Source organism: Equus przewalskii, chromosome 6 (genome assembly GCF_037783145.1).
Source record: "Equus przewalskii isolate Varuska chromosome 6, EquPr2, whole genome shotgun sequence".
In the NCBI taxonomy this organism is placed as follows: Eukaryota; Metazoa; Chordata; class Mammalia; order Perissodactyla; family Equidae; genus Equus; species Equus przewalskii.
Window position 1 is genome coordinate 31,870,981 of NC_091836.1, and position 144,179 is coordinate 32,015,159.

The 144,179-nt window shown below is 36.9% G+C and overlaps 4 protein-coding genes and 2 pseudogenes across 4 annotated transcripts; 3 read left to right on the forward strand and 3 right to left on the reverse strand.

Moving 5' to 3' along the window:
- The first annotated feature begins 18,834 nt into the window (after positions 1-18,834).
- Positions 18,835-19,770, forward strand: LOC103550123 (olfactory receptor 10G7). The gene has a single exon (XM_008518856.2). The coding sequence runs from the start codon at positions 18,835-18,837 to the stop codon at positions 19,768-19,770; it is 936 nt and encodes a 311-aa protein (XP_008517078.2).
- Positions 19,771-29,387: 9,617 nt separating this feature from the next.
- LOC139084051 (olfactory receptor 10G9-like) lies at positions 29,388-69,384 on the reverse strand (annotated as a pseudogene).
- OR10G6 (olfactory receptor family 10 subfamily G member 6) lies at positions 42,423-43,385 on the forward strand. The gene has a single exon (XM_008518871.2). It carries the CDS (start codon positions 42,435-42,437, stop codon positions 43,383-43,385), a length of 951 nt encoding a protein of 316 aa, XP_008517093.2. The 5' UTR covers positions 42,423-42,434.
- An 18,179-nt stretch (positions 69,385-87,563) lies between the features above and the next one.
- LOC139084290 (olfactory receptor 6T1-like) lies at positions 87,564-88,535 on the forward strand (annotated as a pseudogene).
- A 4,890-nt stretch (positions 88,536-93,425) lies between these two features.
- On the reverse strand, positions 93,426-94,370 carry LOC103550122 (olfactory receptor 4D5). The gene has a single exon (XM_008518855.2). The coding sequence runs from the start codon at positions 94,368-94,370 to the stop codon at positions 93,426-93,428; it is 945 nt and encodes a 314-aa protein (XP_008517077.2).
- Positions 94,371-134,267: 39,897 nt separating this feature from the next.
- LOC103550121 (olfactory receptor 8D4) lies at positions 134,268-135,203 on the reverse strand. The gene has a single exon (XM_008518854.2). The coding sequence runs from the start codon at positions 135,201-135,203 to the stop codon at positions 134,268-134,270; it is 936 nt and encodes a 311-aa protein (XP_008517076.2).
- Positions 135,204-144,179: the final 8,976 nt, after the last annotated feature.

Below are 144,179 nucleotides of genomic sequence, written 5' to 3' on the forward strand. Positions count from 1 at the left end.
GAAAAACATCTTAAAAGCAGCCAGATTTTAAAAAAATAGATGTTGAGTATAGAACAAAGATAATAATGAAGGCATAATTTCCATCAAAACTATGCAAGATGGGAGGCAGTAGAATCACATATTTAAAAGATTGAAATTAAAAATGTCAACTTAGATATCTATATCTAGCAAAATTATCCTTTGAAAATGAAGGGACAATATCTGTTTAGGAAAACAAAAGCTTTCTTTTTACAAAAAAGAATTTTGTAAACAGTAGGCCTGAACTACAAGAAATGTTAAAGGAAGGTCTTCACATAGAAGGAAAATGAATCAAAAAGGAAAATTCAGTCTATACAATTGAACAGGAGTTCCATAAAGGGAAAATTCACTATTTGAAGTAAAAATAATGGCAACGTATTTTGGGATTTATTATGTACACAAAAGTAAAATGTATAGCAACAATAGCACACAGGATGGAAATTATACTGCTTTAAGATGCATCCATTACATATGAAGTGGCAAAATTTGAAAGTAAATTGTAATCATTTAAAGATGGATATTGTGAACCCTAGAGCAACAGCTAAAAAAAATGAGGTAGAGGAATAACCCCTTCCCCTCCGGTAATCACTAATCTATTCTCTTTGCCCATGTGTTTGTTTTTCTTCCACATAGGAGTGAAATCATGTGGTGCTTGTCTTTCTCTGTCTTATTTCGCTTAACAAAGGTCCATGTATGTTGTTGCAAATGGGACAGTTTTTTTTTTTTTTTTTTGACTGAGTAGAATTCCACTTGTTTTTAACCCATTCATCAGTTGATGGGCACTTGGGTTGCTTTCACATTTTGGCTATTGTGAATAATGCTGCAATGGACATAGGATTGTATAAGTCTCTTTGAATTGTTGATTTCATGTTCTTTGGATAAATAGCCAGGATTGGAAAGGCTGGGTCATACAGTACTTCTATTTTTAACTTTTTGAGAACTCTCCATACGGTTTTCCATAGTGGCTGCACCAGTTTACATTCCCACCAGCAGTGTATCAGGGTTATGTTTTCTCCACATCCTCTCCAACATTTGTTGTTTTTTGTCTTGGTAATCACAGCCATTCTAACAGGTGGAGGAGACGTCTCATTGTAGTTCTGATTTGCATTTCCCTAATGATTAGTGATGTTGAACATGTTTTCATGTGCCTGTTGGCCACCTGTATATCTTCTTTGGAAAAATGTCTTTTGATATCCTCTGCCCATTTTTCGACCAGGTTGTTTGCTTTTCTGTTGTTGAGTTGTATGAGTTCTTTATATATTTTGGAGATTAACCCCTTGACGGATATATGATTTGCAAAAATTTTCTTTCAGTAGGTGTGTTGTCTTTTCATTTTGTTCCTGATTTCTTTTGCCTTGCAGAAACTCTTTAGTCTGATGTAGTCCTATTTGTTTATTTGTTCTTTTTTTTCTCTTGCCTGAGTAGAACATATCTAAAAAGATGATTCTAAGACTGATGTCAAAGGGTGTACTGCCTGTTTTCTTCTTGGTGTTTTATAGTTTCAGATCTTACCTTCAAGTTTTTAATCTATTTTGAGTTAATTTTTGTGTATAAGATAATGGTCTACTTTCACTCTCTTGCATGTGGCTGTCTGGTTTTCCCAATACCATTTATTGAAGAAAGTTTCCTTTCTCCATTGTATGTTTTTAGCTCCTTTGCTGAAGATTAGCTATCCACAGGTGTGTGGTATTATTATAGGGCTTTCAATTTTGTTCCATTGATCTGTGTGTCTGTTTTTGTTCTATTACCGTGCTTTTTTGATTACAAAATATACTACAAAATATTTGAAGGTAGGGATTGTGGTGCCTCCAGTTTTGTTCTTTTTCTCGGGATTGCTTTAGGTATTCAGGTCTTTTGCAGCTCCATGTGAATTTTAAGATTCTTTGTTCTATTTCCATGAGGAATGTCATTGGGATTCTGACAGGGATTGCACTGAATCTGTAGATTTCTTTAGGCAATATGGACATTTTAAATATCTTTATTCTTCCAAACCATCTGCATGGAATATCTTCACATTTCTTTATGCCATCAATTTCTTTCAACAATATCTTATAGTTTTTATTGTATAGATCTTTCACCTACTTGGTTAAATTAATTCCTAGATATTTTATTCTTTTTGTTGTGGTTGTAAATGGGATTGTATTCTTGAGTCCTCTTTGTGTTAGTTCATTATTAGAGTATAAAAATGCAACAGATGTTTGTAAGTTGATTTTGTTCCTGGCAACTTCACTGTAGTTGTTGATTATTTCTAATACTTTTCTGATGGATTCTTTAGAGTTTTCCATACCTAGAATCATGTCATCTGCAAAAAGTGAGAGTTTCACTTTTTCCTTGCCAATTTGGATACCTTTTATTTCCTTTTCTTCCCTAAACACTCTAGCCAAAATCTCAAGTTCTATGTTGAATAAGAGTGGCAAGAGTGGGCACCATTGTCTTGTTCCTGATCACAGAGGGATGGCTTCCTGTTTTCACCATTGAGTATGATATTGGCTGTGGGTTTGTCATAAGTGGTCTTTATTATGTTGAGATACTTTCCTTCTATACCCATTGCATTGAGGGTTTTTTTTTTTTTTTATCATAAATAGGTGTTGGATTTTGTCAAATACTTTCTCTACATCTATTGAGATGATCATGTGATTTTTATTCCTTTTAGTTAATGTGGTGTATCACACTGATTGATTTGTGGATGTTGAACCAACCCTGTGTCCCTGGTGTAAATCCCGCTTGATCCTGGTTTATCATCATTTTAATGTATTCCTGTATTCTATTTACCAATATTTTGTTGAGGATTTTTGCAGCAGTGTGTCTCAGTGACATTGGCCTATAATTTTCCTTCTTTGTGTTGTCCTTGTCTGACTTTGGTATTAGGGTGATGGTGGCCTTGTAGAATGTATTAGGAAGAGCTCCTTGTTCCTCAATTTTCTGGAATAGTTTGAGAAGGATAGGTAATAAGTCTGCTTTGAATGTTTGGTAGAATTCTCCAGAGAAGCCATCTGGTCCTGGATTTTTATTCTGGGAGGTTTTTGTTTGCTGTTTCAATCTCTTTGCTTGTGATTGGTCTATTCAGATTCTCTATTTCTCTTTGGTTCACTTTTGGGAGGTTGTATGGGTCTAAGAAGTTATCTATTTCTTCTAGACTGTCCAATTTGTTGATATACAGCTTTTCATAGTATTCTTTTATAATCCTTTGTATTTCTGTGGTATCCATTGTAATTTCTCCCCTTTCGTTTCTGAGTTTATTCATTTGAATCTTCTCTCTTTTTTTATTGGTGAGTCTAGCTAAAGGTTTGTCAATGTTTTGATATTTTCAAGGAACCAGATCTTAGTTTCTTTTATCCTTTCTACTTTTATTTGTTCTATTTCATTTATTTCTGCTCTAATTTTTATTATCTGCTTCTGACTTTTGGCTTTGTTTGTTCTTCTTTTTCTACTAATTTTTTTTTTTTTTAAAAGATTGGCATCTGGGCTAACAACTGTTGCCAATCTTCTTCTTCTTTTTTTTTTAAAGGATTGGCACCTGGGCTAACAACTGTTGCCAATTTTTTTTTTCTGCTTTATCTCCCCAAACCCCCCTGTACACAGTTGAATATCTTAGTTGTAGGTCCTTCTAGTTGTGGGATGTAGGATGCTGCCTCAACATGGCCTGACGAGTGGTGCCATGTCTGCACCCAGGATCCAAACCCTGGGCTACCGCAGCAGAGCGTGCGAACTTAACCACTCAGCCACAGAGCCGGCCCCTCTACTTCTGTTAAGTGTAGTTTAAGATAGCTTATTTGAGGTTCCTCTTGTTTTTTAAGGTCGGCCTATATTGCTATGAATTTCCCTCTTAGGACTGCTTTTGCTACATCCCATATGAGTGGGTATGATGTATTTACATTTTCTTTTTTCTCCATATATTTTTTGATTCCTCCTTTAATTTCTTCATTGATCCCTTGGTTGTTCAGTAGCATTCTGTTTAGTTTCCACATATTTGTCACTTCCCAGTATTTTTTTGTAGTTGATTTCTAGTTTCATAGCATTATGGTAGGAAAAATGCTTGATATAACTTCAATCTTCTTAAATTTATTGAGGCTTGCCTTGTTTCCCAACATATGGTCTATCTTTGTGAATGTTCCATGTACACTTAAGAGGAATGTGTGTGTCTGCTGGTTTTAGATGGAGTGTGCTATGGATATCACTTAAATCCATCTGGTCTAGTTTTTCATTTAATTCCACTATTTCCTTGTTGAATTTTTGTCTGGATGATGTATCCATTGATGTAAGTGGAGTGTTGAGGTTCCCTACTATTATTTTGTTGCTGTTAATTTCTCCTTTATGTCTGTTAATAGTTGCCATGTGTACTTTGGTGCTTCTTTCTTAGGGGCATATATATTTATAAGTGTTATGTCCCCCTGGGGGAGCGTCCTTTTTATCAATATGTACTGCCCCCATTTGTCTCTCATTGCCTCTTTTATCTTGAAGTCTACTTTGTCTGATATAAGTATGACAAGACCTGTTTTATTTTTTATTTTTTTGCCATTAGCATGGAGTATCATCTTCCATCTGTTCACTCTGAGCTTGTGTTTGTCTTTAGAGCTGAGATGTGTTTTTGGATGCAGCACGTTGTTGGGTCTTGTCTTGTAATCCATCCAGCCTCTCTGTCTTTTGATTGGCACATTCAGTCCATTTACATTTAGAGTGCTTATCAATATATGAGGGCTTAATACTGTCATTTTCTCTCCTGTTTTCTGGTTCCTCAGCATTTCCCTTATTTCTTGTTCTGTGTATTTCTGACTGACAATTCAGTTGGTGATTTTCTATGATGATTTTCTCAGCCTTCTCTTTATTTATCATTTGCGTCTTGTTCTATTTTTTGTTTAGTGATTACCATGATGTTTGTATAAAAGATCTCATAGAGAAGATAGTCCATTTTCTCTTAGCCTCTTATCACCTTAGCCTAAGCAGATTCCATCCCTTTTTCTTCCCTAAGTTATTTTTGTCACAACTTATTCTTTTTTGTGTTGTGAGTTTGTGAGTAAAATGAAGTGTTTATTGTTATTTTTTATGCTTTCTTTCCCTTTATCTTTAATGTTATAAATAAGTGTTTGCTAACATTTTCTGATAAGAATGTTGTAATTTTCTGATTTAGACTACCTATCTATCTACTTGCTTCAGTCTTTGTGAGCCCTTTCTTTTATTTTTGAGACATGAGGGCTTTCTTGATCATTTCTTGTAGGGGGATCATGAGACAATGAATTTCCTCAGCTTTTGTTTAGCTGAGAAAATTTTTATTTCTCCATTGTATCTGAAGGATCGTTTCACTGGATGGAATATTCTTGGCTGAAAGTTATCATCTCTCAGTATTTCGAACATATCATTCCACTCTCTCCTAGCCTGTAAGGTTTCTGCTGAGAAATCTACTGAAAGTGTGATAGAGATTCTCTTGTAAGTTAACTTCTTCTGCCTTGCTGACATTAATATTTTTTATCTTCTCTTTTTTTATGAGGAAGTTTAGCCCTGAGCTAACATCTGCCACCAATCCTCCTCTGTTTGCTGAGGAAGACTGGCCCTGAGCTAACATCCATGCCCATCTTCCTCCACTTTATATGTGGGATGCCTACCACAGCATGGCTTGCTAAGCAGTGCCATGCCCACAAGCAGGATCCAAACCAGTGAATCCCGGGCCACTGAAGCAGAATGTACAAACCCAACTGCTGCTCCACCAGGCCGGCCCAAACATTTTTTCTTTGTCATAGACTTTTGCCAGTTTTAATAATATATGCCTTGGAGAAGGTCTTTTTGCATTGATGTAATTAGGAGTTGTATTAGTTTCATTTACATGTAATTCCAGCTCCTTCCCCAGGTTTGGGAAGTTTTCAGCTATTATTTCTTTGAATAAGTTCTCTGCAGCTTTCTCCCTCCCATCTCCTTCTGGAATACCTAAAATCCTTATGTTGCATTTCCTAATTAAGTCAGATATTTCTCAGAGAACTTTTTTCATTTCTTTTAGTCTTACTTCTCTCTCCTCCTCCACCTGAAGCATTTCTATATTTCTCTTCCCTAAATTACTAATTATGTCCTCCATAATGTCAGCTCTGTTATTTAAGGATTCAGTTTTTTAAAATTTCTTTCACTGTGTTTTTCATCTCCCAAATTTATGTTTCGCATTTTTTGTGTGTGTGTTTCAAGTTGTTTTGTGAAGAATTCCCTCTGGTCATTAATTATTTTCCTGACTTTCTTGAACTGTCTTTTAGAGTTTTCTTGTAACTTGTTGAGTTTCTTTATGGTAACTTTTTTGAATTCTCTGTCATTTAATTGCAAATTTCTGTGACTTCATTATTGGTTTTTGGATACTTTTTATTTTCCTTTTGGTCTGTAGCATTAATTTATTTCTTCATTCTATTTGATGGGGTGGACATTTGCCATCAAATATTGGTGGTATCTTGTCACAGTTTCCACCTCCCACCACTGGGGGTGCAGGAGCTGTGTTTTCTGAGCCCTCCGTAACCCCTGGCTGTTGTGCCCATCTATTGGAAATTGTGCCAATAGTGCTTTCTGCATCTTGCTGCTGCTGCTTCACACATATAGGCACAGGTACTCTGGTGGGGATCCCCTGACCTGTCTGACCAGCTGAACCAGTGTGCCAGGTGGGATGAGGAGGAAGGGGCACCTTCTTTACCACCCATGCTCCCACTCTGCACTCACTGGCAGCTCACCGGGGCTGCTCCACTTGGTGGGGGCACCCACAGGGTGACTTAACAACCTCTGTGTGGACCATTTCCACAGGCTGGAAAGCAATTCTGAGAGCAGAAACGTTTTCCACAGAGGGCTTATTTTTCCCCCTCTCCTGTCAGAGTCTTGCACTGGCCAATATGGAAGCTCACACAGCCTAGATTGCTGCAGCTACAGAGGGGAAGGAAGTCCACTTACCTCCTCCACTGCCTTCCAGGGGAGCCAGCACCTCCACCTTCAGAGGTATGGCTGTGTAGATCTCTCAGATGTCTTTTGTGTTATGCATATGTCCTCTGTTAGTTAATGAATGTCCTTTTCATTGTGTCTTAGGTGGGAGAGCCTAGGAGAACAAAACACTCTGCCATGATGCATACATCACTCTCCTATACAAACGTTTTTAGAAAATTGAATTAGTACAAATTGTTCCTAGTCATTCTATGATTGCAGCATTACCTTGATACAAAAATTAGTCAAAAACATTACAAGAAAATAACTACCAAATAATATTCTTTAAAAAATAGATACAAAAATTCTTAAAATTTTACCACATGAAGTCCAATACATATGAGAAATGATTATACATCATGATCAAGTGGAATTGACTCTGGAAATGTATTTGGTTTAATATTCAGAACTCACAATATAATTCACCATAGCAACAAACTAAAAAAAGAAAACTATGTGATCATCTCAAAAGAGGCAGAAAATGCATTTGACAAATTCCAAAGATCCATCCCTGTTAAACCTCTCAGCTCACTAGGAATAAGAGAGATCATTTTCAACTCATTAAAGAGAAAAACAAAAACAAAAACTATAAAAGCTCACAGCTAACATCATACTTAATGGCAAAAAACCAAATGTTTTCACCCCAAGATAATGAAAAGACAAGGACATCTACTCTCACCACTTCTATTCAACATTATACTAGAGTTTCTAGACAGAGCAATTAGGTAAGAAAAAGAAATGAAAGTGATTCAGATTATAAAGGAGAAGTCAACTGTTTATGTTTGTAGACAACATGATCATGATCATCAATGTAGAAAACCTGATGGAACATCTACAAAAGCTGCAAGAACCAAGTGAGCTTAGCCAAGTTGTGCAATATGACAAATATAAAAAAATCAGTTGTATTTCTATTTACTAGGGATTAATAATCAGAAATTAAAAATATTAAAACTGCCATTTAAAATAGCATCAAAATAGAAAATAGTGGTAAATCTGAGAAAAGATGGGCCTGACCTGAACACTGAAACTATACAACCTTGCTGAGAGAAATGAAAGAGATTTATGGTACTCATGGGTCAAACACAATGTAGTTAAGATGTCGATTCTCCCAAAATGATCTATCAATTCAAGCCAATTCTACTGAAAACCCCAGCAGGCTTTTTGACGCAAAATGACAAGATGATTCTAAAATGCACGTAGAAATGCAAAAGGCATTGAATAGCAAAATCAATTTTGAAAAAAAGATAATGTTAGAGGAATGACTCGCCAGCAGAGCAGACCCAGTGAAGAATGAGTATGGCAAATATAAGTGCATGGGGTTCTACTCCTCTCTAGTCTTGTTAGAGTATCAGCAGAAGTCGCAAGAATGTGAAGGTGGACTCAGCTGTGCCTTTTTCTATGTGTAAACGACTATCAGTGGAGAATTCTTGGTGTTAGAAGTTCTGACGCATTCATCACCTAGAACATCATTGGGTCTTTATAAAGATGGCTCATTCTTTTCTTGTTCCTGAACAAGGTAAAAGTCAGCAAATGTCATTATCTTTTGAAGGAAAAGGGGACTGAACATGTTGTGCAGCACTCTTAAGAAATCTAAATATTCCCCAAACAATAATTGCTGGGCAGCCATAGTGGTTTTGATCAATACGGTAAGACAGAAAAAAGAATGGATGTTTACTTTTGGAAAGCAAAAGACAAAGTTAGTATTTTATAAGATTATATGAATTTATACCTATATAACCAAAGAGAATCAAATAGAAGTTAATAGTATAAGGTATGTAAGTGAAGTTGGATAGAAGTTTAAATTAACAAAATCTTTAGTATGAGTTTTTTTTTTGTTTTTTTTTTAATTTTTTTTATTTTTTTTTTTATTAATGTTATGATAGATTACAACCTTGTGAGATTTCAGTTGTACATTTTTGTTAGTCATGTTGTGGGTACACCACTTCCCCCTCCGTACCCTCCCCCCACCCCCCCTTTTCCCTGGTAACCACCAATCAGATCTCCTTCTCAATATACTAATTTCCACCTATGAGTGGAGTCATATAGAGTTCGTCTTTCTCTGACTGACTTATTTCGCTTAACATAATACCCTCGAGGTCCATCCACATTGTTGTGAATGGGCCAATTTCGTCTTTTTTTATGGCTGAGTAGTATTCCATTGTGTATATATACCACATCTTCTTTATCCAATCATTAGTTTCTGGGCATGTAGGCTGGTTCCACGTCTTGGCTATTGTAAATAATGCTGCAATGAACATAGGGGTGCAACGGACTCTTGAGATATCTGATATCAGGTTCTTAGGATAGATACCCAGTAATGGGATGGCTGGGTCATAGGGTATTTCTATTTTTAACTTTTTGAGAAATCTCCATACTGTTTTCCATAGTGGCTGTACCAGTTTGCATTCCCACCAACAGTGTATGAGGGTTCCTCTTTCTCCACAACCTCTCCAACATTTGTCGTTCTTGGTTTTGGATGTTTTTGCCAATCTAACGGGGGTAAGGTGATATCTTAGTGTAGTTTTGATTTGCATTTCCCTGATGATTAGCGATGATGAACATCTTTTCATGTGTCTATTGGCCATATTCATATCTTCTTTTGAGAAATGTCTGTTCATGTCCTCTGCCCATTTTTTGATCGGGTTGTTTGTTTTTTTGTTGTTAAGCAGTGTGAGTTCTTTGTATATTATGGAGATTAACCCTTTGTCGGATAAGTGGCTTGTAAATATTTTTTCCCAATTAGTGAGCTGTTTTTTTGTTTCAATCCTGTTTTCCCTTGCCTTGAAGAAGCTCTTTAGTCTGATGAAGTCCCATTTGTTTATTCTTTCTATTGTTTCCCTCAACTGAGGAGTTGCAGTGTCCGAAAAGATTCTTTTGAAACTGATGTCAAAGAGTGTACTGCCTATATTCTCTTCCAAAAGACTTATTGTCTCAGGCCTAATCTTTAGGTCTTTGATCCATTTTGAGTTTATTTTGGTGTGTGGTGAAAAAGAATGGTCAATTTTCAATCTTTTGCATGTGGCTGTCCAGTTTTCCCAGCACCATTTGTTGAAGAGACTTTCTTTTCTCCATTGTAGGCCCTCTGCTCCTTTGTCGAAGATTAGCTGTCCATAGATGTGTGGTTTTATCTCTGGGCTTTCAATTCTGTTCCATTGATCTGTGGACCTGTTTTTGTACCAGTACCATGCTGTTTTGATCACTGTAGCTTTGTAGTATGTTTTGAAATCGGGGATTGTGATTCCGCCGGCTTTGTTTTTCTTGCTCAGGATTGCTTTAGCAATTCACGGTCTTTTGTTGCCCCATATGAATTTTAGGATTGTTTGTTCAATTTCTGTGAAAAATGTTCTTGGGATTCTGATTGGGATAGCATTGAATCTGTATATTGCTTTAGGTAGTATGGACATTTTAACTATGTTTATTCTTCCAATCCATGTGCAAGGGATGTCTTTCCATCTCTTTATGTCATCGCCTATTTCTTTCAAGAAAGTCTTGTAGTTTTCATTGTATAGATCCTTCACTTCCTTGGTTAAGTTTATCCCAAGGTATTTTATTCTTTTCGTTGCGATTGTGAATGGGATAGAGTTCTTGAGTTCTTTTTCTGTTAGTTTATTGTTAGTGTATAGAAATGCTACTGATTTATGCACGTTAATTTTATACCCTGCTACTTTGCTGTAGTTGTTGATTATTTCTAATAGTTTTTCTGTGGATTCTTTGGGGTTTTCTATGTATAAGATCATGTCGTCTGCAAACAACGAGAGTTTTACTTCTTCGTTACCTATTTGGATTCCTTTTATTTATTTTTCCTGCCGAATTGCTCTGGCCAGCACCTCCAGAACTATGTTGAATAGGAGTGGTGAAAGTGGGCACCCTTGTCTTGTTCCTGTCCTCAGAGGGATGGCTTTCAGCTTTTGTCCATTGAGTATGATGTTGGCTGTGGGTCTATCATATATGGCCTTTATTATGTTGAGGTACTTTCCTTCTATACCCATTTTACTGAGGGTTTTTATCATAAATGGGTGTTGGATCTTGTCGAATGCTTTCTCTGCATCTATTGAGATGATCATGTGGTTTTTGGTTTTCATTTTGTTAATGTAGTGTATCACGTTGATTGACTTGCGGATGTTGAACCATCCCTGTGTCCCTGGTATAAATCCCACTTGATCATGGTGTATAATCTTTTTGATGTATTGCTGTAATCGGTTTGCCAAAATTTTGTTGAGGATTTTTGCATCTATGTTCATCAGTGATATCGGCCTGTAGTTCTCCTTCTTTGTGTTGTCCTTGTCAGGTTTGGGGATCAGAGTGATGTTGGCTTCATAGAATGTGTTAGGGAGTTCTCCATCTTTCTCAATTTTCTGGAACAGTTTGAGGAGAATAGGTATTAAGTCTTCTTTGAATGTTTGGTAGAATTCTCCAGAGAAGCCGTCTGGTCCTGGACTCTTGTTTTTGGGGAGGTTTTTGATTACCGTTTCTATTTCCTTACTTGTGATTGGTCTATTCAGATTCTCCATTTCTTCCTGATTCAGTTTGGGGAGATTGTAGGAGTCTAGGAATTTGTCCATTTCTTCCAGGTTGTTCAATTTGTTGGCATATAGTTTTTCATAGTATTCTCTTATGATCTCTTGTATTTCATTGGTATCTGTTGTGATTTCTCCTCTGTCATTCCTGATTTTATTAATTTGCGATTTCTCTCTTCTTTTCTTGGTGAGTCTGGCTAGGGGTTTGTCAATTTTGTTAATTCTTTCGAAGAACCAACTCTTTGTTTCATTGATCCTTTCTATTGTCTTTTTTGTTTCAATATCGTTTATTTCTGCTCTTATTTTTATTATTTCCCTCCTTCTACTGACTCTGGGCCTTGTTTGTTCTTCTTTTTCTAGTTCTGTTAGGTGTCGTTTGAGGTTGCTTACGTGAGCTTTTTCTTGTTTAGTGAGGTGAGCCTGTATTGCGATGAATTTCCCTCTTAGGACTGCTTTTGCTGCATCCCAAATGATTTGGTATGTCGTGTTCTCATTTTCATTTGTCTCCAGATAATATTTGATTTCTTCTTTAATTTCTTCAATGATCCATTGTTTGTTGAGAAGCGTGTTGTTTAGTCTCCACATTTTTGCACCTTTCTCTGCTTTTTTCTTGTAGTTGATTTCTAGTTTAATAGCGTTATGATCAGAAAAGATGCTTGATATTATTTCAACTCTCTTGTATTTATTGATGTTTGCTTTGGTTCCCAAAATATGGTCAATCCTTGAGAATGTTCCATGTGCACTTGAGAAGAATGTGTAACCTGCTGTTTTTGGATGAAGTGTTCTATATATATCTATTAAGTCCATCTGGTCTAATTTTTCATTTAATTCTATTGTTTCCTTGTTGATTTTCTGTCTGGATGTTCTGTCCATTGGTGTTAATGGTGTGTTGAGGTCCCCTACTATTATTGTATTGTTGTTGATGTCTTCTTTTAGTTCTATTAAGAGTTGCTTTACAAATTTTGGTGCTCCTGTGTTGGGTGCGTATATATTTATAAGTGTTATGTCTTCTTGGTGGAGAGTCCCTTTTATCATTATATACTGTCCCTCTTTGTCTTTCTTTATCTGTTTTGCTTTGAAATCTACCTTGTCTGATATTAGTATAGCGACACCTGCTTTCTTTTGTTCATTATTAGCTTGGAGTATTGTTCTCCATCCCTTCACTCTGAGTCTGTGTTTGTCTTTGGGGCTGAGGTGTGTTTCCTGGAGGCAGCATATTGTTGGATCTTGTTCTTTGATCCATCCTGCCACTCTGTGTCTTTTGATTGGGGAGTTCAATCCGTTTACATTTAGAGTGATTATTGAGACGTGGGGGCCTACCACTACCATTTTGTGTCTTGTTTTCCGGTTTTCTTCAGTTTCCTTTGTTTCTCGTCCCATGGTTTAATCTGTTCTGATGTAGAGCTGCTACTCTCTGTTGTTGTCCTTCTACTTATCTCCTCTGCTCTTGGTTTTGTAGCCCCTTTCCTTTTTTGGATTTTTCAGGAATGAGGGTTTTCCTGAGGATTTCCTGAAGAGGAGGTTTTGTGGCAATGAACTCCCTTAATTTTTGTTTATCTGGGAAAGTTTTTATTTCTCCATCGTATTTGAAGGATATTTTCGCTGGGTAGAGAATTCTCGGCTGTAGGTTTTTGTCCTTCAGATTTTTGAATATATCATTCCACTCTCTTCTAGCCTGTAAAGTTTCTGCTGAGAAATCTGCTGATAGCCTGATGGGGGTTCCTTTGTAGGTTAGTTTCTTTTGCCTGGCTGTCCTTAGTATTTTCTCCTTGTCGTTGACTTTTGCTAGCTTCACTACTATATGCCGTGGAGTTGGTCTTCTTGCATTGATAAAGTTTGGAGATCTATTGGCTTCTGTCACCTGAAGATCCATCTCCCTCACCAGATTTGGGAAGTTCTCAGCCATTATTTCTTTGAATAGGTTTTCTGCCCCTTTCTCCTTCTCTTCTCCCTCTGGTATACCTATAATCCTTACGTTGCATCTCCTAATTGTGTCTGATAATTCTCGGAGAGTTTCTTCATTTCTTTTAAGTCTTGCTTCTCTCTCCTCCTCTGCCTGCAACAATTCTATATTGCCATCTTCCAAATTGCTAATTCTTTCCTCCATATTATCGGCCCTACTGTTCAGAGCATCTAGATTTTTCTTAATCTCCTCTATTGTGTTCTTCATTTCCAGTATTTCTGTTTGGTTCTTCTTTATCGTATCAAACTCTTTTGTGACATAGCTCCTGAACTCGTTGAGTTGTCGGTCAGAATTCTCTCTTAACTCAGTGAGTATTTTAATGATGGCTGTTTTGAAGTCATCATCATTTAGGTTATATATCTCATTTTCTTTGGGATTGATTTCTGTGTATTTGTTACTTTCTTTCTGTTCTGGAGATTTAATGTATTTTTTCATATTGCTTGATGATGTTGATTTGTGCCTCCGCATGGAGATAGAGTTTAGTTGCTCCTTTCACTTGTTTCAGCTGCTGCGGTGGGGGGAGCAGCTGTTTATACTTCACCAACCAGGAACCCTGTCCGTAGTTGCTAACTGGGCCTGGGCCCCTCTTCGTAGCCACAGTGGCCCTTTGGATTCCCTCCTCTGCCGTGGGGGCCGTCACGGGGGGCTTCAGGCTGCAGGTGCCTACTGTTGTTGCCCACCTAGATGCGCTCTCTCCTTGGGGTCTGCAACGGTGTTATGGGCTTTTCCAGCGGCCAGGGGTGGGATCACTTTTATTTGTCGCTCGGTTGCTGTCGGCACCCACCAAATCTCACTTGTCCTCTATGGGTCGCAGGAGAGCTATTGGCATCTTCTACAGTCTGTGGTTAGTACACCTAGCTATGCTGCTTTTGCCCTGGGGTCTTCCAGCCTTGTGGCTGGCGGCTGGGTGCCTTCTACTGATGCTGTGCAGAGGCTTTCCCTAAGGCTTCTGTGAGCCTGTAGGGTTTCCCCCTAGGCTACTAAGCTGGGTCTCTGGAACTCTCTCCAGCCCCAGTCCTCTCCGAGATCTCCGGCAATCCCTAGCCTCACCGGGTGGGCAACGGCAGCTGGGGGTCGCCCCGCCCTCTGGGCTTCTCTCCGGGCCTCTGCCGGGAGCTCTGAATGCTCAGCGTGGCCCCTCTGCTACCGGCAGACAGAGAGTTTTGTCTGCTGCCTGGCGGAGCTCCGGCGCTTCCCCTCCGGGTCGCCGGACCCGCCTTTGGAAGTTCCCCCGCCCCGGTCCTCTCCGAGATCTCCGGCAATCCCTAGTCCCACGGGGCGGGCAACGGCAGCTGGGGGACGCCCCGCCCTCTGGGCTTCTGTCCGAGCCTCTGCCGGGAGCCCTGAATGCTGGGCGTGGCCCCTCTGCTAATGGCAGACAGAGAGTTTTGTCTGCTGCCTGGCGGAGCTCCGGCACTTCCCCTCCGGGTCGCCGATCCGGCCTTTGAAAGTTCCCCCGCCCCGGTCCTCTCCGAGATCTCCGGCAATCCCTAGTCCCACGGGGCGGGCAACGGCAGCTGGGGGTCGCCCCGCCCTCTGGGCTTCTGTCCGGGCCTCTGCCGGGAGCCCTGAGTGCTCAGCGTGGCCCCTCTGCTACCGGCAGACAGAGAGTTTTGTCTGCTGCCTGGCGGAGCTCTGGCGCTTCCCCTCCGGGTCGCCGATCCGGCCTTTGAAAGTTCCCCCGCCCCAGTCCTCTCCGAGATCTCCGGCAATCCCTAGTCTCCCGGGGCGGGCAACGGCAGCTGGGGGTCGCCCCGCCCTCTGGGCTTCTCTCCGGGCCTCTGCCGGGAGCCCTGAGTGCTCAGCGTGGCCCCTCTGCTACCGGCAGACAGAGAGTTTTGTCTGCTGCCTGGCGGAGCTCCGGCGCTTCCCCACCGGGTCGCCGGACCCGCCTTTGAAAGTTCCCCCGCCCCGGTCCTCTCCGAGATCTCCGGCAATCCCTAGTCCCCCGGAGCGGGCGTCTCTCTGGGACCCTCCGGGCGCCCCGAGCACCAGGCCGGGTCTCCCCGCCAATGGCAGGGAGAGACTCTCCCCGCGGGCTCAGGTGTGCAACTCCAAAGTTTCCCTCTGCGTTTAGGAGTAATTGCGGGGGGTTTAAGTAGGGTTCTGGTCACCTGTTTCCACCGTCGCTCCTCTGTTGTGTTCTCGCTCCTGCCCTAGATGTGTGTGGATCCTCTGGGGGCGTCCGTTGGAAGAAAGCCGCTTGCGGGTACTAGGCTGCCCGTCGGGGTCGGAGAGTTTTCACCTATTTCCACATCCTCCCGGAGGAAAGTCCGTCCGCCTTCCGATGTATAGTCGCGTGGGTGTCTCAGACGTCCTGAGATTCTGTCTGGATATCCTTTGTCAAGCGATAAGTGTCCAAATAATTGTAGACTCGAAGGGCGAGAGACAAATAGGACTACTCACGGCGCCATCTTGGAATCCTTTAGTATGAGTTTTATAGAGAGATTTTGAAATATATTAACTGGAGCTAAATTGCAAATAATTCTTGAAGTAGCCTTTCAAGATAGAATGTGATTTTACATTGATTATATATGACTTACACTGGATAGCCAAAATCAGAAAATTGGGTTATGTGATAAATTGAGAGAAATACTAATTCAGGGGGCTTTAGTTTCTCAAAACCCACCTTATGGAAAGTGATAGTCTCCAAAAACAGGTAAGTCCATTTCTATTAGCACAAAATGCTTGTGAAGTTGCAATTTTCTTTCTCCAAAACGAATGGTGCTTTGAGCTTCCACTGTGTTAGAACAGATTTTCTCTTTGTTTTCATAAAGATCTTTTCCTGATAACTAATACATAACCTACTTCTAGAAGAAAAGCATATTTTCCATCTCTTTAGTTATATTAATCAAGCTTTAAAAAATCAATTTTCACAGAAAGTCTAAATATATTCTAAGTTTATAAGATAGAAGGTACAAAGGCAGAAGTCCCTGAAAAGAGAGAAAATCTCTGAATCAGACAAGGTGAGGTAGAGGTATCATCCATTCCTGACTGGGAATTTGCGGTCTGCCAGGTCTCAGACGGAGAAAGTTTAATTAGTAAGATGTTTATCTGGGAAGAGTAATGCTGGGAACATCCCTGGAGCAAACCAACTTCAGAGCTCCTTTTTGTGACTGGCCATAATCACCAGAAAGTAAAAGATTCATCAAAGGGACTATGAACCTCACCAGAAAATTGTCCCTTTTGGGATAAAAGCCTATATTTTCCACATGTGAATTTAAAGAAGAAATCAGAGAACAGAACAAAAAATTTAAAAAAACACAAGTAAATCATTCCTAGAACAAGGAATTTTCAAACCCAGACTATCATGCTTATTTACTTTGGAAATTGATTTTTGGCTAAACAAAATGTCTTAAGGAATGATGGCCCATCAAATGCAAAACCAACTTAAAGGCATTTGGAAAAAAATTCTGAGTATTTATCATTATGTGGAAACGTTATCCTCATCCATAGGGACTCAAGGGCCATGTAATATCCCCTGGGATATGAAATCAATTTTAATCTCTATTATTTAAGATGAGTTTTTGTCTATAGCTTGTTCTTCTTGTGGTTTCATCTATGCAAGAAAAAGAAGAATCTTTCCCCTTAAAGACAGAGTTTCTTTAAATCTTGAACTTTGTTGTCAAATTGGTAAGTAGCAAAATTTTAGCATTTTTCATTGTTGGAAATTTTAGTGTGATTATGATGTGTTTATGGTCATAGGTCTATTCTTCCTCGGCTTTGGCTTATATTGCCTAAGTCATGGCTACAGGGCCAATTTTGCATAGTTTTATAAAACACTCAAAATTTTATAAGAATGCCATCAGTAAAGTGCTTTCTCTATAAATCTTGGCATTATTACTCTGAATTGAAACAACAGAAAAGGTCTGTTTTTATTAGAAACTCCAAAATGGGAATGTGCTGTTTATATTACTCTCTATGGTAGAACCATCTTAGAATTCATGTAGAAATGTTTCTCTTCCGTCAGAGACTTCCAGGTTACAACCAGATTTCTCTTCATTTCCTCATACCATTTTATTTCTTTTCTCTTTGAATATATAAATTCAAGGAAATTCAGATCATTGAAAAAAGGAAAGAGGGGCCGGCCCAGTGGCACAGCAGTTAAATTCCCACATTCTGCTTTGGACCCCCAGGGTTCACCAGTTTGAATCCTGGGTGAGAACCTACGCACCACTTGTCAAGCCATGCTGTGGCCGGTGTCCCAAAATAAAGTAGAGGAAGATGGGCACAGATGTTAGCTCAGGGCTGGTCTTCTTCACCAAAAAGAGGAGGATTGGTAGCAGATGTTAGCTCAGGGCTAATCTTCCTCAAAAAAAAAAAAAAAAAAGGAAAGAAAGAAAAAACTTGCAGTCTGAGTCATGGAATAATTGAAATCCTAGAAACAATAAAAATCATTTCAGACTAGATATTTTTTCTTTAGTTTTAAAAGCATGTTTGTGTCTGTTTTATAGCAAATGTAAATATTCAGTCCTGGAACTCAAACACCAGAGATACAGTTTAGTCCTCTTTACTGTGTAAGCAGATCTAATTCCTTGTGGGCCTCTCGAAATATATCGTGAGTCAGTTAGATCACACTTTAGAAGGTGATTGATTGCTTAAAATCCTGGAGGGAGAAATAATAAAACAAATTGTGTTAGAAATAAACATAGGATGAGAGGTGTTGAGGAAAGTGATGGTACTGTGACCATTATTGCATTAGTTTGGTGTCAGATTTCACAGATGATCAGGGGAGTATGGTCTATGTTTGGACAGAGGAGCCTGGCTCCAAGTAATGCTAAACCACTGCTGGGGTCCCACCTTGACACAGGCTGTTGACTAGAGAGCTTTAGAAAGGAATTTTCTCTCAGTCATCAAGGATGAAAATTCCTTTACAAATTTACATTTGTAGTGGTGTTCTCTGATGATCAGAGACTCAATTTGTATATTTGGCAGTGTGTGTGTGTGTGTGTGTGTGTGTGTGTGTGTACGTGTATGTGTTGATATGTGTGTGAGAGAGAGAAAAGGAGAGAGAGATCCCTGGACAAAGGTTTATCCCTAGAAAGTGTGTTAAGGCTGGAAAGATGCTAGTTAGGTATATCTTTTCTAATTTCTACAGAAACCACCGTACGAAAAGGACTCCTCTTTTCTACTTGGCAGATTTTATATGAATTTACTCCTTTTTAATTTGACTGATTCTTTTTTATTTGGCTGGTTTTGGTATTGAAATAAGGAAGTGACCATTCCTCTTCAAAGTCTCATGTTAAAGCAAAAGTGTTATGAAAAACATAAATACCAACCTGCCTCTTGTATTCTCCATCAGGGAAAATGTAGTTGCCATATTTCATATAAAATATGTTCTCAGTAAATATTGGATTTGCATTCCTTCCTATAGGAACAGAGCACTATAGATGAGAAGAAATGACAAACGTGAGCCTCGTGACAACGTTTATCCTCATGGGCATTCCCCATGCACCTGCTCTGGACACTCCACTCTTTGGGATCTTCTTGGTGATTTATGTACTCACTGTGGTGGGGAACCTCCTCATCCTGCTGGTGATCTCGGTGGATTCCCACCTCCACACCCCCATGTACTACTTCCTGACCAACCTGTCCTTCATTGACATGTGGTTCTCCACAGTCACTGTGCCCAAAATGCTGATGACCTTGGTCTCCCCAGGAGGCAAGGCTATCTCCTTCCACAGCTGCATGGCCCAGCTCTATGCCTTCCACTTCCTGGGGAGCACTGAATGTTTCCTCTACACAGTCATGTCTTATGACCGCTACCTGGCCATCAGTTACCCACTCAGGTACACCAGCATGATGAGTGGGAGAAGGTGTGCCCTCCTGGCCACAACCACATGGCTGACTGGTTCTGTACACTCTGCTTTCCAGACCATGTTGACGTTCCGTTTGCCCTACTGTGGGTCCAACCAGATCCAGCATTACTTCTGTGATGCACCGCCCATCCTCAAACTGGCCTGTGCAGACACCTCTGCCAATGAGATAGTGGTCTTTGTCAACATCGGGGTAGTGACCTCAGGCTGCTTTTTCCTGATAGTGTTGTCCTATGTGTCCATCATCTGTTTCATCCTAAAGATTCGCACCTCAGAGGGGAGACACAGAGCCTTTCAGACCTGCGCCTCCCATTGCGTTGTGGTCCTTTGTTTCTTCGGCCCTGGTGCTTTTATTTATCTGAGACCCGGCTCCAAGGATGCTGTGGATGGGGTCGTCGCAGTTTTTTACACTGTGCTGACACCCCTTCTAAACCCTGTGGTGTATACTCTGAGGAACAAGGAAGTGAAGAAAGCTCTGCTCAAGGTGAAAAATGAGTCAGTATTCCTTCGGAGTAAATAATCAATAAAGGACAGATATGACTAGCTTCTTTTTTACTTATAATTCAATTAAACCACCAACATTAGTATTTTAGTTTTAAGGAACATTCCAAGTACCCAGTTTTAATTTTTAATGAAAATTTAATGATTTTTAAGTTTTCCCCTGTTCAATACTTCTCAGAATCCCAGATTAAGAAACCTTTTAATGGTGATAATCTAAAAGGAAGGATAATGGCCTGTTCTATTTTTTGTGTGTTCTATCAAGTAAATCATGAGAGATGTGGTTTACTTCTATCCCCTACATAAATATTTTCCAGAATGGCTCTCCAGTACAGTACTCTTATATTTTATTTTGTGAAATTTAAATGAAAACTTGTAAAAAGCTCTTTCTTTCCCCTTATAAGCTTTCTATATTGAAAAATCATTAATAATATTCAAAATACATTATACAATACAGTACCCATAAGATAGGATTTTTACATTAGAAAATATCTGGCCAAAAATGCTTGATTATCAAGATGAAAGGCTTTATTCACATATATGAGCCAATGAAAATTATGTAACTGTTTAGTTTTTTTCACTTTGATCTGCAAGATTTTTGAAAATAAATATTTGTCTGCTTATTCACTGTTTGTACTCTATTGGTCACTGCTATAACTGTCTTGATTTTCCTTTCTGTGTTTACATAGATCCTGCCTTTACCTTAAGTGTAAACCTATTATTTTTAACAATCTTAAAATTATTTTTTAAAGTAAACAGGGGACAAATAATAAATAACTATGAAAGCATGACCTATATAAACCATGAAACAGTGACCTATGTAAGAGGTTGATTATTAGTGTTCACTCCAGTAAACCAAATCTGTGTGGACAATTATTTAACCCTACTCATTTTGCAAAGGAGAAAACTGAGAACAAGTTAGACCAAAATTACATAGCCATTCAGTTCCCTTGGATTCTTCAGTTCCTTGTAACATCACACTATTTTATTTAACTCACAAAAACACAAAATATTATGGGACATTTACTGAGTGTTAAGCAAAATGATACACAATAGATTTTCAAAAAGAACTGACAAGATCTCTGTCTTCATGTAAGTCATCATCTGGTGAGGGAGAAAAACAAGTGTAGCATCAGCCAGGGTATGTTATGATACGTGTAATGGTGCCCAAAGAGAGAAGCATTATTAGTTTTAACTTAAAAATATGCTTGTTAGATTCAATATAATAATAATAATATGTATTAAGTGAAACCACGGTGAAAGTCATTTAGATTTTTAATGGTGATATATATAGTAAATATCTGTCTTTTTTTTAACTGAAATTTGTATTTAATTAATGGAGGAATCATATAATGTTGTAAGACATAATACAGAGAGATCCTTTGTCTACCTTGGCCCAGTTTCCCCCAGTGGTAATAATTTCTAAAATTATAGCATAATATCACAAACAGTGTATTGACGTTGATATAATCTACAGATCTTATTCAGATTTTCCCAGTTGTATTTGTGTGTGTGTGTGTTAAGGAGTATAAATTTTAACACCTGTGTAAGTTTGGATACTCACCACCACAGTGAAGATCTTGAACAGTTCCAAGAACATAAAGATCTCTTGTGTGATGAGTTTTTAGCTAATATGAATATTGACCACTGAATAAAGCTGTACGATATTAGTATTTTAATTGTTAGAGGGTTAGATAAAACAACTTTGAGTTACATTTTATTTTTTTGTGTACATTTTATATGTTCTCTTTTTTCTCTTTCCATCCTGTATCCGCCTTTTTATTCATTCAATATGCAAATATGAGTTAAGTGGCTATTGTGTGCCTAGCATTATGAGTACAAAGATTGAACAGACATAGACCTCCTTTTCAAGGAGCTTACAGTCAGAGTATAAAAATAGTATAGTATGAATAAGAAGAGGAGTCGGAAAATTAGAGGAATCCAGAAGAAACTTGCATACAACATTAGGAAGAATAATTTTTATCTTGCACATTTTGGGATTATTGTAATGCAGCAGATGTAACCATAATATGATAGCATTTATATTTAGAGATACAATTAGTGGGACCATGGAAGACAGATTGGAGGAAGATAAGCTTTAGGGCAGAAAGATCAACTAGAGAGCTTTTTCATCTGCCTATCAGAAAAAAGCATGAAAATCCAGGTTCAGGCAGTAGCAGCGTGACTTGAAGGTGATGCAATGGATGGCAAATAGTAGCCAACTGTGTGAGGAGGCAACTGTGTGAGATGTTCAGCATGCCTTGACAGCTGTAACATAACTCAACAAAATAGACAAAGTAATAGGGGTAACTTCTTAGGGTAGAATGAAGAGTCTAACTTTGGAAATGTTTTCATTAAGTACCTGTGAAACTTTCAGGTAAAATTGTCTGGTTGAAAGCGTAGCTTAGAAGACAAAGCAGGTGATACTTACAAAGTAAAGTAAGGAAGGGGACTGGTCACTAGTTTATGACATTCTTTGGTTTATGCTCGCTGTTAAATATCCATTTCCCAAATGTGGAGAAGGAAACTTCTCCTAATGAGCAGCATAAAGTGGAACCAGATCACTAAGGGATAACCCACCACCCTTCCTACATTTCCAAAGGAAGCCCAAGAAAGATAGTCTTCAGGAGATTTACACAAATCTGTTACTGAAACTTGCAGAAGTATTTCTCACAATAACACCCAAAGACCTTTATAGAGATTGTAAATTTAAAGAGGCCCAGAGATAGCACTTATAAAAGCAGCTCCTTCTCAATGGAATGGTCCTGGGAGACACCAAGAGATGAAAGTGCCAAAACTTATGCTCTTCCAATTCCTTAATGTTACTGAAATAAATATTCCACTACAGAGATCATGTACAAATAGCATCAAGGGAATATCTGAAGAAGATTAGAAGGAAGTAAAGTATCAAAACACTGATTTGAATATTGAAGGGGCAGCTGGTGGCCTTGTGGGATGAAGGTGCACATAGTAGGCACATAGTGCACATAGTAGCAACAGAGACCTACACCTTGTGTGTTTAAAGATAGTGATAAGTATTGTAATCATAGTAATCAAGAGTGTTCGCAGTTGTCATAAGTATTGACATATAGATGAATGGAAGCTGATATGGAATCCACACAGACACATATCACTCAGTTGATTTGTAAAATTATTTTATTGAGGTCATATTTGCTTATGACATTATGTAAATTTCAGATATACATTGCTATATTTCAATTGCTGGGTAGACTGCATCATATTCACCACCAACAGTCCAGTTTTTATCCATCACTATGCATGTGTACTCTTTTACCTCTTTTGCCCACCCCCACCCCTTGTCCTCTGGTAACCACTAATCTGTTCTCCTTTACCTTGTGTTTGTTTATCTTCCACATATGAGTGAAATCATATGGTATTTGGTTTTCTCTGTCTGACCTATTCACTTAGCCTAGTACCCTCAAGGTCTGTCCACATTGTCACAAATGGCACAATCTTGTCTTTTTTCACGGGTGAGTAGTATTCCATGTACCATAACTTCTTTATCCATTCATCCTGTTCATCTGTTGATGGGTAGTTGCTACCACATCTTGGCTAGTGTGAATAATACTATGATGAACATAGGGATGAATATATCTTTTTAAATTATTAATTTCCTGTTCCTGGATAAATACCCAGTAGTGGAATAGCTGGATCCTCTGATATTTCTATTTTTAATTTTTTTGAGAAATCCCCATACTCTTTTCCACAGTGGCTGCACAAGTTTGCATTCTCACTAGCAGTGTATGAGGGTTCTCTTTTCTCTACATTCTCTGTAACACTTGTTACTTCTTGTGTTGCTAATTAGAGCCATTCTGATGGGTATGAGTTGACATCTCAATGTAGTTTTGATTTGCACTTCACTAAAAGTTAGTGATGTTGAACATCTTTTCATGTACCTGTTGACCATTTGTATATCCTCTTTAGCAAAATGTCTGTTCATATCCTCTGCCCATTTTTTGATTGGGTTGTTCATTTTGATGTGATTGAGTTGTATGAATTTTTTATATATTTTGGAAATTAACCCCTTGTTGGTTATATGATTTGAAAAAATCTTCTCCCAATTGGTGGGTTGTCTTTTCATTTTGTTGTTGGTTTCCTTTGCCATGCAGAAGCTTTTTAGTCTTATGTAGTCCCATTTGTTTATTTTTTTCTTTTGTTTCCCTTGCCTGAGTAGACATGGTATTCAAAAAGACACCGTTAAGACTGATGTCAAAGAGTGTACTGCCTTTATTTTCTTCTAAGAGCATTATGGTTTCACGTCTTACATTAAAGCTTTTAACCCATTTTGACTTAAACTTTGTGTATAGTGTAAGATAATGTCTACTTTCATTCTTTTGCATATGGCTGTCCAGTTTTTCCAAAACCATTTATTGAGAGACTTTCCTTCCTCTATTGTATGTTACCAGCTCCTTTGTCAAATATTAGCTATCCATACATGTGTGGTTTTATTTCTGGGCTGTTAATTATGTTCCATTGACTTTTGTGTCTGTTGTTGTGCCAGTACCCTGCTGTTTTGATTACTATAGCTTTGCAGGATATTTTTAAGTCAGGAACTGTGATACCTCAGCTTTGTTCTGCAAGGCAAAGGAAACCATGAACAAAATGAAAAGATGACCCATCAACTGGGAGAAAATATTTGCAGATCATATATCTGACAAGAGGTTAATTTCTAAAATATATAAAGAACTCATACATCTCAACAACAAAAACACAAACAACTCAATCAAAAATTGGGCAGAAGATATGAACAGACATTTTTCCAAACAAGATATACAGATGGCCAACAGGCACACGAAGAGATATTCAATACCACTAATTATTAGGGAAATGCAAATATAAACTACAATGTGTTATCACCTTACACCATCAGAATGGCTACAATTAACAAGACAAGAAATAACAAATGTTGGAGAGTGTGTGGAGAAAAGGGAACACTCACACATTGCTGGTGGTAATGCAGACTGGTTCAGCCACTGTGGAAAAGAGTATGGAGATTTCTCAAACAATTAAAAATAGAACTACCATAGGATCCAGCTACTCCAGTACTAGATATTTGTCCAAAGAACATGAAATCAACAATTTAAAGAGATGTATGCATCACATATTCATAGCGGCATTATTCATGATAGCAAAGACATGGAACCAACCCAAGTGCTCAATGGATGTATGGATAAAGAAGGTGTGGTATACATACAGAATGGAATACTGCTCAACTGTGAAAAAGACAAAATTATCCCATTTGCAACAACATGGATAGGCTTTGAGGAGATTGTGCTGAATGAATAGGTCAGAAAGATAAAAACAAATACCATATGATTTCACTGCTATGTGGAAGATAAACAAACACATGGATAAGGAGAACAGATTAGTGGGTACTAGAGAACAAGGCGGTGTGGAGAGGGTGAAAAGTTAAAGGGGCACATATATATTGTGACTACTGGTGGTGAAAAAAATAGGATTGTGGGGCTGGCCCGGTGGCCGAGTGGTTAAGTTCGCGCATTACACTGCAGGCGGCCCAGTGTTTCGTTGGTTCGAATCCTGGGTGTGGACATGGCACTGCTCATCAAACCACGCTGAGGCAGCGTCCCACATACCACAACTAGAAGGACCCACAACGAAGAATATACAACTATGTACTGGGGGGCTTTGAGGAGAAAAAGGAAAAAATTAAAAAAAAAAATCTTTAAAAAAAAATAGGATTGTGGTTACATGCATTTTTGTCATTATTATATATGTGTATGTATATATGCATGTATTTATATCTGAGTGCATGTATATATGTATTATCTATGTGTAAATTTTTTATGTATGACACTTTTTGTATTTGGTAACTTTTACAAATTAAAAGCATTTATCAGCTGGAGACCACTGTGCTAATTGTTCTACTGACATAATCTAATAAGACCACATCTAGATCAGGAGCTATGATATAAGTCACTACTTCCTTAAACTTACAATTCTCTGTCATTCTGCACCTGTAATACTGCAGAGTTAATGGGCATGTGATAGAAATTTCTATCCTGAATCTTTTAATTCTTTTAGTAGTATTAATCTCCATGAGCATCCCAAAAGACAAAATTTTTATGACTCTTTTATTGAAAGTTGGAGACCTCGGGCTTCCACATGACCCTCTCTATAAAAATAGTCCCTAGTTACTTTAGGCTCAGGAAGCCAACGTGGAGATTGCCTCAGTTGCTGAGAACGTAAATTCCAACTCTACACTAATGAAGTAGGAAGCAATTTTAGGATAATATGACGTTCTATAAGGTGGACTTGGTTCAGAGCTCCATTTATTACCTGACAAAGCCAGAGTTCAATACATTAAAAACAGCCTGGCTATTTCCCTTGACTAGTTACTCCATGGAAGGAACAGAGGTCCATTTGGGGGAAAGTTAGGAAGATTATGCACAGTACATGCTTATGTTCTTACTATAGAGAATATTTGGCCTGTCCTTTTTGAAAATGGCATTGAATCAATGAACTGACTCAACCAGGGAAGTGGATAAGGGCAATGACACTCGTGGTGGCTCGGTTTTGGCCTCTTTTATGAGACCTGGTAGAATTTTGTTATATTAATTAAGAAGGACAGACTTTCTTTTTTGGAAAAATTCTTTACTAGTTTCCCTGTTTACTACCATATTGCTCTTACTACCCACTCTGATAACTTTCCTCACTTCTTGTCTGATAGTTTGAGCCCACTATTTATAATCTTTAAATATTTTAATAAGTAAAAGCTCATTTTAACCATCTCAATTCCAATCAATCTTCTTGGCCTCTGATGTTTCTGTTCCTCAGTATAATTCTTAGAGCATTGATCAAAAACAATAAATTCTTCATCCTTTCAGGCCACAGGATTTGTGCATGAGGGAGTAGGTTGTACATGGGAAATTCACTTCCACATTCCAATTTCTCAAGTCCTTACATCTTTTTCCTATATCTTTATTTAGCATAAGTCACTGTTGAGTCCAAGTGTCAGCCAACCATCAGTAAGTAAACGGTATAAGACTACTATTATCTGATCAAGTTAGCACAATGAGTGTAAAACTTCTGGAAAGCATGTTCATAGTGATAATTAATTCAAATCTTTAATGACATTCTTTTCTCTTTGGAATTATGTTCATCTGTCTAAAAGTAATGTGGGGAGCAGGTAAACTGGGGGAGGCAGGAAGGACACTTGAGGTATATCACTGAGGAAAACTATCTTTCCCTTTGAAGGTGAGGCCTTTTGAATTCCCAAGCAAAGCAAGAACAGCCTCATCAAACAGAACAGGAGTCGCTAATCTTTCTGGGCAGGGAGATTCAGTGTGGGGTTTGGAATTCAGGCACCTCATCATCCAAATCATGGCAGTATTCCCCATTCCATATCTTAGAACCCTCTTCTTTTCTAATCATTCCCTAATTTTACATGAGAATCCTGGCAAAGGAAAAAGTTTATCTGATCTTGTAATTAATAACCCACATTCAAAATTGTGTTTTTTTTAAATCTGATGTCAAAAGCAAAGACAAAAAGCAAAAATAAAAAAGTGGGATTACATCAAATTAAAAAGCTTCTGCAGAACATTGGAAAATCATCAACAAAATGAAAAGGCAGCCTACAAAATGGGAGAAAACATTTGCCAAACAGAGGCTTAATATCGAAAATTTATAAAGAACTTATATAACTCAGCAAAAAACAAACAATCCAATTAAAAAATGGGCAGAAGATGTGGATAGACATTTTTCTAAGGAAGACATACACTTGGGCAACAGGTACATGAAAAGGTGCTCAATATCACTAATCACCAGGGAAATGCAAATCAAAACCACAATTAGATATCACCTCACATCTCCTAGATTATTATAAAAAAGACAACAGATAACAAATGTTGGTGAGGATGTGAAGAAAAGGGAACCCCTGTGCCATATTGGTGTATTGGTGGGAATGTAAATTGGTGCAGCCACTATGGACAACAGTATGAAGGTTCCTCAATAAATTAAAAATAGAACTACCCTAGGATCCAGCAATTCTACTTCTGAGTATTTGTCTGAAGAAAACAAAAACACTAACTCAATAAGATATTTGCACCTCTGTGCCCATTGAGGCATCATTTACAATAGCCAAGATATAGAAATAATGTAAGTGCCCATTGACAGAAGATGGGATAAAGAGAATGTGATGAAGAATTGGTAAACAAAAATTTACACACACACACACACACACAAACACACACAATGTAATATTACTCTGGCTTAGAAAAAAAGAGAAAATCTTGCCATTTGCAACAACATGGATGGACTTAGAAGGCATCATGCTATGTAAAATATGCCAGACAGAGAAAGCCAAATACCTTAGGATCTCATTTATAGATGGAATCTAAAACAACAACAAAAACAAAAACTGAGCTCATAGATACAGAGAACAGATGGGTAGTTGCTAGCGGCGTTATGACTATAGTTAATAATACTCTACTGCATTATTTTTTCTGAGGAAGATCATTGCTGAGCTAATGTCTGCTGTCAATCTTTGTAGCCACCCCTGACGCAGGAAGGGTTAATAATCACTGGAAAAGACTTGCCAACAAACTGTGATCCAGAAGTGAGAAGGCCGGTCAGCCAATGACCTCCAGGGCGGGGCAACCTAAGACAGGCGTGGTCACCTGGGGTCACAGATGGAGACACGATATCGATATCGGGAGCAGGAGAGGCAGTTGGCTAGGAGACCTTGCCTGCTCCGAGATAAAAATATATGACCACAGCAATAACATGATAACATCAGAACAGAAGCCGAGGGAGGGTTTCCTTGAGAAATCACTAAGAATTCTTGGCATTTGCTAATTACTTCATCCAGAACACCTGTGTATGTTTAACAGCTGTAAGCTATGTATATATTGAAACGCTGGTTATAATAAACTCAGAGTGGCCATCAGTCCTCTCCGCATCTATCCTGATGTGTACATTGGATTGCGACACTGACAATCTTCTCTTTTTTACTTGAGGAAATTTAGGCCTGAGCTAACATTCATGACAATCTTCCTATCTTTTTATGTGGATTGCCACCACAGCATGGCTGATGAGTGGTGTAGCTCCCCACCTGGGATCTGAACCCACGAACCCGGGGCCACCAATGTGGAGTGCACTGAACCTAACCACTACACCACAGGGCTTGCCACTTTATTGCATATTTGAAAGTAGCTAAAGAGTAGATCTTAAAAGTTTTCATCACTAGAAAAGAAAATTTTTGTAACTGTATGGAGACGGATATTAATTAGAATTATTGTGCTGATCATTTTGCAATATATACAGTCTCAATTATTATGTTATACGGCTGAACGTAATAGAGTGTTTTAGGTCAATTTTACCTAAATGAAAAAATCAAACCAAATCGTATTGCCATAAACATTACCAAATATATTACGACATAATTTTTTATTTGGCTACATAATAAAAGAATCTCATGATTAAAAATATAATGTGATTTTTAAAATTCCTCAGAAAAATTAATGCAACAAATAGTCCTGAGTAGGTAGTTTTGGAAAATGTTAACACTGAAAGCTATACATGCAATAAATTACATGTTGATGATTAAATCATAGGACTCTTTTCTTTTTTTTTTTAGATAAGCATATCTACATCAAGTGTTTATTTGTTCTGAGAATATGATACTTTGTCTTTCAGCTTCAACAGAGCTTTCATCACGTCCTTGTTCCATAGGGTATACACCACAGGGTTTAGAAGAGGTGTAAGCACAGTGGAGAAAATTGCCACAACCCCATCCACAGCATCCTTGGAGCCTAGCCTCATGTAAAGGAAAACACAGCAAACAAAGAAACAAAGGATCACAATGCAGTGGGAGGTGCAGGTCTGAAAGGCTCTGTGTCTCCCCTCTGAGATGGGGATCTTCAGGATGGAATAGACAATGGACACATAGGATAGCACTATCAGGAGAAAACAGCCTGAGGCCACTACCCCGACAAAGATCACCATCTCATTGACAGAGGTGTCTGCAAAAGCCAGTTTGAGGATGGGAAGTATATCACAGAAGATTCCAAAGAGCAGGGTGTCATTTCTCCACACCTATGGTCCCTCTCCCTCTGGGAATATAAAGAACATCCAGTATTTAATTGGGAACTGAGGACCGATTCTCTACGTAGCTACTGCATCATCTATGGTAGCGTTATAGTCAACTTTGCTTATTACAAAGCTTCTTTTGTAAAGGTGATAGAATGATTTCATCATCATCATCTCTCTGTATGTCTCTCTCTCTCCCTCACACACACACACACACACACACAAATAGAGGCACATAGATATATGCAAGTGAAAGTAAGAGAAACCTTTTGTATTAATTTCTAATGATGTATCATAAATTATCACAAACCTAGCACCATAAAACAATTCAAATTAATATCTTACAGTTTTTCAAGTTGAAATCAAGGAGTCAGCTGGGTCTGTAATCTCATCTGAGAATATACTCTCATCTGAGGCTCAGGATCCTCTTCCAAGCTTATTGAGGTTGTTGGCAAAATTCATTTCCTTGAAGCTTTAAGACTGGTAGCTCTATTTTCTTGCTGGCTCTTGGCAGAGAGCATCGTTCTCAGCTTTAGAGGCCACCTTCAAGTTCTAACTACCCGGCCATCTGATATATCTATATCTGTATCATCTCTATCTCTATCTCTATGTCTATCCTTATCTGTCTATAGATAGATATATCAAGAAAGTCAATTCTGTAATACAAATTCCATAATACTATATATATATATAAATATATACATATATATGAATATATATACACACATATAAAAATATATACATATATGTACATATATATAGACATGTTTAGAGAGAGAAGTGGGGAAAGGAAAGAGGGAGGAAGAATAAATAAATTCTCTTTGTGCTGTAGAGACTTCTCAATTTCAAAGCTAGATGTCTGTTTGAAATTTCATCACTGGTATTGGTACTCATGTCTCACTTCCACCACCATCTGCTTATAAAGAGACTTCGTTCAGAGGAGGTTAAGAATCTCAACTCTATAACAGGATCCCTGCCATCTGCTGTGTTATCCAGAAAATACCAAGCCTCACACACTGCTAGCCTCATGCTTCTCTTGCAGTAGACCATCCTTCATGAGTTTTTAAGAACATAAAGTCCATGTGTATTCTCCCAACCACAATCCATGCGGCAGACATTCTTCTAACATACATCCTTCTATCCTAGACATCTAAATATTTTCTAAGATTGGTTATGTTAGAGACATCTCTTCCTTCATTTTCTACTTGTTGTTCTTGTAAATCCAGGCAATGCTTTCAAAAGAGAAGACAGTTCCATCAAGTATATCATTCTTATTTAAAACTTACTACCTGAGACAGGAAAAATGGAACCAATGCAAGAGGAAAAGACCTATGTCAGCTTGATGTAAAGAAAAGTTGGAACTCTGTACAATGAAAAAGTGAGGCAGAAATGCTGTTATTGATTTAATCCAAAATACTGTCGCGTTCAGGATTGGTATTAATTGTTCTATGAGAGAAGACTCTGAAACTGGCTCATCAATGTGAGAAAAACAAGAATTTCTGCTCTTAGCAAAGCCCAGATAAAATTTATCCTATTTCCAGGCAATGTAGCTTAAGCTGCATTAAAGCTATGTTATTTTCAAATAAGAGAATAAATAGCAGAGAGAATTATCATAATCACCTACATGGATATCATAACTCAAAAAGTAGAACAAACAGGGGCTTGCCCTGTGGCGTAGTGGTTGAGTTCAGCACACTCAGCTTCAGTGGCCCAGGTTAGCAGTTTTGGATCCTGGGCATGGACCTATACCGCTGCTCAGCCATGTTGTGGTGGCAACCCACACATAAAGTGAAGGAATATTGGCACAGATGTTAGATCAGGGCCAATCTTTCTCAGCAAAAAGAGAAAAACACAATAGTAGAACAGACGTATTTCTAAAATCTCTCTTGTACCAGCAGGATCCCATCACCAGGACAATCTCACATTCAGATTAGATGAGATACAAAAATTTTCATCACATGCATTACAATGTAGCCTGAGCTTTAGGAAAGATTAATAATCAGAGGCATCAATGTTTGACTCATTTGTCCAAGCTGTGGCAATTAGTCCCTATTTGTAGGCCCTCAATTATTAATTATACTTATATTGGGAAGGAGAGAGAGACTAGATAACCTAATTTAGAAGGAAGTCTAACAATCCCCAAGTATCTTGGCTGTGAATGGAATTTAACAAGGAAAACAGAGGGAAATAAGAGAAATCTACCTTTCTAAGAACTCATCTTACATCTTGTGATTCATTTCAGTATAAAACTCATCTGTGGTGTTTTTTCCCAAAATTTTTCAGTTTCTACATGCTATAAAGAGGCACTAGTTTGCAAATCATTACTCAAAGAACAGATATGACTGTGATTCCTTGTTGAGAAAGAGTGATTCATGTCTCCTCAAGGACCTAACTAGTTGAAGTACAGGTAACGGAAACTAACATGGCAGGATGGGTAGGAGCTTAACTTGATTTAGTGTCTCAGGGGAGAGGATTACTCTTGGGTCTTCAGGACCCTGATGAGGAGAAAAACAACAGGAAGAGAGTAATGACAGGTTTTTAACAATCATGCATATATTTCTCCACGTGTTTGTTATTTGAGCACTCCTGAGAAGAGTTCATGTCTTTCTAGAACTAATATTTATACCTAAGAGGAAAGGAGGACTCAATTACCCTCTCCCTGCCTGGTCATGCAGATAGATTCACAACTGCTTACTCTCAACTTAAAATTGTCCAGAATCCATAAATGGTCATCATCTGTTTACACTCTCCATCTCAACAGCACTCTCTTTTTCACCATCTTTTTAAGGTGGTTCAAAAAATCTAAGTTTCCAAACTTTTTTTGTTGCTTAGAGTTTTAGAGTGACTTTTCCTAATGAAATACCTAAAGACATAATTATTTCCCAGTTGTATAAGTAATAATTAGAATCTATTGCTGTCATAACTTTCATTGCTTTTGCAAGCATGAGTAAACACATGATATTTCATAAGTATATCTTATTTTGTAAATTAGACTTTCATGAGCATTATTAATTCCTTTCTTTTAAGGTAATAGTCTTTTTCTTATTGATTTGTCTGAACTTTTACAAATTGTGATAATTATTCAAGTTACTAATATCAACATCTGTTGCTGCTTGGATGAAGGTAAAAGCTTCATCTTCCATATTGTTGGTATAAATGTGTGTAGTTGCACTGCTGTCTTTGAGAAAGCAGTATTACAATAGTTACTGAATTTTAAAAATAAATGTACTCTGAAATGCAGTTATTCCACTCCAGGAATCTGTCTCATAAAAATAAAAGCACCAGTAGATACGTATATTTATTCAAGCATGTGTCTTGATACATGGTTTATACTGGCAAAACAACTAAAAACAAAATGAATATTCCTAAAGAAGAATGGTTGAATCAATCATGGTGTTGTTACATCACGAAATATTAAGCTTTGAAAAAGATTGAATTATAATCACACCAGCCAACTTTGAAGGGTTTTCATGAGATATTTTCAGTAGGTGGTGGTAGGGGGAACATGATGCACAGAAGTGTGGTTAGCGTTGTGCCATTTTTGTAAAGCAAACAATGACAACTTGTATACTATAGGAGCATAGAGCAAGAAACTGAAGGATATAAATAAGGCTGTTAATCTGGGATTGAAGGGTGGAAGTAACGAAAAGAGAAAAATATTAAAAGACAAAAATAATAATATAGCATACATGTTATAATCTAATTACCTTAAAATTATTGTATACATAAAGAAACAAGAAAATAAAAGGATTGGATATTGATCTAGTGACCTGTAGGGATGTCTACAATATATAATTTATGTGAAAAAAACAAGTTAAACAAAAATTTATATTTCAGTTAAAACACAACCCTCCCTCACATACATACACACCCATGTAACAAACAAACCAGTAAAGAAAAAAAATCAAGCTTGCAAAAGCAATAGGAAACACGAAAGCCAGGTAGAATTATTGCAAAATCGTGCCTAACAAATATCTGGTGAAGGTCCCACTGCTGTTTTCATGCACGTCTCAGATCGACCAAGTGCCCATGATCACCACAGGCACAAACCCCTTAAAGCACTGGTGGCATACTGTCAGCCCTGCCTTTCAAAACTGTGTTGGTAATGTACGCATTGTCACCATCTGAATTCATTTTGTCTTCCGTGTATGTATGTATATCTTGTATGTACCTTTTATTGCTGCTTGCTTCTGAACCAAAGCCTGGGTTGATATATCTTATTGACCAAGCCTAGATCCCATGTCCATGTTTCCTATTTGCTAGAGTGAATGGGAAGTCATCTGATATTTCTTATAGCAGAAGGCAGTCCCACCTACAGGAAGGGAGTTTAAAAGAAACTCAGCCAAAATGTTTGAAAACAAGTAAACCAATAAAGATTCAGGCCAGTCCACTAGATTGATCACGCACCATTTGTATACATGCTTCCCCTCATTTTTACACACACACGATGTCAGCACCAAATACAATGCAACTTTCTTCCTCGTGTCACTCCCTTCACAGAGGGAGTCATTCCAATATATCACCATTCATTTCATCCAGATTCAAATCTGGAATCTCTGAGTGATGACGATTGCATCTCTGGTTCTGAGTAATTCTAACTCAACATTGTGTGACCTAAGAACAAAAGAATATAGTTACCATGAACACATCTTATATATAATATAAGAGAGTGAATGGAAGGGAGAAAACTAAAGCACATAAATGCATACATGTCAAAGCCATATAGAAAACACATGTAGGAAGTACAATACTTATTTTGCAAATGGTTACGAGGTAATAGCTTACATTAATGACTTCTGGTTGTTTCAATACTTTTCTTATCAGGAAACTCAGCATGTTGATGTTGCCAAACAGGGTGAATCAAACCATTATTCATGCAGGACACAAACACATTTCCGTATTGTCAAATTAATTTGCAGTCATTTGCTATTACTTCTTACCTCTGGATATAGTTATATGCAGAGGCATCCCATGGAATTAGCTAGACTCAGTGTTGGGATAAGGAAGAGGGCAAAGCAACAAAATCATTGCCTTATGTGTTAGGACCAATATTTTGTTTGGTAGAGGGATAAGAGCCAGTAATTCTACAATTTTGTGTTCATATGGCCAGCCAGATATTTCTCATCATGCAGTGTGCCCATACAAACTTTTCAGAGAATGAAAAACAGGAATGGCTAGAAAACAAGGAAAGCATGTTTGACTTCATTGGTAATCATGGAAATGCATATTAGAATTACAATAAGATATAATTTCATACTTTCAAGATTCGGAAAAAAATTGTAAAATATGAATATACCAAGTAGTAGCAAGAATGTGGAACAAAAGAGATCTCTTATGCTCCTAGTTAATGTGAAAATTGGTATAAACGCTAGATCTTCAACATAGCTACAGATACGTATGTATACCTATGGTCCAGCAGTCCTTTTCCAGGAATCTACATAAATTTTGTACATATGTATTTCCTACCACATATAAAAATATACTTAACAACGCTGCTCATGTACAGCAAAAAAAAGTCAACAACACAAATGTTTGGAAAAGGAAAGAACAACGTGAAAAAAGACAGAGAAGAAAGAAAAATGTGGTTTAGTCATAAAATAGATACTACAAAGGTAAAAAACAAAAAGTGAGTAAACTCCAGCCATCAAAATCAATGAGTTTCAAAAACATTATTTTTAAGTAATGATACTGCTGTATGATTCCATTTATATTATTTAGTTCAAAAGAGAAATGAACACATAGTTGGTAAACTTACAGAAGAAAATCAAGGGAAGGGTTAACAGAAATTTCAGTATAGTCACTGTTTCTCATTGAGAGAGAAGAGGATGTCATAGGAGAAAAGCACGGAGGACATTACAATGGTTCTTACGACATTTCGTTCTTCAATTGGATCATGATTGCATGTGTTTTGCTTAATATTATATATGTGTACATATGTATTTTGTATGTGGAAACTTTTTATGTTTAACAGTTTGTATTTGGAAACTTTTACAAGTTAAAAGCATTTATCAGTTGGGGATCACCGTGCTAATGGTTCTACTGATGTACTCTAACAAGACCATGTCTAGATTAGGAGTTTTGACATTAGTAACTGCTCCATTAAACTTACAATTCTCTGTCATTCTGCACCTGTCATACTACAGAGTTAAATGGAGATGTTATATAAATTTCCATCCTGAATCTTTCATCTTTAGGAGTGATATTAATCTCCATGGGCCTTCCCAAAGACACGAAAATTTTTATGACTCTTTTATTGAAAGTGGGGAGACCCAGGGCTTCCACATGGCTCTCTCTATCAAAATAGTCCCTACTTACCCCAGTGTTGAGAGGTCAATGTGCAGATTCTCTCAGTTGCAAGAACATCAATTCCAACCCGCATTCATGAACTAGGAAATAGTTGCAGAGTACTTTGACATTTTGCTAAGATGGACTTAGTTCAAAGCTCCATTTATCACCAAACAAAGCCAGAGTTCAAGACATCAAAAGTGATCTGGACATTTTCCTTAACTGGTTATTCCATGAAAAGAACACAGGTGTATTTGGGGAAATCTGCGAAGAATATGCACAGTAGATGCTTGTAATGTTACTGTAGGGCATACCTAGACTTTCCTTCTCTAAAATGGTACTGAATCAGTGAACTGACTCAACCAGGAAATTGGGTAGGGGTGATGACACTCATGGTAGCTCAATTTTGTCCTCTATTTATAAGACATGGTAGAATTTTGTTATGTTAATCAAGAAGGAAGGATTTTCTGGTTTGGCAAAATTCTTTGCTGGTTGGTCCATTTAGACTATCACACTGCTGACAACTCATTCTGATACCTTTCCCCACCTCTTGCCTAATAGTTAAAGCCCACTACTCATGATCCTTAAAAGATCATAAAAGTTAAAAGCACATTTCAGCTGCATCGATTTCAAACAGTATCCTTGACTCCTGATAGTATCTCTTCTCGGTGCAATCCTTAGAGCCTTGGTAAAAGGCGTAACTTCTTGACCCTTTCAGGCTTCGTTTTGTGCATGAGTGGACAGGCTGTACATGGTAAAGCCACTTCCACACTTCCAGTTTCTCAAGTCACCGATTCCTTTCCCAATATTTTTATTTAGTATGAACCACCATTGAGTCCAAGTGTTAGTCAATCAATTGGTAAGTAAATAGTGTAAAGCTACTATCATCTGACCAAGTTAGCACACTGAGTGAAGGACTTCTGGATAGCTCATACTGATAATTTATCCAAATCTTTGATGACATTCTTATTTCCTTGGTCAAACTCTTTCAGAAATGGCATTCATCTGATGGAAACTAATGTGGGGAGGGGGCTGGACTGGGGAAGGGAGAAGGACACTTGAGGTGTTTGACTAAGGAAAACCATCTTTCTGTTTGGAGAGGCCTTTTGGATCTCCAAGAAAAGCAAGAACTGCCTCATCAGAGATGGCTGAAGGGGATGCTTTTTTTGGGTACAGAGATTCAGCATGGGGTTGAGGATTCAGGCACCATATCATCCAAATCCTGCCACTATTCCCCATTCCATTTCTTAGAACCTTGTTTTTTCTAATCATTTCCTAATTTTACATGAGAACCCTGGCAAAATAAGAAGTTAATTTGATACTGTAATTAATAATCTGCATTCAAAATACGTGGTTTGTTTTTTGCTATTTCTGCTGGGTTGCCACAACAAAATAAGACATTTTATCACAATCATGGAAAATCTCTGAGCTTCAGTATGTCCTTTATTTGAAAATGTGCAGATTTGAGATTCTTAGACCCTCCCTGTAAGTTGTTACTTGCACTAGGAATTGCCATCCCTCTCCCAGAGACATTCCATGGCTCCGTCCACATAGAAAATCAAGTGGAAAGCAAAGAGAGGTCTAGAGTTAAAAAAACAACCACTTAGGCTCCTTCATATAGATAAAGGTCTTCCTAACTTTTCAAGGCCAAGGATCCACATTGGACTTTGGAACCAAAGCCCCAATTTGTAATCAAGTATTCCTTTGCTTTATATTATTCTATGTAAATACATGTTCCCATCAGGGATATCACAGAACTGACAGGGAAGATTAGGTATTTGAGTCTTAAATTCCTTCTGTCTCTCTTCCTATATGTAAAATTACTTCTGAGCAGAACCCTAAGTCTGACTTAAACTTAGCATCATGAGGAAATAGAGAAAAACTAGGAAATCATGTCCTGGTAATAGGAAAATGTACTAATAAATACAGACTGAAATACTTGATGCTGATTTTATTTGATTCCTTAAGTGGAGAATGGCTCCTTCAAAAAATAGACCATGTGCAATGTTGTGTCTCACAATATGTTACTTAAAAATTGTATAGCAACAATGATTCAAAGTAAATAATTAAAACATATTAAAAGACAAAAAGTATTTTAACAAATATTTATTGATCTATAGTTTGCCCAGCACTATTTCAAAACTAAAACTTCCTCTATTCTCATAGTTGAGTGATTCCATATTATATATCTGCATACACTTCTGTGAGATTTTATCCACTAACTAAACAGTACGACCTTTCACCTTTGGAAAAGCTCTTATTCTCTTCAGAATTAATTTTTTTTAAGTGTAAAATGGGATGTGCTCTAGATCAATTCTCTAAAGGGCCTTCCAGCTCTAATCTACGTGTGTTTGACTTCTAAGAGATTGTCAAGTTTTTCATACTCCTTCTAGCTTAGTCTCCTATTTGCATATTGGTTGATCTAGACAGTTCTGCCCAAGATAATTTTGCCTATGCTACTGCAATGTCCTAGTAATTTACTCTTTCAATCTGAGTAAAGTCAAAGGGCACTTTTAAAGTAATTAACATATGGCATTTCTGTAGCATCTTTGGCTTTAAAATTCTTTCAAATTCTATCCCCATAGCTGTACAGGATAAGTAGATAAGGCAACATTATCTCCAATTTATAGATGAGAAAACTAAAACCCAGAGAAATGGAAGGAGTGATCCTTCCTGACTCCTGATCAGTGTATATTCTTAGCAGGATCCTATGCTACAGGGACACCACTAGCAACTAAATACACTTCCTGGAATAGCCATAGTTCACGTTTCACTGTTAACAAAGCCCACTGCAACTTATTCCATGAAAGTTAAGTGCCCCTGAAGGGTGAAGCGAAAGTGATGTCAGCACCCTGCCCCCATCCCATGAGGACTGAAAGAAGGAACAGCTGCTTGATAGGAAGCAAGACTCTAGAATTCTAAGCCTAGGGACAACATTGCCAACACTTTCAAAAAGGCTAAAAAGAAAAGAGGCGAGCCCAGACAAGTGTACAGAAAGAGACAGTGACAAAATCAAGAAGGGATGTGTCAGAGGGCAAGACCAGGGAACCTGTTGAGCTCAAAAAGGAACCTCCACAAGAAACAGCAAGGAGCAAGAGGAAGCTGAGGCAAGCAGCAGGCCATCGCCTCTTGGCATACTCACATCCAGGTAGTGACCATCAGCAGAGAAGACTCCAGAAGGGAGGAGGAGGTGTAGTAATGGAAATTCTTCTAAGATACATATTTAGTAAAAGTACGTTGGGAACAGAGAAGACAGTCAGGCATTACAAATAAGTGGTGGGAGAGGGGAAGACCTCTGTAGTCTGCCTACCAAAGGCCAATTTACCTCTCAGAGTTTTCTGACCCAGATGAGTTTCAGGATCTACTTTAAGCCTAGTTTAGTTCATACAGGATTTGAAAAGGCCAGATATAGCTAGTATTTGGATACTAATGTCCTCTTCCCCAAGAATACTTATAGAAACTGCTTCTTTTCCCATTACACAGATGAATATATCATATGTTGATGATATTATGTGGTACTGACTAAATTGCATACACAATGTAACTAGAGAAGTTTTACTTGTTAAAGAGTAAGCTAGGGCTATTTTTATATCTTCCCAGAGGAAAAAAATGATTATTTCTGCGCAGAGAGGACAATAAATTATAAAAGTGAATGAAGACTGAGATGTCAAGGCAGCAGGGAGATAAGAGAAAAAATATATAGTCCAGAAGAGAATAGAGGCTAGGAGGAAAATTGATTGTCTGTGTGTAAGAACAAAATTTAAGATGTGTATTGATATGGATGCAGACGAGATTGCTAGATTGCTATTTCTTTTTTGGGGGGAATCTGTACCAACTCCTCCTCCTTCTCTCTCTCTCTCTCTCTCTCTCTCTTTTTTTTTTACAACTGAGAAACTGAAAGTAGGAATATTAAGAGATTTGATCAAAATAACATAGCTAGCCAGTTCTAACAGTCTCAGTATTAGAATTCTTATGATTTCATCAGCTAGATTATAAGACCTAATTGATAGTACCCTGGATTCAGTGTTTAGATAATAGGGATATCCAGACAGAGCAGAATGTAGATATTGAATGAGATTTAAGAATCTTTTTGTGCAAGGTATGCTACAAACTTGCGATGAAAAGAAAAATGAGACAAAGTCCTTGTAGGACCTCACAGTTTAATAGGAGGAATCAGACATACAAAGGGGTAAATTGAAATATGCTGAATAAGCTTATCATAGAAACATGAATGAAGTACTGTGGAGGCTGAGAAGAATGAGTGGCCATTTGGCAGAAAGGGAAGAAAGGCTTCACTTAGTAGATCACACATGAATGGGATCTTGAAAGGTTAGTAGAAAATTTTCAGGCATCAGAGGAACAAGGCCATTCCACATGAGAAGGACTAATCTATAAGGAAACATGAAAGAATATTTCGCTACAGAACAAATTTTGGGGATGGCATGTAGAGAGAAGAGGCTAGGGAAATAGGTAGACATCAGATTATGCCACTCTTATAGGCTATGGCAGTAAGTTTGGACTTTCTCGCTGGGCACTGTGGTGCTATTAAAGGTTGGGAAACAAAGAAGCGGGTAGGAAGCCTCTAAGAATTTCCTCTGAAATTGTTTCAGAATAGATTCTGTAGCTACATGTTGAGAGATTATTTAGTTTCTATGAGGTTTAGATTTTTACTTACGGTGACCACCTGTCTCAGTTTTTCTTGGACTCTCCTAGGTTTAACAAGGAAAATCTCATGACCCAGGAAATTATTCAGCCCCCAGAAAGTCTGTTTTCCCTGTTAAGATTGGTCTCATGTCACTGAAGAAGAGGGAAAGGGGTAAGATTATGGACACATGGTGATTCATGCAGTAGAAGAAGGAGAGGAAATAGCCAGAGAGAAACCATAGCTGCAACCTTGGTTCTTTTGCCTACTAGGAGTCCAGTTGGAAACCAAATTTCATTCCACACCCTCTGAAGCCTTCTGAATGATTCTCGGTGGCCCCTGAGTCCTCAGGAAGGTGACATACTATTTTGGATGTTTGCCTTCAGTTGGTAAACAGACTATTAGAGCAAAGATTGGTAGGAGAAAGGTGACACTAGGAAGGATACACCTCACTTGATCCCTCAGTGGAAGAGCTCTGGCATTCCCTTAGCCACTTCTCTGATTTCTTCCTTTAACTGTGGTTGATGACCGTCACCAGTAGCCCTGGGAGAAAAGGCTCTTTGTGAGGCTGCTTCAAAGTTGGAGGACTCACATCTCCTATTCCAACTCACTGGAAGCTACAGGTTCACTTCAGACCTGAGGCACAAATGTAATGACTGAATTTGCCTAATAATAGGACAACAACACATCGTTGCTAGAAAATTACAGCTAATGTTTAGTAAGTGCTACTGTGAATTATGTAAATTAATTTATTTAATCCTTACAACAATCCTATGAGGTAGGCACTATGCCTGTCCCCACTTTTAGAAATAGGCAAAGAAAGGTGAAATGGCTTTTCCAAGATTACCAATGAGTGTAAGTGGAGGAACTAGGATGTATAAACTTGGTCTGACTTCAGAGGCTATGCTCTCAAGATACAATATATGCTGCTTTACTGAACGAACAGATTGATGAATGGATGGATGGACAGATGGACTGCACTTATCCAGAAGCAGAGAGAAGAGATCACAACAGGTGCCTTGGGGCTGAGATTTCGTATTGTTTCACTATCCTGAAAGATTTTAAATAGCATGAGTGTTTTTGAAATAGAATTTATAAAAATAGTTACTTCTGGCTACAACTTCAAAGATTCTGAATATTGTATGTTTAATGTGTAGCCCAGAGAGTGCATTTTTAAAAATCCACACAGATTTTTATTGGGCACATTTACATTAGGAAATATAATTGCAACTCTCATATTCTTAAAAAATAAATAAATAACCTATATCCTAACTCTCTGGTACATACAGCGGAGATAAAACTGAAGGAAAACAACAGAACAGCCATTTCTTCATAGATTGATTTAGGTTTTATATGATTGTACTTCTTCCTCATGACATGAAAGCCCTGTGTATGGTCTTTCCTTCACTCTCCTGAATTATATACACATCATCCATTACATGAGTTTTAATCTCGAAGAGAACAATTGCTCCCTGGAACCAAGCAGAATCTCAGAATGAGGAGTTGAGTGAGTGTGGGGAGAAAGAGTGATTAGGAACAAGAGCTAAGCAAGAGCAAGATCCCTTTTTCTGAGATCCTTTTCTGTCTGTATTTGGGAATGACACAGAATATATGTACAATGCCTAGAGAATTTAAAGGGCAGTAAGCTTTTCCTTTCTGCTACTTTTTTGGCAGATGTGAGCAGCAAGGAAATGCAAGGTGGAAATCAGACTTCTGTGTCTCACTTCATTTTGGTGGGCTTGCACTACCCACCACAATTGGGGATACCACTCTTCCTAGCTTTCCTTGTCATCTATGCCCTCACTGTCTCTGGCAATGGCCTCATCATCCTCACTGTCTTTGTGGACAGCCGGTTCCATCGCCCCATGTACTGGTTCCTATGTCACCTCTCCTTCTTGGACATGACCATTTCCTGTGCCATTGTCCCCAAGATGCTAGCTGGCTTTCTCTTGGATAGTAGAGTTATCTCCTTTGGGGGCTGTGTAATCCAACTTTTTTCTTTCCATTTCTTGGGCTGCACTGAATGTTTCCTTTACACACTAATGGCTTATGATCGTTTCCTGGCCATTTGTAAGCCTTTACATTATGCCACCACCATGACTCATAGTGTCTGTAACTATCTGGCTTTTGGCACGTGGCTGGGAGGCACCCTCCACTCACTTTTCCAGACAAGCTTCATATTCCGGCTGCCCTTCTGTGGTCCAAACAGGGTAGACTACTTCTTTTGTGACATCCCAGCTGTGCTGCGTCTAGCCTGTGCTGACACCACCATCAACGAGCTGGTCACCTTTGTGGACATTGGATTCCTGGCCCTCACCTGCTTTGTGCTTATCCTTACTTCCTATGGTTGCATTGTGGCTGCCATCCTGCAAATCCGGTCCGTTGATGGGCGCCGCAATGCCTTCTCCACCTGTGGTGCCCACCTCACTGTTGTCATTGTTTACTATGTGCCCTGCACTTTCATTTATCTTCGTCCTGGCTCACAGGAACCCCTGGATGCGGTGGTAGCTGTCTTCTACACTGTCATCACTCCCTTGCTTAACCCCATCATCTACACACTCCGCAACAAAGAGATGAAGGCAGCATTATGGAGGCTGGTAGGTCGCAAGGATGTGCAGTCTCATGAACTCCATGCATCATAGACATGCAGTAGATACTAAAATTTAGGGCACCAGATGAGGTACCAGATAACTGGGACGATTTACCACAGAGAGATAAAGGAGGATTCATGCAGAAGTAGAGGACTCCTAGGTACAGAAGTAGGAATCCTGGAAAGTTCCACAGTGTTACCTGCTTTCAAACATCATTTTCTGTATTTCTTCCAGTGGGAATCAACCAAAGCAACTTAGCAAGGATAGAATTTTGCAGAAAAGATCTATGACAAGTAACATATCTACACAAAAACTCTGTTTCCCTGTGGCAACTATTTACATGTATATCATTGGTTCTAACCCCTGAGTTGATACCCATATAGTTTTTTACAGGTTACAAATAACCTTCATGCAAACCATGTGATTTGACCTTGACAAGAATAATGTGAGGTGGGTGTTATTATTCCCATGTAATTGTGAGGAAACTGAAGTTTAGTGAGGTGAGTGGCTTTTCTACTCCCTACTCTCTGCCTTTAACTATGACAAAAATGGTAGATGAACTTGAATTTGAACTTTAACTAGAGGGGACAACTTCACCACAATGTGAGAGAGCCATTACATGTGCACTGCATCAAGACCTGAGTATTTCTACTCTTCTGATCTTGCACAGGACTCCACTTTGGTAAACTTGAGGTAGGCATGCCAAGGATAAGCTTTCCTGCTCCACAACATAGACTAGGTCTCCCTAATGCTTCCATGGATATTTATGAAGCAGTTTATATGAGATAGCTGAAGGACGTATGTGCTACAAAAACACATTCTTGCAGTTTTCCATAACTGAGTATGAATGTGGAGCAGGATGGGATGGGGAATGTACCTGGTTGCAAGAAGATGAATGAAGCCCATCCTATTGGTCTTTCTTGTGATAATGTCACCAGTGTCTAAGTGGGGACCCTTCACTCCTAGGTAATGGAATACAGAGTACTAGAGATGGTTTTATTGATGTTTCAAATGTACATGAGAAAGTACAGCCCAAGGATGACTATAGTCTCCAAAGTCAATTATAATTGTTAAAAAGCTGGGATAATAAAAGAGAACTGATTTTTATGAACCAGAAACTTTCTGAGATGGAATGTGTGCGGTCAGTGACCTTTCATCCTATCTGTTATAATAGCAGCAATGCAAGGTTAAACATCAAAATATGCATGACTAGGCAATCCAGTTCAACAAAAATTTATTCAGTATAACTCCAAAACTATGGCAGTGTTGTCTATTCTAAATGAGTTTATAATCTTATGTGAAGAAGATGCATTTATATGTGAGGCAGAGAGATAAAATATGTGACCAGAAAATGAATAAAAACAATTGGCATAATTCAGTGTACAATATGTGTTATAGTAATTTAGGAAAAGGATAAAGAGATATTTAGGGCTGAAATTTATACAGTCGGAATCCTGGAAAGTATAGGATAATCTATGGTTTGAAGGTCTTATAAAATCTAATCAGTCATAGGACAGGAGTAGACAGAATTTTTTTGTGTGACAGGAACATAAACCCCTAGGGATGATGCTAGGAGAATACACTAAAAAAGTCTAATTAACTATCTTGGGAGGAGGAGCCTTGGGGCTGGGACAAGGCAGTTACAAACTATGTTTGTCAAACATGCAAAACCGTGGTGTCATGGGAACTTAAACATCCCATGGCACAAAAGGAAGCAGGACTCAGTTAATAAGGCTTCTGGGCCAGAGCAGAGCCTATCTGGACATAAGATTACAGCAAAGTTGAGCAGCTCTTTTCTCATCAAAGCCAATAACAAGTCACACATAAAGATGAAGGGTCACATAAAAAGTTCAATTTATTGTTTTACTTTTAAATGTATTTTCAGATACTTATAAATATAAAATATATCTCATCATTTTAAACTAGGAAACCTACCCCATAAAAACAATAAGCAACAAATTTTATTTTGCTCTTTATACACAGTTAAGACAGCATCAGAGCTGATATGTGAACTTAAGTCTATGAGTCCAGAATTAGAACTGTCTACTAGAAAGAACTGCACAAAGTAAACTTTTTATGCAACTTTGCCTCTTAAGAGATCAAGCGATCAATCAGATTTTGGATAGTTTTGAATTATAAACTGAGACTTTTATGTTGCATAGTAAAGAAATATGTGAGGTTGGGTTGATTAGCATTTCTAGGACAGATAAGTAAGACAAACTCTCTTGGGATTTGATCAGTCAATGTTGTGCAGGATGAAGTAATTCACTAAGGGAGAGATGAGAATTGAGAAATCGTTGTAGGAGGCTATATTTCTAATCATCCAGTTGTGACTCAGCAAGAGACTAAGGCCAAAGGTTGTAGAAATTTTAAATGCAGATACAGATAGAAGGTATATTTCAAGATGAAAGGTCAATTATATTTAAAAGGAAAAGATGGAAAAATTCAAATAGAACTCTGGTAATGAGCCTGATCTATTGAAGAGACTAGAAAGGGTGCGCGTAGGGAAAGAATTCCTAAACATTCAAAGAGACAAAATCCAAAGATGACCATACCGTAAACCATAGAAATTGCCTTTCTGATTATTCAGTGAACACACAATCCCAAGCTTTGGAAGATTTTGTGGAGCTCAGACTTCAAAAAATTCACTTTGGGTGTGTGGTAGATGGGGCTATTGAGTTCCTACTAATATAATAAGATGCAAACTCTAGGCAAAGGTTCGTAGGAGTTTCATAAAATCCTCCATGCCTCTTAGAAATAAGGCCTTGCCCATATCCACATGCAGCTCTACAAAACCTTAAAAAAAAAGCAGGGATGTTGAAAGTCTAGAAGAAATCAAGTTTTGCAAGACCTTCATTAGGAGCTGGACTTTTCTGGGCTCTCTTCGAGATAATGTATTTATTTTGATAGTCCATTACTACTTATAGCACTTGACTACCCCTTGTGTGTTTAATGCACTTAGCAATTTCTCTACTGAGAATTTCATACAGAAAAACGGAAAGCAATAATAAAATTCTAGGACCTTTAAGGACTTGCAGAGTAATCTTATGTCTTTATTTGTTACATGGGGCAAATATCACTTGGAAGTGACCTCTTAGAAAAAGGAAATGTTAAAATGCAAACAATGGGCTCAGGTAAGTAAAAAGAGGGGATAACTAACCAGCTACTATAATTGAAAAGATGGTCATGGGGATAAATGGCCCAAGCACAGCCAGGTAAATCACTTCCTCCTGAGTAGTGTATCCAGTATCACTGTGACTGAGAATCTCTCATGTAATTACTATAGGCTCTAAATCTCACCATTTTCTCCCTGCATCTCTTCCTGTATCACTGTTGCGTGGGTATCATTTATTAGCCTTTATTAAACTACTTTCATTGAGTATCTAAAATATAAAAGACATTTCTAGGCCCTTAAGGAGATAAAAATATAACCCAATGAAGGATAAAACACTAGTAAAAGGGGTTGCCTATTTAAACGGAAAGAAAATGCTATATTCAGATAACACAGAGGAAATGAACTTGCTTTGAAAAGTTTAGATTATGCTTTGGATGATGGAGCTCCACTTTCTTAAGTTGAGAATAAAGAATGGTCAATGTGAAAGCATCATATTGGAAAAATTTAGAGAAGAAGGATGACAGATACTAGTATGACCAATTAATACAAATTTTAAATTAAAAAGTCAAGTGAGTTTGTTATTAACTATAGTGATTGTAGAAAAAAATAGAAAAATGGATGTTAAAGCTATTACAAAGATGGACGTGAACTCATAGAATATTAGGCAAATAATTTTTTTAAAGTGATCAATTAGAAGTAAATTATTTGAAATTACTAAAATATATACAGAATCCTTTTCAAAAACTTTCAACATAAGTATTTTTTAATCATTTACCTATTAGGAAACTAAATCTCAGAAATTTCAAGGGACTTTACCAAGCTGCTCAGTCTATACAAAGCCTAGATTTGAACACAGGTCTACCTCTTCCCAGAACTCATATATATATATACTATGCTTTTTCATTTCAGTTATTATATATTTCACCTCTAAAATTTTTATCTGTTTTTTTATGACATATATACAGCAGTTTTAATTTTGGCCTATTAAGCCCTGATATTAAGACATTAGTTTGAGAGGATTTTAACTAATGCTGTGTGGATTATGGGTTTCTGAAACCTGGAAACTGTCTCCAGGCATTGAATTCAGGCAATCTCAGGGCTTATCTCATTTGTTTCCCTTCTTTCAGGAATCATGGTCCTGTGCTCCCTTTTACCCAATGTCTGAAAAGAAAGATTTCATAGATTTTTGTCTGTTTTTCTAGACTGTTATGGGGAGAAGGCATTTCCTGAAGCAGTTAATTTTTTATAGACAGAGCAGGAATCTGCTCTGGATTTTTAAATGTTGGTTTCATATTCTAAATAGTTGTTGAGTTATCTTAATTGCCGTAATTATTTGTCTGTTGGTTTTCTTTTCTTTTCCTTTTTTTTTTCATTTTTATTTTTTTTTGGTTGTGCATCATATTTCAAATTCTGTATACATTACATCATGTTCACCACCCGAACACTAATTATAGTGCATCCCCTCACATGTGACCCTAGTCACCCCTTTTGCCCTCCCCCCTCCCCCCTTCCAAAATGGTAACCACCAGTCCAATCTCCAATGCTATGTGGGGGTTTTTTTTGTCGTATTTATCTTCTACTTATGAGTGAGATCATATGGCATTTGACTTTCTCCCTCTGACTTATTTCACTCAGCATAATACCCTCAAGGTCCATCCATGTTGTCACAAATGGCCGGATTTCGTCATTTCTTATGGCTGAGTAGTAGTCCATCGTGTATAAATACCACATCTTCTTTATCCATTCGTCCCTTGATGGGCACCTAGGTTGCTTCCAAGTCTTGGCTGTTGTGTATAATGCCACAATGAACATAGGGGTGCAAGGATCTTTATGCCTGTGTGTTTTCAAGTTCTTTGGATAAACACCCAGCAGTGGAATAGCTGGATCATATGGTAGATCTATCCTTAATTTTCTGAGGATACTCCAAACTGCTTTCCATAGTGGCTGCACCAGTTTGCACTGCCACCAGCAATGAACAAGGGTTCCCTTCTCTGCACACCCTCTCCAACATTTGTTGTTTCCTGTCTTGTTAATTACAGCCATTCTGACCGGAGTGAGGTGATACCTCATTGTAGTTTTGATTTGCATCTCCCTGATAGCTAATGATGTTGAGCATCTTTTCATATGCCTGCTGGCCATCTGTATATCTTCTGTGGAGAAATCTCTGTTCAGATCTTTTGCCCATTTTCTAATTGGATTGTTGGTTTTTTTGTTGTTGAGCTGTGCGAGTTCTTTGTATATTTTGGATGTTAACCCCTTATCTGATATGTAGTTTGCAAATATGTTCTCCCAATTGTTAGGTTGTCTTTTCATTTTTTTGATGGTTTCCTCTGCTGTGCAGAAGCTTTTTAGTTTGATGTAGTCCCATTTGTTCATTTTTTCTTTTGTTTCCCTTGCCCGGTCAGACATGGGACTTGAAAATATGCTGCTCAGACCAATGTCATAGAGCGTACTGCCTATGTTTTCTTCTAGAAGTCTCATGGTTGTGGGTCTTACATTCAAGTCTTTAATCCATTTTGAGTTGATTTTTGTGCGTGGTGTAAAGGAATGGTCTACTTTCATTCTTTTGCATGTGGCTGTCCAGTTTTCCCAACACCATTTATTGAAGAGACTTTCCTTTCTCCATCGTATGCTCTCTGTACACCGAAAACTATAAAACATTGTTGAAAGAAATAGAAGAAGACACAAAGAAATGGGAAGACATTCCGTGCTCTTGGATTGGAATAATTAACATTGTTAAAATGTCCATACTTCCTAAAGCAATCTATAGATTCAATGCAATCCCTATCAAAGTTCCAACAACATTTTGTACAGAAATAGAACAAAGAATCCTAAAATTTATATGGAACAGTAAAAGACCCCGAATAGCCAAAGGATTCCTGAGGAAAAAGAACAAAGCTGGAGGTATCACACTCCCCGATTTCAAATTATACTACAAAGCCATAGTAACCAAAACAGCATGGTACTGGCACAAAAACAGACACACAGATCAATGGAACAAAATTGAGAGCCCAGAAGTAAACCCATACGTTTATGGGCAGGTAATATTCGACAAGGGAGCCAAGAGCATACGATGGAGAAAGGAGAGTCTCTTCAATAAATGGTGTTGAGAAAACTGGACAGCCACATGCAAAAGAATGAAAGTAGACCATTCCTTTACACCACGCACAAAAATCAACTCAAAATGGATTAAAGACTTGAATGTAAGACCCACAACCATGAGACTTCTAGAAGAAAACATAGGCAGTACGCTCTATGACATTGGTCTGAGCAGCATATTTTCAAGTCCCATGTCTGACCGGGCAAGGGAAACAAAAGAAAAAATGAACAAATGGGACTACATCAAACTAAAAAGCTTCTGCACAGCAGAGGAAACCATCAAAAAAATGAAAAGACAACCTAACAATTGGGAGAACATATTTGCAAACTACATATCAGATAAGGGGTTAACATCCAAAATATACAAAGAACTCACACAGCTCAACAACAAAAAAACCAACAATCCAATTAGAAAATGGGCAAAAGATCTGAACAGAGATTTCTCCACAGAAGATATACAGATGGCCAGCAGGCATATGAAAAGATGCTCAACATCATTAGCTATCAGGGAGATGCAAATCAAAACTACAATGAGGTATCACCTCACTCCGGTCAGAATGGCTGTAATTAACAAGACAGGAAACAACAAATGTTGGAGAGGGTGTGCAGAGAAGGGAACCCTTGTTCATTGCTGGTGGCAGTGCAAACTGGTGCAGCCACTATGGAAAGCAGTTTGGAGTATCCTCAGAAAATTAAGGATAGATCTACCATATGATCCAGCTATTCCACTGCTGGGTGTTTATCCAAAGAACTTGAAAACACACAGGCATAAAGATCCTTGCACCCCTATGTTCATTGTGGCATTATACACAACAGCCAAGACTTGGAAGCAACCTAGGTGCCCATCAAGGGACGAATGGATAAAGAAGATGTGGTATTTATACACGATGGACTACTACTCAGCCATAAGAAATGACGAAATCCGGCCATTTGTGACAACATGGATGGACCTTGAGGGTATTATGCTGAGTGAAATAAGTCAGAGGGAGAAAGTCAAATGCCATATGATCTCACTCATAAGTAGAAGATAAATACGACAAAAAAAACCCCCACATAGCATTGGAGATTGGACTGGTGGTTACCATTTTGGAAGGGGGGAGGGGGGAGGGCAAAAGGGGTGACTAGGGTCACATGTGAGGGGATGCACTATAATTAGTGTTCGGGTGGTGAACATGATGTAATGTATACAGAATTTGAAATATGATGTACATCCGAAAACAATGAAAATTAACTAAAAAAAGAGACACCAATCCACCCCCTAATCTGTGTGTGACTTAATTTGCCTGCCAGGAAAGCAGCTATTCCAGTATTAAAATGGAGAGGGGTGGAGCCGGCTGGTGGCATAGTGGTTAAATTCACATGCTGAGCTTTGGTGGCCTGGCCCCAGGTTTTGGGCCAGATCACAGCACAAACCTACACACCTCTCATCAAGCCATGCTGTAGCTGTGTCCCACATCCAAAGTAGAGGAAAATTGGCACAGATGTCAGCTCAGCAACAGTCTTCCTCAAGCAAAAAGAGGAAGACTGAAAACAGATGTTAGCTCAGGGCCGATCTTCTTCAGCAAAAAAATGAAAGAAAGAAAGGTAGGAAGAAAGAAAGATATAGAATAATATAAAACAGAGAGGGAAAATCATTCAAGTGGACATCGGAATAACTGAGTTTCAGCTCATCCATGAATGTTTTTCCCTCCCTTTTGCCAAGTGATCTGTCCAAATGTCTCATTCACAAACTCTTTGTCAGTAAAGTGAAAGGACTGGATTAGGTGATATGTAGAGAATCTCCAAGATCTAAGCTCTATCACTCAGAGGTATGTGAAATGCTATTCATATTCTCATTTATTTTAGTAAATTATCCTTTTTTTATTCTTTATGAAATAATTTTATTAAGTATATAATACATATTAAAGAATAATGATAAAAATGTAATGTACAAACAATAAATGAAACTTTGTATCACCTAACTTAAGAGAACAAATCACATTTTTAGGATAATAAAATACAACTATAAGGAAAAAAATGACTTGCCCAAGTTCATTTAGAAAGTGTCAATATCTTTATTCTCCCATTCGAGATGGTATATAGCTAACTGGTAGAAATAAGGTGGATTTTGAACTCAGTTGGACATACTAGTATTTTAATTCTGATTCCACCAGTCGCGAGATGTAGGATCTTGTGCAAATTTTACAATACTTTATGTTTCAGTGTCTTCTTTTAATAATAAGGTTAAAAATAACTAAGTTGTAAGATTTTATGTGGGCAAAATGATGTAATTATGTTAAGTTCCTGGTGAAAAATAGATGTATCCATTTCTTGTCAAGCAGGCTGAAGAAGTCAAGGAGAGCTTATTACACAAGCTCAGATTCAAACTGTCTGTGAAGAATTGGCAGGGTTTTGATATCATCACTGAACATGGAGAAAGCAACTATCAAAAAAAAAAGACATTTCTTTATTTCTCCTCATCTTCTTCATCTATAGGAAGAAGAAGCCACATTCTTAAGCACTGAATCATGGGATAAATGAGAAGACAAAGAGGAAAAAAGAGACAGGTCGTAGAATGGCCAATTAATAGATTATTATAATATCCCAGGCATGAGAGAAAACATTGCTTAACTTGAGTGATAACACTGGAGCTGGAAAGGCATTATACAGACTATGTCAGAGGTGTTTTAAAGGAAAAAAAATTACAGAGAAAAAATCGAAAGACTGTTAGAACTTGAATAGTAATCATAATCATTTTCGATGTATATATGTGCAACACACTGTGCCTTTTACATTGTGTTGTCCTTCCTTAGAACTATATTTTAAGATAATGTTATTATTCACATTATACAAATAACAGAACTGAGACTGAGGGAGGGAGGTGAAGTCACTTTTCCAAGGTCATGCAACCGGGAACAGTTGAAGCCAGGATTTCAACTCAAATCTGTATGGCCGCAGAGATCACACATTTCGATTATGCCATAATACCTTAGAAAGAATCAAGTCTAGCTCCCATTGTTTATGAACTCCCAATTATATTAGAGGTCTCAAAGTCACTTTAGGCCTTTAACCAAAGGCAGTTATCTTTGAGATAAAGATTCACTGACCTTTAAATAGTGCATGAATCTCTTTAAATGCAGGTCTGAACCTGGCTTTCCCGGAAGGTAAAAATACATCAAAAAGAAAAAAAAAAAGGAGAGAGAGAGAGAAAGAAATGCAATGAAGGTACAGCATCCATCCAAAATTGGGAGATATTCTCCCTTGTTCTAGTATGTCAGAGTTATTGATAGATATGTAGGAAGGACAGAAGTAACCAAGACAAACTCATTATTCCTATCAGAGTAGTCTTTAAGCACAGGTAGAATATATGGAAAGCCAAATACAGAATGGGAGATAGTGCTAAAACAAGCTATAATCCTGTCCTAAAGCATTCCTTTATCTTTTCAAATGACTGGTTTCTTGAAATGGTGGGATAAATTATGGAAGAAGATTGTGGCATTCAATTCCATTCTTATATTATTCCCTTATCCTCAACTTTGACCTTAAAACTTTTATATCTGTCTACACAGTAAGAATCCTTTACTCTCTCAAACTCTGTTCCTTCATCTTCATATCTGACTCAGGTAGCATGGATTCTTCAGCACATTGGTTTATTATAGGCCTCCATAATGGGGTTAAAGACAACCTACCTTATATTGTTATTGAATGTTTCATGTGCATAACCAGACAATCAAAACTTTAAGAGCAGAGATCCCTCATACCTCTTATGTTCCAAACAAAGGTTAACTCAGTAAAATATTTGTTCAACCCAGCATTCAAGATCTGGAAATAAAATAAGACACATACACATTCTTCACAATAAAATTATCATGTCAGAAAATTTGTTTTTTATCCAGTAGGGGAAGAAGACAAATTGTTAATCTCAATTGTTTTCTCCTTTTAGATATTTCTATATTTGGGTTTGGTTTTTAAATTTAGGAGATTTCTTGTGTTTGTACACAGGTTCACTTGAAATTTAAAAGGAAAAAGTCTAGAAAATTAATTATTAATTAAAATGAAAAAAATACTTGACAAAAGGAGGACAACTACATTAGACTATCATTTTTCCAGCCTCCCTTCACTGCAAATAGGACACAAACTGATATTTTCTTTATGAAGAGTATGTCAAATGGATAGGAAATGACAGCATTATTTGGACAAGATAACTTGCAGGGAAGGACATGCTACAAGAGTGACTAACTAAGCATTCTGACTATTCTTCACTAAGCATAGGTCATCCTATGGCATGGAGCTTCTGAGGGAGAAGTTCACCAGTATTCCCGAAGGTAGGGTATACCAAGGAAATTATGATGCATGTAATCATGTGGACTAAATATCCTCATAAAACGAAAGACTTCCGCAGTAGCGGTGGCATTCAAATAATGAATATGCAAGTGATTTATGATTTCAAGCTATTGTTTAAATAATATGAAGATCTGTAAAATATATAGTTGTTTCCCCCATCACTGGAAATGTTAGAATTTAATAAAATGACATTTTTTTAAAAATATTCTGTTACTTAGAGCTTTTATTGGCAAGTTTATATCCACTTCCTATTTTAATTATTACTCACAATTTTGCTATGTAAATCAAGATAAATGTCTGAGAACATTAAAACCCAGAGAGCACAGAATTTAGAGAAGCTACGATGAGGTAATGTTTGCCCAGAATGCTGTAGATACATATGAGCTTTGGAGACAGATGTTCAAGAACCAGTTTTACCACTCTTCAGAAAAGGGAAGTTCTCTTTGAGACAAGGATTCTCCAACTTTGAATAGGAGTTTTCGAACTTAGATCACCCTCCATTACACATACACATATATTCTCAAAATTGTACTAAATTCTAAGATATTAGGGCAAATTATATTTTCCAAAGATGACCACAGCAATATCTCCCATCCCAAATATTCTTCATGAAACAAAACTATGACACTTTTTCATCAAAAGGTTGAGGGGTCATATCTTCCCCTTCTGAATTTGGAAGATGCTATATGACTTCTGAGGCTAGATCATTAAAGGCAATATAGCTTCTTGCTGGTTCTCTAAGGCACTTACTCTTGGAACTAGTCACCATGCGCTGAAGAAGGGCAAACATCCATGGACCACATGAAAAGACCCATAAAGAGAAGCCCAGTTAAAGAGATATGGAGGCCTTGGGCCTCCAGCAGCTAAGTTCTTAGACAAAAGACTTACCAAGTGTGTGGTTGAGCCATCTAACCTCAGTCAGGCTGTCCAAGTGAATATCAAGTAAAGAAGAGGTGAATTTTCTTTACCACGCCCAGCACAAATTGCAGATTTGTGACTAAACAAATGATTGTCATTGTTTTAAGGCACTAAATTTTGCGATGTTTTGTTACACAGCAAAAAATTAATGGAAAACACACATCTAGTGCCCAGATAATGGTTTCTAATTATGTTCTCTAACAAAAGAAAATAGTTCAGAAACTGGGGCAGAAAATATAAAAGATAAGCCTGAAGCATCTTGTAGCATTAGAAAGCAAAGAAGTATGAATCTACACACACATACACACACACACTCACACAAACAGAAAGATGGTGCTATGTCAAACAGACACAGGAGCCAATTGAAAGGGTTCATAGTGGCCCAAACTGGAACAATTTGAACTAGAAAATAAATGAAGTAGCTTTGGATTATAGTTTAAAGTGTAAAATAAATATCCATGAGTCCATAGTGATATAAACAAATGATTGAGTATATCCATGAGGAAAATGGACAAATCCATCTTGCAGAAGCCCAAAGAAAAAAGAAGAAAAGCGATGGTAAAGATAAGAGCAAAAATCAGTGAAACCAGAAACAGAAAAACAATAGAGAAAAACAATGAAACGTATATCTAGGTATTTGAAAAGATCAATAAAATTGACAAACTACTAGAAAAAATGACAAAGAAAAAAATAGTTGACACAAATTGCCAACGTGAGGGAGAAAAAACAGCAAATATCACTACAACCATCAAAACGATAATAAGAAGACACTAAGAAAAAATTTCACACATAAACTTGACAACAGAAATGAAATGAATTAATGCCTTGAAAAACACAAAATACCACAAAAGAAACAGAAAAGTAGAATAGTCCTATAACGATTAAGGAAAGTAAATTTGTAACTTAAAAAGTCCCCAAGAAGAAATTTATAGGTCTAGATGTTTTCAGTGAGAAATTCTAACAAATATTTGAAAATTAAGACGAATTCTGCATAATCTCTTCCAGGAAATAGAAGTAAAGAGAATAATTCCCAATTCATTTTACGTTGCCACTATTACCCTGATGCAAAAATCAAAGATAGGATAAAAAAGAAAAGCACATGTTAATATCCCTTTAAAAAATCTTTTACATCATATTAGCAGACAAAATTCAGCAATAAATAAACAGAATTATACACTACAACCAGTAGAGTTTGTTCCAAGGATGCAAGGATGGTTCTACACTGGAAAAATCAAGAAACGTAATTCACTATATGAACAAGCTTAAGAAGAAAAAAACACATACTCATTTCAATCAAGTCACAAAAAAATAAACATTTGACTAAATTCAAAAACCATTCTTGATCAAAAAAAAAAACTCTCAGAAACTAGGAATAGAGAAAAACTTCCTCACATTGAAAAAGAACAACTAGAAAAAAACCTTCAGCTAACATTATAATTGAGGGTGAAAAACCGAATGCTTTCCCTGTGATTGGAAATGACACAGAGAGGTCCACCACCATCACTTTTATTCAGCAATGTACAGAAAGTATTGGTCAGTGCAATAAGGAAAGAAAAGGAAATGAATGGACATAGAACAGAAAAAAAGAAGTAATAGTGTCCCTAATTGCAGATAACCTAATTTTCTACATAGAAAATCCCAAGGAATCTATTTAAAAACTCCTAGAAGACATAAACGAGTTTAGCAAGGTCACAGGCTCAAAATCAATTATAATTGTACGTACTACCAATAAACACATAAACGCTGAAATTAAAGTGATATCACTTACAATTGCTAAAAATTTAAATACATGTAAACCTAACAAAACATGTACAGAATTTTGTGCTGCAAACTACACGATGCTGATGAAAGAAGCGCAAGAAAATAAATGGAAAGACCTATTGTGTTCATGGATTGGAAGACAACATAGTAAAGCTGTTAATTCTCTCCAAGTGAATATACAGATTAAAAGCAATTCCCATCAAAATCTCAGCAATATTTTTTAAAAATATAAACAAGTTTATTCTAAACTTTATATAGAAAAGCAAAGAAACTTCAATACCAAAAAATTTGGAAAGAAAGAATAAAATAAAAACATATCACCCTAGCTGATTTCAAAACATATAGCTGTAACTGCAGTAATCAAGACTGTGTGGGACTGGTGAACAGATAAATACATTATCCAATGAAAGACAGTAAAGAATCCTAAAACAGACCCACACAAATATTCCCAAATGAGTTTTGAAAAAGTAAAAAACCTGTTCAATAAAGGAAAGACAACCTTTTTAATAAATGCTGTTGGAGCAATTGGACATTCACAGCCAAAAAACACAAACCCAATCTAAATCTCACACTTTATTAAAAAACTAATTCAAAATGGGTCACAGACATGGATTAAAACAAAATCTATGAAACTTTTAGGAAAAAAGTCTGGGAAAACTCTTTAGGATATAGGGCTCGGCAAAGAGTTCTTAGAGTTGACACCAAAAGTATGATCCATAGAAGGAAAAACTGCACTTCATTAGAATTAAAAACTTCAGCTTTATTAAATCTCTTTTAAAGGATGAAAAGACAAGCTACAGACAATATTTGTAATCCACATATAGACCAAAGGACTTCCTGGAATGTAACTAGAATATGAATTTTTTTAAATATCCAAACTCAATGCTTAAAAAATATTCCTATTACAAAATGGACAAAAGATATGAAGAGACAGGTAACTGAAGAGTATATATACCTGGCAAATAAGCATATGGAAATATATTGAATATTATTAGGAATTAGGGTCATAAAAATTTAAACTACAATGAGATATCATTTCACATCCATCAGAATGGCTAAAATAAAATATAGTGACAATACTAAATCATGGCATAGATATGGAGAAACTGGATCACTCGTATGCTGCTGGAGGGAATATAAAATGATACCGCAGCCACTCTGGAAAGCATTTTGTTCGTTTCTCTCTCTCTTTTCTTTCTTCTCAATCCAAATTCCTTTTCTTTTTCTTTTCTTTTCTTTTTTTTTTTTGAGATACAATTGACATACAACACTGTGAAAGTTTAAGGTTTATGATGTGTTAATTTGATATATTTATATACTGCTGTGGGATTACCTCCATAGCATTAGCTAACACCTCTGTCTTGTACACAGTTAATATTTGTGTGTGTGTGGTGAGAACAATTAAAATCTAGTCTCTTAGCAACTTTGAAGTTTATAATAGAGTATTGCTGACTATAATCACTATGGTGTGCATCAGATCTCCAGATTTATTTATCTACTATTTGCAATTTTGTACCCTTAAATATCTCCCCAATTCCTCTACCCCTCAGCCCCTGGTAACCACTATTCCACTCTGTTTTTATGAGTTTGACTTTTTTAGATTCCACGTGTAAGTGATATCATATGGTTTTTCTCTTCTCTGTCAGATTTATCTTATTTAGCATTATGTCCTCAAAGTCCATCCATGTTATCAAAATTGGCAGAATTTTCTTCTTTCTTGACACACTGAAAATGCAACTACCATTCAACCCAGCAATTGCACTCCTGGGCATTTATCCCAGTAAAATGAAAACTTAAGTTCACACGAAAACCTATACACATATGTTATACAAATGTTATCCATAATAGCCAAAAACTGTAAATAATTTTTTCCTTCCAAATGTGAACGGTTAAATAAACTTCTGTACTTTCATACCATGGTATACTATTCATCAATAAAAAGAAAGAAACTATTGACACATAAAACAATTTGGATAAATATTCAGATAATTATATGGAGGGACAAAAAATGTCAAAAATGTTATATAGCATATGATTCTATTTATGTAACATTATTGAAATGATAAAATTGTAGAAATGGTGAACAAATTAGTGGTTTCTAGGTGTCAAGAAGAGGGTGGGGTTGAGAGAGAAATGGGTGTGGCTATTTTTGGATTATGGTAAAATTTTGGTTGTGATATTTACTACTGTTTTGTGAGAGGTTACCATGGGGAGTAAACTTGGTAGAGGGTACACATGATCTCTATTACTTTTTACATTTGCATACAGTTGAAAATAAAAATTTTAATCAAAAACGACAGCAAAAAAAGGATTGCATAACTTTCATAATGTATCAATATCATAGTTAAAACAGTTGATTAAAAAAATTTTTAAAAACCAGTTGATTAAATATGCTAACATAATCAATTTTAGCTGATGTCACCGATGTTTTGAACTTAATACATGTAAGTTTCTCTTTAAAAACAAATTAAATTTTAAGAACTGAAAAGAAATTTTGCAATTAAAATTTATAATAGATAAAGCAAAAAATTCACAGGATGGACTTCAGAGTAGATTGGAGACAACAGAGGAAAGAAATAGTGAACTGAAAGATGAACCAGGAGAAATTATATAATGTGAATGACAGATAAAAAATATTAGGCAAAAATAAGCAGAGCCTCAGAAACCTTAGGAACAATAACGAAACGTAATATTTATGTCTTTTGAGTCACAGAAGGCAAAGAGGAAGAATTGTAAGGCTGAAAACAATCTTCAAAAACATAGTGCCTTAAAATTTCTCAAATTCAATGGAAGACAAACCTAGAGATTCAAGAGCTATGCAAGCTTCAAACAGAATAAATCCAAAGAAATCCATGCCATGACTGATCAGAGTTAAACTTTTGAAAAATGAAAACAAAACAAAACAAAATCTTAAATGAAAGTAGAGAGAAGTGATAAATAACCTTGAGAGATACAATGATTAGGATGCCACCAGATTCCTCATCTGAAAGAATGAAGAAAAAGAAAGGAACTCAACATTTTCAAGCTTTGAAAATGAAAAATCACCAATTTTGAATTCTATATCCAATGGCAATATCCTTCAGGAATAAAGGGGAAATAAGTAATTCCCAGATGAAGGAAGTCTAAGATAATTTGTCATCAACATACCAACCCTTGAAGAATGACTAAAAGAAATATACCAAACAGAAAGGAAAGAATAAGAGAAGGAGACTTGGAACATGTGGAAGGAAGAATTATGGAATGTGTAAAAATAGAACAAAATGTAATAGACTATCGTCATGATTTTTAAAAATTATTTTTCACATTTGAAACAAAAGTAATAACACCACCTGATATGGCACTCAATCTATGCAGAGAAAATACTTGACAAGTTTTAAAAAGGGAAAAGGATAAAGGGAAGTAACTAGAAGGAAATTTTCTACACTTTACGCCACGTCGTAAAACGTCAGTAACAGGAGACTATGCAAGTAACTTTGTATATCGTGATACCTAGAGTAACCACTAAAAAGATATATAGAGAGATACTCTTCAAATAACTATAGATAAATCAAATTTGAATTCTGAGAAAGATCATCTAACCCATAGAAAGGCAATAAAAGGGGAAACAGAGGAACAAGAAACAGTGGGAACAAATAGAAAACAATACAAAGTAGAGTAAGTCCTCAGACATCAATAGGTCAATAATGGTCCAAATAAATTAAATTAAGAGGTCAATTAAAGGACAGAGATTATCAAAGTGAATTTACAAATGGTCCAACTGCATGCTGTCCACAAGAACCTTGCTTCAAATATATTATAGGTAGGTTAAAAGTAAAAGAATGTAAAATAATAAACCATACAAACATAGTAAGTTAGGAGTTGTTTATATTTTCTTAATACAAGCCCATTATCAGATATATATTTTGCAAATATATTTTCTTGGTTATGATTTGGCCTTTTATTTTCTAAATTGTGTCTTACAATTTGATAGTAATTAGATTGTCTTACAATCTTAATTGTATCTTACAATATTGAAGAAAGAAATAACCAAATCAGAAAGTACACACAATATTTAAATAGATATTTCACCAAAGAAGATATACAAATGGATAATAAGCATATGAAAAGATATTCAATATCATTGCTCATTAAGGATGCTCAAATTAAAACCAAAATGAGATACCACTGCACACTCACTAGAATGGCCATGATTAAAAAGACAGACAATACCAAGTGTTGACAAGGATGTGGAAAAACTCATGGGAATATAAAATTGTAGAGCCTCTTTTGAAAACAGTTTCATAAAAAAACATAAACTTTCCATTTCACCCAACAACTCCACTCCCTACACTTTCATTTAACTCACTCTACTCAGAAGCACAAGGGCATTCGTTAGTGCCCAACAGTGCCAGATCCACATATCTTCTCTCCTCTCTCCACCACTACTCTGCATCGAGATATCTTTTTGTTGACTTATCTTGAGTCTGAAGTACTTTTCAACAAAGAGTGTTGGAATAATAAGATATCCATGTGCAAAAAAAAAAAAGAAAAGCTTAGATCAACAGCCAATACCATATAGGAAAATTAATCCAAAATAGATCATAAACTTAAATGCCATAACAGAGAAAAAAACATATGAGAAAAATGTTGAGACTTTGGGATTAGCAAAAGTCTCTTAAATATGACACTAAAAGTTCAATCCATGATTAAAAAAATCGAGACATTAGAATTCACCAAATTTGAGATTTTCTGTTCTTTGCAAGACACTATTAAGAGAACGAAAAGAAAAGATAGACTAGGAGAAATATTTGTAAATCATATGTCTGACATACTTTGTATTCAGAATACATAAAGAAATCTCAAAACTCAAGAACAAGAAAACAAACTACCCTATGTGCCCTATGAGAGCACAGAATTTTTATCTTATTCACCACTGTATCTATGATGTTTAAAAATAGAGCCTAGTACAGGATAGATGCTCAGTTTCTATTTGTTGATTAAATAACTACATAATTTGTGCCATTAAACCTCTGAGACAAAAGAGAGAATGAAAATAATAAAGGGAAAATGCTGATATTGGAATTAGAGAGCTTTAGGTGTATTTACGAAAAGTACAAAAATTATTCTACTAACAATTGACAAATATTTGTAGTAAAATTAGTATAGCATGTCCTATTACCCACATTTGCTGCCCTGAAGTCACAAGAGGTAAAATCTAATGTAGGTTCCCTTTATTTCTGACTGCTGTAAATGGTTATCTCAGTTGCTTGTCGTTAGGAACAGGGATCAGAAGGAAATCTCTCTTTATCACATTCCCTTGTGACTAACTTGAGAAGAGACCAGAGTGAGAAGAGCATCTCCTTAAGGAAATGAATCTTCCTATTCAAAATGCCCTATTCCACTCATATGGACCACTCACATTTCTGAAAACTCAATAGCCTTTCATTAGAGGTTTATTACAGATTTCCTCGCTAACAGAAAGGTGGCTTTATGCCATTTCGTTTTTAAGATAGACTTACGTTAGTATCTGTTTTTGCTAGCCACAAGAAATCCAAAGAGATTTTTTACTCTTACAAAAAAGGCAAAAAGTGAAGATAGTATTCAGTGTTATAGTTGTATTTTAAGCCTTTCACATCAGCCACGTCAGCTACGGAAGTCAATGACCCCCACCTTCAACATTGAGGCAGGCAGACACAGAAGAAGGTGAGGCGTTAGTGACCTGTCTGCCCTGATGGATTCAGATGATGATGAGATGTTAACAGATGACCTCTTCCTCTCTCTCCTACATCCTAGTGTCCTTTACATCCCACCAACCCAACCTCTGACTCAGCCTAAGACACCATAACCACCACCACCACCACCTCTCAGCCTTCCAATGTGCTCACTGTCTTCCCAATTCTGGTAAGTGAAACTACACTGGAAATACATTATTTCTATTTTATACAGGCTGTGTATTTATCATATCATTCTTGATTTTACTATATGTTAGTGTTATTCTAGGTTTTATGTGTTATTTGGTATAATGTCATAGGTTATTTGGAGAGGTCTGGGAACGGTAAAAAAAAGTTTCTCCCATACAAATTGATGGCAATTGGTTTACAAAAGTTTTCATAGGAACACTCTACTTTCAGGGAGTGGGGGAAATCTGTAAATGAATGAATAAATGGCTCCATTCAAAGTACACCAAAGTCTATACCTCCAAGAGAAAATTTTACAGGAATTCCAGACATGCCTCAGTCAAAAATCTCACAACCTTACCATTCCTGAATTTATCATCATTCAACCTTTCTACTTAAAACCTTATAGTTTCTGAGAATAATCTGGAGAATGACAGAATGAAATGCTTTCCTTACTTTCTATGAAAGGATGAGGGACTTAGCCTCCTCTTCCTTACAGCGTCTTTTCATATGAAGTAATTTACATAATAAACTTAATTTTTCTTATTGTTCAAATCATCTGCATTTATGTTTTGGTTTATTTCTATTTTCTCCATATTTTTATACATTGTGTGCCTTTACCAGGATTTGGCATCAATAACTAACACAATTTCCATTCAGGAGAACACCCTTTTCTTCAAAGTCTTACTCAGTGCAATTTGGACATCTTTGTTCCTCAGACTGTAGATGGAAGGATTCATCGTTGGGCCCACAATGATATAAAAAACTGTGGATAGTTTGTCTTGGTCCAGAGACCCAGGAGGGAAAGATTTAAGATACACGAATGCTGATGATCCAAAGAAAAGAGAAACAGTAATTATGTGGGAGCTGCAGGTACTGAAGACTTTAGACCTGCCCCCTGTAGAACAGATCTCGAGGATGTTGGAGATTAATGTGTAGTAAATGGAGATGGTGAGACTGGGCACTATTACATTGATGACCACAACAAGGAAAACAACCAGCTCATTGATGTAGGTGCTTGAGCAGGAGAACTGGAGGAGAGGAGGTATGTCACACACGTAGTGATTGATGATGTTGCCATCACAGAAGGTGAGTCTCAGCATGGATACAGTGTGGGCCACCCACAAACCCCATTGCATATGCACCCATGATAAGCATGAAGCAGACCTGATGGGACATGATGACCTTGTAAAGCAAAGGCTTACAGATGGCCACATATGGGCCATAGGCCATTGACGTAAAAATATAGCACTCATCAATAACAAAGAAGGAGAAGAAATAGAGTTGAGCCATGCGCTCTGAATAAGAGATGATGCTCTCTTTTACAAAACTCAACAGCATTTTTGGGGTTATGACAGAGGAGTAGCAGAGATCAGTGTAGGAAAGTTTAAAGGGAATGTAGTACATGGGGGTGTGCAGGTGAGAGTTCAGACCAATGAGAATAAGCAAGCCAATGTTCCCCACCATGGTGACCACATAGATTACTAAGAGAAAGAAGAACAGGGGCAGCTGGAGTTATGATCACTGAGTTAAACCAAGCAAGAGAAACTGAGTCACTGAAGAGTCATTTCCTGAAGCCATTCTTCCCTAGGACATATCTGTGGGAACAGGACCAAAAGATAACACTAAAATCAGTACCCAGCTCTCTCCACCCAATTCCAGTAAAATGGGACTGAGACCCAGAATGGAAGAATGAACTCAAGCCCACCGTTCTGTATGTCTTTGTTTTCTCCATTGTATAAAGGCTGAGAGAATTTTTAAAGATGTATATCAAAAACATTAATGGGCAAGTTCTCTAGGAATAAGATTCAGGAAACTTGTGACCAACCGTGACTCTACAGAATCTCTGTTCCACTTCTGTTTTGACAGTCCACTGGGCCCACCTAATGATCAATGGCGATTTCAGTAGACAGGAGATATAGCATTTCAAGGAGTCCTTGGCTTCCACAGATGAGATTTGGAAGAAAAATAACAGGATAGATAAAATTCAACACTCCCCTTTCTGCATTGGGACTTCAATATTCTCTTCAACCCTTCTCCTCTACTCTCAAGGAGGGGAAAATGGCTCTGATGAATTTCAGAAACGAACAGCCCAAATGGAGATTCTTCTTCTTCTTGAATCTGCTGGTGCCAAAGACCCACGAACCAATATGACCCAAGGGGTTTTCAGGAGTTGGGAAATCCTCAGGATGTGATTAAAAATTAGAAGACTCATGTGTCTGCAGTGTTTCAGGCTTTGTACACCAAGGAAATTACCTACTCTGCATTTATAGCCTAGTTCATTAAAATAACATTGATTTATTGGAAGTATAACATTTTACATACATTTTTGTTTGCTGCCAAATAGGGCACCTCCACAAATAAAAAAGGAGATGACCTTTCCTGTATCCACTGCATCTGTCCCTATATGGAATACTGTACATTTACTTGTTTGTTTGTTATACACATAAATCATGCACTCTCATACATTTGAAACTAAGTTCCAAAAGGACAGGGATTTTATGCATTTTCTTCAGAGCTACTTCTACAGCACCTTAGAGCAATACTGGGCATATATAGTAGGAATTGAATAAATAAATATTTTTTAATAAAAAAATGAATGATTTAGAGTCCCTTTTTCCCATCTTTCCTGGGACCTATACTGGAAACTACAATAGAATTCTTGCCCCACAGGCAAAAGCTTATGTAATGTAAATTTTTTTTTTTCATAGACCTGAGTGTGAAACAGAAAAAACATCGGTAAGTTATGTGAAGATCACTGCGAAACTCTTAGTGGCCTTCTAGGAGCTCTCTAGATCAAAATTACTGAGCTCAGAGAAAGCATATAATTTCCACTCTCCCTGTATGTCACACAGAGGACTTCCACAGGCTCTCGGAGAGATCCCAATGTCTCTCCCCACTGGACTGCAGCATAGACTTTGGATCAGTATAGGAAGCTCTCAAATGCCAAGATCAAGGTAAGCTCACTACAGGAGGCTGTTAGGAGCCATTCAAGATTTGATTACTTTTTTGGCACAGGATTTAAATAATCAAAGTGCACACTGTGAAAGATTAACACAGCGGGTGCTGGCAGGATGTACTTCAGTAAGAAAGACTAGAGGTAGGGTCAGCTTTGGCAGGTAATTATAATAGTCAATGAATGATAAAAATGCCCCGAATTAACAGTGCTACTGTGAGTAATTCCAAGAAACAAACATATGCAAGAAATGTTCTAAGGAAAGATTCATCAGGACTTCTCATAAAGAGGATAAAATAGATTAAAAAGTTCTGAAAGATACTTGCCTAGGTGTTTAGTGTTACTACAAACAGAAATAACTCAAAACGAGTGGAAATATTCACAAAAATCATGCATTTAGCTTTGAACATGGAGGACTTGAGCCGCAAGCAGGACATCCAAGTAGAAGTGTTCATTAGACAAATGCCTAACTAAAGCTAAATAAAGGTAAGGGGAAAGGTCAGAACATGAGAAAAAGATCTGTGATCGTTTCCATAGAGGTTAAAGCTATGGGATTAGGTGAATTCAATGAGAGAAAGTAAAGAGATACAGTAGAGGACAAGAAAAATCTTTAGGAAATCCCTCAATTTTGGGTTTTATACTTCGGAATGATTTAAACCCCAACCATTACTAAAACCAATTATTATTCTCAAGCCCCTCAAAATTACTAGGGGACAAAAAATTCCTCAGGGTAAGCTTGAAATGTGCCTCAAAAGATAGACATTCCTTGGGCTGCAGCAGTGATGAGGACCTTGGAGATTCATTAAAACATGTTTTCTATGGAAAGTTAAGGGCTCTTATTTACATAATACAAGACCCAGAAATGCTGTCTCTCAATTTCTATTGTATCAAATCACATTGCTGGAAGAATTTTATGCCAGGGTTCTAAAGCAAACCTGGAAGTCTTTCTTTCACCTTTAATACCAGTGTAAGTATGGATAAACATGAACTGAATATAGAAAGATTCTGAGCTTATTCTTACATTGCAAAGCTCTAATTCCCTTCCTTTCTTCCATCTGCATGTGGTCACCTTAGTAAGTAAGAGCACGCAGTGTTTGTCTTCTCATGGGTGGCTTATCTCACTTAGCATTCAGTTATAACAATGTAAAATGGTCATCATTTCACTGAGATATATTCACAGCATCTTTTGCTCATTCCTGAGTTTTTTAAGTAACTCAAGCCCAATATATTCTAACTTGCCAAAGTCAGTGGGAATTTAAGCTTTATGCTGTACCATATTGTCATATCCATGCAGAAAAGTAAACCATATATTTTAACTAAATGACTTTTGCAAGATTATGTGAGACTATACTAACCTGCTACAAACACCCAGAAGCATTGGCTAGTATATTTTTAAATGTAAGTATATAACTGAGGTTATATAATATAAAGTGGTTTTGTAAGTAAAATAAAACAAATTATCCAATACTTATTTTGTACAGATGAGTGCTGCTAATTTTTCAAAATCACAACTGTGTCATTCACATTGATTCAAAATACAGAACATTTCCATGGTCATAAGGACTCCTCATGTTGCCATTTAATAGCCACATTCGCTTTCTTCCTGCCCAGCATCCTCCCTTGACCCCTGGCAACCATTAAATGTGTTCTCCATTTTATAAATTTATCCTTTCTAGAATGTTATATAAATAGAAGCATACAGGATGTAATCTTATGTCTTCTATTTCTTTGATGAAACTTTCTATTTCTTTGCTAAGATTTTCTTTTTTAAAAATTTGTTTCAGGGGCTGGCCCCATGGCCGAGTGGTTAAGTTAGCGCACTCTGCTGCAGATGGCCCAGTGTTTCATTGGTTTGAATCCTGGGTGCAGACATGGCACTGCTCATCAAATCACACTGAGGCAGCCTCCCACATGCCACAACTAGAAGGACCCACAACAAAGAATATACAACTGTGTACTGGGGGGCTTTGGGGAGAAAAAAAATAAAATAAAATCTTTAAAAAAATTGTTTCACATGTTTCTAATTGTTCATTGAAGCATTTCTATACTGGCTGCTTTAAAATCATTGTCAGGCAATTATAACATGTCTGTCATGTTGGTGACAGTATGTATGGCTTGTCATTTTTGCTTTGAGCTTGAGATCTTCTTCATTCTTGGTATAACAAGCAATTTCTTCTTTTTTAAATTTGGGCATTTTTTTATTATGTTATGAGACTCTAGATTTTATTTAAACCTTTCATTTAGCTTATTTTCTTTGACACCATTCTGCTCTGGAAAAGTGGGGACACCACCGCATTACTGCCAGGTAAAGAAGAAACCCAGGTTCCCCACACTCCTTGCTGATGAATGGGGGTTGTAGTTATGCCTTCCCACATGGTCTCAGCTGACACTGCAGTGGGATGTCATCATTGCAAAAGAACAATGGTAAAAACCTTGATTCTCCTCAAGTTCTCTTCTTACGTGAGCCCAGTGGAAGAGAAGGGATGCCTCAGTACTGGTGGGTTGTGATGAAAGTCTAGGCTTCCGACATGTTCTCCACTGACACCATGAAAAGGAACTCTTGTCACACAGCAGGAATGAAAATCCTGGCTCTCTATATAGCATTCTCTGACTCTGCTCCAGTGAGAGTGTTGGGGCATCTCATTACATCCTGTGAGAGTGGGAGTCTGGGATTCCCATTTGGACTCTGCTGTCACGGGGGTGGGGCTAAACGTTTTTCCGTGGTATTTGGCTTCAGTAGAGGGATTATCTTATTAAAATTTCCTGCCTTACTAGGCTACCCCTTTCCTGATCCTTTGGCTAAAAAGAACAGGCTTTTTTTCTCCAGCTTGATTGGTATACTTGACAAATGGAAATTGTACGTATTTAAGGTTTAGAACATGATGTTTTGATATGTGCATATGTGGTGAAATAACTACCCCAATCAAACTGTTTACACATCCATCACCTCACATAATTATGATTTTTTTTTTTGTGATGAGAACACTTAAGATCAACTCTCTTAGCAAATCTCAGGTATATAATACAGTATTATTAACTTGAGTCACAATGTTGTACATTAGATCTCCATAAATTATTCATCTTGCATAACTGAACCTTTAGACCCTTTGGCCAAGATCTCCACATTTCGCCTACCCTCGCAGCCACTGGCAACCACCATTCCAGTCTCTGATTTTATGAGTTCATCATTTTTAGATTTCATATATAAGTAAGAGCATGCAGTGCTTGTCTTTTCATGGGTGGCTTATCTCACTTAGCATAGTGTCCTCCACATCCATCCATATTGTCACAAATGCAGAATTTCTTTCCTTTTTAAGGCTGAATAATATCCCATTGTGTACATATACTACATTTGCTTTATCCATTCATCCATTGACACTCAGGTAGTTTCCAAATCTTGGCTATTGTGAATAATGCTGCAGTGAACTTGGAGGTGCAGACATCTCTTCAGGATACAGATTCATTTTCTTTGGATATATACTCAGAATGGGATTGCTGGGTCGCAGGGTAGTTCCCTGAGTGGGCAGGATTGTACCTAGACTATGGCACAGTGGAGCTGGAACTAAGCCACACGGCCACTTCTGGGTCCACAGTCAGGATGAGGTCAGTGGATCTGCCACCAGGGGCAAGGATGGGCATTGTTTGGTCCCTGGGCCAGCAGGACTGACTCTGGATAACAGTAGAGGGGGACTGGAGCCAGTTCACAGGGTCACTTCAGGATCTGCAGTAAAGTCCAAGATCAACGAGCTTAGTACCAGGAGCATGGACAGGTAAGGCTCCTCCTAGATCCCTTGGCAGGTAGGGTTCGTTGTAGGACTGCACCCAAGGGGGCTGGAGCTGAATCCATAGGGAGATGCAACTATTTTCAGCCTGCAACGGAACCACATGCAGAGTCTGCCACCCTATCACAAGCCTGCCTTCTCAAAGCTTCTCTCCTTAGTCTTGGGCTTCGCTGGGGTTTCACAACTTCCTACCTGGATCCCAAGGCTTCCACAAAGGCATTTTCGTCTATGGATGGCTGCCAGATCATTATTTTTGTAGGGAACGTAGGGAACCTCCTATTCCTCCATCCAGTTGACATAACTCAGAGGAATCCCAAAGGGCAGGCTTCCATGGGGTTTTTTTTGGTCCATGCCTGTTGGTATTTCTTGGTTGCTGTCCTCTTCATCTCCAATTCTGGGATATGTGAGGATTACTCACCATCGTATCATTCCTCAGGTCCCAAGGTTCCGACAAGTCTTCCTTCCTTTGTATACTTTTCAGAGTCCTCTTCTGTTTGTTTTACATGTGACCAGGGTTTTTAGTTATACTTAGTGGGAGGAATAATGACAAGTGCACCTACTCCATCTTCCAGAAGCCATTTATATTTATTTTAAAAGCTATTTTTTCCAGATAGAGAATCTTAGGTCAAAAATATTTATTTACTTTTACTATCTTTAGTTATTTTAGACATTGCTTCATTGTTTTCTCGCTTGTATTGTTTCTGAATAGAAAGCTGATGTCATCCTTTATTTTGTTCTCACATAATGTATCTTTTCTCTGGCTCTTTTTAAGACTTTCTATCTGTCACTGGTTTTTAAACATTGGATTTTTATGTGCCCTTGTAGTTTTCTTCATGTTTTTTAAGCTTAGGGTTTGTTACCTTTCTTGAATCAGTGAGTTTATAATTTCTATCAAATTTGGAAAATTTTTGGCCACTACTCCTTGCCCCCTCCCTCCTTTGGGACTCGAATTACATATCTGGGAAATTGAAGTTGTCCCACAGTTCATGGATGTTCTATTCATTATGTTTGCGAATTTTTTTGTATCTCCCTTTATTTATTCAATGTTGCTTCATGTATTTTCACTGCTTGTTATAGATGTGTATACAACTAGGATTTTTGTATCTTCTTAATGGGTTGATCATGTTATCATTGTGAAATGCCCCCTTTATATTTAGTAATACTCATTGTCTTGAAGTCTAGTTTCTTTGTTATCAAAACAGGCAAACCAGTTTTCTTATGTTCCATCATTTTTAGTTTTTAATTTTCATCTTGTCCATGACTTTAACTGCAAAATATGTTTTTCTTTTTCTAAAATTATTTTATTGAGGTCATATTGGCTGATAACATTGTGTAACTTCAGGTGTACATTATTATATTAGCAGTTTTTGTATAGACTGCATCATGTTCACCACCTATAGTCTAGTTTTTATCTGTCCCCATACATATGTGCCCCTTTACCCCTTTTGCCCTCCCTTCACTCCTTTCCCCTCTGGTAACTGTAACCAAACTCAGTGGGTCCATCTCTTGGTGAGTGCAGAGGCAAAAAGCACAACCAACTCTGAAGTAGGTGAAGAAAAGTTTTATTGCTTGCACAAGCAATAGAGAACACCAGGGACAGCCCCGAAAGCAGTGTCTCCCTGAGCTTAGTGCTGGTGGAAACTTTATACAGTAGAGTGCAGAGGATGTGCTACAACTGTGTAACAACTGGGCCAAAGCTGGCTGCCTGTCGATGGCCATTACATCTGAGTTCAAGGCCCTATTACGTAACAAGATCAAAGCACCATTACATAATGAGTTCAACACAACATGCCATTACATAACAAGTTCAAGGAACACATCATCACGTAACAGGTCTGTAGTAACTTTTGGACACTTAGAGCTGGAGCAATTTACAGGAGTCTTGCTGTAATCATGTTAAGTTTCACTGTAGGATGGCAACATCTAAAAATGGGGACATCAACCTCTGAAAAAGCACATTTAATTTTCTCCTTGTCTGGAAAAGATTTTACAGACAATGCTAGTTATGGGTCAGATTCTCAGTAACCCTTTTCTTGCCTGGTTTCTGATCACATAACCACTAATCTGTTTTCCTTATCCATGGGTTTATTTATCTTCCACAGATAAGTGAAATCATATGGGGTTTGCCTTTCTCTGTCTGGCTTATTTCACTTAGCATAATACCCTCAAGGTTTTTTCTAAATGGCATATGGTATTGTCTTGTCTTTTTATCCAGTATAAGAATTGCTGCATATGAATTGGAGTTTTTAGAATATATTTTTAGTGTAGTTATTATTATGCTTAGGTATAAGTTTCCTATTTTGCTTTTCTTTTTTCAGCTTTTCCCATCTATTTTTTGTTCTTTTGTCCTTCTGTTACTTAAGTTACTTGACTAGTTGTTTTAAGATTCCATTCTATGACCTCTACTGGCTTTTTAACTATTCTTTTTTTCTATCTTTCATTGTTTGCTTAAGGGACCAAAATTCAAGATTAACTTATCACAATCTACATTGAATTAATATTTTACTATATTATGTATGATGTAAAAGCTTTAAACAGCATGATTCAACTTAACCCATTCTTTTCTGTTACACTGCTGCTTTTTTTTTGTTTTCATCCTACATGTACTAGTAACACTAAAATGCAATATTTATATTTTTGCCTTAGTCAATAAATTTTTTAAAATATAAGAAAGTAAAATTGTATTTTATATTTTCTCATATTTCTCAATTTCCAGCACTTTTCATTCCTTCTTTAAGTTAAAAAATCTTTGTCATTTCTTTTTTAGCTAGAAGAGCTTCCTTTATTGATTCTTGTAGTGTAGAACTACAAGTGAAAATGTGTTTCAATTTCAATTTATTTGAAAATGTGTTTATTTGTCCTTTACTTTTCAGCATTTTCACTGGATGTAGAATTCAAGGTTAAAGCCCTCATTCTCACCTTTTGAGCACTTTAAGATATCATTGCATTGTCTTCTGACCCCCACTCTTTCTGACCAGGATTCACTGTCATTCATATCATTGTTCCTCTGAAAATAATGCATTTTTTATTATCTGAGTGCTTTTAAGATTTTAACTTGACCTTTGGTTTTCATCAGTTTGAGTATAATGTGCCTAGGTATGTTTAGAATACATAAGCTTGTACCTATTCTACTTTGGGTTGGTTGAGTTTTCTTGATCTATATGTTACAATTTTTTTAATCAGATTTGGGGAGAAATTGACACTATTCATTCAAATAAGTGTCTTTTCTATTCACTGTTTACTCTCCTTTTGGAAGTCTAATTACAAGCATGCTGCATCACTTGGCACATTCCAGACATTGAGTTCTTGTGTTCTTTTTTCAATATATCTTTCTTTGTGCTTTATTTTTAATACACTTCCTTGTCCTGAATTTTTCTACCTCTTCCTCTATTTTGTCAATCTTTTCCTATGGTTACTTTAACATATTTATCAATAAGATTGTGGTCAAGATGGTGTTGTAGGTGGACTCTGAACTCACCTCTTCCCATGAAGACAACTAGGTTACAACTGTTCTCAGAAAAATTACCCCAAAAAGAGAACTGAAAACTGGACAAAAAGTACCCCCACAAAAATGGACAGTCCTAACTGAAGCAGAAGAGGCATAAATTCTCTCTGGAGAGAAAAAAAGCCACTTTCATGAGCCAAGGAGCTTCACAGCTGAACAGGAGCCACCCTAAGGTATTCAGCCTTCCCTGAAGAAGTGGGGACCTGAACAGGGGTGGATTATCACTATAAGCATCCTTCAGACTCAGCACAACTGAGACAAGTCTCATAATACCTGACTTTTCTGGCTATTAACTATAAGGGGGAATACCCCCAGAAAAGATATCAGATGTAAGCCAAAAAGCTGGCTCTTAAAAGGCCCACACAGACATTCACCCATCTCAGAGAGCATCATAAAATCAGTAGAAAGGAAGGTGTACAGTACTTTGGTGAAAAAAGATTCAGCAGGTAGGCTCTGGGTGCATCTCTGTGAGAGGTGAGACCTCTCCAGAGACTGAGACATTAATGGCAGCCACTGTTGTGACCTAGTACAGGTGTATGACACAGGCGCTGGCAGATGCCATTGGAGTTATCCCCCTGGCCTGATAGCCCAAGGGTCTGCCACACCAACTAGAGCACAGATTTAATCCAGCTCAGCCAGGAGAGGCATCCCTAGGGACTGGCCCCACCAAACAGTAAGCCCTCAAGCTATTTATCAGCCTGCATAGACTGGGTGCCTCAATCCTCTACAGGAAGATGAGTGTGTCACTTCTGCAGGAAGGACCTATGTGAGAAGCAGGTGAACTGTGGGGGGTGTTAGTGGAGAGTGTGGGGGCCTCTGCAGTGGGGCAACTGGGTATGCTCCAATGGGTCAGGATGTGTGCATGGACCAGGACTGTGTTGATGGTGTATGTGGACCTGTGGGGTGGGGCTTATCAGTGGCAGAAGACCTATGCTTCACCAACATTCACAAAGGGTATTGGCCCTGCCTTCCAAAACCAGAAACAATTGTATGCTCCTATGCCTGGGGCCAGTCCCACTCAGATGCAATCCTGAGAGAGCTGACAACAGCCTTTCAGGCCTGAGGCCTACAGCAATTGTAAGCCCCTGAGCCTAGCAACTAGCCACACTGGGTGCCTACTCACAACAGAAAAACTGCCACAAGAGGGTACTACTAGACTTTGGAGCCAATGGTGCTAGGCTCCCCAAACCTGATTTACAAACAGCGGGCCAGTGAGAGAAAACCTAGACTCCCTGGGTACATGCAGTAAGAGCAGCCCTGCCACAGAAGAACATGTGTAGCCCACACAGGGGTCATTCCTAGAACAGTTGGGTAGGTGATGATAGAGAAGCATACTCCTGGTCCTCAAAGGGCGTCTCTTACCTAAGACTGCTTCTTGAAGATAAGGGGACATAGCTGTCTCACCTAATACATAGATATAAGCATAGAGAAAGAAGCATAATGAGGAGACAGAGGAATATGTCTCAAGCAATGGAACAGGATAAAATCCCAGAAAAAGAACTAAATGAAATAGAAATAAGCAATCTACCTGACAAAGAGTTGAAACAAAAACTCATAAGAATGCTCACTGATCTTGGGAGAAATCTGGATGAACACAGTAAGAATGTAAAAATAGGATTGGAAAATATAAAAAAGAATGGATTAGAAATGAAGAATACAATATTGGAAAGGAAAAATTCACTATAGGTACTCAATAGCAGAGTAGATGATACAGAAAAATGCATCAGTGAGCTGGACTGAGGACTAGAAGAAATCACCCAAGCTGAACAGATAAAAGAAAAAAGAATTTACAAAGAATGAGAACAGTCTAAAGGAAGTCTGGGACAATATCAAGCATGCTAATATTTGTATTATAGGTGTCCCAGAAGGAGAAGAGCAAGACAAAGGGACAGAGAATCTATTTGAAGAAATAATAGCTGAAAACTTTCCTAACTTAAGGAAGGAAATAAGCATTCAAATATAGGAAGCATAGAGAGCACCAAACATGATAAGCCCAAAGGAGCCCACACCAAGACACATTATAATTAAAATGTCCAAAATTAAAGATAAAGAGAGAATCTTAAAAGCAGTAAGAAAGGCAACAAGTAACATACAAAGGAAAGACCATAATGCGATCAGCTCACTTCTCAGCCAAAACCATACAGGCGAGAAGAGAATGGCATCACATATTTAAATTGATAAATGGAAAAAAAAACCCTACAGCCAAGAATACTGTATCCATCAAGGTTGTCATTCAGAATAGAAGAAGAGATAAAGAGCTTCCCAAACAAGCAAAAATTAAAGGAGTTTATCACCAAGAAACCAATTCTACAAGAAACACTGAAGAGACTTATTTAAGTAGGAAAGAGAAGACCACAAATAGGAATAAGAAAATTATCCAAAAAAAAAAAAAAAAAGGCAATAAAATCACTGGTAAAGGTAAGAAAACAGTAAAGGTAGCAGGTCAACCACCTATGAAGATAATATGAAGGTTAAAAGACAAAAGAACTAAAATTACCTATTTCAATGATAAGAGGGTAGTGGATAGACACACACACAAAATAAGAGATTAGATATGATTTCAAAAGCATAAAATGTTGGAGGAGGGGAGTAAAAAAGTAGAGCCTTTAGAAAGAGGTCAAACTAAAGAGACTATCAACTCAATATAAATACCTATGTACATATAACATTATATATGAACCTCATGGTAATCACAAAGCAGAAACTTATAATAAATCAGCAAATAAGTAAGAGAAAGGAAATCAAACATGCTACTAAAGAAAACAACCAAACCACAAGGGAAGAGAGTAAGAGAAGAAGAAAGGAACAGAGAACTACTAAAACACCCAGAAAAAAGTAACAAAATGGCATTAAATACATATTTATCACTAGCTTCTTTAAATGTCAATGGACTAAAGGATCCAATCAAAAGGCACAGGGTGGGCAATTGGATGAAAAAGCAAGACCCATATATATGCTACATACAAGAGACACACTTTAGACCTAAAGACACTCACAAACTGAAAGTGAAAGGATGGAAAATGATACGCCATGCAAATGGCAAAGAAAAGAAAGCTGGGGTAGCAATACTTATATCAGACAAAATAGACTTTAAAACAAAAACCGAAACAAGAGACAAAGAAGGGTGCTACATAATGATAAAGGGAACAATCCAAGAAGAGGATATAACACTTAAATGCTTATGCACCCAACGTAGGAGTACCTACATATATAAAGGGATTATTAACAGAAATAAAAGGAGAAGTATACAGTAACACAATAACAGTAGGAGGATTTAACACTCCACTTACACCAATGGATAGATCATCCAAACAGAAGATCAATAAGGAAACATTGGCCTTAAATGATACATTAGACCAGATAGACTTGGTAGATATATATAGAACATTCCATCACAAAACCACAGAATACTCATTCTTTTCCAATGCTCATGGAACATTCTCCATGACTGGTCATATATTAGGCCAAAAAACAAGTCTCAATAAATTTAAGAAGATTGAATTAATACCAAGCATCTTTTCTGACCATAAAGATATGAAACTAGAAGTCAGCTACAGGAAGAAAATCAGAAAAGCCACAAAAACGTGGAGATTAAACAAAATGCTACTGACCAACAATTGGGTCAATGAAGAAATTAAAGGAGAAATCAAAAAATACCTGGAGACAAATGAAAATGAAAAGAAAACATGACAAAATCTATGGGATACAGCAAAAGAGGTTCCAAGAGGGAAGTTTATAGCAATTCAGGCTTACCTCAACAAACAAGACAAATCCCAAGTAAATAATCTAACAGTGCACCTAAAGGAACTGGAAAAATAAGAATAAACCAAGCCCAGAATCAGCAGAAGGAAGGAAATATAAAAATCAGAGCAGAAATAAACAAAATAGAGACTAAAAGATCTACAGAAAAATCAATCAAATGAAGAGCTGATTCTTTGAAAAGATAACCAAAATTGAAAAACCTTCAGCTAGACTCACCAAGAAAAAGAGAGAGAAGGCTCAAATAAATAAAATCAGAAATGAAAGAGGAGAAATTACCATGGACACCTCAGAAACAAAGATTATAAGAGAAAGACTATAATTGAAAAGCTATATATTTATTATAAATGAAAGGCTATATGCCAAAAAATTGGATAATCTAGAAGAAATGGATAAATTCTTAGAATCATGTGATCTTCCAAAATTGGATCAAGAAGAAGTAGAGAATTTGAATAGACCAACCACCAGTAAGGAGATTGAAACAGTAATTAAAAACCTCCCAAAAAATAAAAGTCCAGGATCAGACAGCTTCCTTGATGAATTCTACAAAACATTCAAAGAACACTTAATACCTATCCTTCTCAAATTCTTCCAAAAAATTGAAGAGGAGGAGAAGCTTCCTAACTTATTCTTCGAAGCCAACATTATTCCGATACCAAAACCAGACAAGGGCAGCACAAATAAATAAAATTACAGGCCAATACCACTGATGAACATCGATGCAAAAATCCTCAACAAGATATTAGTGAATAGCAAATACAACAATACATTAAAAAGAGCATAAACCATGATCAAGTGAGATTTATTCCAGGTATGCAGAGATGGTTCAACATCTGCAAATCAATCAGCATGATACACATTAACAAAAATGAAGAGTAAAAATCACATGATCATCTCAATAGATGCAGAGAAAGCATTTGACAAGATACAGCATCCATTTATGATAAAAACTCTAAATAAAATGGGTTTAGAAGGAAAACACCTCAACACAGTAAAGGGCATATATGACAAACCCACAGCTAATATAATTCTCAATGGAGAAAAACAGAAAGTTATCCCAGTGAGAACAGGAATCAGACAGAATGCCCACTTTCATCACTCTTATTTAATATAGTATTGAAAGTGCTAGCCAGAGCAATCAGGCAAGAAAAAGAAATAAAGGAACATAAATTGGAAAAGAAGAAGTGAAACTGTCACTATTTGCAGATAACATGATTTTATACCTAGAAAACCCTAAAAACTCCACTAATAAACTTTTAGAAATAAAAAATGAATACAGTCAAGTTGCAGGATACAAAGCCACACAAAAACCAGATGCATTTCTATACACTAAAAATGAAGTAGCAGAAAGAGAAATTAAGAATACAATCTCATTTACAATGACAACAAAAAGAATAAAATACCTAGGAATAAATTTAACCAAAGAGTGAAAGACTTGTACACTGAAAACTATAAAACATCATTGAGGGAAATAAAAAATGACACAAAGAAATGGAAAGATATTCTGTGCTGTTGGATTGGAACAATTAACATATTTAAAATGTCCATACTCCCTAAAGCAATCTATATATTCAATGCAATCTCTATCAACGTTCCAACAACACTTTTCACAGAAACAGAACAAAGAATACTAAAATTTATATGGAACAACAAAAGACCCTGAAAAGCCAAAGGAATCCTTGGAAAAAGAACAATGCTGGAGCTATCACACTCCTTGATTTCAAATATACTACAAAGCTATAGTAACAAAAACAGCGTGGTACTGGCACAAAAACAGACACGTAGATCAATGGAACAGAATCGAGAGCCTAGAAATAAATCCACACATCTATGGAGAGCTAATTTTCGACAAGGAAGCCAAGAACACGCAATGGAGAAAGGAGAGTTTCTTCAATAATTGGTGTTGGGAAAACTGAACAGCCACATGTAAAAGCATGAAAGTAGACCTTTATCTTACACCATGCACAAAAATCAACTCAAAATGGATTAAAGACTTGAATGTAAGATCTGAAACCATGAAACTTCTAGAAGAAAACATAGGCAGTACTCTCTCTTCAACATTGGTGTTAGCAGCATTTTTTCAAATACCATGTCTGACTGGGCAAGGGAAAGAATAGAAAACTAAACAAATGGGACTACATCAAACTAAAAAGCTTCTGTACAGCAAAGGAAACCATCAACAAAATGAAAAGAAATCCTAACAATTGGGAGAAGATATTTGCAAACCATATATCAGATAAGGGGTTAATATCCAAAATATACAAAGAACTCATACATCTCAGCAACAAAAAAACTAACAACCCAATTGAAAAATAGGCAAAAGATCTGAACAGAGATTTCTCCAAAGAAGATTGCCAACAGACATGCCAACAGACACATGAAAACATGTTCAATATCATTAATTATCAGGGAAATGCAAATAAAAACTACAATGACATCTCACCTCACTGTTGTCAGAATGGCTATAATTCACAAGACAGGAAACAAGTGTTGAAGAGGATGTGGAGAGAAGGGAACCCTAGTACATGTCTGGTGGGAGTGTAAAACTGGTGCAGCCACTATGGAAAACAGTATGGAGTTTCCCGAGAAAATTAAGAATAGATCTACCATATGATCCATCTATTGCACCATTGGGTATTTATCCAAAGAACTTGTAAACAAAAATGCATAAAGATACATGCACCCTTCTCCTCATTGCAGCCTTATTCACAATAGCCAAGACTTGGAAGCAATCTAGATGCCTATCAAGTGATGGGATGAAAGGAGAAAGAAACGTGGTGTATGTACCCAATGGACTACTACTCAGCCAAGAAATGATGAAATCTGGCTCTCAGAATGTAGCGAAGAAAGAAAGGTTTTTTTCCCCAGGAAACATGAGAGGAAAGAATAAGCATTTATGTAGTACTAGGAAAAAAGATCTGGCACAGACTGAGTGCTCAATGGATGTTTTTCAATGACAGATGTTGCAGTTAGTTTATATTTATGTCTGATATTTATAAAAATGGATGAAGACTTGAAGAAGATAGTGTAATAAAGTGGTTAAGAGCTTTGCCCTTCAAGTCAAAAGATCAGATTTAAATTTCTTGTCACCCTTTTGTTAGCTGCCTGACTATATGCAAACTGCTTATTCTCCCTAAAACTCACTTCCATAATCTATAAAATAGGCACAAAGTAATTTATACCTCATAGCATTGTTGTGAGGATTAAATAAGATTCTTCTTGTAAAGTACTCTTCAAATATCATTATTCCCATATATTAATGATGTAAAAAGCTTAGGATATTTACTGAAACTGAGTAAACAGTCAAATAAACATATGTTGGCATAATAATGTTACTATTATTAATATTAGCATTAATATTCCTAATATGGCTGTTGTTATTAAAGTATTATTATTACATGTATTATGTTTGTTTTCCTCAAAATCTAAAAGCACAATTCAATAATTCATCTCTAGATGACATATTCTACCTGAATTCAAATCCAGTCTCTCTCAGTTTCTAATAGCAATCAAATTGAAGTTTTGTTAACAATTTCAGATAACATATATATTATCTGAGTTGTTGGTTTTGATGAACAATCCTGCTATGGTGCAAAAGTCCCCACATTGTATGATATTCTTTCGTTCATTTTTAAAGTTTCCTGAAATTTTGCCAATCTGGCACTCATTTAGGCTAACCTCTGATTTTTCTTTTTAGGTGCTAGTGACTCTGACAGTGCTATGGCACAGTCTGTAATCCAGTCTTTTTTGTATATACCTTACTCAGATAACAAATGAGGGTAAATTTTTATAAAGGGGAAAGGATAAGAACTCCATGAAAGTATTTAAATAGTCAATAAATTATCTTATTTAGGATGAAGATGATAAGATTCCAGGAAAGGATCTAGAAGTTATTAAAGATACCTTCACATACCTCAACACATATCCTAAATTTTTGCAACATTCTATAGGGTAATTTAATATTATAGACTAGTTTCAGATCTAACTCAGTCAATAGACAATTCAGCTTTCCCTAACTTATGTGCATGGAATAACCAAAGTAAGTAGGCATGTAAAAAAAAACAAAGAAGAAGAAAGAAAGAAAGAAAGAAAAGGAAAAGAAACCAATTTTTTGGAAAAGATAGAAACTATATCAATTATCTCCCTTCAGACTGATATCCCATCCTAATTCAAAGATGAAATATGGTCACGTAAGGGCATTTTTCTCTGAATGAAGGTAGATATCATCGAATGGGTTATTGAGCAACCCATTTGGACCTATTTTTTTGTTTCTTGGACTGTTCCTTGGAGGGAAGGCTTTGAGGTCCAGTTAGGCACCAAAACATCCTCTGGATAAAGTGCTGATCTGCCCTAGCTCATAGAAGTCCCACTCTAATTGGAATTTACATCAGTTAGGTTTCAGTGAAGGAAACGGAAACAATTCTACAAGTTTTAAGCAAGGAGAATTACAGGGAATTAAGTGCTTTTAAAATCACCAGATGTGTTTAGGAAATATATTCTAGACTGGGGTTCCAAGATTCACTCCCAGGACTGTAGATCTGGCCCACCAGGGAGCACAGAATAAAGGTGGAAAGAGCTCATCTACAGTAACCACCACAGTATCCAACATTCTTGGCGCGCACTTCTTCTAATTCCTGAAAATCAGACAAGGCTGGTTCTTCGTCCACTGCTCTTTCCTCTATTAAAAGTGAATAGCTTTTATTGGCCTCATCATTCTGTCTAAGTTAATAAGACAAGATTTGAGAGTCCTAGAATGTTTGTAAATTTTTCTTTAGACAGATCATTCTGGTCAGTGCAAAATTATTTCTTATTTATTATATATTTTAAACCAGGATTTCTTTAGCATATGAACCCATAAGAGTATCATAGAATAGCTTCCTGTTTTCAAAGAGAAAGAAAAATCATAATTTACTACAAATAAAAATCACTAATACATAGTTTGACATGACTTTATATTCTGAATTCTAACCGAGATGAGACAACTATGAGTAGAACTTTTAAATATGTCCTTTAGATTTTATTGAATCTCTGTTAAGCCAATACTAGTCACAATTCACTTCATGCTCCAGAATGTGAAAAATCTTTCAGTAGAACTGCACCTAGAAAGATGCAAGCTTTTGTCAGGTTGTAGTATTGTTTTGACGAGCTTCAAGTTCAACATTTATTGGGGTGATGAAGGGTAGAATAGACAGAGGATATTGGATACTTGAACTTACAGAATTGATGTAAATGAGAAGAGAATTTTTATCTACTTGAGGATGAGCAAGATTCAAATGATTTTGCTAATCTCCATTGATCACCTTAGTGCAAATTATACACGATCCATTCTTTTGAAAATTCTGTGAAATCCCTTTTGCAGATGATGAAACTGAAACTCAGAGAATTTAACAAACATACTCAAGTTCGTGTAACTAATATATGCCACAACTACTGTGGGACTCAACATCCAGTATTTATTGAAAATAGGGCTTGTTTTGTTACTAGTACTGATTACCTATATATATATATATATATATATATATATATATATATATATATTTAAATTTATACCTTCATTACTTTGTCAAGATACCCTAGGTCTCACTGAGTCATTACCTAGTTTCAGAGAATTTCCCAAAGTTTGAATGCAGTAGCACATTATCCTTCACCCTGTACTCAAGAGATAGCTCTACCTTTTGGGTAAAGAGCTATGGCTGCCATTCTCTGACAAATCTCAAACAACTCACCCCCTGTAGCCTCAAAGGACTAATTGCATTGTTTATTTTTAGTAAAGTTGTAGGGAAGCTGTTCCCCTTTGGGATTTCAAAGCAGGTTCAAAACAAGTTAAAGCAAATTTTAATTGATTGGGTGTGGGAAGAAGTAATCATGCAAAGTTATAGGAACTTCTTTTTCAGCACTGCAAGGGGGTTTTGCTTGGTATTACTTGAAACCAAAAGACCTATTGATGCAAGAAGGCTTCTGTGTGCTCCATTGACCATAAACAGGAGCCAGATTGGTCCTCTGAGTGCACTTTCTTCAAACTTGGCAGGGGAAGAAGCTGAATAAATGCAGTATTGGAACAGGTACAAGAGCCAACTTATATCAGTCTCCTATCTCAGAAAACTTTGTATATTCAAAATTTATTCTTACTCCTGACTTAGAACTAGACTTGGAATTAATTTTTGTTTATACATGTTTTAAGGCATATAGATTTGGAGTACTGAAAAATACAGTACATTTCACTGTAGACACTAATGCAACTTCTGTTTTTCTGAGGGAGGATAGGACTGGAGGGTTATCGTTCCTCCTGTTTAATTCCATATACATAGATCAACACTTGAGCCAATACAATGCAGTACTGCACTATAGGAAGCTCTGATTTTCATGTTTTGCATAGCCAGATAATGAAACTAACTTCCTCCTTTATTAAGGCCTGAAATATTAAGCCCTCAGCTTTTGGGAAACTTTATCCTTACACTTCTCACTGACGTTTCATATAAAGATCAAGTTTTGTGTGTAGAGGAGTATTGCTAACCTCTTGTATTTGGGAGACACAAGACAAAGTACTCTGCCCAAAATAGCACAATTTCAGGGCAATGTTCATTCCACAATTATTGTGCTAGCCATTATATCTTAAAGCCTTTAAGAACTAATTATTTCTAATAAGAAGAAAATAACTCAAAAATATTCACTTCTCTTAAAAAGTTAACATTAATAAGATTATGTGACAACTAAAAAAGTAAGAATACCATATAATAGGTGTATTATGGCACTGCTAGCAGAGATGGGAAGGATCCAAAGATAAAGTTTAAATTTCTTCTCTCTCCAGAGTTAAGTCAGCTTATACTCCTATGAACCTTTAAGTCCATTAGGTTTAAATCATTCTTTCACTCAACAAATAGTATGCTCTGGTCTTTCTATCTTTAACGAGAAATATGCTTTTATAATAACTATGAGTGTGTTTTAAAGAGTAGTTTGATAATCAAGACTGAATGATATTATTAATCTTTAATCTTTATAATCTCATTTTCCTATTAAAAAACTCAAAAGTTTTTGTACTTTAGGTCACTTTAAACTTAAAAGACTCATATTCCTTCTTGATCTGGAAAAAATTATTCTTAAATACTCAGTTAAATGTTCATAACTTTATGAAATGTTCCATGATGCCCCAAAACAAAACTTGTACCTTTCTCTTCTCTGACCCCATAAGACTTTGATTTTACTTTTATCACGGCCTTAAGTGAATTCCAGCGGAATTTATGAATTGCATATATCTAACCCCTACTACACTATGTGCTCTTCATCATCTTATTCAACACTGTATCTCCAGCACCTGGTAGAATACTCGGCACAAAGTGTTCATGATTATATCTAATGTCTCCTGTATGGGGGTACTTAGCCCGCATCTGAAAAGAATAATCTCTCCATATCCGTGCTTATATTGGAGGATGAGAGAGCCATAGGAATGTTGTGAGCATTCAGAAGCCTAGATTTATTGCTGCCCTGGGTCATCTGTAAAGTTAGCTCTACCACCACCTTAGATGTTTTCAGTTTTTAGTTTAGTTTAGTTTCTGAAAATGTTTTTAGTTTAGAAAACTAAGCCTCCCATTTCTAGGCTCTTCTATATCCTACCTACAACTTACCCCTATCTTACACCTCTGACATTTTCCATAATCACATTCAAACCTGTCTAACACTCTTCTTACTTTCTAAATCCAGTATTTCTCAAACTTTAATGTTATTAAGAATAACCCAAAGAAATTGTTAAAAATCTTTGTTCCTGGGCCATAATCCCAGAGAATGATTGCAGTTTTACAGGTAGAGTCTAGAAATCAGCATTTTAAAGAAACAAACTAGATGATTATGTTGCAGGTTTTCCATGCTCTTTGGAAATAATTAAATAAGCCTGGATTTACCCTTGATTAATAAGGAGTAAAATTTATTCAAACCTCGAGATGCTAGTAGTATATCTAAAGAGTGGAAAAGAGAAACAAACCAAGCAAATATGTTCCCAGTAGGCTAAGAAGGCTTTGGCCCAGGGAAGCATGAGAGAAGCACTGAATGAGAGGTTAACAGGGCTTGGAGGACTAAACATACACATGGACATACATCAGTTGGCCCAGGAGAAATTTCCAAGACCAAATGACCCGTGTGGATGAAGGGATTGTGAAAGGATCTGATAATTACAAGTTTATGATATGTCTTGGCAGGACAGTCCCATCTTCCAGAAAGGAAATAGATTCCATCCAGATTTAGGATAATACCCCAAATGTATAATGCCATGAGGGAGTTCTTATTGGGATTGATAAAATAGGAAAGCACTTGTGTATAAAAAGTACTATATCACTTTCTACATGATGTAGATCCAGCACAGCCTGTGATAGAACTTGAAGGACAGGGAGGACAAGTTTCTATGATGTATTCAGGGAAGGGAGGCCATCTTTTGGGTATGGGGAGTGGTGACTGGGGTCAGAACACCTACCTTCCATTGCTCTGGAGGAAGGGTTGAAAGCCTGTTGGATAAGGCCTAGTCTAGCACACATCTTGAGGGATATTTTCACTTTTTCAGGATCAAAGTTTTAAATTACAATAATTAATTTCCACATGCAGAATTCCTATCATTAGCCAGCAAATGAAGCAAGGCAACAATTAGAAGTTGATATCAAATCAAATTTATAGTCACAAACTCTTTCTCATTTAAGACATGGCTTAGCAGTTAAAAGTGCAGTCTCTGAAGTCGGACTTTCTAAATTCTAATCCCTAATTCTACCACTCACCTGACATGGGTCTTTAATCTCTCTAACTCTAATTCCTTTGCCTCTAGGATGAGGGTAGTGTTACCTTGTATAGTTGCTAAGAAATTTAACAAGAAATGAGTAGAAAGTTCCTGACACATAGTAACTACACAATAAGTGCAAGCTGTTATTATTATGAGACATTATTAGATTGTTGCATTCCAAATCATTGTCCTTTTTCCCCCTGTCAGGTTCAAGTTTCAAGTTCAAATAGCCATGTTTACTAGTGCTTTGGTTTGACATCAAGGTCTGACAAGTTTACATGTGTGTCTTAGCTCTACCTCTGAGGTCTCTTAAACCTGCTGTGTTCCAATTTGCTTAATTGTAAGGAGAATAATAATAATACTAGCTATTTGATTATGTAAATTAAGTCATTGTGTAGATTGAATAAAAATGTGTGTATGTGTGTGTGTCCCTCATAGCTCTAATTCCCTTCTTGATTCTCACCTTGCCAAGCAGTGTTTTTAGTGCAAAGTGGATGGGAACAAGAAACCATTTCCAACAATAACACTAACAATTTCTCACTGCGTGACTTTAAGCAAGACTTCCTAGACATTGATTAGGTCAACCAACAAGATTATTTTGAACATCAAAATGATAAAATTTTAACCATATGTACGCTGGGATTATATTGTTGTTATCTGAGGTAAAAAGAGCCAGCCAGCCAACTGATGAAGTTATTCAGGAACTTATATGTAGTCATTCGGGTTAACAATCAATAGGATGCTGTGTAATAACGACTTTAGTATGTATATTTATAACAGTAGCTAAAAGCTAACATTAAATTTTTGACAGCTAGGCTTTATAAGCTGTTTTTAATCATAGTGTTTACCTGACACTTTGGAAAGAGCCACAGTTGACACATATTTCTTATCTGAAATGATTATGTTATCCTAAAATAGTGCTCTAGCATCCTTTTCTGGGTTTTATTGAGGTATTTCTTTGATTTTTGGAGATACAAGCTCTAGGCTAGCAGAATGAAGCTTTATTGTTATCTAGCCACTTAAATCCCAGGACTTATTCCTACCAAAATGCACTTAAACAGAACATGCCCTGGGTACCTCTCTCCTTCAGCCTTGGAACCAGGATCCCTTGCCTCAGCTCATAATCTTCATTAAGGTGGATTCAGACAGAACTGAGAAAATATTTGTGCTCCTCGTCTCTAATGCAGGAAGTCTGGAGTAATAGATGACCCTGGATTAAATTTTGCCACAGCTCTCAAAACTTCATTCCTTGTCAATTAAACAAAGTATCTTGATGGTAGTTTGCATTCTTTTTGTCTTAGAATATTTTCCAACATTTTCCCTAATTGACAGGTAGGATCTATGTAATACTGAGTATTTGGCACAGGATGTGAGAAAAGAATCCTGGAACCAAGATGTCTAGTGAAATCCATCTTTCAAAACGTATAGATGAATTTTACAAGATGGCAAAAGCTCCCAGGGCAAGATGAACATATCTCCAAATGCAAACAAAACTTGAAGAGTCAAGTTGATACATCCTATTTCCTTTGATAGCATTCCCTCTTCCTCCTCATCTCACTCCATGACAACGTTGGCAGAGCTGAGGTTGAGAGACAGCTAATAAATTTTACATTAGGAAGAGAGATTTCTTGTAACCTATAGAAGGAAGTGTTGGTAAAACCAACAACAAAAAAACACAAGAAACACCTTATGACAACACTGTGGCTTTGCAAAGTTCAATTCCATGTAGGTCTCTGACTGGTTAAGGAAAATGAAATCTCTAAAGGTACTGAAAGCCCAGATTTTTATTCTCTTATTTTATGTTAAGCCAATACACAGAAGGACCATCAACACTAAAAGAAGAGTTCTTGATACTGATAAGATTGTGTTCATGGTGCATTTATTCAGTCAGGTCTTCTCTGACCCCTCCACTCTTCTGAATTCTTCTAAGGCCACACTGCTCATGTGGTACCCAGCATAAGTGAAACAGGGGAAATATGTATGCGTTGCAGCCAAAGAAGTTAGCATGAAGTCCTGCCTCTACCACCTGCTTCCTGTTTGATCATAGAAGAATTCCTTAAGCTTCTTCAGTCATCCTTTCCTTATTTATGAGAACAGTAATACCTATCTTTAAGGAATGCTGCAAGAGGAGATGCACATATAAATTTCCTAATACACAATTAGTGTTCAAAATCATCCATGTTATTATCGGTATGCTTCCTGATATAATTGTTTCTGTCCCTGTAAGTCACTTGCAGGCACAAAGATAGATTGATATATTCTCAGAATGTAAGGAAATGCTAGGTACTCAATACTATGTTACTGGTTGATTAAATGAGGATTTGGCTATGGACCCAGTTACAAAGGTCTAGTTCATTTTCCCCACAGGTGACTGGAGATGAGCCCTGAAAACTGGACTCAGGTAACAGAGTTTGTCCTTCTGGGATTCCCCAGTAGCCACATCCTGCAGTTCTTGCTGTTCCTGGGGTTGATGGTGACCTACATTGTAACAGCCACAGACAACCTGCTAATTATTGGGCTTAGCTGGATGGACTGACGCCTGCACACACAGATGTACTTCTTTCTGTGGAACCTGTCCTTCCTGGAGCTGTTGCTCGTGTCTGTTGTGGTTCCCAAGATGCTTGTAATCACCCTCACAGGGGATCACTCCATCTCATTTGCCAGCTGCATCATCCGGTCCTACCTCTACTTCCTCCTGGGCACCACCGATTTCTTTCTCTTAGCTGTCATGGCTCTAGATCGTTACCTGGCAATCTGCCAACCACTACGCTATGAGACACTGATGAATGGTCAAATCTGATCCCAGCTAGTGCTGGCCTCCTGGCTAGCTGGATTCCTTTGGATCCTTCGCCCCACCATCCTCATGGCCAGCCTACCTTTCTGTGGCCCCAATGGTATTGACCACTTCTTTTGTGACAGTTGGCCCTTGCTGAGACTCTCTTGTGGGGACACTTGCCTCCTGGAGCTGGTGGCTTTTGTGCTCTCCACGTCAGTGTTACTGGGCTCACTGGCACTAACTTCAGTCTCTTATGCATGCATTCTTGCCACTGTTCTCAGGGCCCCCACCGCTGCTGAGCGAAAGAAAGCATTCTCCACTTGTGCCTCACATCTTACAGTGGTGATCATCACCTATGGCAGCTCCACTTTTCTCTGTATCCGTCTATCAGAGGCTCAGTCCATGCTGCTCAAAAAAGGTGCCTCAGTCTGAGCTGTATCATCACACCCCTACTGAACCCGTTCATCTTCAGTCTCTGCAATGATAAGGTGAAGCAAGCCCTGAGTGATGCCCTGAGGTGGCACAGACACATGGCTGCAAGAGACTATAAGGGTCACAAGTAAAAGAAAATAGTCTTATTATATTGGGAAATTAACAATTTATTCAATTTTTTAGATGTATTTGAAGAACAAATCACTCAAACAGTACCCTGCACTTTTCTCAGATAAGAGAATAGTTTTCATAAATATACAACATGAAATATGGGAGTTAGCCTTCATTTTCCTCCCTCCAATCTTCCTTATGCTTCTACCTCCCCAAGGAGAATGTGGCACCAACTGGTCGAATTCAGAATGCTGGTTAGGACACATTTCCTTTGGGATGGGTGAGCATGGGCCTCTGTGCAGGACAGCTGCTCCTCTTATTCGTCATGTGTTCTCTTAAGTACGCTTACTACTGCTTCAACATCCTGTATCACGAAGCCAATCAGGGAATGTTAAAATCTGGAGATTCAGATATGGAGATAATAGAGGAGTAAGAGGCCTTCTGAGGGCTTCCATCTAGACTGAATATGACAAACAAGATTACCTAGAAGCTCTGTATTGGGAAATCAAATTCTGGGTGCAATAATAAATGGTTTCTTGATCCTTATTGGCTACTGTTCTTTATGTAGCCACCCCTGATGCAGGAAGGGTTAATAATCACTGGAAAAGTCTTGCCAACAAACTGTGACCCAGAGGTAAGAAGGCTGGTCAGCCAATGACAGGTAAGACCTCCAGGGGGAGGCAACCTAAGACAGGCATGGTCACCTGGGGGCACAGACGGAGACATGATATCAAGATCCAGAGCAGGAGGGGCTGTTGCCTAGGAGACCTTGCCTTCTCCAAGATAAAATATACGAGCACAGCAATAACACGATAATATCAAAACAGAGGCCGAGGGAGGGCTCCTTGAGAAATCACTAAGAATTCTTGGCATTTGCTAATTACTTCATCCAGAATGCCTGTGTATGTTTAACAGATGTAAGCTATGTATATATTGAAATGCTGGTTATAATAAAGTCAGAGTGGCCATCAGCCCTCTCCGCATCTATCCTGATGTGTACATTGGATTGTGACACCGACACTTTATGTGACTAGCAGCTCCGGCAGGAGTCTCATAAAGGAGGAGTGCTGACACCAACAAAATATTTAAATATCCCAAATTCCCAAGTCAAATTCTACCTAATAGATCCTAATAAGGGAACAATTATTCCTTTAAGAAATATCATTAAATATTTAATATCTTTAGGCACCAGGCTAGGCAGAGATGGGGTTAGAGTGAACCAAGGAAGATTTTTCGTGCATAAATTTTAAAGAGACGCATGCCCATACTTGTTCACGGAAGTGCAGGGTCAGACTGTGCACAAATGTGAGAGTAAATGCCTCCTCAATGCAGTACCTGAGGCGCCTCTGCTGCTCTTAAACCTAAGCTGTGGAGCTACGCCTTGGGTCTACAGTAGTAAACAAGGTGGAAATCACTCTCACTTTTATGGAATTTATAGTGTACTTGTGATAGCTGGCAAAAAAACCCTAAATGCATGTCAGTAGGTAGTTGTAATTTGTGATAAATGCTTTTGAGAAAAGAGTAGAGTTTTGTTAGAGGGACTAATAAAGGAAGATAATTTGAATTTAAGATCAGGAAACATACCTCTGATGCGACCTTTAAACTGAGACCTGAGATTGAGCAGGAGCTAGCCAGGCAAAAAAGTAGGGTAGGAGCATTCTAGAGAGAAAAGAAGTAGTATTTGCGAAGACTCCCAGTAAGAAAAGAGGGACTCAGAGAAACAAATGGAAATGAGGAGTGGAACTGGAGAGGTGGCTGCAATCAGTTCAGGCAGGTTTATGTGGATCTTTCTTCCTTTTTAAAGGCAATGTAAAGCCTTTGAAAAGTTTTAAGCAAGAGAGTGATCAAATCACGTTTTAAAAGATCAATCAGTTGTTGTGGGGACAGTTGATTAGAAGGAGGCAAAAGCAGATTTTAGAGAATCATCTAGGCAGCTATTGCATAGTCTAGATGACAGATGTGCTAGTTATGACTTTAGAATTGCAGTGGTGGTTGAGAAAAAAGGACAATACAAATATGATTTGGGAGTAGAGTTGATGAGATAAATACTCTTCTTGCCCATAGATCTTACAGTCTACCAGTAAGAATTAGGTTAAAGCACTACAATTTGGGAAGCAAGCATTCTATGGGACACAGAGAAGGGTTCTTAATACACAAGGAAGGGGACAGTGGAAGCTTCCAAGAAGAAGTGATATTTCACCTAAGATCACAGGAGTAAGCCAGGTTTAGAAGGGTGCTGAGTGTTTTCTATAGTACTTCTGCAGGTACGAAGCTCAGAGGTGCCCTGAGTGTAACCATGAAACTGAAAGTAACACAATATGATAGATTGTGGGGCAAAGAGAAGGAAGACATGAGACTGGAAAGATGAGCAGGAGCCAGTCAGTGCAGCTCTGTTCTTAACACTTTAAGACATACTGCTTAGTAAATACAGTATGGAACTAGAATCAAAACAAATTCTTGTTGTTCCAACTTGCTTTCCCTGTGCACTTGAACAAATGACTTTCTCATTTTTACTTAACTTCCTCATGTGAAAAATAAATAGACTGAATTAGGTGGTTTTTAATATTTTGAGGGATCAATATTTAGGGTGAAAAACTTGGTTAAGGAATGGATGAAGAAAGTACAAGAGACTAGGCTAGAATGGGAGCATCACTCAGCCCTGAGCAAAAAGAGAAACCAGACCTTGAGCAAATCACTGACAGACTTTATCATCGGGGTCAGAAGAACACTCAGAAAGAGAATTACTCCCACATCCAGTCCTGAGTGCAGAAAGCAGCCCAGGTCAGCCACACTGCAACAGAGACCACCAAGCACCCAGAAGACACTGTGTGGATCTGAGGCCTCTGTCTTCCTTCATCACCATGGGGTCGAGTAAACTGCACTCCTACTCTATACATTTTGACACCACTTTAAAATAGGACAAAATTGGAAAGAAGAAGGCAGAATCCTAAGGAACTGAGTTATTTTCTGAATGACCATTTACTTAAAGAAATTATGTCATTTTAAGCATAGAAGTAAGTGGTATTAGACTTGCTTAAATTTTAGCTCTTTTTCCCTACTATTTAGCAAGATGGTATTTGTGCAGCATTTCATACCAGTTATTGAAAAATAAAGAAGCTACATTTTATTTGCACATATGACTTTTATAATTAAACATGTGACCCTGCTACAAATTCAGGGTATAGTGGAGAGAGTTAGACTCTTGTTCCTAAATTAAACTGCACAGAAAGAGAACTCTGACTTGAATCTTCTGATTCCAAAATTCTCTTCCCACTAAAGTATATTCTCTTTCAATAGCTCAAGTATTTGCTCTATGCTGTCATATCTTCTCCTTCAATATTCCAACTCCCTTTTCTCTAGTCCTATGCCCGTCTTCTTTGGAATTTGACCCATGCCCTAGGTCCTGTATACTAGACATTCCCTCTCAGCTGGATTTTATTGTTGAAAGGAACTTTTCTTATACTAATTTACTAAAATATAAATGATGGGTGATAACTAATTGAAGATATATTTGTAAAATGCCATCCTCTTCCTGTTACACATCCCTGGAGAGTATCACTGATTGATTAAATCTGATTGATTAAATAGCATTCAACAAGTTAAAAAAAAAAAACTTGCTTTGTTTTATTTTAAAATTAACTCCTAGGTGCAGAAGTGAGGATAAATGTGTACTGATTTCTTCAGTACATTTCAGATAAAAATCCTGTGATGCAGGTAAGAAGACAACTGATTAATTTGGTGATAGAAGATGCAGAAATCTGGATCAAGGAGTTAAGGTGTTGTGGTGGAATAGAGAGAGTATGGGAGAGAGGGCCATGACCATTTCTCCATACCCTCTTAAACTGAAGTAGAGCTGCTAAGGGTACTTATGTATTATCCGATACCACTCTTGATTTAGGGACTAGAGGATAATCCACCTTCCTACATTATAACCCAATTTTGCATTCTTCATTGGGTTCAGTTGTCCACAAATGGTCTTTTATTCCATGTCCCCATATTCCAGTATCTAATCTGTATGACTCTCTCAACCATACTAGGCTAAGATCAATTTAAAGTATCATATCTACCCATGATGCCAATTTAACTGGCACAAACTCACAAAGAGATATTGACCCTTAGTAGCTACAAGGAGTTTTAGATATCATCAAGAACTTGGGCTCCACAGTTAAATAGACCTGGGTTCCAGAAACAACCTCTGGGACTTAAATAAATTTTTTAATGTCTCTAACCTGCAATTGAGTTGTCTTTAAAATGAAGATGATACTTCATAAGAATACGGAAAGAACTAAAAAAATTAATAAATGTAAATCATTTGGTACAATGCCTGACACATAGTAACCTCTTAATAAATATTATTTAGATGATGATGATGATGATGATAACCTTAAGAAACTGTGAGGAAGAAAGTAATTTGCCCAAGATAATACTCTTTCCCTTCATTGACATTAAATTCAATCAGCCTCTTGAAATAAGGACTCAACGCCCCACATTTATTTTTACCTCCAGGTCTCTCCTGTCTCTAGGAACTTTAAATTGTTTTTGAGCTCTACAATGTATTTTGTGTTTAAGAAGCAATATCATAAAAGAAACACGAAATGTAGCACCTGCATGCATATTGCAGTTGGAACTTTCTCAGCAGGACCAATAACGTGCTCATCTGGGAAAGTACCATCTGAGCTAAACATTGTTTCTGCATAGCACTTGAAGCTTTTTCTCTAAGAGACGCTTGGGTGAAGTTCTAGGAACTCATTCCATTTTCTGGCTTGGTTAAAAGTTCAAGTACCAGAACTTGACTAAAACTAAGAACAATAGTGAAACAGTAGACAAATAGATTTAGCTATATTGTGGGTCTTCTCAGGAAGGTTGGTTCACTGAAGCATCTCTCAGATTCTCAGGTTCCTGTCTCTGCTAATCTGGGGGTCAGTGCTTCAGGGGATCAAGAAGGTCCTTTTGCCTCCTCCACAGCTTCTTCATAGCCATGATTACTTCTTTGTTTCTCAGGGTATAGATAGCAGGATTCAGCATAGGAGTAACCATTGTGTACAGCACAGAGACCAGCGTATCCATGGGGAATGTCTGAAATGGCCTTGCATAGATATAGACACAAGGCACAAAGATTAAGGTTACCACAGCAATATGAGAGGCACAAGTGGATAAAGCCTTGCTACGGTCCTCCTGAGAGTGGCTTCTGAGCATGACTAGCAGTGCTGTGTAGGATCCTAGGAGCACCAGAAAACACATCAGAGTCACCAGACCATTGTTAGACACCATCAGAAGCTCTAAGACAAAAGTATCTGTGCAAGCCAATTTGATCAGCTGGGGCACATCACAGTAAAAATTGTCCAGCTTGTTAGGCCCACAGAATGGCAGCTGGATAGTCAGTCCAACCTGTACAATGGAGTGGGTGAAGCCCCCCACCCAGGAGGCTGCCAGGAGGAGCCCACAAACTGTCCGCTTCATAATTAGCGTGTAGCGCAGGGGCTGGGAAATGGCAACATAACGATCGTATGCCATGACAGTTAGCAGAAAGATCTTGATGCCGCCAATGAAGTGGAAGAAGAAGAGCTGAGTCAGGCAGCCACCAAAGGAAATGATGGGGTTGCCTGAGAGCAAGTCAACCAGCATCCTAGGTGCTGTGATGGAAGAGTAGCAAAAGTCCAAGAAGGAAAGATTGCCTAAGAGAAAGTACATGGTTGTGTGCAGGCGTGGATCAGAGGTCACTATGGCCACAATAAGGAGATTTCCGGTTACAGTCATAAGATACACAACAGAGAAGACAATGAAGAAGAGGAACCGAAGTTCCCATACCTGAGAGAGCCCCAGGAGGACAAAACCTGTCACCTGAGAATGATTTGCTGGATTCATCTGCTTGGTATGACCTGGCAAGAGAACCTGCTAGGGAAAATGGACATATTCATCATAAGATCAACAAGCTTCTCTGAAATAATTTCCCCTGCTTCTCTGGGGAATTCTCCCCTATCTCATTTACTATAAGAAGAATGTTTTAAGTGGTTCTATAGGACACCAAGCATTTGATCATCATATATTGATGTAATCAAACACCAGGAGCATAAAACTCAGGATAGCACTGACACTATTTACAGTTTATGAAAATCAAAAATAATCACTTGCAAAAACTGAAAAGTGGTATGTAGAGAAAATATTGCTAATTCAATTCTCTCAGTAACTAGTTGCATAAGCAGGAACAATCTTCTGAAATTCTCTAATCCTCACTTCCCTCACCTATGATACAGATTAGCCAAAATGTCTGCAAAATTTACTGTGTTTAATATTTTCTAATTTATGTGTCTTTTATTTAGAAAACCTGGTAGAATCCCACATACCAGATATTTAGAGAGGGTTTCCATGGGGTGACAGAAGTCTCATTTATAGCCCCAAACAACAAAAAGGGCAAGTTTCCCCTCACTTCCTGGAAAACATTCACCTGCCTCAGAGAGCTAGCTCTACTTTGCATATAAATTTTCAGCCCTAGGAAGATGCTAAAGTCATGGGCAAGAGAACTAAATAGAAAACACTGTTCCTGCACTTTAGAAGGGTAGTAAAGAACTACTGTTTCTGTAAAGTTAGTTAAGAAAATATGTGGAATAAAAATTTCCTATCTGTGGCTCTAGGAAACCCAGAGGAACTACAGTCCCCAGGGAAATATGAGGAAGGGCAACTAGAATATCAAACCACCCTGAAAATTTTGAGCATCAATCTTCATTTCAGGGACATTATCCAAAGAATAATTTCTTCTTCATATGAAAAGCAGAAAGAGGAGGCCATAAGTACTAATTGAAGTTTAAAAGTCACTATCTAGGGGCCAGCCCAGTGGCATAGTGGTTGTTCATGCACTTCACTTCAGCAGCCTGGGGTTCACAGGCTCAGATTCCAGACGTAGACCAACATACCTCTTGTCAAGCCATGCCATGTGGCATCCCATATACAAAATAGAGGAAGATTGACAACAGATGTTAGCCCAGGGCCAATCCTCCTCACCAAAAAAAAATAAATAAATAATAGCTACCTAAATGGAAAGTTGCTTCAACATTTGAAAACATTAAAACAAAAGGGATGTTTTTATGTATTTAATTTTAAAGACAATTAGAAAGCTGGCTATTTATAAGAATCCTGGAATGAATCTCTTCATATCCTTTAATAGAAATGTAAAGTATCATCCCAAATTTACCTTAATTTTAAGTATGACTTTTCAATTATTTTTTCCTTCCTTTGTTCCTTCTTCATTCGATAAGCATTTAAGAAGCATCTTCCATTTATTAGGCACTATGCTAAACACTAAGGATTTTAACAGAATAATACAAAAATGATTTAATGCAACTCCAAATGTGTCATGCTCTGCAGAGGACCTGCACCTTCTGACACCTGCCGACCTCTCCAGTTTCATTATTTCATAAACAGGCCTCTCACACATTCACTATGATCTGCACACCAAACCACTTGAAGTTTCTTGAACTTGCCATGCTTGACACATGCTTCCTTGATTTTCTTTCACATCTATGTATTTATTTTGTTTTAATTTTAATGAAATATTTCAAAGACACAAAGTTGTATATCAGTTTTAGCTTCAACAAAGGAAGAGCTTGGAATTCGATACACCTATCCTTAAAACAAGAATAAGCTAAACAAACTGAAAGTCAATGACTTCTTGGATCCATCAGAGAACTGAGTTCACAGGGAGGAACACCACCTCAAAACCTGGAGAGACAAGTGAAGCAGAGAGAATCATAGTGGAGATCTGCTTACCGGGAACAGAAGCCTCTGGAATCATAAACTGGGAGAACTTAAATGGCAATTTTAGTGAATTGCTGAAACCTGAGGGTGGGAAATGCCTGATGCCTTCAATCTTAGGGAGACCCTGCAATTTAGCGTCTTTGATCTCCAAGAACCCTACTAGTTTCTCATAGTGAAGAGTCAAAAAATATATTCTCCTGGCCCTAGCAGGGAGAGGGGAGGAGTAACAATTGTGAAATCAACCCAGACAATTCTCCAAAACAAACACTTATTCTCCAGGATAAATATGTTACTAGAGTCATAGCCCACCTGGGAGAAGGAGATTCCTCCCATTCCAGTCCCCTGTAGCCTTGATGGGTCACCTAAAGTGGTGGGTGTAGGGACACAGACCCTCTAAAAGATTGAGATTTAACCACAAAATTATAGAATGCTTCCCCTTTCTCATGAATCTTACCTCCACATCAACAGGTTCCAGTATGATAATAATGGATTACACCTGAAACAGCAGCCAGACACAGACTCTCTAAGAACATGTGCTTAAGGCAGCCTAAAGACAATGGGGGAAACAATAGAATAATTTGAAGACTCTGGCATCCACAGCTACAGCAAATATTAAACACAGTGCTACTACTGACCAGATTAAAACAAATTCTCCCACTACAGTTTCTTTACCTCAGTTTCTATTACCTGGTATATCATGTCTAGTTTCAGTGAAAAATTACAAGGCATGCTAAAAGGTGAGCAAAAACACAGTCTGAAGAGAAAAAGTAAGCAACAGAACCAGACACCAGACTCATATATCACACAGATATTGGAATTATCAGGCAAGAAATTTAAAATAGCTATGATTAATACATTAAGGGTTCTAATGGAAAAAGTAGACAATCTGAAAAAACAGACAGGTAATGTAAGGAGAGAAATGGAAATCCTACAAAAGCATCTATATGAAATGCTAGAAATCCAAAACCCTGAAACAGAAATCAAGAATACATTTGACAGGCTCATCAGTAGGGTGGACACAGCCAAGGAAAGAATAAGTAAGCTTGAAAGTAAGCTTTCAACAAAAAGTTCCCAAACTGAAATGTGAAGAGTACAATTGGAAAAGAGAAACAGAATAGAGCAACGAAGAACATGGGAATAATTTTAAAAGGTCCGACATACACATAATTGGAATATCAGAAGGAATAGTAGAATGGACTAAAAGAAATATCCAAAGTAACAATGGCTTAGAATTTTCCAAAAATAATGATAGACATGAAACCACATATCCAGGAAGGTCAAAGCACACAAAACAGGATAAACACCAAAAAAAAAAAAAAAAGCCATACCTAGGTACATCATATTCAACAATAGAAAACCAAAAACAAAGAGAAAAATCTTGAAAGAAGCCAGAGGAAAAAATTTCTCAACTCTAGAGGAACAAAGATAAGAATTATGGTGCAGGTCTTATCAGATACCAAGCAAGCAAGAACAAAGTGGATGATATATTTAAAGTGTTGAAAGAAAGAAAAATCACCAACCTAGAATTCTAAACCCAGCAAAATTATCCTTTAAAATTTAAGGAGAAGTAAAGACTTTCTCACAAAAATAACAATTGAAAGAATTCATTACTAGCAGACCTGCCCTGCAAGAATGCTAGAAGAAGCTCTGTAAGGATAAATAAAATGACATAGATTAGAAACTTGGAAAGATTAAAAAATGGAAGAGTATGGGAGAAAGAATAAATGAAGATTACAAAACTTTTAAAATTTTTCTTATTCCTAATTGATAGATAACTGTTTAAGAAAAATAACAATACATTGGGTTATGGATAAGTAAAATGAATGATGGCAAGGTCATAAAGGATGGGAATACAGTCATAATGTGGAGCCGCCATGACAAACCACCACAAGCAACGTGGCTTAAAAAACAAAAGTTTATTTTCTCACTGTTCTAGAGGGTGAATGTTCAAGATCAAGGTGTTGGCAGGGTTGGTTCCTTCAGAGCGCTGTGAAAGAGAATCTCTTCCTTGCCTCTCACCTAGCTTCTGGTGGTTTGCTGACAATCTTTGGCAATCCTTGGCAAGTAGCAGCATCACTTGGATCTCTGCCTTCATCTTCACATGGCATTTTCTGCATGTGTGCCAGTCTTCGAATTTCCCCTTCTACAAGGACACCAGTCATACTGCATTAAAGTTCACCCCAAGGACCTCATTTTAACTTGATTACTTTTGTAAAGATTCTAAAATTATGATCAGACTATGAGGCATTAGGACTTAGAACTTCAACGTATGAATTTGGTGGGGGGGGGGGGGCCCAAATTCAATCCATTTGAGGAGAAAAGAATTGGGAATACTGTTATAAGGTACCTACAGGTGAAGTGGCATAGTGTTATTTGAAGGTGGACTTAGATTTGTTAAAAACGTATGTTGGAAACCCTAGAGTAACTGCAAAAATCTTTTAAAAAGCAGTATAAACTCCTCAAGTTGATCTACAGTTTAACACAATCCCCATCAAAATTCGACCAGGCTTCCTTGCAGAAGTCGAGAGTTGATTCTAAAATTCATGTGGAAATTCAAGATACTCGGAATAGCTGAAACAATCATCTAATAGAAGAACAAAGTTGGAGGACTTACACATCTTGATTTGAAAATTTACTATAGGGGCCGGCCTGGTGGTGCAACAGTTAAGTTCGCATGCTCTGCTTCAGTGGCCCGGGGTTCGCCATTTGGGATCCCGGGTGCAGACATGGCACCACGTGGCAAGCCATGCTGTGGCAGGCGTCCCACATATAAACTAGAGAAAGATGGGCGTGGATGTTAGCTTAGGGCCAGTTTTCCTTAGCAAAAAGCGGAGGATTGGTGGCAGATGTTAGCTCAGGGCTAGTCTTCCTTAACAAAAAGAAAATTTACTACAAAGCTACAGGAATCAAGACCGTAATAAGATAGACATACAGATCATTAGAATACAATTGAAAGTTTAGAAATCAACCCTCACATAAATGGTCAATTGATTTTCAACGTGGATGCAATACAATTCAATGGGAAAGAATAATCATTTGGAAAAAATAGTGCTTGGACAATTGGATATCCACATGTAAGACAATGAAGACCCTTACCTTACACAATACACACACACCCACAAGCACACACACAGAAAAAACTTAAAATGGATCAAAGACCTGAATGTAAAACCTAGAACAGTAATACTTTGTAGAAGAAAACATAGGTATAAATCTTCATGAACTTGCATTAGGTAATGGCATCTTAGATATAGCACCAACAGCACAAGCAACAAAAGAAAAAACATACAAAATGAATGTCACAAAAATAAAAAACTTTTCTGTTTCAAAAGCTACCATCAAAAAAGTGAAAAAGACAACACATGTAATAGTAAAAAATATTTACAAATTATATATCTGATGAGGGACTTGTATCTAAGATATATAACAAACATGTACAACTCAACAATAAAAAGACAAATAACCCAATTAATAACAATAAAAAGACAAATAACCCAAATTAAAAAATGAATATTAGAGGTCCCTGGCTCGTGGCATAGTGTTGAAGTTTGCCCACTTCACTTCTGAAGCCCAGGGGTTTGCTGGTTGGGATCCCAGGCATAGACCTACGTACCGTTTACCAAGCCATGCTGTGGCAGGCATCCCACATGTAAAATAGAGGAAGACTGGCACAGATGTTAGCTGAGGGTTAATTTTCCTCAAAAATAAATAATAACAAGATGATTAGAGGGTCCAAGATGACAGCACAGGAAGATCCTAAACTTAACTTCCTTCCATGAACACACCAAACATACAGCTACATCAGGATCATTTCTTTTGAAAAGATCTGAAAACTAGATGCTAAATGAGCTGCTCCTCTACAACAAAGGATGAACGGACCACATTGAGATGGCTGGGAAAAGCAGTGACAGGGTCTCACCAAAAACCTCACTCCACTGACGGAGGAGCCCACGAAAACAGGGATTTCACCAGCCCAGAGCATCCCTCTGAGGAGCAAGGTATTAGTGCTTCACACCAGGTACCCTATCCCTTGGGATGTGCACCAAAAGAAGAGCCCGCAAAACATCTGGCTTAGAATACCAACAGGGCAGACATCCCAGTAACCCAAAGTGCTATAGGAAACAGATTCTACTTTTAAAGCGCTCATGTGCGGTCTCACTTGCCCTCTGTCTCACTTGCCCTGGGATCCAGCGCAAAAGCAGCAGTTTGGAAAGTGACTACACTATATGTGAAGAAAATTCAGTTGTTAATCTAAAATCATCTATTGGAGGGACAGGGAACAGCTGAAACTCTCTGGAGACAGAGACTCTGGCGGATGCCATTATTACACTGTGAGCCTAACTTGCTAGCACAAGTGGGCAAGCTCCAACACAGCACCCTCTGGCCCTTGCTAAGACAGGAAAGGGGGAGTGGTTGAGGAACCATCCCCCTGTCTAGCTGAAACAGGAAAGCCAGTGCAGTTGCAGCAACACTCCCCTGCTCCCTGGCTGGGACTGGGAAACCTGAGTGGTCACTGGCATTCTCCCGCCCCCTTCCTAAAGCCAGTGTGCTGGCTCAGAGGGAGGCACTCTCCCAATGCATAACTGAAGCCCACCTGCACTAGCAGTCAAGGCATTTCCCCCCACCCCTGCTTTTCTGAAGCCTTTGAGTACCTAGCCCTCTACACTCTCTGGTGGCCTTGCTAAAGCCAGTGGGTGTGCCCAATTTACACAGGGAACACCCCTTGATTCCCTGAGATGCAGGGGACAGTAACAATATGAAAGACAGTTTTTGGCAGGCCACCAGCCCCTGGGCACTGCACAGATGGGCAGACTGAAATACATCCCCATTCTTCTGGTAAAACAAGGTTTACTTCCGCACCCTGGAACTTCAGCCTGAAGAACAGGCTTACAGTTTCCCATGCATCTAAGAAGCTATGCAGGCACTCCCTGGGAATATAAACAGTGGACAACATCATTGTACAGCCCCTTGGCCTCACCACAGCTTGAGATCTCCCAGAAAAGAGCTCATACTCTCATCTTGAGCCCGGATTTTTGCTTGCAACTGTCACCCAGGAAACATCTCCAGAACTCCTAGTTTGGAGGCCAGAAGAGTATATGAATGCAGCCACACAGGATTGTATTTACTGGCATACTTTCAAATGTGCTGCCTGAGGGTCTGCATTCCTATCAGCCTAAAACTAAGTGCTAAATGAGATTGCTCCCCTTGGAGTACTGTCAGATCTTGGCACACTGTCAACAATGGGAAACTTTCAAGAATAAATCAGGCTGTTTAGACAGCCACAAAGGTTCAAGAGACAACCAAAAGCTAGGGCAAGGTTGAATGAGAAGACTCATCACCTATACAAGGCCACTCCTTCAAGTCTGAGGAAGGCAGCTGTTTCACCTAATATATAGACACAAACACAGAGAAATGTGTAAAATGAGGAAACCAATAAATATGTTCCAAATGAAAGAACAAGACAAAAACCTCAGGAAAAGACCTTAATGATACGGAAATAAGTAATCTAAGTGATTGAGAATTCAAAATAATGTTCATAAAGATGCTCACCAAATTCTAGAAAAGAACGAATAAACACAGTGAGAACTTCAATAAAGATATAGAAAATATAAGGAGGAACCAAACAAAAGTTACAGAGCTGAAGAATACAATAAGTCAATGGGAAAATATCCTAGAAGGGTTCCATAGCAGACTGGATGAAGCAGAAGAACAGATCAGTGAACTGGAAGACAAAGCAATGGAGCACACTCAAACAGAGTGGCAAAAAGTAAAAAGAATTTGAAAAAATCAAGATAACTTAAGGGACCTCTGAGACAACATTAAGCAAAATAACATTCTCATTTTAGTGGTCCCAAAAGGAAAAGAGAGAGAGAAAGTGGCAGAAAGCTTATTTGAAGAAATAATGGCTGAAAACTTCCCTAACCTGGGGAAGGAAACTGACATCCATGGCCACGAAGTCCAGAAAGTTCCAAATAAGATGAAACCAAAGAAAGCCACACCAAGACACATTATAATTAAAATGTCAAAAGTTAAAGACAGAATATTAAAAGCAGCAAAAGAAAAACAACTTTTTCTTACGTACAAGGGAAAGAGTAAACCCATAAAGCTATCAGTAGATTTTTCAGCAGAAACTTTGCAGGCCAGAAAGGAGTAGCATGAAATACTCAAAGTGCTGAAAGGAAAAAATTCTAATCAAGAATACTCTACCTGGCAAGGTTAGCATTCAGAAATCAACAAGAGGTAAAGAGTTTTCCAAAAAGCAAAAGCTAAAGGAATCCATAACCACTAAATTGGCCTTAAAGGAAATTTTAAAGGGACTTCTTCAAGCTGAAAATAAATGGCATGATTAATAACAGAAAACATACATAGATAAAAATCTCACTGGAAAAGGTAAATACAGTAAAGGTAGTGGATTAATCACTCAAGCTATTATGAAGGTTAAAAGACTAAAGTAGTAAAATTAACTAAAACTACAATAATTAGTTAAGGGATACATAAAATAAAATGATGTAAAATGTGACATCAAAAACATAAAACTTGGGAGGGATGTAGAGTTTTGGAATGTGTTCAAATTTACATTTCTATCAATTTAAAATAGACTATTATATACATAAGATATTAAATGTGAACTTCATGATAACCAAAAAATAAAAACTTGCAGTAAAAATACGCAAAATGAGAAAGGAATCTAAACATAACACTAAAGAAAGTCATCAAGTCACAAGAGAAGAGAGAAAGAGAAGAAGAAAGGAACAGAGAATAACTACCAAAACAGACAGAAAACAATTAACAAAATGTCAATAAGTGCATACTTATCATAATTGTTTTAAATATGATTGGACTAAATTCTCCAATCAAAACACATAGAGTGGCAGAATGTCTAAAAAAGGAAGGCTAATCTATTACTGCCTTTGAGACACACACTTCAGAAGCAGGGACACACAGAACAAAAGTGAAGGGATAGAAAAAGGTTTTCCGTGCAAATGGAAAAGAAAAGAAACCTAGTGTAGCTGTACTCATATCAGAAAAATAGACTTTAAAAGAAAGACTGTAGTAAAAGATAAATAATGGTATTATATGATGATAAAGAGTTAATCCATCAAGAAGATATAGCACATAATTATATATGCACCCAACATAGGAGCACCAAAATATATAAAGGAAATATTAACAGACCTAAAAGGAGAAATTGACAGCATTACAGTAATAGTACGAGATTTTAACACTCCGCTTATATCAATGGCTAGATTATCCAGATAGAATATTAATTAAAAAAAAAAAAAAACGTAGCTTTAAATGACACATTAGACCAGATGGGCTTAACAGATATATACAAAACATTCCACCCAAAAGCAGCAATATCAACATTCTCCCCATACACACATGGAACATCCTTCAAGATAAATCACCAGGTTAATATGCAAAAGTTATACACCTACAATGAACAATTGGCACTTTAAATTTAAAAAACAATACTATTTACAATAGCACAAAAAATTTGAAATATTTAACTGCTAATGTAACAAAATATGTACAGGATCTGTATGTGGAAAGCTGCAAAACTCCAATGGAAAATAAAAGGAGATATTAATATATAAGACGATATTCTGTGTTCATAGTTTGGAAGACTCAATATTGTTAAGCTTGACTTATAGATTCAACACAATCTCAATCAACATCCTAGCAAGGTATTTTATAGATATCAACAAGCTGATTCTGAAATTAATACAGAAAGGCAAAAAGCCTAGAATAGCCAACACAATACTGAAGAAAAACAAAGTTGGGTGACTCACTCAATGCTTACTATAAAGTTACCATAATCAAGGCAGCATGATTTTAGAGAAAAATTGAAACATAAATCAATGTAACATAATAGATAGTCCAGGAAAAAAAAAAAACAAAGAAAGACAACTGATGTTTGACAAAGAAGCAAAGGCAATTCAATAGAGGAAAAGAATGTAATTTTAACAAATGGTGCTGGAACAATTGGACATCCATGTGCAAAAAGAAGTTGCACACTGATTTTATATCTTTCATAAAAATTAACTCAAAATGAAACATAGTCCTAAATGTAAAATACAAGCTATAAAATTTCTAGAAAAAGAAAATTTATGTGACTTTGGGTTTGGTGATGAGTTTTTAAATGCAAGAGTAAAAGCATAATCCATGAAAAATAATGGATAAGTTGCACTTTCCTACAATTAATGAATTATACTCTGCAAAAGATACTGTGAAGAAAATCAGAAGGCAAACTACAGCTGGGATAAAATACTCACAAAACACATATCTAATAAAAGATTCGTACTCAAAATACACAAAGAATTCTTAAAACTCAACAATAAGAAAGCAAACAATCCAATTAAATGAATAAAAGATCTGAACAGCTATCTCACCAAAGAAGGTATACAGATGGCAAATAAGCATATTATAAGATGCTATACATCATTTGTCATTAGGAAATTACAAAGTAAAACAACAAAGATACCACTACACGCCAATTAGAATGACTAAAGTAAAAGAAAAAAAAGGTGACGATATCAATTTCTGGTTATGATGCAGAGTAACAGGAACTATGATTCACTGCTGCTGGGAATGCAAAATGGCACAGTCACTTTGGAAGACAGTTTGGCATTTTCTTCCAAAGCTAAACATTGTCTTGACATACAATTCAAGTCACACTCCTAGGTATGTATCCAACTGACTAGAAAATGTATGTCCGCACAAAAACTTTCATGTGAATGTATAGAGCAACTATATTTATGATCACCAAAATATAGAAGCAAAGGAGATCTCCTTTATATGGTGATGAGATAAACAAACTATAGTACATCCATATGATGGAAGACTATTCAATGATACAATGACTTGAGCTATCAAGTCACAAAAAGACATGAATGAATCTGAAGTGCATACTGCTAAGTGAAAAAAAAGCAAGTTTGGAAAAACTAAGTAGTGTACGATTCCAATTAGATGATATTCTGGAAACGGCAAAATTATAGAGATGATAAAATGCTCAGTGGTTATTATGTGTTTACAGAGAAAGAGTGTTGAATAGATGAAGCATGGTGGCTTTTTAGGCCTGTGAAACTACTGTTTGATACTGCACTGGTGGATACAGGATACTGTGCATTTGTTGAAACCCATGGACCTTTTCATTATAGAGTGAACCTTAATGTATGCAAATATTTTAAAAAAATCATTTAGGATGTCATGGGATTCCAGGATGAAATGCAAAATAAACAATCTAACTGTATTGCAAATGTAGGACACAACCTACTGCAGAGGGCAAGGAGAAAGGGTAGTGACCTGGGTAACTATGTAAATTAGTGCACTATGTAAGACTAGAAGCAAACAACTATATGAAAGCACTGTATTCTAGGTGATAAAGTAGTTTTCCACAGAGATATAGGATAGCAATTCTGGTGCCACTTTATTTGTATACTAGTATTGAACTATTACATAAGTGAATGGTGGATGATGATAACCAGGTTTCTCACTGTTAGAGTATAAGTTTACATATAAGAAAGGGGAAAAGGCGAGAATGATTCATGTTGTAATGGACCAGAGTTGGAGACATCAATATGGTCTCACATTTATCTCAATAAAGATACAGTTACATAAAGAAACATTTATAGACATGCATACACATGAGTAAGTATACACTCATATATTTTCTTGCTCTGTCAGCTGAAGGTGCCTAGAAGCAATGACATTCCAGCAGCAGAAAGCACACCTAGCACCCAGATCTTGGTTTTGAATATATTCTCCAACAAAAGGAACCAGGGCTCCTTGGAGAAATAGCTGATTCCAGGACTGGGGCAGGAATATGCAAGATGAACCTGGAGTGTCTTATAGTGACAGAAAGTAAGGAAATGCTCAAAAAAAAAAAAAAAAAAACAGAGATGTCAAAAGGACACGGGAGCCAAATTAACAGGCTCCCAAAAGCCAAAGCTGAAACAATTTGTGCAACACAAAATATCAAGTGGTGTTGGATTATAACTCAAAGCATAAAATAAGCATACACGATATAAATAAATGAATAAATAACAATGCAGGAAAATAGATAAATCTCTCTTGAAGAAGAATACCAAATAATTTAGGTAGATAGTCTATCCTCAAGGAGTTAAACAAACTCCCACTCAAGTATAAACTGCACATCCTGGGTTTCTATCAAAGTATGGAAAGTGGGGAAGAAATAGTAAGTTTCAAGGGAAGAAATGTGAAAAACATTAGCTCAGCCAGGTGATTACAATAACATCATCTGTGAGGTCATGTTGATAGTATGTATCCTTGATATATGTGAAATTTATATGACATATGTGACAGAATATCATGACAAAGTAGTGTTTATCTCAGAAAAGCAAGGATGGTTTAACATTAAAAATGTAGACAATGTAAATTACCATGTTAATAGATTAAAAGAGAAAATTGCATGTTCATTTCAATTTATATGGAAAAGCATTTGGCAAAATTCAGCATCTGTTCATAATAATTAGGAATAGAAAGACATATTCTTAATATAATGAAAGGTACCTACAAACAATCCATAGCCTACCTTGTACTTAAAGGTGAAATATTGAATACTTTCCTCGAGGTCAAGAACAAAGAAGTGATCACCCCTATGTAAAAGAAATACCTATATAAAAGAAAAAAAGGACACAAAGTTTGGAAGGAAAGAAGTCAAATCGTCCTTATTCGCCAACAACATAATTATTCATGGAGAAAATTCTAAGGAATAAAAAACACTATTAGAGCTAATAAATAAATTTAACAAGGCCATGGAATACATAGTCAACATTAAAAATGCTTTTGAATATATAGATATTAGGAGCAAACATTTGGAAAATGGAATTTAAATTTTTTTCACTTAATAGTCAAGAATGAACTTAACAAAAGACTTCCAAGTCCACTATATTGAAGACTACAAAATTTTGCTGATAAAAATTAAAGGATGAGTAAATAAATGGAAAGAAGATAAAGAATTTTTAAGTTTAGACCTATTAATAAATAAAAATAATAATGGCTACCAAGTGTTGAACTTACATATTGTGCCAGGTACTGTAATAAGAGCTTTACACATATTATCTCACTTATTCCTCATGATAACTCATGAGATGGATACTATTTTTATCCCAATTTTATAGATAACAAAATTGAGACATAGAGAATCAGAGCAACTTGGCTTAGAATCTAGCCCAGGAGATGTAAATCTGGAGAAAGCCTCAGTCACTCTTCTCTGGGCAGAGTTTTCAAAGGCAAGGCACTAGTGGATCCTTGAAATGCTACATAAAAGTTACTTTTATTGCATATCTATTTATATTCTTGTATATTTGGAAATATTAGCTAGTATACTAAACCTGTGATTTTAGGGATATTATTACTGAAAATAAATCTAATGTAGATAGTCCCATAGTAGTCCACTACAAGCAGTCCACAGGAATTACATGTGAATCATCTGGGTTTGTTTGAGCTTGTTGTACTTTGTCCAGAAATATGCAAAGTACACAAGGCACATCTGAGATCATTATAGCCTTAAGGGGTAAGAGAGGCCTTAAATTACAAAGCACCTTTCCCCATGAATTTTCACAGAAGAAAACGAAAAGCCCAAGGAAAAGAAGATTTCTATTTACTGATATTTGGGGGGGGGGGGGGGGTCACCAAAGACTAGATAACCATCCTATCATTCAAAAGTGAAGCTCATCAGGAGAGAACTCCATCCATGATCACAGAGCTTCCAATCAGCTTTTCATTGTCACATTTAAAATGTGAGCAGAGAGCCAAGGATCACCATTTGAAAAAACCTCCCATTAAAGAGAGCAAAATAAGCAAACTGGAAAAGAAAATTTAGAGGGAACAAAGATAATGCAGGGAGCAAAGGAAACTTCAAAAAGTGTATAATATCCTCAGAGAAAGATAAGAAGAAATATCTAAAAATAAAGAATAGAATGTTAAGAAAAAGATCAATCAGCTAACAACAAAAGACTCAAATACTAAAAAATTTATTACCGAAATTTAAAATTTTAGTTGGAAGTTTGAAAAATAAAGTCAAAAAAAATCCCAGAAACTTGTGGAAAAAAATGAAAGGGAAAGATATGTAAGAATACATACAAAATTCACAGGATCAATTTAGGAAGCAAATATCTGATTAATGGGAGTTCCAGAAAGATAGTAGAGAAGAGAGAAAATTGGGAGAAAGAAATTATTTTTACAAGGTAAAATAAAATACTAAACTAAAAGTCATGGATCTTCAGATTGAAATGGTCCTCTAAATATTTAATACAATGAGTGGAAAAAGACCCACTAAGTCATATCTTTATAAAAGTTTGAAACACTTGGGTTAAAGTAAAGATTCTTAAGATTTCCAGAAGCTAAGAAATACCAAAAAAAAAAAAAAGGGGGGGAACAAGAATCAGACAGGCTTTGAACTTCTTAACAGCAACACTGGATGCTAGGTTAATGGAGACATATCTTCAATATTCTAATAGAAAATAGCTTTCCTCCTGAAATTCTAAAATTGGCCAGAATGTTATTAAAAAGGAAGGATAGGAAAAAGACATTTCAGATACAGACGCACATTGCTTAATAAGGGGAACACATTCTGAGAAGTGCATTGTTAGGCGATTTCATCATTGCTTGACCATCATAAAGTGTACTTACACAAACCTAGATGGTACAGCCTACTACACACCTGGGCTATATGCTACTAATCATATGGGCCCGCCATTGTATATGTGGCCCATCATTGATCTAAAAGTCCTTATGCAGTGCATGACTCTACTCAAGGTCTTACAAAAATTTTTAGGAACCTACTGATGGATATGTTCCAGTAAAATAAGGTAAGCCAAGAAAGGAAAAGATGGTATATGAGAAAGTGACTGGAACTGAAGGGCATCAGCTGTGTAGGCCTCAATAACCCAGGGTGCGCCTGGGTATTGCTCAAAAATGTATACAAAAATGTTCCCCAAATAGAGGAGTCTAGTATAATTTCAAATGCAGTACACATGAAGCCTCAAAAACCTAGGCTTGTCCTTGCAAAAGGTGACACTTCATTAGAAAATCTAGATTATTCAGTATCCTCAAAGTCCCAAACTGGCAAGTAAAGCTAGATATATTGTTGATTATGTAAGTAAATCTGACAACCAAGGTCTCCTAGACTGTATCAAGGATGATCAAAGAAAACTGATTGTTAGAAACAGTGGAATGGAGAAAGGAATATAACTATAAACTCACTGGCATACTACTTTAGCTGGCCTATTTAAGGAACAGAAGAGGGGACAGAGAATCTGTGAAAAACACTTTCTCTTAAGAAACCATAGTATGAAGGTCCTCTCTCAGACTGCAATCTTTCCTGCTACGTTCTCTGGATGAGGGGAGGGAGAGTAGGCGGAATGACTACCAATGGTTAACATCAGTTCCAGTAAACCAACCCCAAAGGCCAGCTTCACTCTTAAGAGAGAATGTTCTGTCTCTCCCTCAAGCTAAGCAGTGGAATACATGGCTACTAATGAATTATAAACCTTATCCTTGAAAATACATTCTTTACCACATAGCCACAACTGTTGCTGGGTTATGGAAATTACCTACATTACACTGACTGAGACATTTTTCTCAGGTTACTTGTCTTCAAAATATGTTACAGAGAGATCTTTTCAAGATGGTGGCATAGGCAGACTCTGAACTCAGCTCCTCCCACAAACACCACCAGGTTACAACTATTCTTGGAAAAATTACCCTGGAGAGAAAGCTGAAAACTGGATAAAAAGAACCCCTACAACAAGGGACAGTCCACAATGGTGTGGAAGAGGCAGAAATTCCTCCTAGAGAGAAAAAAGCCATCTCCACAAGCATCAGAGCTTCACAGCTGGCTGGGCAGGAGCCACCTAAGGTCCTCAGCCTTCTGGAAGGAGTGGAGACCTGAGCAGGGACACATTACTGCTATAAGCATCCTTCAGACTCAGCACGACTGAAATGAGTGTCCTACTATCTGGCTCCACTGGCTATTAACTGCAAGAGGTGATACCCCCAGAAAAGCTATTTGACAAAAGCTGAGAAAACCTGGCTCTTAAAGGGCCCATGCACAAATTCCCCCACCTCTGGGAGTAATCAAAAATCACCAAAAAGAAAGCTGCACAGTCCTTTGGTGAAAAGAGACTGATCTGATAGGATCTGGGTGCATCAAGGTGAGAGGTAAGTGCTCTCCAGAGACTGAAACATTGGTGGTCACCATTTTTGTGACCTAGTACAGCTGTGCTGACACAGACCCTGGCAGACACCATTGAAGTTCTTCCCCTGGCCTGATAGCCCAGGGGTCTGCCACACCCACTAGAGCACAGATTTAATCCAGTTAAAACCAGGGCAGGCAACCTGCCCCAGGGACAAACCCCACCCAACAGCAAGCCCTCAGCTACTTATCAGCCTGCAAAAATTGGGTGCCTTGATCCACTACAGGCAGACGTGTGTCTGCCTCTGTGGGGCAAGGCCTGTGTGAAGACCAGGTGAACTGTGGGAGGTGTTGGTGGAGAGGTAGGGGCCTCTGCAGTGTGGTGACTGGGCACACTGCAGGGGGTGGGGAAGTATGCATGGATCAGTGCTGTGTTGATGGTGTCCGTGGACGTGTGGAGGGTGGGGCTTATCAGTGGCAGAAATGATGTTCTACACAAACAGCCACAAAGAGGATCAGCACCACCTTCCAAAGCCTGTAACAATTGGGTGCTCTCTGTGCTTAGGGACAGCCCAACCCAGCTACAATCCTAAAGGAGCTGACAACAACCTTGCAGGCCTGAGGTCTACAGTAACAGTTAATCCCTGAGCCTATCAACCAGTTACACTGTGTACCTACTCAATTAACAGGAAACTGCAACAGGACTGTGCTATTAGACCTTGTAGCCAATGGTGCTAGGCTCCCCAAACCCAATTTACAGACAGCCTGCTAGGGAGGAAAAGACTAGACTCCCTGGGTACCCGCAGTAGGAGCATCCCTGCCATGGCAGAAGGACATATGTAACCCACACAGGGGTCACTTCTGGATCATTTGGACTGTTGATGAGAGGGATGCACACTGCTGGGCCTCAAAAGGCATCTCTTACATAAGGCCATATCTCCAAGATCCAGAGACCTAACTGACTCACCTAATACATAGATGTAATCACAGAGAAAGAAGCATAATGAGGAGGCAAAAGAATGCATTCCAAGCAAGGGAACAGGACAAAATACCAGAAAAATAACTAAATGAAACAAAAATAAGCGATCTACCTGACAACTCATAAGGATGCTCACCAATATTGGGAGAAGACGGGATGAACACAGTGAGAATGTCAAGAGAGAATTAGAAAATATAAAAAAGAACCAAGCAGAAATGAAAAATACAATACTGGAAAAGAAAAATTCACTCAAGAGACTCAGTAGTAGAGTAGATGATACAGAAGAATAGATCAGCGAGCTGGAAGAAAGACTACCGGAAATAAGCCAAGCTGAACAGATAAAAGAAAAAAGAATTATACAGAATAACAGTCTAAGGGAACTCTAGGACAATATGAAGCACACTAACATTCATATTATAGGTGTCCAAGAAGGAGAAGAGAGACAAAGGGGCAGAGGATCTATTTGAAGAAATAATAGCTGAAAACTATCCTAACTAAGGAAGGAAACAGACTTCCAAGTACAGGAAGCATAGAGAGCACCAAACAAGATGAACAACTACAGGCCCACATGAAGACACATTATAATTAAAATGTCCATAATTAAAGATGAAGAGAGAATCCTAAAAGTGGCAAAAGAAGGCAACAAGTGACATATGAAGGAAAACCCAGAAGGCTATCTGCGGACTTCTCAGCTAAAACCCTGCAGGCTAGAAGAGAGTGGCATGACATATTTAAAGTGCTGAAAGGAAAATACCTACAGCCAAGAATACTCAATCCATCAATGTTGTCATTCAGAATGGAAGGACAGAAAAAGAGCTTCCCAGACAAGAAAAATTAAATGAGTTTATCACAAGAAACCAGTTCTACAAGAAATGCTGAAGGGAATTATGTAAGTGGGAAAAAGAAGACCACAAATAGGGATAAGAAAATTATTTTTAAAAAACCACACAATAAAATTACTGGTAAAGGCAAAAATACAGTAAAGGTAGCAGATCAACCACCTATGAAGATAATATGTAGGTTAAAAGACAAAAGTACTAAAGCTACCTATTTCAATGATAAGAGGGTATTGGATACACACACACGAAACAGGAGATTAGATATGATTTCAGAAACATAAAATGTGGGAAGAGGGGAGAAAAAGAGTAGAGCTTTCAGAAAGAAGTCAAGCTAAAGAGACTATGAATTCAATATATATTGCTATATATGTAGAATATTATATAGGAACCTCATGGTAATCACAAACTAAAAACCTATAAGTAAGCAAATAAGAGGAAAGAAATCACATGTATTACTAAAGAAAGCCATCAAGCCACAAGGGAAGAGAGCAAGAGAAGAAGAAAGGAACAGAGAAAAGCCACTAAAACAATCAGAAAAAAAGTAAGAAAATGACAATAAATCTATTTTTTCAATAGCTACTTTAAACGTCATTATCCTGATAACAAAAGCAGACAAGGACACCACAAAAAAGGAAATTACAGGCCACTATCACTGATGAACATCTACACAAAAATCCTCAACAAAATACCAGCAAATAGAAGACAACAATACATTAAAAAGATCATACATCATGATCAAGTGGGTTTCATTCCAGGGATGCAGGGATGGTTCAACATCCACAAATCTATCAGCGTGATATACCACATTCATAAATGGATGCTGTACCTTGTCAAATGCTTTCTTTGCATATATTGAGATGATCATGTGATTTTTATTCTTCATTTTTTTTTCCCAAAGAAATTTAGCATGTTTCCCTCCCCTCCGGGATTGTTTTAACAACACATGAGTTTCTGAAGACACAATTTTTAATAAAATAAAGCCTCATTTTGTACCATGCTGTATCTGAAAACAGGTTTCTCCCAATGGACTGCTCTGACCTCCTTGCATAGACAAGACTCCCTACGATGAAACAGGAAATCATCAATTTTCTGTCCCAGCTGCTTTGCTTCCTGCCTGACTCTCCATCTACTCAAGTGGAATTCCTCTGCTAAAGACGCCAGCAGCTTCCTTCAGGCTCTCTACTCAGACTCCTCTGTGCTCAGTCTTTTATCTGATCTCTTCTGACTTACCGCCTGTTTGTCTCAGGTCTTCAGTCTAACTGTTCCTCCCTTCTTCAGAGAACATATTATGGAAAGGTCTTCTCCAACTTATCTGCCAAGTAAATTCCAGTTTTTTCGTGCACAACTTCCTGGCCCCAGGAAACAGCCTTTCTTGGCTAAATGTGCAACCCTATAAACTCATTTAAACAAAGTCAGATCAGAGTAAAAGTCAAGCAGAGGCAGTATATTTTACTTGCACCAAATCCCCCCTCCCATTGCCTATGCTATTGATAAGTACAATGGCTGCTAATTCAAACTGGTGCACAAACAATAGATACCACCTAATATAACATCTGCACACAGCTTCATTCTTCATAGAATTATTATTTAAGCATGTGCCTCTCCCACCAACCTATAAGACTCTAAAGGTAGAGACTAAGTCTTGTTGATCTTTCTACCTCAGGAGCTTAAAGGTGTATGACACATAATAGAAACCAAGAAATATTGGTTAAAGAAAGAAGGAAGAAAAGGGAGAGGGGGCACGAGAGGGAGGGGGAAAGGAAGAAAGAAGGAAAGAAGAGGAGGTAGAATTTCTGGCATTGATGCCTGGCACAAGGCAAGTATTTGGAGTGTGTTCTCTTCTGTCACCCTTACATCACACCACTCCTTTAGACAGTAGGTCTGCTTCTCCACTTTTGAGCTGAGTCACACAAATCGATTGTATTTATCAATTATTAAATCACTCAAACATAATTCAGGATTTAATCCGCCAATTCATTCATTCAGTCGCTCACCAGATCCATCTCTAATATTTACAGGTCCCATGGCAAGAGTACAAATGGAGACCAGTATAAACGTCTAAATATTTAAAGTTAAAACTCAAGCTAATAAACTGTTAAATGAAATATATTCTTACTCACTTGTTGAATATACTTTCATAAATGGCCCAGAAGGCCAGGTTTGACTGTGGAATTCTTGGTCACCTTGGACTCTGCTCTGGAAGGTGACAGGATGGAAAGAGGCAACTCCATCCTGCTTGTTTTCTCTTCACTCCTGCATAAGCCCTGCACATGAGGAGCCTCCTTTTATGTGTGTGCTCCCCAGTTTGCACATTCAAGCTCTGTCTCCTGCCCCACCGCCCAGAAAACAGTGGTCACCTTTTGGCTAACCCTCAGAACTAAGGGTGCACTTACTTATGTCACCACCCATCATTGGGAATACAGTCTTAGAAATGCCCCTGCTGGTGGGATTAGGGCGATTTGGGCAAAGTCCTGAGTACTGGAAGCATAGGGAGAAGAGGCAAACTAGGGTCCAGATGGGCACTTCACCCCGGCCCCTCTGATGCCTCACCCAACGTGAAGTTAACAGGTGAGAGAAGAGTCCTGGCAAAGAATTCTTCAGGGGGCCAGCCCGGTGGCACAGGAGTTAAGTTTGCAGGTTCTGCTCCGGTTGCCTGGGGTTTGCCCGTTCGGATCCAGGGTGCGAACCTCTGCACTGCTTGTCAAGCCATGCTGTGGCAGGCATCCCACATATAAAATAGAGGAAGATGAGTACAAATGTTAGCTCAGGGCCAGTCTTCCTCAGCAAAAAAGAGGAGGATTGGCAGCGGATGACAGTTCAGGGCTAATCTTCCTCAAAAACATTTAAAAATTTAAAAAGAAAAGAATTCTTTGGGCCTGGGTCTAAACGTAATACCACATCCAACAAACTGAGTGCCTACTTTATACAACACTGTTCTCTCTATTATATGTTTTCAATAACACGTGAAGGAAAATTAAAAGACACATTAAAATAAAAAAATAAAAACGAACCACCAGAAGAATGCAGAAGATAGGGAAGACTTGGAAAAATTTAGCTGGGAAATATTTTAGTGTTTGCTCAAATTCCCACTTTTCAAAACGCTTCAGTTCTGAGGAGAATAATCTAAGCTTGTGCTGCCCAATACTATAGCCCCTAGGCACATGTGATAATTTAAAATTAAACTAAATTTAAAGCTCAGTTTTCAAGTTACGCTAGCCACATTTCAAGTGCTCTCAATAGCTTCGTGTGGCTAGGGGCTCCCATGTTAGCCAGTGCAGATATAGAGCATTTCCATCGTCACGGAAAGTTCTACTGAACAACACTGAGAAAAAATCTAGCTTCATCTTGACCTTCAAAATGAGCTTCATTAATGATATTGATGAAAATCATGCAATGATCTTGAAGGTTAGTTGCCTTACAATGATATGTTGCCACTTTTGAGTTCCCTATCAATGTAACTCTTACACTAAAGAGTTACTTGAAAAACTGTAGTGTAGGCACTAGCTTCATATAATCTTATTCCAGACATGAACCTTTTATAAGATCAGCTACGGAAGCTTGAATTTCTGGACAAGCTGTTCTACCTGGGGCACCATAGAACACACTAGTTTGGATTCAAGATCCTACGAACAGCCTGACAAAAACCTATTCTTGTGGAAACTACATCAGAGAGCCTACATTCTAGTTCTAGTTTTGCACTAATATATGTGTGATCTTGGGAAAGTTACTTAATCTCTCTCAACTTCAATTTTCCTGTCAGTAAAAGGAAAATGATAACAATATACCCAGTTTGCCTCACTGAGATATTTAGATGTGATTTATAAATATATATGTTATGATGTTTTTTACAACCTCTATCTGTTTTTAAGCAGATTCACTGGTGAGACTGAGACAGGAAAGAGAGTTTACTCTAGTTCGTCATACCTGAAACCTTTCCTTAGATTTGATGGGACCTTCGCTGTAACGTATCTTATAGCTAGAAATGTAAATGTAGAGTTTAGATTTTTAACTGGCATAGTGGGTTTTTCTTCAACATACGATTTTAGACATAATTCTGTACATATGTGTGTGAATTTTCTATTCAGTCCAATTCAGTAATCATTTATTCTCAGAATATTTTGTGTAAGCGGAGAGTACTAGCAACTACAGAAATAATGAATGTTATTTAAGATCTCCACCTTCTTGCATATCATTTTAGATTGAAAGATAAGAAAATAATCACTTTGTAAACTAAGCATAAAACAAAAATTAAGAATAAATTTAAAATGTGATAAATATCTCTAAAACATTACAGGTACAGTGCTATTGGGAGGAAAAACATCCTTCCTGCCTGGAGAAATAAGGAACTGTGAGACCTCAGGGTCAGGAGTATGTTTCCTTCATCTCAGAGCCTCTACTGTCAAGCACCTTGCAGAAGCTCAATATCCATAACTTCGGCTAGCATTATAGAAACAACATTGATAGAGAGAGTAATGTGCGCCCAGCATCATCTGTACAGACCCTGGCCTTTGGATCCATTAACTGCACACCTGTATAATGTCTCTCAATTGTTCTAAATCTAATCTGTACAATGTGGGCAATGATGCCTACCTCACAGTTTTTCATACTGTAAAATGGGGATAATAACATTTACCCTGTACAGCTGATTTAAGCGTGAAATTTGATAATAAATAGAAAGCTTTTGGCCTAATGCCTAGAGGAGCACTAGGCAGCAATATCTTGAATATAAGTAAATGATAGCATATCTTGAAATTTAGAATGTACTTTTAGCTATCAGAAATAAGGTGGGACAGAAAGGATACATTTCAGAGGGAAGGGATAGATTAAGGAACTATGTGGAGGTGTGGCAATGGAGGAAATGTCTGGGTAAAGTCAAAATGTCTTGTTTGAAATAAAAATAGTCGTAAGAGATAATATTGGAAAAGCAGAGAGAGGGCAGATTGTGAGCCTAACTTCAGGTAAATCCCGATTTTGGATAGAGGGAGGGTATCCAACTTAACCGTTACTACCACCTAGCTGTGGCATTTGAACATCCAATATAAGTAAATGATTTAAAATTTGTGAATTTTCCTAGTAGAATCTACTAGGCTAGTAGGATCACAAGTACTTAGGCCTTTTGTTTACTCTATTTAAGTGAACCTGTATTGCTATTAACAAAGGAAACACTTACTCTAACTTTAAATCTTCTTCCTCATCCTAAAAGTGGGGAGACCATAGCAGGAAAAGTCATCTTAAACTAGAATACAAAGTCACTCTAGTAGAGTTGAGGGCCAGAGAAGTGAAATGACATGCTAAGTTCTCAAGTTTAGTCAGCAGAACAGCAAAGACTAAACTCTACATCCTGTTGTCAGAGGAGTAATTTCAGGATCGAACACCTCCAAATGAATGAGAAAAAGCCAAAGAAACACATGAAATATCTGTGGTTCACTTACCTGGAGCTTCCCATTAAAGACACCCCAAGGACAACCACTGATATATAAATTCAGGTCAAAATATTTAAGACTGCAAAGATTCCATCAGACCCTTGAGAGGGCTTTGGGGAGTGAAAGTTGGCTAGTTTTAGTGCAAAGGGATTATTGACAAAGCAGGAGGTAAATACCAGGCATGGGGCAGGCAAACCTGCCTGGTGCTCTCCAAAGCCAAATGTCACTGGGGACCACACCCAGGACCAGAGCATGGAGGGGCAATGACTCAAGTAAACCATCCCTGTAGGATAAATTATCTGCTCTCCTTCTAACTTGGAGATTTTTTTGCATCACCATACCACAGCTTACAATTCAAAGATTAAATTTGCAATTATTTGTCTCCAAAATTCTCTTTTTGTATCTTTCTTTTGCATCCTAATTTATAGCTATGCTAAATTACTATATAGATCAAAGATTTAAATGTATAAAGTAGATCAATAAAACAGTTCCCTGAGAAAGTAAGAGTTCAGCCAACTACCTCAAACCTGCTCTTTAATCTGACTTTATTGTTCTCTACTATTTGTTTTTGGGAAATTATTCTTGTTAAAGATTTTAAAGGTCATTTATGTATTTGATAATATTTTATGCATATTAATGAGGTAAATTATTAGAACATATCCCTGAAAGATAAGAAAATTTTACAGAGTGCTTGTTATATATTGATTTTCAGAAAATTTATTCCAATTTAGGTATGTGAGATGTCCAGTCTCACCACACTCTAGCCACCAGTAGATATTATCAATCTTCACATCATTTTTCAATTGAATTTTCTAAAAATCTAATTTTAATATGCATTTCTAACTATTATTGAGGATAAATAATTATTTTGTCTTTTAAAAATTCTTTCATGACTGTCATATTGATAGGGGTGTCTCTGTTCTTTGCCCAGATTTTGCATTATTTGTTTTGTAGTCCTTGTTTATCTTATTTGTGAGTTATTTATTAAGAATAGAAGTTCTATTTACATATAAATAAGCACATATTTACACGTACATACGCATGTGTATGTATATGTAGATAGGTATATATTTATTTAAATATGTTTATGTATCAGGCCAGCCTGGTGGCATAGTGGTTAGTTCATGCACTCCACTTTGGTGGCCCAGGGTTCACAGGTTTGGATCCTGGGCACAGACCTAGCACCACTTGTCAGGCCACACTGTGGCAGCATTCCACATAAAATAGAGGAAGATTGGCACAGATGTTTGCTCAGGGCCAATCTTCCTCACCAATAAAATATATATATATAGATTTGTGTTGATATGTGTATTTATAATTTCTATAAACTGTTACGTTCTTAACTGTTTTGTGGTCAAGACAACTTTTTTTGTCTTTTGAATACTATTCCATGGTTTCTTTGTTTGCTTTTTATGTTTAGAAAGTCTTCCTGAGTTCCAATATTCATCCTATATTACCTAGGTTTTATTCTTGTGTCCTTTTATTTACTTATTTTCTGTTGAAATCTATGAATAGTCTGGAAGTTTTTCAGGTGAAGAGCTAACATTTTTCTAAGGAGCTGAATTTTCAAATTGTATCTATTGTGTAACTTACTGTTTGCCATTGGTTTGTATTATTTCTATATATTGATTTTCTATATATATCAAGATTTATTTCAAGAATATTGATTTCATTCCATTCAAAATTATGTCAGTTCTCTTACCAGTATTACCTAGCTTTACTTGTTTTTTAAATAATGCATTCATATATATTTCATCTCTTTGAAATTAGCCATAAACTCAGAAAAATATTAGAGAATGGTAATAGCAAACATCTTTCTCTTCTTTCTCTCCTTTTAGTTTTATTTATAGCTTTTCTAATCTGTTGAGGTAAAATCATTTTATTACGAGATTATTAAGTATTTTGAAGGTTTTTTTGGTTGTTTTGTTTTATTGAGATTATCAATATTTTCTAATTTTATCAATTCATATGAAATACATTTGAATACATTCCTTAATATAAAGAGATTTTAAAATTTATGGATGCAATTTTAATGTGCTCCTGTTTTTATTTTAGTATTAGTTTTAGGACTTTTACATCTGTATTCATTGGTAAAATCATCGTTTAGAGTTTACCTTTCATGCTGTCTTGGTAGACTTTGACATCAGGATTATACCCAAAGAATTTGGACTATCTTAAGTTTCTCTACATTCTGGAAAATTTACTTCTTGATGGTTTTTATAGAACACTCCAATAATATTTACTAGGGTTGGATCCTGCTTTGGAAGAAATTCTTTGTAACTTTTATTTTTTAATTTGCTTAGGCTTTAAATTCCTCTTTGAGTTAATGTAAACTTTTTCTTAAAATTGATCCATTTCACTGAGACTTTCAAGTTACTGTAGAGAGGTAGGTACACGTTTTATTTTTACTTATTTTAAAAATCTCTCTTTTATCATCCATTCCCTGTTTCCATTTTGTGTGTTTATTGTTTCCTTTGTTCTTATTTTCAGCTTTATTGGTATATTCATTTAAATAATTGGCTATTTCGTGTGATTATCAATTCTTTGATTTTCTGTTTTCTGATGAATGAATTTCAGGCTTTATATTCATTATTCTCTTTCTTCTTTGCTTAGGATATTATCTTCTTCAGTATCATAAATTTTTTGCTTAGTTCACTTATTTATATGTTTCATTTGAAAAAATTAGACCATCACTTTTCTTATGAGTATTTAGATACATCTTATAAGGTTCATGTAAAATGTTATCATTGTTGTTACTTAATAAATAAACCTCTATTAGAAATATTATTAATTTTATTAAGATCCTAGATGTCTTTAATACAATTTTTACAAGCTTTTTAATTTTATGATTGTTTCAGCAAGAATTATGGCTTGCTATAACTTTCTATGTCCTACTTAGAGTGAGAAATTTAATATTTTTCATTTTTCAGTCATTTACTGTAGTAAATTTAAATGCCCCAAAAGTGCATCAATTTGACACATAGCATTCAAGAAGTTTGTTAGCTTGTTTAAAAATATACAACCCATGTAACTATGACCACATCAAGATTTCCATCATCTCAAAAGGAAATTTTAAACTATGTTTGGAATACCTTGGCTGTATTAATCTACTTTTCAACTGTAAATTTTATGAAATCTCAATTCATATCAAAAATTTCTGATGAAAATTTAGCATCCTAATTGAGAAAAGATCTAAGTATAAAATACATACTGGATTTTGAAGTTTTCTTCAAAAACTGAAAAAAATCTTCAAATTTAGTATTTCTTCAAATACTGAAAAAAGAACATATGATAACTCATTAATGACATTAATATGTTAATGAATTATATTGAAATATTTTAAGTATTTTGGATTAAATAAAATATTTTATGAAAATCATTTTCAACACTTTATTTTTTCTTGTTTAATTGTGGCTACTAGAAAATTTAAAATTACACATTTGACTCACATTAAATCTCTGGGACAGCACTGCTTTAGATAGTATATAGGTGGGTCTCGTTTCTCTCATCTCGACTGACAATCTCTGCCTTTCAAATGTTTTCAGATCATTAATATATAATTTAATTATTGACATAATTGGGTTTAAATATACTATTTGTTACCTGTTTTCTTTGTTCCATAATTTTTGTTGTTCTCTTGTCCCCTCTTTTCCTGTTTTATTTTTTAGATTTATTGAATTTTATTTTAATATTCCATTTTTTGCTTACCAGATACTCCTGTCTTTTTTTTAATTTTTAGTGGCATCTCTGATGTATACTGTATTAATCTTTAATTCATCATACTCTACCTTGAGATATTATACCACTTCTTGTGTAATGTAACAACCTTACAATTATATACATATCTTTTCCATCTTTTCCTCTATATTATTGTTGTCATACGTTTTATTTCTAAACATGGTAATAACCATATTATACGCAAGTTAATATTTTTATTGAAATGATTACTTTTTAAAATTGTTTAAATATAATTTCAGACCCATAAAATTTATATGTATATTCATACAGATTCTCCAAGGGTTAATGTTTTACTATATTTGCTTTATCATTTTCTGTTTCTGTCTTTATCTATCATATATTTTTGTGAAACAATTTATGCCCCTTTGCCTCTATGTACTTCATTTGTGTTTCCTAAAACAAGGACCATCTTTTATATAACCAAGAACAATTCTCAAAATTAAGGAATTAATACTGAAAAATACTTCTATCTAATCTCAGACCTTCCTTAGACATTGTCAATTATCCCCAGAGGTCCTTTATAGCAAACGAAAATCTAAGATCATCTATTGCACGCAGTCACCATATGTTTTTAGTATCCTTTTCTCGAAAACAGTTCCTTAGACTTTCTTTGAATTTCGCACAATTGACATTTTTGAAGAGTACTGGACAGTAATTTTATAGTTTATCTCTCAATTTGTAGTCATTTTGTATTTTTTCAGGGTTGGGGTCAGGTTATACACCTTTGGTAGAAATAGAATAGAAGCAATTTCCTGTTCTCAGTGAATTGTATCAGGGGCACACGTTGTCGATTTGCCCCTTACCAGGGATATTAACTATCATCATTTGTTTGATGTGAGGACCACCACGTTTCTCCATTGTAAAGCTACTATTTTACTCTTTCTACTTTATAAGTATCTTCTGGAAAGATACACTGTGACTAATCTCCTTAAAATTTCACTTCCTAGTTTTAACATCCTTTGACAATTCTTGCATAAATTAATTATGATGATGATTAACAAATGATGATTTTCTAATTCTGTTATTCTTTCTTCATTTTTTAATTGGCTTTGCACTGTAAGAAAGAGTGTTCATTTATTTATGTGTTTATTTACTTATTATTTATCTATTTATATTATTGTGAACACTTGAACTACTATTTTATTCAAATGATTAAAATCTTTTATTGTCATTACAGTTAATCCTCATTATTTGTGGATTAAATCTTTGCAAATTCTTCTACTTGCTAAAATTTATTTGTAAGCCCCAAATCAATACTCCTAGTGCTTCTGTGGTCAATCTCAGACACGCACACAGTGGCAAAAAACCTGTCACCCGACACACATTCCCAGCTAAGATCAAACAAGGCAATGATGTTTTCTTGGTTCAGGTTTCATAATGTAAACAGACGCTACTTTCATGGTCTGTTTAGTGCTATGCTTAACACAAGTTTTTGCTTTTTGTTGGTTATTTCACTGTTTAAAATCTTCTCTAAGCATAGAGCTAAGTGCTGTCTAGTGTTTTCTAAGTTCAAAAATGCTGTGATGTGCCTTATGGAGAAAACTCATGCATTAGATAAACTTTGTTAAGGCATGAGTTATAGTGCTATTGGCTGTGTTGACACAAGTTATAGTGCTGTTAGTTCAGAATTCACTAATTCACTGTTTGTGGTGACTTTATTGAAGACATCTTCACAAATAATTTATATTAATTCTCAAATTTTCCTGGATTTATCCAGTGGAAGCCACTTTAAGTAGGATCCTGTGTCCTTTTGGCAAGTATTCATCATTTTGTGGCACAAAATGAGATTACAGTTTCATCTTGTACTTCTTTGCCCCCAAATTGGAATCAGCTATTTCTCTAAAGAACTCTGATTCTTTTAATTTGATAATGATATGTTAAAACTAAAATATGGGCTCTGGGTATACTCACTGCTATTGGGGTGCCATTGCTTTAAGCCATCTAAGCAGACGGGGTTACTAAATAGATATATGTACATGCCTATACTTATACACGCACATCCATATACATGCAAACACATTTATGTCTATTTCTGCTCGTACATATATACATGTCATATATATATGTGTATATATATATATATACGTCTGCACTGATATTTTCAATTTCAATCTATTATGACAGTGTTCATTTTATGCTTACCATTTTTCATGTCCAAAACTCCCTTCCAACAGTGAGAAACTTGGTTCCCATTATTCGCAATGTATTTACTTACTATTCAATGCTAGAATATACAGAGTAGTTTCAGAATTGCTAACAAATGACTCTGATATAAAAGAAGCCTACTAACTAGGGTTCAATGTTTGCTTAGAACTCTTTTCGTTTTAACCTGAGGGCATATAGTCCAAGTACCATATTCAAAGTTTACTTGGATTACTAGCATTCTTGTTTTATTGTCCAAAGGTTTTTCATTTAAAATATGGTTCTGTTTATTTATTTGTGTTTGTATTGAATTTTGTATTCTCCCCTCCAACTTTATTGATTTTATTTCCTTTTGTGAATCTATGAAACATTAGATATTCTCCCAATCAGAACTTTAAGATGTACAATATGTGTATTCAGGGAGCACTAAATCCCCTGCCCATTTCTTCTATTCTCTCTACCCAATTCATGCTCATAACCATTCATTCTTTGAGTTATTCTTCCAGTTCTTATTTTTGAGCAGATCAGATTCCATACATTTTTCCTTATTTCCAATTCCTTTTTATATCAAAGAAAGAATACCATAGATACTGTCTTACTCTTTGTTTTTTTCACTTAGCAATATATCCTGGAAAGAAGAACAAAGGTGGAGGATTAAGACATAATAAAGCTACAAGACAGCATGGTATGAAGCTAGAAGACAGCATAGTATTGGTCAATAATAGACACATAGGCCTGTGAGACAGAATAGAGACCTGAGGAACAGACCCACACAAATATACTTAACTTATCCTTGATGAAAGAGTAAGGTAATTTAATAGAGAAAAGATAGTCTTTTCACCAAATAGTGCTGGAACAATTAGATGTCAATATGGAGAAAAAAATAAACCTAGACACAGATCTTACACTTTACAAAAAATAAATCACAGACCTAATTATAGACAAAATACTAAAAAACTTTAAGACATAGAAAAAATCTACACTACCTTGAGTGTGAAAATGTGTTTTAGGATACAATACAAAACATGACCTATGAAAGGCAAAAAATTACAAAGTAAGCTTTCTAAAATTAAAAATATCTGCTCTGTGAAAGTCACTGGTAAGAGAGTCCAAAGACAAGCCTCAAACTAGGATAAAATGTTTGAAAAACATATGTCTAACAAAAAATTCATATTCAAAATATACAAGGAACTCTTAAAACTAAACAGTTAGAAAACAAACAACTCAAGCAAAAATAGTCAAAATATCTGAACGGATGTCTCACCAAAATTATATAGAGATGTCAAATAAGGATATAAGCTGATGCCCATCATCATTTGACATCAGGGAATTACAAATTTAAACAAAACAAATTACCACCACACAACTATTACAATAGGTAGAATTTTAAAAAGAATAACAGTACCAAATGTTGTCAAGCATGCAGAGCAAGAAGAACTTTAAATATAATATTACTATACTATCCTGCAATTGCTCTCCTACATATTTACCCAATTGATTTGAAACATCATGTTCACACAGAAAACCTGCACACTAACGTTTATAGCAGCTTTATTCTTAATTGCCAAGAATTGGAAGGAATCAATGCCTTTCAACAGCTAAGTGGATAAACTGTGCTGCATTCATAAACTGGAATATTATTCAAGAATTAAAAGAAATGAGCTATCAAGCCATAAAAGGAAGGAGAAATCTTAAATGCAAATTTCTAAGTGAAAGAAACCAATATAAAAAGGTTACATCTTGTATAATTTCAGTTGTATGATATTCTGGAAAATGCAAGACTGTAGATAGTAAAATAATCAATGGTTGTCAGGGACTCAGGATGAGGGGAAAGGGATGAATGGGTGGAGCACAAGGGATTTTTATTCTGCATGATAGTGAAATGATGGATAAAAAACAGTATGCATTTGTCAAAATCCATAGATACAGCACAAAGAGTGAACCTTAATGTATGCAAATTTTTAACAATCATTTAGGAGTTTAGGTATCCCAGTAAAGAATGAAGACTGTGACACACAATAGAATCTAACTATTGCAAATGTATGAAACCAACTCACTGAAAGATATCGGGGCAAAGGTGCTGGCCTAAGTATTTTTGGAAATTAGTAGAGTCTGTAAGTCTAAAGGCAAATGAACTGCACATAAGCACTGTACTCTCGTTCTGTACTCTAGAACACTGTATTCTATGGGGTATAGGTTAGCTATTCTGATACTTCAGTACACGTATACTGGAAAAGAGCAATTATGGAAATAGATGATTGGAACCAATTTTTCACTGTTTGAATGTGAGTTTACAGATAAGCAAGAGGAGAAAGTCAAAAAGATCCATATGAGAATGAATGAGAGTTGGAAACAAGATAAACCTATGTTTAACTTAATATAGATACAGATGGTTATATATGGAAATATTTATAGATACGTGTATATACACAGGTTAGAATAAAAACACATTTTTTTTTATCTGTCACCTGAAAGGGTCTGAGCGATACTACACTGAGTAGCAATGAGCATGCCTGGTGCCCAGACCTTGGTTTCTAATACATTCTCCAATAAAAGGAAACAGATCTCCTTGGAGGACTCTAGGATTGGGAAGGAAAATGTACAAGATTAGCCTGGAGCATCTTATAGGGATAGAAAGTAGAAAGTTATCAAAAAGATTGATGTGGGCATGTCAAATTGGGAGCATCAATTTTGATGGGGTAACCAAAATTGGTGGGGAAGCACAGGAGCAAACTGAATGGCCAAACCAAGCCTGGAATAACTGGAGTGAAAAGTAAAGTAACATTGGGTTATAACCCAAAGTACAAAAGAAGTATCCGTGAGTCAATACTGATATAAATAAATGATTGACTAATTAAATAAATGAATAAGTGAACAAATGAATGAATGATGAATGAATAAATAGAGACAAATCTCTCTTGCAGAAGAATTCCAAATAATTTATGTAAATAATCCACCCTCAAAAATAGGGAGTGTAACTTCCCACTCCTCCGGTGTGGACTGCATGAAGTGACTTTTTCCAAAGCGTACAGTATGGAAAGAGGGAAATACAGTAATTTTACTTTGGCGAAACCTGACAAACACCACCTCAGCTCAGTGAGCAAGGTCATCATTAACAGTCACAAATTATGGTGATAGTATTTATGCTTGCTATGATGTGATAAAAATGGCAGTTTACCTTTGTGGTCTGCCTTCCAATAACCCATTATCCCAGTCTAATCATGAGTAAAACATTACACAAATACCGATTGAGGGACATGCTGCAAAATACCTGACCAGTATTCCTTCATACTGTCAATTGTGATCTCCCAATATTGTCATCAGACAACAAGGTAATGTGGTATTTTGGATGGAATTCTAGAACATAAAAAGCCTGGTAGGCAAATATTAAGGAAATTTGAATAAAGTGTGGACTCCAAGTAACAAGAACCTATCAATGGTGGTTCATTAATTGTAACAAATATGTCATACTAGGGTAAGATGTTAATAATAGGGAAACTGGGTGTGAGAACTCTCTGAGATATCTTCTCAATTTTTCCGTATATGTAAGACTTTTAAAAAATAAAATTTATTACAAAGAACCCAATCAACAGCAATTCCACATCAGTTCATAGAGATTGCCTTTGTTCTTTTTTATAGCTCTATGGTACTCCATCGTAGTGTGATGGCCATAGTTTATTCAACGGCTTTCCCATGTATTTACTTTTATATTATTTCCAATATTTTCAATTGCAAAACAATGCTATAATGAATAATTGCATGTAATTTCACATTGTTGGAGTGCATCTTCAAGGTAAATTCCTTAAACTAGGATCACTGGGTCAAAATGTAAATGCACAGGTAATTTTGTTAAATATTACCAATCTTCTCTCCACAGGATTATATTAATTTGCATTCCAATATATTAGAAAGTCTGCTTCCTTACAACCTCACCATAGACTGCGTGGTTATATGTTTTGATTTTTTCCAACATGATATGTGAGAAATGGTATTTCATTGTAGTTTTAATATTCATTTCTGCTATCATTAGTGAGGTTGAATATCAAGAACTATTTTTGCATATCTTTTCTTTGTGAATTGTTTGTCCATTTCTCTACCATGTTTTGAACATTTTTCTTGAATTTTAAGAGTTCTTTATAAATCAGAGATATTATCACTTTTCTATGATATATGTTATAAATATTTTATGTTTTGTTTATGGTGTTTTTCCAATGCAAAAGTGTTTTTTATTTTTAGAGAGCCATATTATCAGTCTATTCTTTTGTTGTACATAAACTTTGAATCATAGTTTTAAAAAATTCCATAAACTCATCTTAAAGAAAAATCATCTGTTTTCTTCTGATGCTTGCACATTTTATTTCTAACGTTTAAGTATCCTTATATATTGTGAGGTCTAATTTTAGACCTAATTTTATCTTTTTCCAAATCCACAACTAGCTGTCCCAGTATGATTAAAAATTCCATCTTTGCTCCAACGATTTGAGATTCTATCTTCATCATAAGTAAAATGTAATTTGGCCTATTTCTAGTCTTTCTATTCTTTTCCACTTGTCTGACTGCTTGTTCAAGTCAGTACCTCACTTTTTAAATACAGAGGCTTAGATATGTTTTGATATTTGGTGAGGCAAGTTTCCCCTCCTGTATTTTTTTTTTTGTACTTATACCATTTTAAAGTCCTTATTCCTGCTTTGTTATTTAATTTTGAACTATGTGGTGTTGAATTTTTAATGGTACTCCTTAAATATCACCTATCGCCTACACAACAATTAATGAGCTTATTCAGCTTTCGTCTTCTTCTCTCTTTCCCCTCTGTTTTAGGGCATTGTTTCTAGTTTTTCAGAACAAATGCATAACATATGTTATATTCACATTACAAATTATTCTTTTATTATCACCCCAAACTTTGTTCTTTTCCTATGTCTACAATAAAATATATTAAAGACTTACCATCAGTATTTATAATAAAGTTTCTATGGTAATCGCTCAATTGGATGAAGTCCATCTTCCAGTATATTCCTCAAGAAGAGTTCATAGATATAGGATTCCTTGAGCTCTGTACATGCTTAAAACGGTTTTTCAATAGCATTGATACTTGAAGGAATGCTTAGTTGAATATAGAATCATCATTTCAGCTTTTTTTATTAGTCGCTTAAATGATACTTCATGTCTTGATGTATAAGTTGTTTTTGAGAAGTCTTATGTCAGCCTAATTCTCTTTCCTTTTTAGGTTATTTGTCTCCTTTACCTTAAGGACTCTAGGAATCTTATAACTGTATCAAGATATTACTGATAGAGAATCATTGCAAGTTAATTTTCCCTGATAAGCATTTAGCCCTTTCAATATGTAGATATAGGTCTTCTTTTATTTTTGGAAAGATTTTGTGAGATTATGACTTTAAATATTAGTTCTGGCCATTGTTTTGTATATCTTTTTCAATGACTCCAATTATATGGATCTTAGATATCCTTCACCTGTCTTTCATTCCAACCACTTTCTCACTGGCCCTTTCTACATATTTATTTATCTAATTTTCATTCTCTTAGTTGATTTCCTGCTCCTCTTCAATCCCATTATTACACTTTTATTTGAATCTCTTCTTCCTTGACCACCTTTATTTATTTTTTTAAAGATTTTATTTTTCCTTTTTCTCCCCAAAGCCCCACTGGTACATAGTTGTATACTTTTAGTTGTGCGTTCTTCTAGTTGTGGCATGTGGGATTCCGCCTCAGCGTGCCTTGATGAATGGTGCCATGTCCGTGCCCAGGATCCAAACGGGCGAAACCCTGGGCCACCGAAGTGGAGCACTCAAACTTAACCACTCGGCCGTGGGGCCGGCCCCTTGACCACCTTTATTTAGTCTTCATTTCTGATAATGATTTTGTCATTCTCTTCTATATCTTTCCTGAGTTTTCTTCTCATTTTAGTTCTTTTTTTAATCCATTTCTATGTTTAGTATGGAATTTCTGATTTAAGGAAGTTTCTCATATACCCAGACCCTTGTCTGAGGAAATTTAGTTTAATTTGAAGTGTTGCATTACAGTTTTCCTCTGCTTTGCCATTGGATTTTGGAAGAGGGGAGGGACTTATTGCTATCTAAATTGTTTGGACTCTCATTTTCTGCTTTCTTGTTTACTAGTTGTTACACAGATAAAAACAGTTGGTGCCTGTCCATTTCTGTGAACAGGTATAGTCATTTGGGATTTGAACAAGTTTCCTAGTTTAAAAGAATCCTCTTCTATCAGTGTATCAAAGCACAGTTCTTCACTAGCTGGCTTTGGTGGAGGTGGAAAGGTAGAAGAGGATATAGAAAGATTACGATCTTCCAGTTTTGGGCCTGTAGAATCATAAATTATCTCCTACTTCATATTTCCATTCACCCTACAGTTTCCAAAAGGACTCTTTCTCTTGCTTTTAATAGCTTCCTTCTCCAGAGTATTATTTTCCCAAGACTGCCTCCTCACATCCCCCACACACTGTTAAACTCCTTCATTATCATAGGTGCTCTAATCTACAGGTACACATTTTCAGTATTTCACAAATAAAGTGGACTTTCTTTTTCTGGTTATTTTAGATCAATTTTAGTTCTGCTTCTAGTGCTCATCTCTACTCTTCCATACAACGTTTTTCAAACTGCTCCTACTCTCTACAAAGCCATGTGGCAGAAGCATGGGAAATAGCAATCTCAAATGTGCTGTATATGTCTTTGCTTAAATGCACTTTGAACTTTCTAAATCTTGTTATAGTGCTATGGGCTTTGTGTGGCTTCGTTTTGTCCCTTTGTCATGTTTTATTGGTTTTCTGGAGGAAATGATGGGAGTTTTAGATTTGTGTGGCTTCCATTACCTCAACTAACCAGAATACCCTTACTTATATATATTTTTTCTGAAGCATATTATTTATTACATTTTGACTAGAATTTTAAACTACCATAATCTTGTTTTAATTATACTTTTAAATTTAAAATACTTGTAGATCCATATACTGTTGCAAGAATGATACAGGGGATTACATGTGTCATTTATCAAGTTTTCCAGCATAGTAACATCTTAATAAACTATGTAAAATATCGCCGCCAAGGTATGAGTATTGATTCTTTCAAGATGCAGAACAGTCCCATCGGCACAAGGATCCCTTATGTTGTCCTTTCATTGTCACACCTACCACCCTTTTCTCCCCCATCCCTGATTCCTAGCAACTGCTAATTTTTTCCATTATTATGTGTGCCATTTCAATAATGTTATATAAATGGATTTACACAGGATGCAAACTTTTGAGAGTAGCTTTTTCTCTCAGCATAATTCTCTACAAATTGGTTTTGTGTATCAATAGTTGATTCCTTTATATTGCTGAATACTATTTCACAGTATGAGTGTTTCACAGATTGCTTAACTGCTCACTCACTAAAGATCTACATTGCTTCCTGTTTTTGACCATTACAAATAAAACTGCTATTAACATTTGTACACAGATTTTTGTGTGAATATAAGCTCATTTCTCCGGGATAAACACCCATAAATGCAATTCCTGGGTCTTACAGTGGCCACATGATTTTATAAGAAATTGCCCAACTTCTTTCCAGAGTGGCTATAAAATTTTCCGTTTCCACCGGCAATCTATGAAATTGCCCAGTTTTTTTGGCATCCTTGCCAGTATTTGACGTTGTCATTATTTTTGTTTTAGTCTTTCTGATAGGTATGTATTGATATCTCCTTTTAGTTTTAATTTACATATCCCTAATGACTAATGATGTTTAACATTGTTTCATGGCTTATTTGCTGTTTGAATACTTTCTTTATGATAATGTCTATTCATGTATGTTGCCCATTTACTATCTGGATTATTTGTTTGCTTACTGTTGATATTATTTTTTTGGTGAGGACGATTGTCCCTGACCTGACATCTGTACGAGTCTTCCTCTATCTTTTGCATGTAAGATGGTGCCTCAGCATGACTTGATGAGCAGTGTGTAGATTCATGCCAGGGATCCAAACCTGAGAAAACTGGGCTCCTGAAGTGGGCCACGCAAGCTAAACCACTATGCCACCAGGCCAGCCTGAACTTTACTGCTAAACTTTGAAAGCTGTTTATATATTCTAAATTCTAGTTCTTTTACTTTTGTGTGATTTGAAAATATTTTCTCTCACATCATAGCTTGTCTTTTGAGTTAACTTTTCAGGTGTGTGGATTAGGTTGAAGTTCCTTTTTTTTTTTTTTTTTTTATAGATGTCCATTTGCTTTAGCACCATTCATTGAAAAGTCCCCTCTCTGGTGCACTAAACTGATTTTACACCTTTGTCAAAAAGCAGTTGGCCATATTTGTGTGGATCTATTTCTGAATTTTTTACTTTGTTTTATGTTTCTGTATGTCTTTCCTTTCTTAATAACACACTGTCTTGATTACACTATAGCTATACAGTGGGCTCAATAATGTGTAGAGTGAGTCCTCTCACTTTATTCCTCTTTTGTAAGGTTGCTATAGCTATTCTAACATTTGTGCTTTTCCAAATAAACTTTAGAAAAATTTAATCAATGTCTACAAAAAAAAAACCTTGCTGAGGTTTTATGGGAATTATATTAAACCTATTTTGGGAGACTTAATATCTTTACTATTGAGTCATCCAATCCATAAGCATGATGTGACTCTTCATTTATTTAGATCTTCTTTGATTTTTTTCATCAACATTTTGTAATTTTTAGCATAAAGCAACTGTACTTAAATGTATACCTAAGTTTCGACTAAGCATTTCCCCTCTATTTCAAGTTTGCTGATAAACATGAATGGTTGTTGGGTTTGGAAAAATGCTTTTTCTGCATCACTTAAGATTATCATATGATTTTTCTTCTTTAACCAGTGTGCATTGTGGAGATATATCCCAGGAATATATATCCCTGGCTCAGCCTGTTTTCTTGCCTCCTCTTTCGTATTTTTCTCAATTGACTTTCTAAACATGGGTGAGGAATATCTTCTTTTAAATAGAAAAATATTCCAAGCCCAACCAACCTGTCAGTAGCATGGGAGAGGCATTCCATGAGGCAGAAACACTGCAAAGAGGTATAAATACTTTATACAAAAACACAACTTTCCTTCTTTCAAAAGCACTACCTACAAGCATCTTTTAGTAACCCATATATAAATTCTATGTAAATTATTTTTGTTTCTTTGAGAGAGGGGGAAGAAGTTGGAAGTGATTTTTTACACCTTTACAAGTAAACTTTGTTTACCAGGAATAATTAGAATGCTTCCTTTTTTCCAATAATAAGAATTGTATAACCAACTCTAGTATAAAAAATGTCATTCTTTTGTCTACTTAGAAACTCAGACAGGTATGAAGCCCAAACATGGCAACTATTTAGGCTTTTATGATCTATTTATGTTATTTTATTTTGACTGGTCTTGGTGTATTTTATTAGTTATATTTTCCTAATTTCTATTTTAATTTTATCAATATTTATCATTCTCAGGCATCAATCATTGAATTCAACAGAAAGTCTTATTAATTTAAAATCAGAAGTGTGACTAAATCCATCCCTTTTTTTCCATCTCTACTGCCATTACTGTAATTAAAATAACATCTAGTCTTACCAAGAGAACTGTAATGGACCCAAAGTGTTGTCCGAGTGTCCATTCTGGCCAATAGTCCCTCTTTTCCCTATCAAAACTTCCCCTAAACATACACACAAACGCACACATACATTCTAAGTCTTTTCTAATCAACAACTAGAAGATATTTTTAAATGTAAAACAGACTATATCACTGTGCTTACAAACATACTTGTGGCTTCTCTTTGTACTGAGAACAAGATTCCAAGTCCTTGCATGACCTGGCATTTGAATTAATCAGCACATTGCATTCTCCACACAGTGCATTTTGGTTGATTGTCTAAGAGTTTATTATTGAAAACCATGAACGTTTTGATTGTGTTTAATTCAAAATATATTGTAAGGAGGAAATTAAAGACACCTAGTTTACAGCCTAGACAGAAACTACTACTTAAATAATAAATAGAAAGTTGTAAAATACTGCACCTATACTGACCAAGCTGAAAAAAGTTATATTTAGATAAGACTTATAAATATCATCTTTTCATCTAGATGTGATATCTTATCCTTAGAAGACCAGACACCAAATACTGAAATCATATTAGCCAAACACTTTGCTGAATCTTCTTCATTGAATTCCACTTTGATAGAACATTGGCCTTAAGCCCTTTACAAGAAACAAGCAAGAAAAGTTCTTCCATATTGTTGTGAAATTGTTGTCATGATTTCCATCACACTACTCAATATTTCCTATGTAAATATCCATAAGAGACATGTCTTTTTGAGTGAGGTAAATAAGAAGAAAGACTTTGTCTCACCAAAGAATTTGGTGTTTTTTTTTTTCTTTTTTCTGATATGCCTATACAGTCCAGCATGATTTTGTTCTCCTTTTTGGCTTAGATTCACAAAGCAAGGTAAAAATTGATGTTCAACAGGCAATGATATAAATGTTTAAATTTATAATACTAGCTACTTCTCACTTTCATTGCTGTCTTACATTTTATTAATCTTACTATATGTGAATATATTTAGTAATCTGAATATCTATAATTTCAGATATATATATTCCTAATCATGTATATCTAATTTCACCTCATTTCAAATTATTTTTAAAGACTAAGGACATAAACACATACATACATATGATTCTGGAAACAGAAATAAATCTCAATGAAGAGCATATTAATTATGAAGATGTTTTCCTTCTTACGAGTTTCATCAGTGCATTTTTCACTTCCTTGTTCCTTAGGCTGTATATCAGGGGATTCAACATGGGAATCACGGTGGTGTAAAATACTGAGGACACTTTCTCCTGGGTGAGTGAACTGCTGGAAGCAGGTTTGAGATACATGGACATGAGAGATCCATAAAATATAAGAACAGCTGTCAAGTGGGAGCTGCAGGTGCTGAAGGCTTTGGACCTGCCTTCCTTAGAATGGATGCGGAGGATGCTGGACAGGATAAAAGCATATGAAATTATGATTGTCAGGCTCGTGGCTACCATGTTAAATCCACCAATGACAAAAATCAAGATCTCATCAATATAAGTGCTGGAACAAGAGAGTTTAATAAGAGGGATGATGTCACAGAAGTAATGTTTAATGATGTTTGATCCACAGAAAGTCAACCTTAATATACAACCTCCGTGAATCACAGCATCGGTAACACCTACTGAGAAGACAGCAGCCACCAGCAGGGAACAGACTCTAGGGGACATGATGACATTGTAGAGCAGGGGGCTGCAGATGGCCACATAGCGATCATAGGCCATTGCTGCCAACGTGTAGCACTCAGAAATGACAAAAATACAGAGAAAAAACAGCTGAGTCATGCATCCAGAATAGGAGATAGCTTTATCTCTGCATAAAAACCCTGCCAGCATTTTGGGAGTAATGACAGAAGAATAACAGAAATCTAAAGCAGACAAACTACTGAGGAAATAGTACATGGGGGTGTGAAGTTGAGAACTCAACCCAATTATGGAGATCATGCCAAGATTTCCCACCATGGTAACTATATAAATCCCTAGGAAGATGCAGAAAAGGGGCAGCTGAAGCTCTGGTTGGTCAGTTAATCCTGAAAGAAGAAACTCGGTCACTCTGGAGTGATTTCTTATAGCCATTCTCCTCTGAGAAATCTGTAGAGATGAGAGAAAAGAATCAAATCAGACAGGGAGAATCCCAGCTTCTCTCCAATTCCCCATAGCCCAGGTATTTCCACCTGTGAAAACACTGAAGCTAGGTTATCTTATCCCCTTGTCACTAAGCCTGTGCCTCCATTGATGTGCAGGGAATTTGACCCACCAAAAGTCAGCACTCAGACAAAACAGAGTAAGAAACACCTATAATCTATAAGAACCATAAATACACTTTCCCATCCCTGCCAGTGTCTCAAATTCTTTCAGGAAAATATACAACCTTTAACTACAGATTAAGAGACAAATCTAATGCTAAAGACCATGGGGGAGGTTTTCTGAGGCAAATCAATTGCAGAGGTACACCTGAAATTTATGTAATGTTAAAAATCAATGTTACTTCAATAAAAATTAAAAAAAGAAGAAGTGACTGCGCGCTGAGAAAATACTTTTGTTAATGACATATTTGCCTATGGCTGACTCTGCCTCCAGGAATTCCTACAGAGCAGATGTCTATCGTTAAGGTCAATTGTGATTTCCACGTCAAGGTTTTCGAGGATGTTCAGGAGAACATTAATTCTAGGGACTTGTTCCAAGGTGTTACATGAAATAAGCAGCCCAGTATCACATGACTTCAGACAGGCAGAGTTACACAAAGTTAAACAGATTTCTTAACTGAAGGATGTTTCAGGATATCCTAGAGGGCTACGTAACACGCAAACTTAAAAAAGCATATTGTAGCACTATGTGGCTCAGAACATGTTTTAGGAAATTGTGTTTGCACTTGTGTGTTTGTTTTATTTTAATCTAATTATAAGTTGATTTCCAGTTGGGAAGCTTATTCTTCTTACACTTCAGTAAAGAGACCTCCCAAAACTGTTTCTGCCTTCTGAATCTCTGGCTGTCCTCTGGGCTAAACCTACCTATCCCACCAAGGCCATTGAGCACAACTTAATGCACTACTAGTGCATTTCTTTAGTCCTAGTACTACTTACTAGTAGTAGTTCACTACTAGTGCACTACTTAATGCACCTTCAGCAATGCAAACAACCTAGATATTGGTGTTTCCATTGGAGACTCCCATGCAGTGCTTCCTGTCTTCCACCCGCATTTCTTCTAGGAAGGAGCAAAGATGAAATAATTTGTAGTTGCCTGTTTTGGAGTCAACCAAGGCCTTGTCTCTGAAAAATCTGACAAATTTTTCTTTTAGTGTTTCATTGCCCAACAGACCCTTCTGTTCTATGAGCAGGTTTCCAAATTCTAGAGAATACATGACTTTTGCTTCTGCTCTTCTCTCATCCTGGGGGATGGAGATAGGGAGATCATGTGTAAAAGAGAGATGGTGCAATTGCCCTTACTGTGTTGCTGAAATACATTGGAGACCTCCTTTCCCTTCATCCCTCACTAATTGGGATGCACAGGTACAGTCTGGTCACAGAGGCAAATAGCAAAGGAATGTTCAAAAAGACTCATACTCTCTGTTTTTTGCTTTTAATCTCTTTTTGTGCATGCCTTCAAATGTTCCTGAGTGTCACAAACAGAATAACCACTCTATCACATATCCAGTTTTCAGACATTTCAGCTACTTCCTGCTGGGTTCTCTATCAAAGTGAAATGTCTTCCATCCTGCCCGTGTTCCTTGTTCTGTTTCAGTGCTCTGCACCCTTCTGCCCTCTATTCAAGTCAGGTAGGTTTCTCTCTCCTATACTTCCTACTTCCCAAACATTTCTGTACTTTATGTCTTTGCCACTCAATGTGTAGTCCACCGACCCAGCACCAGCATCATTTGGGAATTTGTTACAATGCACAATCTCAGAACCTAACCCACACCAATTAAATCAGGATCTACATTTTAGCAAGATCCCCACATGATGTGTATGCACATTGAAGTTTTAGAGACATTATTTTAGGTTATTGTCTCCTAAAGCTAAAGCGATCTTTCTTACCTCTTGCTTTCTCCTCTGAACCCCTCTCTTTGCTTCTTCTCTGTGCCGGAAAGCATTACATGATCATGGAAGGCTCATCTTTGAAAATAACTTCTCAAGAAGAGCCTTTTTGAGTGAAGGATAGAACTGTGCGATTTCACATTTCCGTACTTTGCCACCTATATTTAAACTCAGAGATTCCATGGCAGTATAATGTGCATGTCCAATAGTTTATAATACCACATTGTATTGTGCTTTTGTGTTTGTAGGAAGAATTGCTAAACAAATTACATCTTAGTCCACATATAAATGAACAATGCTAACCAGCAACTACTTCACTAGCCATCTACTAAACATTAAGTACCACTAGGCTAGAGATAAAATTTTTTGTCATCTGTCTGACCACCCTCTAAAGTAATCTACTACACTGACTCACCTGATTCAGGTCACGAAATTTTTGGAATTCAAAAGCAATTTATCATTGTAAAAGGAGATTTTAAACGTTTCAATGCACCAAATAGTATTATTAAAACTATGGTAGTTGAAAATATTTTACAATGCTGGACTCTAAATCTGCATTGCCCAATAGAAATATAATACAGATACACGGGTAATTTAAAGTGTACAGAAAGCCCATTTTTTAGAAACTAGAAACAAACAGTTGAAGTCAGTATTAATATTAAAGCTTAACTTAGTGTATGTAATTATCACTTGGTATATGTAATTATCATTTCAACATGTAATGATTTAAAAATTCTAATAAGATATTTTACATTCTTTTTTTGTACAAATCTTTAAAATTCATATGTATTTTATGCTTACAGCACATCTCAAATCAAACTAGCCACATTTCAAAGACTCAGTACTCACATGTGGCCAGTGGCTACAGTATTGGACAGCACAGGTCAGGAATATGTTTTTCTAAATGTGACTTAATTGTCATATCATGATTGCCTCTTTTTAAAAAAGCAATGAACTATGATTCTTAATATTTGCTTTCAACACCAACCCTAAGATACACAGTGTAACATTTGTCTCTGAGCTCCATGTTTTATTCTGTAAAACTTAATAAATATTTTAAAGGATTCTTGTGCAAATTAAATAAGACAATAAATGCGAACACATTTTGTGCATTGTAAGGTCTGTATAAATATATTCGTAGTATTATAATTCTTATTTTAGAAGCTGATGACTTCACAGATTAATTAACAGATTGGACTCTAAGGTACTTATGTAAGGCAAGTGGACAATGCACAACTGAGTCTCAGATGGATGCCCGTGGTCTCTTCTCTCTACTCCTGTAGCTCAGGGAGCTACAAACATCAAAAACTCTAGAGCTTGTGTGGACAATCAGGAGTTGATTTGACAACATGTTTTTATACCTATACTATACGAACATCATAACTCTGAAACTTACCTTCTCCTCTGAAATGCTAGCTGAATGTCTCTTCTCCTATCCTCATCACTTTAGGAGTAAAGATGGGTTAATTGTACCTTTTCATCCTTGAGTTAACAAGAGTCAGGTCTAAATGAATCTGTGCCTTCTATTCTCAGTTCAACTATTTTATGTCTGGATCTATAAAGGTGAGTAATCCCCAAGGGTTTCTTGTCTCTGAGGTTTAGCAGCCTGTGTATTTGTAAGAACTGTCCCTGAGCTGGCCTATCATACTCATCTTACATAAGGAAATCTAACCATGTAATGCATCATATTTCCAGAGTAATGCAATTAGTATAGCCAAACATTAGGAATATATTTAGAACACAATGATAAAGAAATAGAATGGATGAGGAAAACAATATAATTTTCTCACAGAAAGTATTTTAAACTGTGGAGGTAGATTTCTAGTTACACATTTTTAAATGACAAATTATGTGATCTTATTTATTTATTTATCTAAGTATATTTGGCCTTATTCCACAGATTGGGCACACTGAAAGGAGACTCAATGTTAGAACCTTCAGAACCTTGCAATTTACTACATGAGAGTACTACCCAACCCACATCTTGCCCTGACAAGGTGTTGAATGAATGAAACACCATATATACTGCTCTATGTAGTAAGCAGTAGGTATTTTTTGAGCTCAGAGATGGAGCAGATCACTACTGCCTATAGTGATAAAGAACATCTTTGTGGAAGAGCATGTTTTAAACTGTGTCTTCAAAAGTGGGGAGAATTTATTTAAGCTGAGAGGATACAAAGGGATATTCAATATATAGACTAAGTCATCTCCACCAAGCATCTAGATCAATCAGAATACTCTGTTTTCTCCTGAAAAGGAAATCATGACCTGAAAGCCAGGTAAAAATGGGCTAACTTATAGAGGAGGATCTTCATTTACTAGAACAATCACAAAATGAGATCAGCTTTTTGCCCAGCTATAGAAGTGTAATTGGTAAATATTGTACATATTTAAAGTGTACAATGTAATAATTTGATATACATATACATTGTAAAATGATTACCACAATCAAGCTAATTAACATACCCATCATCTCATAGTTGCCATGTTCTTAAACTTTCAGTTATAAGATAAATAAATTCAAGGGATCTAATGTACGGCATTATTAATCTAGTTCGTAAAACTGTACTGTGTACTTGAAATTTGCCAAGAGTTCAACTCTTAACCAAATCAGTCATGAATGATGAAGTGTATTTTATTAGAAGAGTAGATACTTATGGCACAGTATTCTATCTTATCCTTAAAGTCAACCATTATAATCATCTGTTCTACTGCTACATGACCTAGCAAGTTTATTGCATAGAGGTCTACTGGACTCACATATTTTAAACACAAAACTTCAAGTTTAGTCAAGACACCTATTACCAGCCCGTGAATCATATATATTGTGAATAACGTTTATTAAAATAAATCTCAGTTCAGCCTATTTTGATCACTGTGTGTGTGTTGTGTCACTGCTTCATCACCACACAGTTTATTTTGTAACAAAAAGTATTCATAATTTGTTATGCGAATATCATGTGGGAGGGCTGATTGCAAAATTTAAATGAACAAACATAATGCAAAGGTAAAGAGAAATGTGCAGATTGTCTGGTATTCTTCTGTGTGATGTGGATGAGTCAAAGTTGGCTAAGCTAAAGTTATAACAGCAGTTCCTCCCAATCTGGAAGATGCTAATCTAGGTGATTCACTCTGTTCTAACTTTATCATTGCTGAATGGTGAGCTGAGAACCTATACACAAGTGTGAATATGTTATTTGACTTAGAATGATCATTTCTAATATATCAAACCCTTTCTCTAAGAGGCCCAGCAAGTCATTGATCCTTATTTCCACACATACGCATTATTTATTTTTCATCATTGGCATGGAATAATCATCTGAAAAAATGCTATCAGGTACATGTACCCCTAGGAGGAAGTTCGCTTTAACTTTTAGCCAAAAATGGTACAGGATTTGGGGTATTGGGGTCAAGTGAGATCACTGATGTGAAAATGAACTCAAATACTGCTTTGGAGATAAAATTACAGAAGATTTTGCTGATTCTATTCCCATCACTCTCCCTTGCTTCCTCTGGGAAAATTTTTACAATGAAATAGGACATAGAAATTAAGGAGTCACCCAGAAATGTAAGTGTTCAGAGTAAAGACAGAATGATTTGAGCACAGCAATTCTCTCCTTCCTCTTCTCACTTTCCTACTTTTGAATGTCACGATTCAGGATGCTGTGATAAGGTAGAGAAAATAAGAAAATTATAAATACAGCTAGGACAGCTAAAGAGATGGTTTTGTTTCTTTGTCTTCTTGAATTTGGTGGGTTTTTATATTTTTTGGTTTTTACTGCTTTTCAAGTTAGAGCTTTCTGAGGTTTTAGTTGGAGCATTTAAGTTTGGGAAGGAACTCAGGATCCATAAACAGCCTCCTCCCAATCCTGCTCTTACTATCATATATAATAGAAAATAATCTAGTAGGAAGAGTCACTGCTCCACCACCATCCAGCAGTGGGAGGCAGCCTCCACCAGGGAGCTCTGGTATTCATTCCTGCTCCATCAGGCTCTGCTACTTTAGCCCTAATGGAGCCCAGGGCCAGTGAGCTGTGGAGTAAAGACTCATTGCTTACAATTGGCCTTCGAGATGTAGTTTGCTAGATGTTTATCCAAGAAATGCTAATGGTGCAGCAACTTCTTACAGAGATTTCTTCTAGAATTACTTTTTTTAAAATATTAGTTCCATTGAATATCATGAAAATGCAAAAGGAGGTGGCTCAGAGTCAAATATCAGGGTGAGTTTCATACTGCTCTCAGATTTCACACCTCTCTGAATGTGGACATGGCTTATTTTACTGGGTCAAACTCATCAAATCAAGTTCCCACTTTCTCTGCATTTGAATTCTTCAATAATTCCGGGTCTTGAAGATGGCCCCATTACACCACCTGACATATCCAGATCTGTTTGCTCTGCCTACCTGCCTACAGAGACACCCAGGCAAAAACCAACCTACGTGCACACACACACACGAAGGGAAGAAAAGATAAAAGGAATTGATCTTTGTTGAGCATTTATCCAGACATTTTATAAACATTATCCCATTTCCTAACAGTAACTACTCAATGTAGTAAATATTTAGCTCCATTTTACCTTTCAGACTACCAGAGTTCAGAGTGACTGTGAAATTTGCTCAAGGCCACACAGCTGGTAAGTGGCAGAGACAAGAAGCAAATCCAGGAGTGCCTCACACCAGAGCTCATGTCTTGCTGCCCTAAGAGAAGAGCAAATGGGAATATGGCTACTTATATTTGCAGAGAGAGAAAGAGAACGTTTAGTGTCCTCCTAGGTGATTTAGCACACATCATTAACTTTGAAAAGCAAACATAGATTTGGGGCCAAGATCTACCCAGTAATAAAGCAGGTTCACATGGCTAGGAAAATATCTACTAATTTTTTGCTCGCTGACCTCTCTACAACATAATGCACCAGACTCAAAGTTTGGCATAGGTATAAAGGAGATTTGTGAAAAGAAGCTCCAGAAGTAAAGACTCCCTAGATGCAGGATCCCGGGCTAGTGGGGTCCTGTTACTCCATCTTGAAGGAAGTGTACACTGTGGAAAGGGGCTGAGAGGATAAGGAACACATCCAAAGACTGAGTGCACAACACTCCCAGGTGTCAGTGCTGTTGCAGCAAGAGATTCTGAAATGTCAGTGTGCTGAAAAATCCCTCAAGGCACCTGCTAAAAGTGGGCCACACACCAAAGTTCTCATTCTGTAAATCTGAAGTTGGAAGAAGGAATCCTCAGTGTCAATAAGCATTCCAGAGAGGTACCTAATCAAGAAATCCTGGGCTGAGTGTAACAAAATACCATCACCCATTCTGCATATCAGGGAAGCCTATCCTGAAGGCCCAGGTCCACACCTCAGGAGATATACTGATGTAGAGGGCACAGGGAAGGCAAGTGACAGGAAATAGCATCTGGGAGGAGGTATAGATCATAAGTATATGCTACATAGGTACCATCTGCTCATGAAACCACAATTGCTACCTTCACTAAGACCCAACAGGCAGAAGGGGAACTTCCACTTCTATATGTGCCCCAGGTTTCATATTGACCTTCTATGCCTTTCCCTTCAGGAAGATGTCAGGAATGTCTGTTTCAGTGCAGGGAACATGATATATTATTCCTTGAATACGTGGCCCTTGGGCAGGATACAGACTACCCAGGTCTCAGGAAGTTAGCATCTGGTCTAATCTCAAGCTTAAATACATCTGTGTATCTATTGGAGTAAAGGGAGGGAGTCATCACCCTTTCACTTTAAAGTAAAGAGAAACAAGTACTCATGTGGGAGTCCCAGAAACAATAATTATAGACTTCCCCATGAAGCCCCAGGCCTGGGAGACAGAGGATCAGAAGGTTTTCCTGTTCTTGAAATTATTATTCAGATCACAAAGGTAAATACCTGATCAAGCTAAAAGTGAGGTAGACACTGATTTAGATGAATAATTATTTCATGTCATTTATGGTCTCCAGAGCTCACAGTCTTTAGGAAAAGTTTTAATTGCCCCAGATGGGACTATGTTCAGTTATTTACATATGAATCTTGCAATCGTGAATACTACAATCTCACAGTCTCTCTTCTCCAAGACACCTTCAGATAGAAAAATATTTGTACACAGTCCCAAGTGGATTCTAATTTTTATGATTATAACTGGACCTTTCATAGTTATCAGCAATAAGACACATGATTCATGATTCTTGTTGTGCATTCTCTTGTGATCTGTGCTAAATTAAAGGCTAGATATCTGAATGAAACAGATATTCAGAGAAAGAGAGTGGGAGTGAGAGCAAGATTGCACACACGAGAGAGCACATGCATGCATGGCTTTCATTTGAAGATGCATTAGGAACGATTTCTGCTACTTCCCAGTTGTTGTGCGGCCTTTGGGCAAGTTATCTCAGCTCTCTAAGCCAAGATTTCCTTATTGTTAAGAGAGATATAATTCTAAGAGGTGTTCTATCTGAATTTTAAAGGTTTTCTGAAAGTCAAATAAATATACAGAACAGTATTTTATAAAATATAACGGGCTTCATATTAATGTGTGTATTGGATACCTTGGGAGGGGTTGGGGGGCAGGAAAGATACGGTGAGAGAATCAGCCATGTAACCACCTAACTCCTCTGATTCCATCCCACCATTCAAGAGGGTGCCAGTGCATCAGTGAAACAACCTAAATGTTACAAGAGAATGTTTTCACACACTTTTGTGTATCAGCACAATGGACTGTTGTGCATTCATTAAAATTATCATTTCAAAGGCTTTCTAGCTGCCGATGCTATTATCTACGTATAGTACAAACATTTTGATTACAATGGTGTAGATCCATGTAGAACACAGGTGCATATAATCAGAAACTGGAAGGTAACATGCAACGGAAATTAGTTGTTGTGGTAGGATAGTATGATTTATGGATTTTTTTCCTTAATATTTTTTCATGTGTTGTTGTTTTCTTTTCTTCTTTTTTGACTTTGATTTTTTCTTTTCTTTTCAATAATAATTTTAAGCCCTTTCCATTTCTCACAATTTAGA

Excerpts from the sequence above, each read along its gene's own strand:
- LOC103550123 (XM_008518856.2), top strand. The coding sequence starts at position 18,835 with ATGACAAACGTGAGCCTCGTGACAACGTTTATCCTCATGGGCATTCCC.
- OR10G6 (XM_008518871.2), top strand. The coding sequence starts at position 42,435 with ATGCAAGGTGGAAATCAGACTTCTGTGTCTCACTTCATTTTGGTGGGC.
- LOC103550122 (XM_008518855.2), bottom strand. The coding sequence starts at position 94,370 with ATGAATCCAGCAAATCATTCTCAGGTGACAGGTTTTGTCCTCCTGGGG.
- LOC103550121 (XM_008518854.2), bottom strand. The coding sequence starts at position 135,203 with ATGGCTATAAGAAATCACTCCAGAGTGACCGAGTTTCTTCTTTCAGGA.